Source organism: Phalacrocorax aristotelis, chromosome 8, assembly GCF_949628215.1.
Source record: "Phalacrocorax aristotelis chromosome 8, bGulAri2.1, whole genome shotgun sequence".
NCBI classification, from domain to species: Eukaryota; Metazoa; Chordata; class Aves; order Suliformes; family Phalacrocoracidae; genus Phalacrocorax; species Phalacrocorax aristotelis.
This window is the reverse complement of record NC_134283.1, coordinates 10832675-10974851: the sequence shown is the minus strand read 5'-3', so window position 1 is coordinate 10974851 and position 142177 is coordinate 10832675. Positions and strand designations below refer to the sequence as shown.

At 38.3% G+C, this 142177-nt stretch overlaps 5 protein-coding genes across 10 annotated transcripts; 3 read left to right on the top strand and 2 right to left on the bottom strand.

Annotated features, from left to right (window-relative positions):
* Window positions 1-43956: 43956 nt before the first annotated feature.
* PDP2 (pyruvate dehydrogenase phosphatase catalytic subunit 2) lies at window positions 43957-49092 on the bottom strand. 4 transcript variants are annotated; one of them, XM_075101365.1, is made up of 3 exons: window positions 48494-48707; window positions 47880-48045; window positions 43957-46117 (listed from the first exon to the last, which is right to left on the bottom strand). In XM_075101365.1, the coding sequence occupies exon 3, from the start codon at window positions 46059-46061 to the stop codon at window positions 44457-44459; it is 1605 nt and encodes a 534-aa protein (XP_074957466.1). In that variant the 5' UTR covers window positions 46062-46117; window positions 47880-48045; window positions 48494-48707; the 3' UTR covers window positions 43957-44456. The 4 variants fall into 4 exon arrangements, with proteins under 4 accessions (XP_074957466.1, XP_074957465.1, XP_074957467.1 ...); XM_075101364.1 differs by having other exon boundaries at window positions 47907-48045; XM_075101366.1 differs by lacking the exons at window positions 47880-48045; window positions 48494-48707 and adding an exon at window positions 48873-49092.
* A 10360-nt stretch (window positions 49093-59452) lies between these two features.
* Window positions 59453-67918, bottom strand: CA7 (carbonic anhydrase 7). Its single transcript, XM_075101362.1, is given in 8 exon segments — window positions 59453-59786; window positions 60074-60229; window positions 61652-61714; window positions 61962-62057; window positions 62963-63081; window positions 65627-65824; window positions 67732-67768; window positions 67770-67918. Coding segments are annotated over 8 exon segments (921 nt in total). The 5' UTR covers window positions 67899-67918; the 3' UTR covers window positions 59453-59663.
* Window positions 67919-73200: 5282 nt separating this feature from the next.
* Window positions 73201-89037, top strand: NAE1 (NEDD8 activating enzyme E1 subunit 1). The gene is made up of 20 exons (XM_075101361.1): window positions 73201-73320; window positions 74768-74871; window positions 74962-75022; window positions 75953-75983; window positions 76553-76624; window positions 76926-77005; window positions 78113-78222; window positions 79172-79281; window positions 79868-79930; window positions 80193-80256; window positions 81380-81471; window positions 82757-82816; window positions 82905-83038; window positions 84419-84494; window positions 84845-84884; window positions 85910-85996; window positions 87006-87098; window positions 87502-87616; window positions 87692-87741; window positions 88804-89037. The coding sequence occupies exons 1-20, from the start codon at window positions 73265-73267 to the stop codon at window positions 88911-88913; spliced, it is 1608 nt and encodes a 535-aa protein (XP_074957462.1). The 5' UTR covers window positions 73201-73264; the 3' UTR covers window positions 88914-89037.
* TERB1 (telomere repeat binding bouquet formation protein 1) lies at window positions 89034-110477 on the top strand. Of its 2 annotated transcripts, XM_075101360.1 has the most exons (21): window positions 89034-89158; window positions 91931-91989; window positions 92913-93023; window positions 93214-93342; window positions 93815-93946; window positions 94396-94456; window positions 94541-94656; window positions 94800-94922; window positions 95168-95320; window positions 96469-96600; window positions 98069-98194; window positions 99186-99343; window positions 100294-100652; window positions 102780-102841; window positions 103851-103943; window positions 105253-105423; window positions 105908-105988; window positions 107430-107543; window positions 107932-108035; window positions 108693-108746; window positions 109315-110477. In XM_075101360.1, exons 1-21 carry the CDS (start codon window positions 89034-89036, stop codon window positions 109342-109344), a joined length of 2493 nt encoding a protein of 830 aa, XP_074957461.1. In that variant the 3' UTR covers window positions 109345-110477. The 2 variants fall into 2 exon arrangements, 1 of the variants encoding a protein (XP_074957461.1); XR_012661993.1 differs by lacking the exon at window positions 107932-108035 and having other exon boundaries at window positions 109315-110431.
* A 1859-nt stretch (window positions 110478-112336) lies between these two features.
* Window positions 112337-140396, top strand: DYNC1LI2 (dynein cytoplasmic 1 light intermediate chain 2). Of its 2 annotated transcripts, XM_075101351.1 has the most exons (14): window positions 112337-112489; window positions 113361-113434; window positions 113863-113979; window positions 120172-120402; window positions 127003-127169; window positions 127502-127595; window positions 128129-128264; window positions 128606-128717; window positions 129802-129861; window positions 130582-130623; window positions 131027-131144; window positions 132175-132291; window positions 136248-136302; window positions 137417-140396. In XM_075101351.1, exons 1-13 carry the CDS (start codon window positions 112395-112397, stop codon window positions 136259-136261), a joined length of 1377 nt encoding a protein of 458 aa, XP_074957452.1. In that variant the 5' UTR covers window positions 112337-112394; the 3' UTR covers window positions 136262-136302; window positions 137417-140396. The 2 variants fall into 2 exon arrangements, with proteins under 2 accessions (XP_074957452.1, XP_074957453.1); XM_075101352.1 differs by lacking the exon at window positions 136248-136302 and having other exon boundaries at window positions 112338-112489.
* Window positions 140397-142177: the final 1781 nt, after the last annotated feature.

Sequence of the window (142177 nt, the reverse complement as noted above, 5' to 3'; positions counted from 1 at the left end):
TAAGAATATACAAAAACAGTAATAAAAAGTAATCCAGTAAAGTGAAAGAGCAAAGTCAGTAAGATACCTCACACTGAGTCTGGGAACAAGTTTTCAGCGTGTACCTGGCACAGTGGGAATCCTGGATCATAGCTGGGGTCCTAACTTGTACAATACAAATGGAAAGAACGTAGAAATAAAGACTGACTCCTCCCCATATATTCTCAAACATAGCACATCCTCCCTCAGTAGATCAAAGTCACCTTTTTGAAAAAAAAAACAAAAACAAAAAAAAATTTTGAAACATACTCTCAGGCAAAGTACTAATTTCATAACACTTCGCAACTATACGCTTAACTGGTAAAATCAGTCCTTTCCTTTGTTCAAGCTACTGAGATTTTTGGTTTGGAATTAATCTGAAGAAGCCCTGAGAAGCGGACACTGTTATGGGGAATACTCCAAATGTCTTGGAGGAACAATAATCATATAAATATTGTGTGCGAAGCACCAGAGGAGGGGTAGAATTACTATGGTTATTGACGAAAAGTCCTGTGGCCACCAGAACTGCCCATGCAAGCAATCCTAAGATAGATCATTAATATATTTGCTCACCATCTGCACAACAGTTAAATGCAGGGGGAAAAAAAATCAAAGTCTCTACATTCTATGCTTTCAAATGTTTACATAGAAGTCATAACACCACCACTACAGGAACTGACAGCTGAATTCACTTATGCATTCAAATTTAGAAAAAACTCTCAGTTTCAAAGTTTAAGAAAAAGGCTGCATCTCTGTTTAAAGTTAATGACTGAGGTGTGTCTCTAAAACTGGGCAATCAACTAGCTTGAGCAGAGTTGTTTTCTAATAAAAAGAGCAACCTCACAGATAATATTGCTAGCAAACCCTGAGTAAGAGAAACTGCCCTTATTCCTTTTCTTTGTTCTGTCCTTTGGCCAAGTTCATATAGAGCACACATTTTAAAAAGAAAGCTAAATTGGGAAGACATTGAAAAGGTAACTGTGAGATTCCTTTCCCTGCTGACTAGGGGTCCCTGTCACTCACAAAAAGGGCATCAGAACTACAGAAAAACAGAGGCAGGATGACTACCGATTGTGAGCCTCATTCAAACATTGCCCTTTGACTCCCTCCATTTGCTGAAACCTTTTCATGAAGGTAACATTACTGTGTCACAGCAACATCATTACACACAAATAACCTCTTTGAAAGAGAGAACTAGAATGAATGGCAGAAGCCAGCCCTTGGCAAGGTGGGATGTTAACATTTGGGTGTCAAAGTTCTGCATCAACATACTGCCTTGGCATACATGGTGCTCCTGAGGGGGCCTATGACTTTGGGAGAGCTACCAGCAACCTCAGGCCAGGTACATCCATGTCAGACAGCACCAACCTCAGCCCACAGAGGTGGCCACCCCAGAGCAGCCCTGTAGCACCAAGACAGCCACCTTGCTGTTGGTGGCTGAAGCCTCACCAGTGCTAGGTACTGGCAGGTCATGAGGCAGATCCAGAGCGAGAAGAGAGGTCAAAGACTATGTCAGAATGTCAGTCTACAGGTCAAAGACTATGTCAGAATGTCAGTCTACAGGTGAGGATGCAGATGAACTGGCCCATGGCAGGCATAGCCATGGTCAAGCTAAAGACCACCACTAGAACCTCATAGCTCAGGAAAAGCTGATAGCCCATGCTTGAGCTTAAATGGCGCCTCAGGGCCTATGGGCAGGGTGTGGATGGGGTCCCCAGGTGAGGCTGGTCACAGCTATTAGGGCCTCAGGGTGCTGACAGCTGACTCTCTGGCAGTGGTCAAAGGCTTCAGGTATCCCAGAGTAGGGTACTGAGAAGAAGATGGCTGCCTGGTCCAGCCAGGAGGGGGGGGGTCACAGGCCATGGCATCAGCCACACCATAGCAGGGCACTGGTGGGAAAAATGGTTGCCTCACCTCACTGAGGGTGGTGGCAGGCCTTGGTGCTGTCCTGCCCCGGTGAGCCCTGCGTGGCCACAGGCAGGGTGCAGGGCAGGGAGAGGAGACAGCCATCTTCCTCTGCGCTGATGCCACTTGGCTGTTGTGTGTGGCTCAGTGCATCCTTCAGCCCTTCTTCCTTCAGGGCACAGAGACAAGGAAAATGGCCCATGGCCAGGCAGTGGTGGCCATCCCTCCACCCAGATCAATTGCGCGTGGCCATCCCCTCAGTGGTGGTGAGCCTGGGAGGTCTTCCAGCACCACAGCAGCTGAGCTGCAATGCCAGTTAATATTCAGATATTAAGGCTCCATAAGCTATCCCATGAGATTTTTTGTGAAATCTTTTCTCAATCTAAGAGTCCTGAAGGGAAGGAAATCCCAGCAATAAAAATGTAAGCAGTCAAAAGCAAATAATCAGACATCAAATTACAGGTTAGTGGATCCCCAGTGTAAAATCAGATTTACCCGATTTCTTTTCTTATCAATGCAGCTGGTTTTCTGTTCACAATAGAATTAACAGGAAAGAAACAATTACTCGTAAACATGAAGGGTCAAAACTGAGTAAACTTTGAATTGTAATCAGCAAAGGCCCCAACCTACCCATTGCATTTTATAAATAGCAGTTTAAATTTGTTATTTGTGATTTGTTACTCAAATGGCAAAGGAAGAAGGAATTTAAAAATCAATGTAAATGAGCAGATGAAAAATTTAAAGATAGTATATTGGAAATGCTATATGATCCTTAATTTAAAAAAAAAAGGCCATCCCCCCAAAATACCTTAATCTATTTAGTTTGTGATGCAAGTGTGCAGTAATAGCAACAAATTATTTAATCTACTCTAAAATTTCCCAAACCAAGGCAAAGAGGTTGCCCGCATCTCTTAGTCATTAGGATAGAGATAAATTATTTTGTTGACCCATTTACAAAAATAAAAGGATTAATTTTGTTTTAGATTTCAGGACAAAGATGGGGATGATAACAAACAAGGGCTGGCTAATGTCATCAGGCTCTGCTAGTATAGGATGAGGTCTCCAAAGGGTGTGACAGAAGCCAGTTAAACTGCCCATAATTTGTGCCTCAGCTTTTGTACCTGTTGGCTTTCAATGCCCCCCATGTAGGTGGAAGTTCCCCCTCTGAATCACAGGGCAGCCTGGCAGCCTTGCATAGGAAATGCTCTAACATGTGTCTGCTTGCAGTTGTTCAGCAGTCCTTGCAAGGCCCTTACGGATTGTGTAGACTTATGGACCGTAGCTGTGGTTAAACTTCCCATACTGCGGAGGAAAGGAGCTCACGTTAAAAAATCTTAGGTTATTAACTTCAAAAGATGATTCCTAATACACACACAAGAGCTTTGTGGCTCTGGCTGGGAATGCATCTCAGTGGAAGGTAGCATTTCATACTTTATGCTTCCCTATGCAGCGCACTGGGTGGCCTCATTTCAGACCACATCACTTCATCCCCAGGAGCTGGTGGAATTAACAGAATGCTCTTGCCAGCTTAGCAGAGATGACAGGAACTAAGGAGCTGCAGGACTGTGACAGAGGCAGCTGGGTACAGTACACAGGCTGCACTGTCCTTACTCAGCAGCGATACAGGAGCTCTTAATCTCTAGAGTCTCCTTGCAACACCTTTAAACAACAGCCATTTATGTCAATGTTTTCTGTGGAAAAAAAAATCAGTCAAATATTTGGATGCTCCAGGTCTTTGGTCAAGATGTTTCTAAGCCATATTCCAGAAATAGCACTAGCTTTTATTTACTCTGTAGCAGTTCACATTAATTTGCCAAGTGGCATTACATAACAGCAATCAATTACATTATTTCTTCATTACTAGCTGTGAGCATAGTCTGTTTCCACTATGTGCTGAAATGTATTTCTGAAGCTCTTCTCAGTAGCTCTGAAAGGAAGATAAATGAGGACAAGCAGAGTGTCTAGATTAACAACAAATGATAAATCCAGACCCCTTCATTGAAGCCAAATTAAATATTCTGTTGTAGGCCTTGCCCTAAATCCAGCTACTCATTATTTTTCTTGTGTTTCTTCATTAAACAGATTTTTAAAAATCTCTGGGTCTGTTGTGTGAATAGCTATACTCTTCCTTTAGACATATGAACTTTCAGAAATTACTCTTGCAAGTTATGGATAATTTCAGAGGGCCTCAAAAGTTGCCACTAATTTTGCTGGAACTAGAATTTATTTCTCTATCTAATGAGAATAGCGTACATTGTTAAGAATATAGTTAAATATTACAAGCTATATCTGCTTGGAAACAACTCCAAATGTTACTGTCAGGACATGATTCTTAGTTTTAATCTTGAAAAATTTCTTCCTTTTCTTCTTTCCCTTTTCAACTTTCCTTTGGTTATTGCTACATTTTAGTATACTAATGTGTCCAGAAGAAGTGTTTAAGCTAGTGGTCAGTTCATTGTCTACTATGCTAACATATACACTATATACTGTATTATACTATTTCACTGGAGTTGCACTGCCTTTCAAGCACTTGTAAATAGCAGACAACACTGTAGTAAATTACTTAGAACTATTTAATTAATTTAATCTTGTCTGGTTTTGCAGACTTAAAATCTTTTTAATTTCTTTTTTTAGACCTCTCTTATATCTCTGTACATCTTCCCTGTAATAACTGATCTCACATTCCCTAGGATTCAGTTTGCTGTGCTAGAAAAGACTCCTGTGTCTCCTATCTCATGGATTCAAAAGCAACCCTAAACTACACTGACCTATTTTACCACTGTATCACTGTCAGAAAGGAGATTTGCCAGATGTCTTAGATGTTTCATTATTCCCTCAAGGAATCTGACCTATCCTATAATAAAACTGAGATTGCACAGGGAGGACAAAATTCTGATTTCAGGGACAATGAATTTACTGGACAAATTCAGTCAGAGTCTTGGAAATTAACTTGTATTCATACTGGTGCAGCTGGGGTCACAATCTGGCTAAAGATCTGCTCTCAAACTAGAAGTTTTGCCAGCTGGTTACTAAACTGGGTGCTAAACTGAGTCTCTGTATGTTAAGCTCCTATGCTTTTAAATTGCCTTTGGCCCAGGTAGGCTCCAGTTACGTGTGTGTGCGGAGGTGTTCACGACATCTCTAGTGCATTTGCTGAGCAAAATTTGTTATTCAAACACAGTGCCAGTTCTGCTCCTCCAGAGGCAAAATTCCAACCATGAGAGAACATAACTGTGGAAGTAAATAGTTCCACACATGTGCTTGTTAAATCACTTAACAATACAGTTTTATAAAAGCCCAGAACACCTGCACTGTCACTGATTTTTGCATGCTATTTGGGCTTAGGTTAGGGTATTCCAGGATCCTTCCTCTTCTTCCCTCAGCCCTGATTATCTTCTCCTCCATGTCACTGTTTATTTATTTCTCTTGTGCATCCTATACCTTTTGTTTTTGACTGGTCTACCAGCTAATGTTATTATGTTTCCCAGGAATTCCTTTCTCTTCTTTGACCCTGACAAAGCTTCCAGCCACCCCTGACCACCACAGGCCTGTGGCCCTTGCAAGCCAGCACTGCCACCTGATTGCTTTCTTTGCTCTGTGTGCTGTGTTTGCTGACTCCACACGTGCTGAGCAGCTCAGTGATACAGCAATTCTACACCTGGAGCCAGCACACAAAGAAGTTTCAAACTGTCACAATATAACTTACTGCTCTATTGTTTTCCCATATCATTTCCTCAGTTCAACTCAAAAAAAAAAAAAAAAGAATTATGCATGCAGATAGAAGAGAAAGTGCATTTTAAATCCTTCCTACTCTCTGTAAGTTTCTAAGGGTATGTAACTTTTTTTAACTGGTGTGAGTTAATAAGAGATGTACAGATAAGCTAGTCCTAAGACCTTTACTCAGTATTGTAAACACCAGCATTGACTATCATACTCCCTGCTGTGAAAAATAATTTCTATTAGACCTTTTAAAACAGGAAATAAACTTGCTGCATATTCTGAGCATGTTCAAGGGTACATAAAGAACCGTATCTGCATAACTTTAAACAACCATCTCTGTGCCTCAAACTCCCATCCGGAGGTTATGTTTTAGAACTTTCTACTGACTCGTGATACAGACAATTTAAATATGTGCCTATTCTGATTAAATCCAAACCATACCAAAAAAAGCACATTTGGTGACCTCTGTACTGCAGTTCCTTTTTCCAAAAACAATGTTGCAGTTGACAAACAGGAACTTACACTGAGCTGTTTTGGTAGAACAGGGAGTGTCAGGACAGGCTTGAAGGCAGAATAACCTGATCTTTCTCCGACATGGCATCTCTAGCAAAGATTTTAGCATAGGGGCTGACAACAAAGGGAAGTTTACCTGATTCTTCTTCTGTCATACAAGTTATTAATCTGACACCAAATACAATTTACCCAGCTAATCTAAAGGAAAAACAAAAAATCAGTTCATAGGTGTCAGCTCATTTTTAGGCACTCTTACAATAAACAATTTTACAAGGTGTTAATTGGATTTCCAGGACTGGAAATAAATATAATCAGATCAGAGTTCATAGGTCCAGAGCCCAATCAGAACAAACAGAAACTGTAATCTCTAACTATTCCCTATGGAAAAATTTGGGGGGTCTTAATTTGACATGTCAGTATTGAGAGGAAAAATCCTCTGACTTATGACAGCAATGAATGCGTAGTCCATAGTCATAAGGTCTGGAAAATCTGTCTGCTGCTCGAGGGGAAAGGAGCCAGTGAAATCACATACATTGTGAAGATCCATACAAATTAGATAAGCAAATTCTTATTTTTAGCATTTGCCCAACAGCAAAGACAAGGGAACAGCACATAAACAACTCAGAAGGGAACAAGTAACCTAGGCTAATCCAGGGTACATTGAAACAGTCAAGTTTCAGATGCAGGGTGTTCTCATATAAGTGAAGAACATGTAACTCAAATAATTGAATGAAAATTGTAATAGGCAATCAATAGACAAAACACATATTTCTGTCCCTGCTTTGCCACTCCAGGAGTGATCTTGCAAAATACCAACTGTCTTTTGCTTGAAACTGAGGGCCAGAGCCAATCAAAGACTTCACTTGCCCAGATTTGTGAGAGTATCTTGGTACTTTAGTCATTAAACTCCCACAGAAGCCAACTGGGTTTTAGGAAGATAAATCTCCGAGGATCCAGGCCTCTGGTACCTAAAATAAAACTTGGGCTTAATTTGAAACCCAGCAAAAAAACCAGTGATTTAGAATTTTTCTTACTTATCTGGAGATGCTGACATTTTTGGTTTTAATTTTCCCTGCTTTTCTGATAGAGGCATAAAGATAGAAAAACTCTGTAGCACAGGGAGTATGGAAATCAGTCTTGAGCTCTTTCACTCAGACATATTTTAAGCAAAAAGGATGAATAACACAAACTTCCATACCTCTTTCCTGAGCAACTGCCTTTACCAGAAAAGGAGATGCCACCATTACATTTCCTCTGGGAAGCTCTCAAGATAAAAAAGGAAGCCCTTGTTCTGTTCTGTGAGTGAACAGGCAGAAGTAGTATCACACAGAAGAGGAATCAGAGCTGTGGAATCTGAATGGACAGAAGATCCTCCCAGACTGCAGAGAATAAAACTGCTTGCAACACAGAGTGTAAGACCCAGCTTGTCTCCACTACTTCCCTAGAAAATAGCACACTGCTTCCTGCTCAGCATGTGACTCTCCAGATCCCTTCTGCTTGCCCTTTCAAATTCTCCTGTAACACCGGATTATAAAGTCTGCTCCTGAGATCAAGTGCCTAAACTTTAGGAGCAGAGCTGTTACTGAATCTGGCCTTGAAGGCCAGTCATAATTCCACATAGCTTGAAGCTCTTGTGGAATATCTGATCAAGTAGTATAATTTGATAACTTGCTCACATGTTTGAATAAGACTTCATAACGAGCTGGATAAGTCTCAGTAAAAATAAGCAGTGTCTCAGGTTGTGTTATAACCCCACCATTTCTACTGTTACTGGTTGGCAGATGTCAGATAGAAGGGGGGCTGTCTGAGCAAAGTTAATGATTCTTTGATTGCTCGTGGACTAAACCCATGATGATACATATATGTAAAAGTCAAGGGACATAGATCCAAATGAGTCATTCCCTGTCCCAGACAGAATGTAATTGTAGTTTATATTCCACAATATATCGGAGAATATAAGATATGTCTCCTACCATATAGGAGAATATAGGATAAATTCTCCTAGGAGCTTATCTTGTTTAAAATAGCTAAAATATGATGAGGATTTGTTCAGCTATAAACCAAACTAAATTGTAATCCTCTCCACTGATTCAATTTTATTTGTAAGTAAGGACAGCAATTAACAATGTCATTAGCCTACTGATGAGTATGTTTCCATCCTCCGTGTGACTCTTACTTGAGCATCTGTGTTCTGGTGAGCAATCCAGTGATTAAATTCATGATCCCTGTAAAGATAATCTCCTAATTTCTGCTTGCTTATTTTCTCTGAAAAAATTATGTTTCTCTGTAACCGGAAGACCATACGGTTAAGTGTATGTAGCTTAAAATAAAGCCACTTTTTTTGAAATTATATAAATTGTAGCTATTGAATGATGTTCTCAGTTCAAAACAAAAGTTTTTGTTAGGGTGGACTAAAGAGATTTTCAAAATGTTGTTGCTTTGGGCTCTGTAAGACAGAAGGAAATGCTTTGTATCTCTGTATCGTAAGAAATCTGAACTACAGTAGCCAAACTGAGCACTAAAAACATTTTCCGGAGCAGAATCTCCTGGAATAGGATCTGCTCTTTATATCAGTGTGCAGCAGTATATCCACACACTGCTTGTAAAACAAAATCTAAGGAAAGTGACAGTATTTTACTTGGAACAGATCAACAAATGGCAGCTCTGGAAAAGACTGAAGTGTTTGCTAGCTTTTTTCATTACCCTTTTAAAACAGATCAGTTCCCTAACGTAATTAGCACCAGTGAGGGAGGGATAAGAACTTAACCTAGAAGAGGAAAAATACAGATTAAGGAGTGTTCGTATCAGCTGAATCTGATGAACTTTGTCCTCCTAGGATGTTTAAAGAAGTAACTGAAGCAGTTCCAGAAGTCATAGTAGTTCTCTCTAAAAACTGGTACTTAAAGATACCAAGTGAAAAAAGGAAAAGAAGCTTAGTTCCTATTCTAAGAAAAAGTGAAGCAGTTAGCAGCTGAGGAATTATAAATCACACCTCTGAATTAAAATTCTTGGAAATAGTGAAATATTTTTGAACACATTATCACACACATGGGAAAACCCAAAGATTTACAGACATCATAGATTTACTGAGAACAAATTCTGTCAAGACAATCTAATTTCATTCTGTCAAAGGTAACTGGCCCTGTCAGTGGAGAAGAAGCAGTAGGAGTCAAATGTCTTGACTCCAGTAAAGTTTGGGCCATCGCCTCATATAACATACACAGAAGGAATTGTCCTCTAGGTGAAGCTGCTGTAGGATGGGCTCAGGACTATTTGGAAAATATATTGGGATTGCAATCTTCAATGATTCCTAGTGAAAACTGAAGGCCTTATCATGCTGGATTCTACACAAGTCTGTCCCAGACAAGTACTGCTCAGCATTCTTGGTAGTGACTTGGAAGATGGAATAGAGACTGTGCTTATTAAATTTGCAAATGCTAGCAAGCCAGGAGAGACTGCAAGAGAGTTAACATAAATTTGTAAAGCAGTCTGAAAAGAAATACTCGTCAATAGGAGTAACTGCTCTACTGTTCCAAACAGAAATAGTCAACTGCAAAAATAGAAGATGTGGAGTAAATGATAAGGCAACACTAATGCAGAACTTGGGAGTCTCAGTGACTCACAAGCTGGACGTGAGTCAACACTGTTAATGCAGTCACAAAAAATGGAAGATAACATGGTGGGAGGTTTAAATGAAAGTGCAGGCTGGAAGGCATACATGAAGTAACCTTTTAATCTACTTTGCAATGGTGCACCTTTGGCTGGAATACATTTTGGGCCCCAGTTTTGGGGGCCATTCTTCAAGAAAGCTGTTGCTGAGATTAAGAAAATTCAGAGCAGGGCTACATGAGGGATCTTTTAGATTCTATGCAAGAATGAACAAAATGAGATTGTATTGCTTAAAGCATTGAATACTGGGAAAGCAGTGATATCCTGCCCAGGATGGACAGGAAAAAATACAAAAGCCTATAAGGCAGGAAAAAAGAAGTTCAGGTTAGACATTAGAAAAGCTTCCCAATTATAATAGTGAAACTCCAGAACAGTTGACCTAGGAAGACTTTAGTCTCCAACACTGAAAGTTTTTAAGGACACTGGTGAGGAAACACACAGTATAGTTTCCTTGCTGTGTAGCTGACAGATGAACTTGCTGATCAGCTGAGGCTTTCTAGAATAATTTTCTATGACTTTCTAGAATGCATTAGTCTCAAGCTGCTAACAAGCCTCCATTTTGGAGTAATGATAAGACCATTTGTATCCACATAATTTATTTTATTGAGATACTCCTGTATATATCTGGAACTCCTTGCCATCGTAGGTTCTGTCTATGCAACTCCAGAAGGGCTCTCTCCAGGGCAGCGCTGAGTCTGGTGCGGTTCCTGAGCAGCAGCTGCCTGCAGTGCCCATTGCCACATGCTGCTGCAGGGCCCGGCTGGCAGGAAGGATGCAGGCAGCCAGCCCAGGCATGCCAGGCAGCCTACCAGCCTTGTTAATCTGTTGGGCATACTTGAATAAGTAGAGTTCCTGTGTGATTCAGAGGGTGCCTGACAGTTGTGCTCGTGGGCTGATTGTTGGCAAGGTCAGTGAGTTTGGTCTTGATGGTGTTGTTGGGCCACCCTGGAAAGAATAGCATAGATCTGCCATGGTCAATGAGCATTATCTCTGTGCTTTCGCAAGAAACACTGAAAGCCATTTCCAACCTCCCTCCAGACAATTTTTGCATCTGATTTCAGTACTGTTATAAACTACTAAGTTTCACCCATCTACCATTCCTTAACACTTAATGTTCTGAGACAAATTCTCTTCCTAACGGCTTTCTTTAAAATGTACGATCTTTCAGTAACAATCCTTATTTATCTAATTTCAGCATGATGGATAAGAAGTATCCAATATATTGATTTTACAAAACATAAATTACCTTTTGTAATGCAACAAAGTGGGTATAAACTCAGTAGAGCCGTGTGTGAAGATACTTGGACACAAACATTTTGTGGAGTTTAAATAGACACAAAGAGCAAGTTGTATAAATGTTGTAAAGCAATAAACCCTTGTTCTTTAGGTGAGAAACAAAACACTGCAACATGTTTGTTTATGTTGTGAGTAAGACTATTTGAAACAGATTCTCCTTGAACTAATAATCTCATAAATGGATCAAGCCTCATGTGGCGGAGTATTTCCCTGAAGATGAAGCTGGCAGTTTCTCCTTGTATCATGCAGAACAGATAAAAGCAGTGTAGCAGCTGCACAAAACATTCTTTGAAAACTTCACTTCTAAATAATATCAGGGAAAAAAAAGAAAAAAAATGTTGAAAAGATTTATACTAGTACAATACTTCACAAAAAAACTCTCTATGTGTTAGATATCTTCTTGAATTTAACCTGAAATTATTTCTTTTGCTCCTTCCTATCAGTTAGGAATTTGCAATAAACACAGTGACATGTGTATGTATAAATGGGCCATATAATAACTTAATAATTCTCTCATTTCCAATATAAAATTATTCTATATGTCAAGAAACGGTGATTTAACAAAGTATACTCTTTCTATTGCTCCATTTCTCAAAGGAACCTGTCAGAAAACCAGAAACCTCTTCATTACGAGGTGGTCTATTTATGTGTTTATAGTATGTTTATCTCTCTCGTATCTGATAACTTCATAAATAGCCTATTAATCTAGATTTTCCCACTAAATACTCTGGGCAAAATTTCAATTGCATTAAAAGCAATGAGGTGTCTGAGGCTACACTTAGTGCCTGTGCATACAGTGACATCAACAGAGATTCCTTCCCCAAGTATTCCACAAATATATTGGCCCATAAAAGATATATTTTTCAGGAAGCTGAAGAAATAAGGAAAAGTCAAGGAAGTGGGTCCCACTTTTTTTCATTGAAATGCATGTTGTTCATTTCACAAGAATTAATTGAAAGTGCATTTCACTTAAGTCTGTTTTAAAGCTACTTGATTAGAGTAACCAAACTTTCACTGAGTTTTGTTCTCTGTATAATACTGAAATATTAATGTTTCCAGGTAATACACAATCTCAAAATTATATGAGCAATTGATTATCTCAATCACAAAACTGTTTTTTGTGTGCATCAAGCTGCCCTATGACTCTCACCTTGTCCAAAAGTCATTTGCGTGCAAAAGCAAGCAATTGCTACCCTACTGCTCAGTTTGCCTTACCTACCTCATAGCTTCATAGCCTTCTGCTATGTGACAGTACATAGGCACATTACAAATATCACAGATGGTTTGCTGTAACTCGCCATTTTCCATACACTCTTCCCAAAATTATAACAGTAGAACATATTATATAAAAGTCAAATAAGAGTGGATGAGAAAAAACAACATACAAATCAAGACTGCTAAAATGCAAAGAATTTTGTGTTTGACTTCTCTGCGGGTTAGAGATTTCTCTTAACCCCTCAATTCTCTTTTTGAGAAATCAAATAAAATGGTTGTTTATGATCTGATTATGGGTCTAAGCACATGAGCTGTGACACTATGTATCTCTGTGTAGGTAGATAATGTGATATATGACAGAAAACCACATCAGCTGGAGGAAATATCGTGCTACTAATCAAGAATCTGGCCTTTCTTTCTAAATACTAGGCAAACAATAATTCTGAAGAAAACAATAGCTTCCTAGCAATCATGGTCGAGTGAAATAAAAAATTCGCTCTGGCTTGGACCCTGTTACAAATACAACCTGAGTAACTACAATCGAGCACAGCCAGAACTGATAAAGAGCACAGACAGTCTTTGCTGTCACCATTGCTAAAGATGCTTAGCAAAATACAAAAAGACTCAATGTACAATAAATGGGATGAAAACTTCCAAAGCTGGGTTTAATAACATTAAAAAGGGAGACTTGGTTTCAATAACCCTGGTTAACCCTGGCCTCTTTTAGCACTAATGAATTTTTAATGCCCATTCCTGCTTCATGCAGGAAATCTCTCTTCTGGTTACAGCAACTGACTGACCTTCTTTGAAAAATCACATGCATGGATAAAATGGAAAAGAATATGTTTAGTAAGATACCAGCCTGTTGTCAGACATATGTTATTTTGGGAATCACACTTCCAATACCGTCAGTCCAAGCCAAGATATTGGCTTCTGTCAAGGATACAGCTTTATATGAGTTTATAAGGTCTTCAGATTTTCTACCAAGATGTTAAAAAACTATTACTGTGAAGCTACTTGAATCAAGAGATCAGGAGATTAATTATTCCATAATGAAGAATTTTACATGTGCCTTTTTATGGTATTTGGATATAATTCAGCAAGGCACTTAAAGAGTTGTTTACTGCTAGTATATACTTCAGGATATATGTGTGTGCCTTGCTGAAGTACAACCAATTTACTGAGGATAAACTTCTAGGTCAAATTTTCAAAAGCAGCTTTTCATTTTATTGCTTGACCAAATTTGTTTATTGCTAAGAGGCAAAGCATAACACTGTAGAAGAATTCCAGCATCTGTGCAGGTCTCCAAACTTCTAAAGACTCTGCTGCTGGAAGACAAGTACTTCTGTGAGCACTGGAAATAATGAGAGCCCTGCTTTCTATCAATCTCTATTCTTTACATCCACAAATGCTCACCACACCACCATGTTAACACAGTTTCTCTCTGTGTGTGTTCTGAAACGTCCTCGGACAGCACTTGCCTGTGGATTGCCTAGCTGGCCCCTGCTAAATGGAGTGTGTGACACTCAGGTTGTACCTCTGTTTCCCTCAGAGCCAGCATTAGTGTAGATTTTGTATTCTGAACAGCCTTCAGTTTTACTGAAACTTATTTATGAATTAGACTTCCACTTTTTTTTTCAAATTTAGCTAAAATTATCTCATGGTTATAAAACATCTTCAGGGAGATAGGACTATGTTATTGCTAATAATATGGTAGTATAAATCTCATTTTCATAAGAAGCTAAGCTATAAAGAAAATTACTATCAGCAGTAAGAAATGTACTTTTAGGAGTGAGAAAGTCCTTTCCCAGCATAAATCTGGGACTACATTTCAGAAATTAGCAATTTATACCAATAACCTGTAAGCATAAATCTTCTGTACTATCAGAAAGTAAAAAATCTGCTTTAGCATGGAGCTTTAAGTAAATAAACAGAAAATAAATAACCTCAGGTTTTCTGTGAAGAGAAGGAAAAAGCAGGGGCATAAGCAGAGAGCATAGGAAGCAGGCAAAGGGAGTAGTTATCACCATTTGATTGACTGATTGGGTATTTAATGATGGAGACTATATTCTCAATGGACTAAACCTGCTATGATTATAACTTCTCTGAGTTCAGTGGAGTTATCCTAGGACTTCAACTGATTCCTCCTTCTCTCAGAAGGCAAATCAGGGAGAGGATCAATAGCCTCATGTCTTTCCTTGGCTGAGAATATCCAGTGATTGAAGTCACTGTCCTCAAAGAGAGCACCCTGTCTAACAAACTCCAGAGACAGCAGCCTCCAGAGTGTAAGATGTTTCTGCTGTCTGTAGGTTTTTCCAGAGGCAATGGCAAAAGACAGATGGAAGGGAGATGTTCAGTGTATACCGTGGGAAGGCCTAGTGAAGATTTACTGGATCCAGCTCATGGCCTTTTTTAATTTTTTTACCTTTCCTGGATATTTTGGTAAAACAGATTAAAAGTCCAAAGAAAACGGATGGTTAGGTATAAAAACTGAATAGTGCCTGACACTAGCAAGTCTCAAACAAGTAAGTGCCTGTTGTCTGCTATTTTTACTGGACCCTTCAAAAATGCTTCTTACAATTAGCATTTGTGTCCTACCTAGTAATTTGCTTTCATAAATTTAAACAGACTTTGTTATTGGCTCTTCTTAGAGTTTAACAGTTTTATGGTGTATTTTTACTAATCTCCTGAATGACCCAAACTGCACATTAATGTCACATTTCTTCCTCTTCAGCCTCACAGGAAAGCGTTATTCCTTATGTGATTCAATGCGATATGCAGTATGCCAGGGGCTCTCACAAGCCTTTCCAATCTTGTTTCAGATCTTGTAGGTAGAATGCGAGTCTGGGCAGCTGAGGTATACTGCACTCAACCACAGAATTTCCTTTCTCAGTACCTCAGCCTGCCTCTTTTGTACTGTGGGGAATATTTTACTGCCTCTCAATGGACTGTGAGACTTCCGAAAGAGCATGAGCTAATCAAAGAAGATGCACTGGGAAGGTCCAGCTGTGTGAAGTGTTATGCCCATATATGAGGTTCCAGAAAAGCCAAGGGAACTGAAAATGTGAAAAAAGCCCTTCAGCACTTAAGGTATTTTTCTTTTCTGAGTTCAGCTGAACCCCCAAATTCTGTTTTAATACCCCTCACATCTTTCTTCCTTGTTACTTTGGATCAAATTCAAAGCATTACACCAATGAGTAAAAAACAGTAATCCTCCTAGTCACTAATTAAAAGCAAAAAGAAGAAATGTTTCTGAGGCTAGAGTCCCAATCTGATAATTTTTTTAATGCAAATGGCGTATTTTATGCAATTCTTTTGCAATTTTATGCAAATTCTTACTGGAATTAGTAAGAAAAGAATAATAAGAGGTTTCAATAACATAGTTTGTTTGAGGGCATATTTTATGCTAACTTTAAGACCACACAAATTGGCATAACGCAACATCACTAGGATTTTGAACAGACTAGACCTAAAGAATAGGGCTGACAGTTCAGACTGAAGAGCTCAGTACATTAGGCTAGTGCTCTACAAATGTTTCTTGGGCCTTCCAAACCTTCAAAGTAGTGAAGTATTTCTGTGATTTATTTTTGATAAATTGTAAATCATACTCGCTTAAGAGGCAAATTTTTATACCTCTTTCATTCTAATGACTCTTGCCTAGTAGCTTAGAATTGTGCTTTACATAAGAGCTCTTCTTTCTAGAGGTGGGATTTTTACAGGATTCATTTGAAATTGGTGGCTGATTATCTGTGATCAAAACAACACTGAGCTATGAAAAATACCAAAATTCCTCCAAATTACAACCATATGTCTAGAAACTGTTTGCAAATGCATTTTTGGAGTTTGCACGTATCTTGTAACATGATTCCAGAATGCTGGTGTAGTCTAGCTCACGTCTGAGCAGTTTTGCAAAAAAGGTCTTATTTTCCCTCTCGAGTTGGACATGTGCCCAAATGCACCCAAGCATAGGGTGCAGTTGGATAAGGTCTGCTTTCAGTAATACCAACTGCCAGTAAACTCAAGAGGCCTATTAAAAATAGAAATAGTTAAGACAAGTGGTGCAGCCACACAAAATTTTCCTGGCAGAAAAGAAAAGGGTGCGCTGGGGCTGCAACATAAATTTCAGGCCCACAAGGATTCCCTCTGCTGTGGTGATCTCACCATAACTTCTTAAGTCATCAAGAGGGGCTGCTTTGTAGTAATGGTTTAGCTACAAAGTAACATTTTGCCTCATTCAGTGAGGATGACAGATACCCAAAACGACCTCCTCCTGCTCTTTTCTTAGTTTCAAAATTCAGTCATTTCAGTGACACATTCAGAAAGCCAGGATATGTGAATGAGTTTTTGTTTGTCCATCTCCATATCATCCTCCAATTTGATTTATACTTCAGCAATGTTTAAGATTAGGTCTTTTGATACGTTGGAATTTTGGGGAAATTAGGTGAGAAAGACTGATTTTTTACATTTCAGCTTATTGGGAATAAAGGCTTTGCAATTATTTGATGACCTGACTGAGGAGCATTCACAGAAGAGAATGAGAAGAAGGAATTGACTTTCACAGACAGAGTGAGTAGAAAGACACAAAACAGATTTGTATTTCAGAGCTTCCCATAGTGACAGCAAAAGCAAGTTATTTGTATGGATTCAGAAAGATTCAAAAGAACAGACCTAAGGAATACAGAAAACATGATGAGATCACAGATCTGAGAAAGTGAAAAAGAGCCACCTTCTTCCTCCAAAATGCCCTTTGAACATTGGCACATAAAAAAATAAAGAGTAAACAAACAAGCAACCAACCAGACAGAAATCTGGACTTGGACACTGATTCTTGCACTGCTGTTGCCTCCTCTCCCTGTTCCTGCCACCAGGTCTGGCAAGACTTGAATGAGAAGCCTGGAGAGGAATGGAGTCTTACTTGCTGGGAGCTGCATGTCCTTTTAGGAACCGGTGGCTAAGAGGGCTGTAGCGGTCTCCACATTGCTCCTTCCTGTGAAAACAGAAACACTTCTCCTGTCAAATCAGTGGCTGTGAATGGCACACAGAAATAGGGTGAAGGTGCAACTGCTCATTTATTATGTCCTTATTACTCGATATGTTACAAAGGTTCAGCTCTTTTCAGTGGTAGACCTGCTGGTACTAACAGGGACCCAACAGAGACCATAACTCGGGACAGTGTCTCACAGACCTTCTTGAACAGTCAGTCTGATCTCACTGTGGGAGCGTATCTCAAACTGAAGATATAAACAGCCTAGTAAAAGGATTGAAACCAGTTACTCAGCAGAAGGGAAATCTCATTCCTCCCCCACTCCCTTTTGTCTGAAAAGTCACCTTGCACATTGCAAGAGCTTTCTCTGCCTAACTGACAACTTGGCAGCCCTGACGAGCTGTTTGACTTTGGATGGAGACTGGATCTGTGGCAAGCATATAGTTACAAAAGAAGTCACGCTTTCCTTCCATTGAGCGCACATTCTATTTATAGCGCATTCCAGATTATGCAAGGATTCCCAGAACACTGCAGACTCTAGTTGAAAATTATATCTGCATAGCATGGAGTATATCAAGCAATATTTTTAAAATCCCATTGTTAGCAGAACGAGCATCTTGCAGTTATATCCACAGAAAAGCTGGAGTAAATTTGGAAAGATACTGTATAGTAATGAAGAGTAGTTCCAGTTAATTTTATTTTGTTTGCCAAATAATTTTGATAAATTTTATCTTTTAAAAAAGCAAAATAGTAATTGCATTAAAAAGCCTGAAAAGCCAGGGTAAAAAGTTCACTTGATGTGGAAGTGAGATTTTTCTGATGTTTGACAGCATATGTATTTTAGGAAATATGAGGGAACATTTTAGAATGTGAATGCTTTAGGACAAGAATATCTGAATTCTAACACTTTAATGTCAATTTCCTACCAAATTTGTGACAAAATACACTATCAGCCATCAGATAGGAATTTTCAGTGAAAGTTTGTTTTGTGATGTAAACATTACAAATTTCTTAAATTTTCCTGTTGAGAGTACCAAATAATAAAGATCGATCTTAAAAAATTTCAGTGACATTAAAAAACTTCAAAATCCACAAGAAAAGCAACATAGCAGGAGAGCCATGCAGATATAAAAGTAAAATACATATAGCACTGAACATACCTGTTTTCAGTGCAAATACCCTGTAAACACTTCCATCTATTTCTTTTCCCTCAACTTTTACGTCATATAAACTTAACGTACTCATGCTTTGAAATAGGCCAACTGACAAAGCTTATTCTGAATTTTCAAATTACTTATCACTCCTAAAATGTGAACCAGGAATTTCTGAAAGTCAGACTCAATAATAGCCATTTTGAAAATTTGGCTGAGCTTAGTCAAAAACAAAGAAGATTCATAATTCTACTACAAAGTTTATTATCACTGAGTCATCGCAGGTTTTCACTGAAATATCAAATACAGACATAGCTTTGGGTCAAGCCTCTTAAAAAATGACAATTTTCATGCCAGTACGTTCTGGCAGAATTCACAAATTTTACTAATTTAAAAAATGGATGTCTTGGTTGGATGTCCCTGTCTATTTTAGACAGCAGATTCACTCTAAGCTCTGTTAACAGGTTTGCTGGATAGCTAATGAATGCAAGAACAAACTGTGCTCTTTCAATATATTTTTAGTTTACTATGCAATTGCCAAGCCCTGTACAAAGTGAATTTTGCAGTCTAACAACAAAATACACCTACAGAGGAAGTTATCTTCAATAATAGGTTAAATTAGCAATATACCTTGACTTAGCTGTAAAATGTTATTAAGTGTGTTTAATTCGTTACAAAGCAGAGTAATTCTATAACTAGAATTAAATAGCTTACCCTCAAAACCACTTTTTTTGCTTGCTTTAGAAACTGGGGGTAAACAAAGTTTTGTAACAAACTAATAAAGCTGTTGCCATTGTTAACACACTAATCAGGCCTCTGTACCTACATATCAGGTTCTGCAGTTTTTCAGTCCATTAAAATATGAAATAACTGGGAAGAGGGGAGAGAAGAAAGTGGGGTATTTCTAGATCCCAACATAATGTGGAAGGACATTTTTCTGGTATTTTTGTTTAATGATATCACCTATACTATTTGTGACACTGGAATTTTAATCTCTGAAATGTTATTTTCACAACAACAAACTATGGTGATGTGAGCTTCTCAGTTGTCTATCCAATTATTCATCATCAATGGGCTGAGCTGCAATGTAAACCTTTAGAGTCAGAAAGGAGCCAGATTAGACAGTTTGAATTACCCAAGAGTCATCATTTGATCTCACTCTTCTCATACCGTTTCATTTTTAAATCAAACCTCCGGTCTCACACATGAGTTTTCACACATCATCCACTAGATACTGGAATAATTTTCACAAGGTGTGAAGTAGTCTGTTTTTAGCTATCTGTTACAAAGTTAGCAATGTTACTATTCTTACTGGGCACAGTGTGTAAGATATATTCCCACACTAGGAGAGTATTTAGTAAGGTCACAAGGATGCCCAGTCCTTATCAAACACATTCCCTGGAAACTTGGCAGGGGTTTCATTTTACAAGAATTCAGGGACAAATTAATGGTATTGGTTTTACACTTATTTAAATTTTTCAGTGTTTGTGCAGAAAGAGATTTGTATTACCAACTTGTAACAGAAAATTTTTTGTCAGCAGTATTCAAAGTCTAATTTTGCCTTGAGTAAATTGATTTTGAATTAATTTAATTCACTAACTTTGGTAGAGTTGCTTCACATTTGCACTAGAAGCAGGCTGTATTCACACAAGATTTATTTTAGTCTGTTTAACCACTTTTAAGGAAGAAAACTGAGCTTTTTACATAATTTTAAAGACAATAACAACAAGGCTGGAGGCAAACACAGAGTAATATATGCAAGGATTGGATGCAAATATTTTCAATGTCTAAAAAAGATTTTATGTAACCCAGAGAAACAGAAGCAATAGAAGTCTGACCCTAAATAGAAACAGAACCCTGCAGAAAGTTAGGACCTGGTCAGAGAGCTATGTCTCTACTTCTAATAATCTGTGGGAAAGAGGCAAGTCCCACACAACTTTGTTTCTTATCATTTTTCTGACATTTTCCTTAGTGTCTATCCTGTAGAAAGTGTCTGTGCATGGTAGAAAAGCTGCCAGAAACAGTGAGGTAGAAATTGAACACAGACAACCACTGAAGATCTTTGCAAAACTCCCAGGCTGTCTATGTAATCACAGGAGGCTCTTCAAATTCTGCTGCCAACCCAGACCAAACTATATATCCTGAAAAGATGTATTAAATAACACATCACAGTTTATCCAATGGAAAAATATGTGATATGGCGTGCTTGTGAGGATCAGAAAAGAATGGTAACCAGGGAAAGCTTTATTTTAGGGAAGACTCTTTTTAAAAAAAAAAAAAACTTGAGGAAAAAAAGAAAAGCAAGAGCAGAGTTAGTCATTACCATCTGCAAAAGCTGAATATAGCTTCAATAAATGAATGAGGGGACACAGATCCCTCTGAGAATCCAAAAATGTGTATAAAACTAAGTTATGAAACTTAGCAAATGTTATAGTAAACTATGTATCCTGAAAGCAGAACATATGCAGATAATATGCAATACAAAATGTTTACTGTGACATCATCAGCCGGTTTTTGCCTATTTGCTGTGCATTGAGGACTCTCCGCTTTCTCCGCCTTAGCAAGAAAATGGAATTTGAAGCTGGATAATTTATTAGTTTCAATTAATAGGAAAAGGACTAAGGCCTAGATCCTACCTTGTACTAGATCTGTGCAAATTAGAGACTAGGTGTCACCAAGCGTCCTTTTCTACCCAGGCAAATACTGCCAGGCAGCGCATGCACTTTAAAGCAGGCAGCAGTGCTCAGGAAGAACAGCTGGCTGAGCTGCCAGCCTGCACTCTGCTCTGTCAGTGTTATGTTTTCTTCCCCAGCACACTGGTATGGCATCTTGCCAGTTGCAGCACATTCTGACCAGAAGACAGCATTTGGATACAACTGCACTGAAGTCCAGCAAAATAAATTGACTCAGCCTATCTGTCAGAATAAAGTCTTCTACTAAAGGATACCCTTTGTCAGAAGTTGGAAGTCCTGCAGAGGTCAGCCACACTTAGGAAACTTGCTTTCACATCCTGCTCCATCGGAGATTTCTCTGTGACCTTGAACAAGCTATTGGCTCGTCTATGCTTCAGTTTGCTGCCTGAAAATATTTGCAAGGGTTCTTGAGGGTGAGATTGCAAAATCCTCAAATACAATGGCACTGAGGACCAAATAAGTGGACAGATACAAAGTTTTTTTGGAAACACAGCTTTCTACTTCAACTCTCAAAAACCCCCAACTGTACCAGAGTTCAAGTATGGGGGTTAAAAAAGGCTGGGATAGCAGAGAGCCTTCAAACTCCGCTCTTGGGCAATGAACATGTCTTCCGACACTTAAACAACCATCGCTGACTGATAAACAATGCAGCATCTGGCCCTTCTGGCCTACAGAAAAGGTCACCACATGTAGGACCTTTGAGATGTTCTGGGAAATGCAGATCTTAGAAGACTTCACTAAGAACGATATAATTCTGTGTTATATAATTATTATTTCTTCTCTAAGACACAAAGCGCTCTGACAGTAACGTTCCCTGGCTTTCCTCACGTGAGAGTCACAGTGCTCTTCGTGCGGCATTGCTCCTGGAGCTCACAGTTCAGTAACTTTCTATCTGCCTTGATTGTAAGTGGCAGTGTCAACGCTCATGCCAAAAATAAACTTGCCTGACGAATGACATGGATACTCCACAGGCTTAGAGGCGTCTTTTTATAGCAACCCTTTGATTTCAGATACCAAACATTTGCTATTTTTGGCACAGAGGCTTGGAGAAACTTTCATGATCTTTAGCCTACATGACTACTTTTGCACACAGCTTGGGTGCTGTCAGAGTACTTGTGGCTTTTCTTAAAGATAGGGAAATATGTTCATTCTACTGGGTATTTTTACTCACTAGAGAAACAGCTGACCTAAAAAATGGAGACTGTGCTATCACATGAGGTTTTCCAAAGCATTGCTGTGTTATTAAGGACTTGTCCCTTCAAGGAATTCTAAGATGTCTGGTAGTTTGATACTTAAAGTAGCTGAAAACAATAATTTTTAATTTAATTAACTAGAATTGAAATGTAACGATGGGAAGACTTAATTTTATTTTCTCATTTAATGACCTGGAGAGTATATATAAAAATATATTTATTTATTTTAATAAGAGAATGTGGCACTAATGGCAGATGCCAAATTCACCCATTGGCAGATAGAAGTTCACTATTTATTCATAGTGCAGACTGAAGATGTCCTCATACAAACGTATTTTTAAAAGCCATAATTTACCTCTAATACAACTCTGCCAGCCATAAACAGCACTAGAAGCTACTGTGTAAGCAGAGCTCTTGATACTTAACTTCACAACAGTTTAGTACAGCTGATAACAGAACAGTAAAACTTTGGCAGCACCACCTGATTTAGTCATTGCTATCAATGTTCTAGTGAATTATAGTTCTGATACTTATTATTGTAATGAGAGCCAAATCTCAAGAAAATGACTACTGCTACTAAGTGCTCTATAGCTTAAGAAATGCTTGCTAGATTACACCTAGTTTACCACAGTACATACAGGATCTGGAAGGCAATTTAATTTTCTGGTCCTTTAAAATCTTAATATCACTGGTAAGATTTTTTTCAAACAAGGATCACAGTTTTTGTGACAGCGTCATTTGCAGCTGATTAAATACTAGCCCAGACTATCAAATCAACTTTTAGCTAGGAAAACATAGTACCAGGAGACAGAAACAAGTAGACACTCTGGAAGGATAACTTTAAGAGAGAGAAGAGGCCATGCGAGGGGCCACATCTGGAATACTGTGTCCATTTTTGGGTGTCCCAGCTCTCTCCACTGCAGACAGTACAGTGGAGAGCCACAAGGGTGGCAGAGGGCTTGAACATGTAGTGTGCAAGGGAATGGGGTTTGTTCAGCCTGGAGAAGAAAAGGCCAAAGGGAATTTAAGTGCTGCCTTCTGCTACCTAAAGGTGGGGCTTCTAGAAAAGCCAACAAGAGACTATTCTCAAAGGGATGCCACAAAAACACAAAAAGCAGTATTCACAAGTTGCAACAAGGCAAAGGCATAAGAAAAATATTCTTTATAACAAGGGTGGTTAAAAAAAGTAACAGATTGCCTAGCAAGATTTGAAAACCTGCAAGGCTGGAGGCCACAAATTCAGCTGGCAAAGACCCACATCAGCCTACAGAGTTAAAGAAGTTACTTTATGACTGAAACCTGTTGGTTGCCTAACTTGATGATATCCAACAAATACTTCTTTAAACTGTGGCAGAAATTATTACTTTTATGAGGTTTCATTTCAGCACTACTTCAGTTCTATGAGACTGAAAGTTTGCTTTCAGCTTGCCTGCAGATTTAGTAGCTGTACAGGTGTGGTTTACTATTATTTAATGCCTGCAGTTCAGAAAGTGTCTAGGCCTTGTACTTGGCACTATGCAGATGTAGAACAAAGGCAGCAGTTTCTGTACATTATTTAGGACAGACAAATAGCGGGAAGGTAAAGAAGTATGGCATAAACAAACCCATGGCTCATCAGAAAAACTGGAACAGATCCTCAGCTCTCAGTTTAATGCCTTTTTTCATTGAAGTTTCTTGCTCATGTTCCCTTTCTGAAGAATATGACTTAACAGCCAGTCTGTGCAATAGAAGTACAAGGGAAAAATAAAATCAATGTTATGGACACTTTACTAATATTGGAAATAATTGTAAAAGTTAATTTCACAAGAAGCCTGTGAATAGGACCTTACTTCTTCTGTAAATAAATATGGTCCTAAATACCAGTGCATTAAGGCTGCCTGAGGCTGAAAGTAGCATGATTCCAACTTGTCCTATTTTGCAGGGTCTACTCAAGGTATGCCTTTTAAGACTACTGAATGCAATTCATTCCACAATTACTTTGAAAGGATTGAAAATCTGACCAGATTAGATTCAAAGCCTGGGCAGAGATTGCTACAGCTGAATACAGAGGTTCATATACCTATTCATTTTAGCTGCTCACTGATGCTAATATCCACTGGTCATTAAGTAAAAATTCAGTCCTTTAGACCTTCCCCCCTGAGGCATGCTAGTGAATTTATTCATGGATGTTAATCTAACTAGCAAATTGTTCCCTCCCACCTCTGTACATAATCTCCCTCTCCTTTTAGCATTCGACCATTTCAAATCCTGAAAGAGAAACTATAACCTCCCATGGAAAGCTTTTCCTGTAAACACTAAAATGAGAAGGACAAAAGAAAACAAAAGGATCAAAAAGTTACTACGCTTTTTGGATATATACAATGTATATGCATATATCTGTGTATGTATGTCCCTATGCTTTAGCAGATTTCTCCTTTGCCTTTTTCAGGTCTCCATAGTCAGGTCTGACTACAGGGAGCAGACCATGGAAGAGTATGTATCTTGTTGTCCTGTATCTGCCAGAACTGCTTTATTTGCGAAAACAACAGAAAACAGGCTCAACTAAAGTTGATAGAGAGTCATATCTTACACTGTCAACAAGAATATAGGCAACGTAAAAATATATAGTAAAACAGTGAGCTGTTTTGGGTAGGAGGAAGTTATCTTCCTTCACCTTAGAAATTCAGCAGTGATTTTTAATTCTGACACTTGTCAGAAAACATACTAAAATACTGCTAAGTATCAAAGCTTAAGAGAGATGCAGCCATTATCAGAGAGGAGCTGCAGTGTCATATACCAGATTTCTCTCATTTTTATTAGTTTTATAAAATCTGAAAGTTAGAAATTACAGTGGAAGAAACCTCTTTTGCTAAACTCTTCTAGGGCAGACAATCTTTGCTGAGGAGTGACTATCAGGCTTGCCTACCACATGACCATTAAGCCAGGGTAAGGAAATACTAATATCTATTTTGCACTTCCTCCTGTATGCAAACACTTCAAAAAGAAAATCAGTCCACATGCACAAAGATGCTCCAAGCCGAGGGCATACCTCCCCCTTAAAATGAAAGATGGTGCAGACCTCCTTCATCAAGCTGTTACCAGAATCAAAGTAAGCAGTCATATCAATATAGCACTGTACAAAAGGTCCCGCCAACAGTTTTTTTAACTAAGGAACAGCATTGTACCCCAGTAACTATTTGCTGCCCTTGGAGTCAAAGCTAGTCACTCGTCAGTGCCATGCTGTAGCTAGATATCTATATTGTTCAGTGAATGGCTTTGCATTCCACTATGCACCATTTTTCATTAAAGAAGTGACGTAAGAGGACACATAGAGCTACCGCAAAATAGCTAGCAGTCTAAATTAATACCATTAATGTGCAGTAATTCACTTCGTAAACAAACTCTGGTTCAGACTACTACTCATCTTACTATTGACTTATCAGTTTACATACTCACTTAAAAGGATGATAGTTATAACCTGGTGTGGCGAACTTTCCTAAGTTCACGGCATTATAAATACCCAAGCTAAGTCTCCAAGCATGTTACACTTGGGTGGATTCAGTGACACCAATGGAATAAGAATTTCTCAAGACTGATCCCCAAAAAACAGGTCACAACCTTGATTCTTTTTCTACTGTCTTGGTTGTCTGTTTTTAACTGGAAACACTATTTATGTATCTCAAATATGTAAGGTTTAACATTATGTTACTCAGTCTGAGTCAGACAAGCAATAAGAATACTTATAACAACACACACAACCTGCAGTCAACAGCAGGTTGCCAGGTAGAGGGGAGAAATTCTGAATTCTCTTCATTTCGGGCTGAAACACCACCAAAAGATGTGAATGCCGATATGCAAGCTACACACAACTCAATGTCTGAAGTCCCCTTGTAATTTAGCCTTTAAAGGGGAAGAATCAAAACAACCATCAATTATAAAGACCATAGAGCAATATCAGACTGTGCTTCTACACATAGGTGTTATCCATTTATTTCCAAGATTATTTTAAAACTTTGTGTCAAATGTGAGCATCATTGTTTGAGTACATCCCATGCAAATTGTCAAGCACATAATCTTTAGGAGGCTTTTCTCATCCCCAGTTTGGTGTGCTAAGTGGAAATGAGGACTCTGCTGACAGCAGGCCAGATGACTGATAAAGTACACATCTAGCATTGAGTCAAACGCTCCACAATCCCAACATATACACTTGACAGAGACACAGGCATTTGTGTAATTAACATTTGGCAAGCAAGAGGCAGATAAGCAGTCAGTAGGCGTTTTACCGAGAACTGAATAGTTCTAGTCATCTGTGTAATACGTGCACCAGCTGTCAGTCAGAGCTAGGGAATTTCTCTAGACTGACAGTCTCATGTGTGTTCACCTTTTCTTAGCTCACAGAGGAAGAACGCTGCCTTTTCAGAAACAGACATAAATAGACTTTTCAGCAGATGTGAATGCAATGGAGATTAGCAAACTACCAAACACACAGGATAAGGGTTGGAATCACAGTAAATTTACCTACTTTAAAGTATTTCCATACTCAGAACTATAAAAGTCTAAATAATCTGTACTAAACAATAGATGCATGAGAAATACATTTTTGGTACAAGTTCTCATTAAAGCGCTTTCCTTGTTTTCCCTTGCTGGAAATCAAGAGAAGTCCTGCAGGTGAAGCCCTACCCACTCGTAGCAAAGGGTGCAATCCCAGAACTTTCTTACCTTTTTGTGAAGACAAGCATCTCTGAATACAGTACCTCTGTGTCTCTTACCTCCAGATTTCAACAGTAGCTTTACTGCCTCTTTTCTGGAAGAGCTGTGGTATTTTTAGCGCAGAGCAAACAATGCTAACATCACATTGCAAACAAATACTCTTGCCCACATGCTCTGAGTTGTAAGGCATGAACAAAGCAACCTGTTTGTTTCCTAAAGCAAACATCTGGAAAGATGCCTTTGTTCCCAGACAATGAGACACTATTATCTTTTCTTCCTTTGATTAACACACAGAGTCTAGAATTTCTGCCCACAGTTGACATGGTTCCTTCTTGTGTTTAGTTCAACTCTTCTGTTTCCTACATGTACTTGGAAAAAAAAAAAAAGTAAGGTGCCTGGTGAGGATCTGTCTTTTGCCTAAGTGGAACTGTATAAAGGAATACATTCTTGCTCCTAAAACACATTTGTTGAAACATAGTCTGTCACCCTATTAAATGCAGAGTAGGCACAAAAAGTTAGCCAAAACAGATAACTGAATTATGATACTGAATTTCATTTAGATTGTAGTAAAATGAGCTACCTCCTTTGCTTTCATATGCAGTCACATCACAAAGAGAATTGTTCTATTTCTCTTTAGATCGGTTTCTTAAACATTCTAACCAAATTTTGAAAGCCTGATTAAATTTTAACAGCTACTATACTTCTACCCTTTTTCTACCGAGTGTTTGGGTTATAGCTTGACCCTGTTCTTGCAGTGGCCCACAGAGATGGCCCAACAGGACACATCTGAATGCTGTTTCTGTAGCCTGTTCATTCACATTTTTCACCACCTGAACAAACTGCTTGTGTGTTTTTGTACTTCCAGTTTCAATGCTGCTCTCTCGGGTGGATCAGTCTCATTAATATATACCATTTCCACGTGCAGAAGTAATTGCAATGCTTGCTCTTTAGCAGACAAATTTTGGGCGTGGTTAGTCATAAATGCGCCTTTATATTACAACACCACGATTTGTTGTTTTAATGTAAGACATAGCTTTGCTGCTGCTACAGAGATAGCAAAACTTGCTGTGCATAAACTAACTCTGGAACCAGAATCATATCTGGACATATCCTATAGCCCAGGTATTAGCTACATTAAAACTTGGTATGACAAATGCTGCTTAACTGTGGATATGGCTTAATCTATCTGAGACTAAAGACTCTTTGGAATGCTGGGTTAATAGTTTCAGCAGTGTACTGAAGCACTACTACTTTTCTACTTAGGAGATAATTTTAAAATATCCATAGATCAAAAAAACCCTTCAGTCTTCAAGACTGAAGGTTGAAAAATATCTTTCTGTTTTTCAAAAACATGGGAAACTTTTACTGTGAAATTAGTTCCAAAAAGTAGTCTATATTAGCCATAGAGTCTATTCAAGTCATCCTTGCTTTAAGAGGGCCAGGTGCTCTTCTATAAGGTGTTTTATAGGCTTGAGTAGCATTTCAGACATTTATGGTAGCAGACAATTTTGCTCTTCTCTTCAAAAGGTGAAGTCAATATGGGTAAGAGGAAATTCACACTGAAATGAAAGCATGCATTCTGCTCAGAGTCATTCTAGGTTTTATAATATCTTGTGATTTTCGGTTACAATTTTGGAAACATATACAAGAAAAACCATATGAAAACTGTTCATTGACAAATGTATCTCTCTACTATTGTCTGAAGTGGGCAGAACTTTAACTGGTACTTTTCCATGCAGAGTCCTCCCTGCTTCCAGAATACAAATACTTAGACACAGCTACAATAAAGAAAAATTCCAAGTGACATGGATGTATAGCCATTAGCAATAGAGATTTTCTGAAGTGTCAAAAAGCATGTTGTCCCTGGTCTTTTCAGAAAGATGTGCAAGTAAACTTAAAATAGCACCACAGACAATATTCCTCAGATCACCAGTAAAACAGAGGTAATCTTGGATGCCATACAAAAGCCCTTATTAGATTTAAGCATTTGACTGACTCGCTGTGTCCTTGGCTGAGACTATATCTCTGTTCCCCTGGCAAACCCGAAGTACCAGGTATAATTGCTCAGGCAGAGCAAGCAGTACAGTGTAGTTATTTGACAACTGTGTATTAATACAAATGCATCTGCATCCAGTTATGTTTTTAACTGAAAACACACCTTCTGAACCGTAAACAAATTTATGTTCTATTTGTTCAATTTCCCTTTTTCTGGACAACTGTTGGCTCAAAACAGAGTTTTGAATTAAATATAATGAGAACAAAACAAGACCTACTGTAGAATTAAGGTTTAAAATCCTTTGCACATTAGGTTAAGGGCAGTATTAGTACATCTTATTACTTTGCCATTTCCAATACCTTGTAAAAGATAATCTTATCTCATTAATCCTGTGGTGCTCCCTCTAAGAAGGTGAAACACTAGATAAAAGAACACAGAAATAAAGCAGTTGATAACTGCTGTCTGATACTAGAGTACCACAACAAAGCTACGGATACTGCCAAAGCATATTAAAAAGTACAATTTAAAATTAGGGATCTTCACATTCTGTATCATCCAACTAGGCAACAACAGAAAAGCAGTTGTTCTTGACCAGTCTGAAGTGTTGTAGAAAACAATCATTTCATGTACTGCTGCAGTTACCCTCTAACTTTGTCTGTAAACAATTTTCAGTCCTCAGAGAAAACTGTGCCAAAAGAGAGCATTTTTCCCCAATTCAAAAAAGATAGCTCAAAATATATTTATGAATATAAAACCACACGTGAGCCTGTTTTCTTCCCCACCTAATTCTCCTATTTCTCCTAATACTTTCATGTTGTCAGCAATTACTATTTCAGAAGACAGTAAGGAAAGGTGAAATATCTCATATGAATAAATGCATAGAGGATTGTGGCAAAAGAAAATAAAGTTAGAAATACATAGACTACATTTTTCATAGTTACTGTTAAAATAGTAGGAACTCTGCAAAGTTGGAAAATGCCGTATTTAAGCCTGGGTTCCAGCAATAGGAGAGGAATACTGTGAAGAACCCCAGCAGTACACTGGATGTTCAGAGGTCTTCAGCTGACTTCTGTTCACATAAATATAACTTTAGTCAGTCATATTGCCTGAACGTAACTCATGGAAAAGTTTTGCTCCCAGTTTCCTGCTTTTACAACCCCAAGAAATCCTTCATGTTGAATGGACTTTTTCCTTAATAAACCTGAATGATAATCATGAAAAAGAAATAACAAGCCCTGAAGAGCAAAAAGAGACACATGAAATAGAAACAGAGTTGTCATCAGAACTGTAAAAAATACATAATGAAAATCAAGTGGAAATGAGGATTGAATGTCAGAGATGGAAGCTTCAGAGAGAACCTATGGAAGGTGACAGAGATAAAGCTTCCACACCAACCAGAATACTGGAGACCATCAATCCTTGCCTGATACAAGCAGATTTTACTCAGCTAGCTGAAGTCTTATTCAGATATTCAGTGGTATAAGAACAGAGATTTTATATTTGAAAAGTGAGATCAGAATCACATTGGTATGTCAGAGAGTCATTTAGCTTAAAGACTTCTCCATTTTCTTGAGGTTTATGGTTAGCATCTTTTTAAGCTTTACTGTATGGCCTTTGGACAGAAATAGATCTTGAAGACAGGGTATCTCAAAGCTTACAATGGATTTACTTTTACCCATAAAAACTCCAGGTTTTAACATCATATTTTCAACCACCCCTCCTCCCTACATATATTGCAACTAAGACGGAACAGTCATTTCTAACAACCACTTCATAGCAACAGGGAAAGGTTTCTGTCCTAGTGACCAGGAGGAATCTGTTCTCAGATAATTACTTTAGAGCATCATTGGCATAAGCTCAAAACATACAGTAACTTTTGCAAAGTTGCTAACACCCTGTCTCAGCAGCCTCAGTCTCTCAAATAGACCTGTTCAGTAAGGGAGAACTAATAGTTACTGCTTGCCAAAGACAATCTGAAAGCTAAACAAAGCTTTTTGGACCAAATTATGGGAATAATAAATGCTAAATGTCAGATTTGCTTTCACTATTATTTTTCTTATTATGAATAAAAGTATCCCCAAAATGAGTCAGTTTCTTTAATCCTGAGATGCCAAAGAACATTCACAATCTGGTGCCCTTAGTCAGCTCAGCTCTCCCAGCAGTATGCCAGACCCCTGGAATTCCCAGGCAGCGATTTAGTAAAATGTGCGCTAACACACACAAAAACCCAAACCAAACCAAAACAATAAAAAAACACCAACACAAACCACCACCACCACCCCAAAGCCCCAACCACCCAAAACCAAACAAAAAAACCACACACAAACCAAAACCAACAACAACAAAAAACAACAAAACAAAACACCCCACCATAGGGTCGCTAATACAAGTCAGCCTCTAGCTAGTGTCCATTCATAAAGGGATTTAAGATGAGCAAGCTTTCAGTAAGGAATGATCCAAATTTCTGCTGTGCAGGAAGCAACATGTTTCAAAACCAGTTTTGGCACAAATATCAAGTTTCTTCACAGGATCAGACAAAACAAACATGGCCTTAAAGACTAATGGCACTGTATTGTCATGATTCAATCTGAATGAGTCTGCTCAAGTAACAGAGAGTGAAACTTTAAAAGTTAATACTCCATTCCATCTAAGCTGTTCCTGAATAAGCCATTTAACTTTTAAAAGTGCTGATGGAAGTTCTGAATTGCGCTTTCATAGAAAACCAAGCTTTTTCATCGCTTCCCACAGGAAAAAATAATAATTACAGGTTTTATTTCCCTGTAATATTTTGTTGATTACCTCAAAACAGTCCAATTTTTATCCTGTGAAAATCAGTGTGTGACTGTGAAACATTTCAGTATTGCTAAACCAATAGAAACTTATCACATTTTTCATTTTTAAATTACAATTGGAGTTCTATATATGCTATTGAAAAGGCTGTGAATGCTTTGAAACTTTTTTTAAAAAGAAAAACCTTTCCATAAATTAAAAATGACCACTTTAAATCACTTCCAGATAGAGATTGCTCTAATGCTGTAGCTTGACAGGTTATAGATTTTACAGACAAGTTATAAATCCTCCAAAGAGACATCAATAATAGAAATAATTGCACAGTCTTTATAAAGCAGTATGAACAATTATACTGCAATATAAAAATCTATTTCCACTATAACCAGCAATGAATCAATGCCCATTAATGAATAAAGGTTGTGAATCATCATCTTTTAAAGATTTAAGACTATGAAATGTAACAGCTCCTTAAAATTGGCTCCCTAGCTTGTCTGCATTAACAACTGCCTGATGACCAGAGATGATTAAGAAATAACTAGAGTTTTGGTTCAGTGACCTAACCACAATATTTGTCTGATGTGCACCAAAGTTATTTTGGTATGGCTTTGAAATCCAGGCTTTTGAAGGTAGCCAACTCCCAAGGACACAGTCCTTCTTGTAGTACATTAGGAAAGTACCATGCTCTCATCAAGACTATACAATATCGTACCTGTTAAAAGGCATTTTCACAAAGCAAAAGGGCTTAGTTTAACACAACATTTGTAAGCAGTTTCCTATTTTATATGAAACAATTAACTCATCCATCAGCATCCAATTAAATGCGGTATGAGTCAGATGGTAACATACTATATTGGCTGCTGCTGAGTAATAGGGCAGGTCAACACCTATACATAGAACTAGTGAAGTAATGGTAATTGGCAACTTTGATTAGACAGTGACTGTGAGCACAGTATATACGTTTTAAGAATGTATATTATTATATTTAATCCACTAACATAAGAAGGCAAGATACACCATTAAGACTTCCATATTGAATAATCCCTATTTAGTATTGCTTGCTATTGTTTTGTCCTTTATGATTATTCTTCTCCCACTGTATCAAATACATTCTTTCCTCTCATAGGGATAAGTCTCAGCACAATGAGTATCTAAGTGCATATGCCTAAAAAAATTTAGGCAATACATTATTTTTAACCTCATGCTTTCATAAACATCATAGATGATGTAAATCAACACATCATTTGCAAGAAGGAACATAAGGATTACAAATCCACAGAGACCAAAGGAAAAAGACAAGCATGCAAGAAATACTTCAGTAATTTTTAAATGAGCATAGCAAATTTATTTTTCAGGTCAGTGCAAGATTTTCTGTTACTTTGTTTTCCTTAATCAGTCCTGGCTTACACTATCCCTAGTGTAATTAAGATCACTAATTTAATGTAAAATTGAAATATATTTCAAAATGTCAGTTTGTGCTTTCAGCTTGGATACTACATACAGAGAAAGTTAGATGAATGGTAGTTTTGAACTCTGTAAGCAAGTTTTTGCTACAGTCTCTGAGTTGTCTGAGCTTCACAAACACTAAAAAATCTGCTTAGATAGTCTGCCCGTTCATACTTGCCTGTTTTTGAGATTATAGAATTTGCTTTCAGGGAGCTTGACGGGTTTTTTTAGTTTTTGAAGAAGGGACAGAAAATTATAATAAGACACAATTTATAGGAGGATACAGTGATCTTTGAGCCTTAGTTTTCCTTCTGACTTCTGAATGCACTAGTTATCTATTTTAATAGCTCTGATTTTGCCACAAAATGCTTAGTCAAAGAAAAAAATCTACACAGCTACATCAGAAATTTCCTGTTTTAGGGAAGTGAAAGAATGGTTTTTAAAATAAGTGTCAAAAACACACAGAAGAAAAGACAGACATCACTTAAGTTACTCATATTAACAATAGAAATGACAAGCACAAGAAGAAAGATAGATGGGATTAATACATTCATTCTTCTTGTAATTTGAATTAAGGTTAAACAGTATAAGAACATGACTTCCCAATTTTTTGCTTAATGCCTGTTCTCGCTTACTGGAAAATAAAACAACTTCTTACAGTTATCTGTCAGTTATACAGAACCACTTGCAGAGACTTTAAACAGCATACGTTAAGTGTTAGCCTTGCCTTTCTGTCTAAGAACTGGCTTCCATCGAGGCCTCCACTTCATGTTACATCCCAATCCATGGCAGCAATACTATGCTATAGATAGTTGCTCCAGAGAAATAACCTGCATCTACAGCTTAGAAATAACGTGCATCTACAGCTTAGCAAGCAGACAGTAGGATGTACATACATATACTAAACATGGTCCAGCTGCAGAAAAATGGTCTGCAGCTCTTCCTCAGTTACTTACTGTGTCTCAAGACTATAGGGTCTTCAAGGCACACAGTATGCTTTATTTCTCAGTAAGGAAAGAGCAAGTAAAGACATTAGTTAGGATATCCTCATTTCATCGTAATAAAACTGACTGACTTAGTCTGGCATCCAACCATGTTCGAAGTCTGCCAGTAAGGGAAGAATTAGGGCAAAGCCTTCATATATGCCCCAACACCAGAATTTCACTCCTGGAAGGCACCATGTGCCAGACACTTATTCAGAGCACAGAGCAGAATGTGCACACAGTTATTCACAGTCTTCCCAGAGGACATATTTCTGGGCTGATGCAGTAACTCTTTAGTCTTCCATGAGACTAGATAGTTTAGAGGATTCATGCATTTTCCATTAGTAATCCTACTTGAGATATTGAAATAGAGTCACAGATCCATAAATTTACTTCACCACTTCAGCACCAAGTGTTGATAGAGGAGATGTATCGGCCTCTTACATATGAGGAAGATAGACAGCGGTTAACAAGATTTTATTTTTATGCATGCCTCACCTGAAGAAGATAGCTCAGAATACCAGAAGATACCAGAAATCATTTTATCATCCCACTGTATTACTTCATGTATTTTCCTTGATATTAACTACCCTGGTTTTTTCTCTTTTCTCTCCTTCCAATATATGCTGCCTCAAATCTCTTTTCCAGATGGTTTCTATCAGCCTTAACAGTAATACAAAAATAGCCCATTCGTAATCTAAAGGTTTAGAACCAGTTAGCTAAGTCTTTGCTTTCATTTCATCAGCTCAAAACTTCTGTATATCAGATCACGTTGTTCCAGCTGAGATCCTAATGAGCTAGAATTTCTCATTTTGGTGGCCCCTAAATTCTATTTATAGAGTCCTCTCCAACAATTAATTCATCTGTTCAGAAAACAAGGTCTGACTATGCTCAAAAATAAATTGTAATGAACCATGTCAGCAAATAACTGGATAAAGGTAGTGCTGAAAAAGGGAAATTAATACTTCAAGCTCATTTATGATTTATAAGTTCAGGGTTGAAATGGAAGTGGCACATAATAATGAACAATGGAAATACCTCTTGTTCAGAGAGTGAGGATGAATAGAACTTTGGGCTTGAATAGGTTATTAATAGGTTATTGATCTAAGCTATTTCTGCTACAGAAAAAAAAAAGCAAAGTTCAAGAACTGGTCAGCAATAAACAAAAATACACTCTATCAGCCAATAGCTAAAATACTTCTGCATGGCCATGAGAATATAGACTTTTAATAATCAGTCATGGGTATTGCACATCTAAAGCTACAAGTCTTCCACAGTTAGCATGTACACATCCAGGAGTCTCACTCCTTCCAGGTTTTTCAAGGAGAGGTCAATGGGCTCTGGATCAAGTCCCAGGATGTTATGGCAGTGAAATCTTGTGTGATCTCAAAGGAGAGCACAACAGTGTATGTGCCCACGCCAGGTCAGGCAATCAAAAATCCCATGATTTTTTAGAGGTGAACATTTGCTTATTTTCTACTCTACCAATTTCATCCACTGCCACAGCTCAGAGGATAACGATCCTATTGACCAGTGAGTGCCTCAAGACATCTGACTTCAGAGGCAATGCCTACATCACTGGCATGTTTCAGTTTAATTCAACACCATCTTGAAAATCAGAGCCAGACTTTGACATGTTCCTGAGGAACATGTCAGAAACATGCAGTCGTGCCTCTAAGCTCATAGGAAAGCCCGTGAAGGGGCTACAATTTCATAGAATCATAGAATCATTAAGGTTGGAAAAGACCTCTAGGATCATCAAGTACAGAAAACTCTTTAGATAAAAATAGAAGTTTAAATGGATGAACATTCATACCTCTCCTTTCTCTTCATGGGGCATAAAAATCACATTTTCATGTTACAAAAATATATTTAGAGTAGCAAAATCCAAGAGCTTGCATAAATTAGTAATTTCAACTCAAGTAAGCAAAATGAATTATCACTTGGCTGGATTTCATTCAGTGGTATCTCCCCAAAACGCTACATAATCGTGCTCTTACCCTACATGGAAAAGAAGGGAGTCAATATTTTGGGTGCTTCCTTTTTCCATCAATACACATCGCCAATTAATTTATTCTCAACTCCAGTTCCCACGATACCAAACTTTACAAGTAACCATCCTCCTTTGCGTTTGGTACCACTGCTGTAATGCAAGCGCACCAGTGTTTGAGGAATAAGGACCTGAGGTACAGCTGCACTAACCTACACCTCTGAAGTTTTAAGGAAATATAAGGACAGACAGTTTTTGTTTTGGTACAACATTGACATTTTGCAGTAAGAACATAAAGTAAATGCAGGTTCATCTGTTGCTACATTTATTGGGTTGCATTATTTCTATTGCCCTAATCAAACATTACAACTTTACAATTCCTAACTTCTTCAAAAATGTGTAACAAAGTAATAGAAATTTCTTACACAAGGTGAAAAGGATCTGTTACATATGTAATGGGAAAGTTTTGGAACCTTTCAACAGCAGAAGTTTCACAGGAGATTGTTTTCATCAGCAGGATGAATAAAAGATGAGTTGGCAGGTGAATAAGGTAGAAATATTTATTACTAGCATTCCTGAAAATGACACTAGAATGCCTCTAAAAGCCTGACTGGTGGAAGAAAAACAAACAAACAAACAAACAAACAAACAAAAAACCCAAGAAAAACCACATTTAAACAATCAACTAGCAGTCCAGAAAAGGAAATTTAGGTAAGCAAGTACACCTACTTATCCATCAGGTGATTGGAAAACCACACAAAAATAGAATTCAAAATGAAATTTAATTCCCTTTTTCTTTTCGTAAGGTAGCTGTAAAAGGGCAGTGATGTCACATTGTTTTTGTGGTTTTTACAGAGTTGTACACTCTTTCTGCATAATGTCACCAGAGAAATTTTCAGACTATTGACTAGTGTGATCTGTTCTACTGTAGCCAAAGATTTCAAAGATATGGGGATTACTTTAAACAAAGTCATAATAAAAATAACATTTTCAGCAGTGTTAGGCACAGTTTTGAAAAAGGATCAGGGTCTCTGGGGAATTTACTCTCTACTATTATAATAGTATAAAAAATACAGCAATTACCTCTTACTCAAAAACACAGCTCTGCAAATGAGAACGGTCTTATGTACATGCCTTAGGAACTCACAGGAAATATCACAGCAAAGAAAACCATGGGCAAACAGTAAATTACTTAATCCTTGGCAACATCAGAATTAGGGATAGATGCATAGCTTTTATTTGCTTTACATATGCTTGCAAACAGAAAGATATTTCTTTTGTTCAAAAAAACAGTAAGTTTTTGTTTGAAAAAAAAACCAGTAATATATTTCTTTTGTTCAAAATAAGATGATGCAGTATGAACCCCAACCCTGCAAGGTTTTATTCATGACCTAGTTTCTCCAATAATCTGGCCAAATGACTAGATTTCACTTTTAAGAAACAGAGAGCACAGCAAAGATCTGATTAGCAAATACATCAAATGGCTTTGAGATCAGAACCTGACCCAAGTCCATGTGTGGAGCATGAAGTCCACGTGTGAAGCATCAACTCTGTAACCCAAACACCGCAGCTTTATTCTGCCCCACTACTGCCCGTCATTTTAATCTTCCAGTTGAGTTGCCAGTATTGTCCAAGTACTTTACGTTTATGGTAAGTGGTTAGAAACACAGACTCAAACATATCTCAGCCTGAAGTCTGGGAATAAATAGAAGGTAAAGTTGGTCTAATAGGTGGCTGCATTACTTCTATCTGTGATAACAAAAACGACAAGGCAATTTTTCTTTATCACCCAGCACTTCAGGTCTTTGATATTTACTGTGCTATACTGCATTACTGTAACGGCAGCAAACAGTTGCAAAAGCTTTTCTATAACTGCTTGCAGGGTCAACTCACATACACAGCTGGCTGAAAGCACATCCTGTCACACTCTAGAATTCCCTCACCTTAGGTTTGTGGAAGAAAGCCATGTTCCCCTTCTCATATTGCTCTAAAAAAAAATAAAAAAAAAAAAAGAGCCCACGAACAAAAAACCCCAACGTTGCCCCTTTTTCTTGAAGTAGTTGCCCAGAACAATAAATAGAAAACAAAACGCCATGGACTAATGGGAAAAGAAGAAAGGAAGAGGTGGCAGGTGGAAAGCGCAACAGTGAGAACACATAGAAGATGCAAGTTTTGATAAGCAGCATCCAGTGCAGGAAAGTTTGTACAGGACAACTGCAGATAAAGGCAAAACTTTTAAAAAAAAAGGGAAGGGGGAGGGTGTCAACACACACAAAAAACCCCCTCCACCACTAAACAAACCAAACATTGATTTATTTCTTAAACCCTCATCTTGTTCAAGAATCCCAGCTGAAAACAAGGTTGAATCAAGATCTCTGTGAACACCTAGGCTGAACAGTAGGTCTCCAGCTCCTCACAGCAGCAAGTTCCTCCAGGAGCTTTTCAATGTAATTTCCAGACTTGAAGTTTGTCCAAACCAAAACAACTTAGTCTAAGCTATAGCGGGGCCATGGGGCAGCCATGGCCACCTGCAGGTTCTGAGCTGCACGACACCAGGAGCTAGACACGAGGCTAATGGTCGAGTGAAGGTTTCCTCAGTTTAGGAAGCAACTTTTCCTCTTGTGAAATTGAAGACTCTTCAGAAAATTCTGACAGGTGTCTCTTGGCTTCACTTTCATGTTCTTGTGCCTAGCAGTGCCAGGACAAGGAGACTGTTTTACACAAAGCTTAACCAGTTAGGGTACTTGGGCCATTAAAACTCGGTTTTGGCAAAGAATTAATCAAACTCTTTCTCAGATTAGACGGTTAATAAGCTGGAAGTACTAATAAATCACACAGAATTTTTAAGATGTGTGTAGGTGATTGGTGGGGGTTTTTCCTCCATTTTTTCAATAGCACCTGAAATTTACGTTATGAACACATATATAATAGTGACAGAGTGAAGCCATAACACAGCACTCCTTCTGCAAAACTCAGACGACATCTTCCGGCCAACCTCAGTTCTGCAGGTATGAAATCAAAGATTTATTCAGTAAAGCACTGAAATTGAAATATTTTTTAAGGAAAAATGCCACAGAACTGTGGAGTATGAAGTAGTGATGTAAGAGTCACCTCAAAGCAACAAAGACCATTTCAGAGAGCACAAAGCAAAGCACAATGAACAAAAAGAGAGAAAAGTACATCAAAGGCTCCACCATTGGAGCTCAGAACACCCCTGAGCTGACAGCAAGCTGCTGGTTTCCAAAGCACTTGAGTGGCCTACAGCCAGCAAGAACTATTTCCACAGCTAGCATCTTTTGGCTGATTTGAGAGAAGTATGAAGTCAGATGCTGAACTAACCAACCCACTCTAGAACAAGCCCCTGTAGGATTGGCTCCAAAATTTCAGCAGGGTGGCATGAGAAGTACACTTTATGACCCATTTAACTGCTGCCTAGGGTTCCAGCACCCTTTTAAGTGTTGCTTGATGACAACATTTTTCCTCTCTGCATTGTTTCTAATTCAAAAAACTCACCAGAAGGCAAAAAAACATACTTTTTTAAGAAATAAGAAGCACCTAGTGAGGTTTGCTTAACCCAAATAGAAAGTGTAATTCCGCTTCCTTTCCACAACTGCTTGGCTCCCAGTCATCTTTTTCCTTCAAGTTGTTAAAGAGCTTCAGTCAAACCATTCTGAGAGTCCCTGATAGCACAAGCTCAAAGAAACCGAACTCCAGTAGACACCCCACCACTTATTAGCATGGTGCTGCAGTGCAGGCCAACGGGCCGTAAGGTCCCTAAGCAGCAATTAACTAATGCATTAAGAGGTCTGACAGCAGCAGCTTGAACTGGTTCTTCAGGATAAAGAAAAAGATTGAGTAAAATTTCAAGTGTTTTATCTGACAATAATACTTCTTTGAAAGTTAACCTCTCTGCAACAGATACAAAGGAAGAAAAACTTTTTTTCTTCATGTCACTCCCTGCTTTGTAACCCCAAGAGAAACACATGTCTCAGATTCTTACTTTTCTACTCTCTACTGCAGTATTAAGCCTGTGGTAGTAAAGGGTAGACAGCACCAGTGTGACCAATTGATATCTGGCAAAACCATGAGGTGTGCACAGTTCTACTTTCAGTTCTCAGTACAAGTGTATCTCTGAACAGAGAACCTCTGTTTGACTAAAACAATACCAAAAAACTCTTCCTCAAAGTTCAGACAAATATCTTCTTTTGGAAGGAAAAAAAAAAAAAGAAAAAAGTCTGTCCCAAATTATTTTCTTTTCTCTTCCCCCACTAAAAAAGACAAACACTTGGAATTAATGGAAATAAAGTTAAGCCTCAAACTTGCCTTGCTACTGGTCTGTTATAATTCAAGGATTTAATCCATGTTTCTATAGATGTATTTGTAGGGGGGTTTGCGTTATTTTTAAGACAATTACAACACACACTTGATGTGCATATTATAATGAGGTCTTAACTGCTGATGAACACATATGTGCATGCGAGCCTATCAAAGTTAAGATATTTTTATGTAAATTGTCGAATTAACATAAGCACAATTTGGATATTTTGGCCAGTGAACTCATGCTCCCTCTGCTGACTGGTTAATTTAGTGGAACCTCAGTACTATATCAAGATGTCCTTTTTATGTATTAACAAGTATTTCCATTGTGGGAAAACTGCAGAGCTACAAACACTTAAGCAAACTCACAATGCCTACTCAGACTATTTCCTTCTACCCTAGCTTGAACATTTACGCTCTGACCTGGAATCTGGCATCTTTTCATGTGAGGATTCAGCAGAAGGAATGCCAGATTCCAGTACAGCAACCAGAATATTAAGTCTTTCATGCATTTAATAAAGATTAGTTTTAAGTGTGAAATGAATATTTTTACTTACAAAACCACTGAGCCCCCTCACTATTTACAAAGTTACAATAAAAAAAACCAACCCCCCCAAAAAACACCACTCAAAAACCACCACCCCCAAAACTCCAAATATATTATGGATGCCTGAATACTTAAATATGAATAAGCATCAAAATTTAGGAATCTGGAATAAGATTTCTGAATTAAAAAAAAAAAGTGACAAAGTTGTATTTCAACCCAAGGTTTAAGTTTTAGGGAGGAAAACCATATCTTTTCTTGTATTTACATCAGTGCTCAACCTCACGTGTTTTACTTAAGAGTCATAACATCCATACTACCACGTTTTGAGAAACAGAATTAGTGTGATTGTGGTTTTGACTATTGCTTCTCTTGACTGCTATGGAAATAAATTAAACAAATGCCAAGCAGAATTATCTAACCTAAACCAAACAGACTGCCTGCAAAGATGTTTGTTCCAACACACTTTCAATATTGCAGGACTTACATCTAAATGTGCTATCAAATCTTCACATCGTGCTTGCAGGAGCAGATTAACACATTTAGTTTGCTCATTTAAGTGTTGTTAATTCTCCAAGTCACAAAATACTACTTTTATTAATGCCCATTAGCTATGTTTGCAGTTAGAGATTAAAATGCCCATGATCCAATTCAACCGGGTATTTTTTCCCCACTGGTACGGATAGGTTGCTTTCATTGGCCTGCAACAAGTTCCAGGGAGCATGCAGTCAAATCCATGATTTGCATTAAAAAAACAAAACAAAAAACCCCTCTAATTAGTTTAATGTTATCTTTTTCTACTATAGGTTAATTTTAGTGTTGCATGTTAAACTAAGCAAAACTGACATGAAATTAGAAATAATACCTTACTGTCAAACACATTCCCCAAAATAATCATTATCAATTTACAGTTGCAGTGACCTACGTACAACAACATATCCAGGAGTAACACTTAGATGACATAGTGCCACCAGGACTCTTTCAAAAGATGACCTAGTTGCACCACTGGGTGGTGAAAAGAACAAAATAGCTTATTTTTATTTTATGACTGTACTAGCTGGTTTGCTACATTACTTTTGCAGTTACAGGTTTGCTCTACATCAAAAGTTTTCTAGATTATCTTCATAAAAAAATGTATCACTTCTTATCAGCTCTAATATGGTTTAGCCCCTTTGTTCCGCTAGCTACACTGATAAGTAATTTCTCTATTAAGATGTGGTCTAGAAATGCATTGTTACTGCTTTATGTCTAAATTTCAAGCAATGAAGCACGCTAGTCACACAAACGGATTTGTAAGAGCAAATGGAATTGGCCCACTTAGAGCCAAACGGCTTTAGGAATGCTGCTGATGAGCTCTCCCCTCCTCGCCCAGTTGCCTTGCAGATAGACCAGACCCCTCCAGAGGTTAACACCGGGCCTGACCTTCACTGTTTGCCTTTTTCTGGCAGATGAAATCGCAGTCTCCACAGTTGTGTCCACCCTCAAGGGTGAGGGGACACTTTAAATTGGACCCAATCAACAAGAATTGCAGCAGCCTCTGTAACACCTTGCAGATACCAAGAGCCTTCCTGCGGCCCGACACCAAGATTTAAGTGTCAGATTTCTTGAGGCAATCCTGTTTTGTTGATATCAAGGGGAATAGACCCACTCATTTTATCTGAGAAATAGGGCTACCTGCCCCCAGGTTGAATTGCTGAATATACTCCACTATGTACTAGATGAAAAAACCAAAAACCCCAACCAACCAAACAAAAAACCACCTTAAGATTCCAGAACAGATGTTTTTTAAAGATGCCTTCAGTGATTGCAACTGTACCACTGAATTACAGGTCAATCCTGAATAGTCAAAAGCATGGGTATTTTTAAAATAGCTTTAGTTTCCTTCTAATCAAGCTTCAAAACAGATTATTTAAATGCTTGGAAAAGCACTGAGAATTTTTATTTGGAGGAAAAGTATAGAAAAATCCCTAAATGCACAACTGCTACTGGTTTATAACCCCGAGATCTCATCTGCTTAAGATCTTGATATGAATTCAAGTACTTTCTCATCTGCTAAACTACAAAACGATAACACTTTAAGTAAAATTCAGGGGAAAAAAAAACCACAATATTTTTTATCTGCTCTAGTGCACCCACACGAGTTATTGGTGGCAACAGCAGTCAACAATCCTGTATTCCCAGTACACATATTCTTGTGGGCAACAGTTACTGCTGTGCATTAACAAGGAGGAGTCACTAGAGAACACCGTATGTGAAACCGAAGAAAATACAGCTGATCTGCAAGCTTGGACTGCCACTCTAGGAAGCACAGTATAAAAGAAAATCATTGTAAAACACACAAAAGTGTATGTTCAGAGATTGGGACATACATTCATTAAAGAAAATAAATCTGCACCTGTAAGGAAAACCTGACATCCAAAGACAAGAGTAAGAGTAAAATAAAGATTAAACATATTTTGGTGAAATATCTTCTAAGTTAAGTCTGAAGAGAAAGGTGGTCTATTTTGCTGTATTTACATTTAGATGAATTTTTGAACTGCTGGACCTGTCAAACTTCATTTAAATTACAGTAGGTGGATTTGATGCACAGCACTTTATAGATCAATACTTAATAAAAGGGCATATCCCTTAAGCAAGTTAGACACTTAAATGTTTAAGTCTAGTACTGTTAATTTCTGAACAAGGAATTCTAAGTCCCTCATGTATGTTTGAGCTGTAAGTTGTCATACAAGTCCACATGCAGAGTTAAGAGAATATGCATTCACACTTCAAAATAAATGTGGGTGATTTTGTCTCCTAGCTTAATTAAAAAAAAAGAATTAGGAAAAAAAGTCTGACAATCCCAGGGCTCTTTGAACAGCCTTCTTTAGTGTGGTCTTCACATATACAAGGCAACTCATTAAAGTATCTGACACTGTTACATCAAATAAAGGTTTGGTAGTTTGTTTATTTAATTAATTCAGTTACAGTGCTTCAGTAGAATGCTACTCATTTCCCACAAGAGCAGAGCCTTTCTAACACTCCATGCAGCTACAAGTATTGTCCATCTTGCTATTAAATTGTACCAGCCTCAGTGAAATTTGCCTCATTTGTTCATTTGGAAAGTTTTACCGCTGGTTCCAGTGGAATCAGAGCCAGGTCAGCAATCTTTAGTTCAGTTATATTTCAGTGAAATTTTATCAAAACATTTTTCTTCAGTGTGTACAGACCTGGAAACCCAGGGAACTTTCACCAAACTCACTTCTAGGAAGTTATTTTCAAGACTAGTAAGTAACAGGTTTAGAACTTCCAGACCGGAACGCTGGTATAACAGCTTGACTATCAGAGAAACACAGCAGTACAATTCTCTATTCATCGTTTCTATGGTAATTTTCAATTGTTTCTGAATTAAAATACACCACAGTAATTGTGATATCATCTCTGTACATTCTTGCAAGGTCTTCAGGCAGTGTCAGCATTGCAGCAAGTTTCTCTTGGTCCACCTCCCCATACTCATTACTTCCAATTGCATGCCTTATTAAATGAGTAGCTACGTTCTGGTCAAGGGAGGCAATGCCTCTGTTTTTCCTCTGAAGTAACAAGCTGTGCATATAACCCAGATTAACTGGCTTCTCAAAAGCCAGTTGTGGTTTCTGCACATTCAGCTCTGTAAGCTGTCCAGCAACAAGTTGTACAACCTTCTCATTACTTAGCATCTCCCATAGTCCATCTGAAGCAATAACGAGAAACTTATCCTTGCTTCTTAATTTGTGGTATGTAACTTCAGGCTCTGCAGTTAAATAAGGGGGTGTATAGTAGTTTGGAGGAACATACTGATAAATATTTAAAGCCTCAGCATCACAGCTATTCTCAAGAACACTGTGTTGCAATTCTTTACTCCATTTTAATTGCACATCTCCAAAAGCTCTGGAGGGCATCAGAATCCCCAGTAATCTGTCATTCACAAAGAGGGTTTTCTCCTCAGATCTAGGATGTTCTCTCTTCAGTCTTCTAATTTCAAATTCATCAAAAGCATTGTGGTCTCGGGTTAGAGGGACAGTAGACCACGTTCCATCTTCTTCATGAACCCCTAGAACGGCTCTGCAATCACCAGTATTTGCAACATGTAAGTGAACACCATCAATGTGAGCTACACAGGCTGTTGCACCAGAAAAAGCTACTTGAAGGGCAATATTTCTCATCAATTCATTTTCCTGTGGAGCCTGAACTTCCAGTGATATGTCTGAGTCTAGCCTTTTGAATGCACATATCATGGCTTCTTCTAAGCTAAATCCTGGCTCAGCATCTAGGTCCAGTAAATGTTGCCAGTAAACCCGGAGGTTTTCAAAATATTGTGAAGTTATTTCTTGATACTGTACATCATTTGGATGCTTGTGCCACTGCAAAATAGGCAGAATTGGTTTCATGTGCTCCACAGCAAGCTCAATCTCTTCCAAGGTTTGCCGAGACATGAGAGAAACTGCTATATAATGAAGTAGCCTCTCACTCACTGCCTGAGCACATGCAGAACCTGCATGACCATCGAAGACTCCAAACATCATCCCCTTGGTCTGCAAGCAAGTAGCTGCACTTCTGCGATCTTCAATAGGGGTGTTGGATGCCAATTGGTTACTTTCAAACCTCAACACAGAATTTACATTTTTACCATTCAAATCCAGTATTTTATGGGATAATTCACCTGCTCTGAGTATATCATTGATTTGTGATGGAGACAACTGGAAAGAGAAGTGCTCTTCTTCCGTGGAAGTGTGTCGGAATGCCTTTTTTAAGGAGCAAGTATTGTCTAAGCTGCAGCTCCCAGCAGGGTGGAGATGTGTTTTGGAGAAAACAAGCTTCCATTTTATCCTGTTTCTGTTTGGGATACAGATGGAGTACAAACGTCCTTTTCCTTGTAAAACAATGTTATTTCTTGCTGAGCTTAAGATCCAGGATGATACAGTTCTTGACATCATAAATCACTCCACAAACAGCAGCACCTTCCTTCAGTAACACAGAATGTCCTTACAACCTGGAATGTAAGAACAGGAAAGGTATAAAATTTAGAAGGCTCCCAAGAAGCTTTTTATGCAATACAAAAGCAAGTCTAGAGCTACCAGAAATATTCAGAACTGTTTTCCAACCAAGACCGCTATAGATAGAGGCATCTTAAAGGTGATAAAATTTCCACCACTTAATTTTAACCTTGGTGAATTGAGCTTATGATATAACTACTCCTCTCCCATTTACTCATCAGAAAAGCTAATTTTTATTTTCCAGGCATGTTTTTCCTCATTGTGGCAGGGCTAAGGAGAAATTCCAACATTACAAGAAATGTAATCATAAACTGTTCATTGGAAAGCCTTGTCTAACGTGACACAGAACAAACAGATCCAATGAGTTAGAAAATAGGAACCCAAGCGACAATTAATGCGCACCTTTAAAAAAGCCTGCTAAAGTACAGCTCTACCAATACTCTCTAAATATCAAAACCAAGAGAAGATCAGCACTCAAACCCTACAGAAGAACTGAAAGATGTGGCAAATGAATGATTTATATTAATCACCATGATCCTCACATCTAGAACAAGCTAGTCTACCTTTCCAATTCTGTTTCACTCTGTAAAGTCAACTCTTCTTTCTTTTACCTTCAAGGTCTTCATCAACCTTCACACAGGTATGATTGGTTTTTGTGCAGCTGAAGGCAGATGCTACTGCTGGTTAATTAACACATTTATCACAACATTGTGCACTTTGATGTGGTGAAATTCGCAGAACAGTTACTCTGACAGCTTTTACAGGTTTGCAGTTTGGCTTCTTCATTTGGAGTACAACTGGAACAAGCAGCTGTCAAGAGCTCTGCTGCCAGCAGTGCTAAAACGTAGAGCACCTCAACGGCTGAAGTTCTTCAGTCGCCACGGGGGAGGTCCATCATATAGTCTCCTCCTTTAAATACCCTGAATGAGGTATTCAAGCTGTGGGAAATTGCTAAGTACAACCAGATGCTTACTCCACAACAGAATTTTGCCCCATGAATTTCCAAAACTGACTGTATAATATCACCACAAGTACAATTACTCCCAAAGATCATGCTAGCAACCAGTTACAACAATATAGTTTTCTGCGAGATCTGACCACTTTCAGGTGTCCTGTAGTGCTGCGTGCTCTAGGTCTCATGCCAAAGATGCTACACACTACTGCAATATTGAGGTCTTTTAGCAGGGCATTTCATGAGAAATAATAAGCAGCCAGCCTGGCCAGTTGCATAAAAATTGTTCTAAGAAATCAGCAGGAGCTAAAAACAAACTTGAACTGTTCCAAATAAAAGGCCTACTGATACAACCCAAGGACTTTCCTGAACTCCCGTTTGGAAAACAACCGCAACATGTCACAAAACATTTTGGAAGTGTACCACCCATGCTTAACAACAGAAAAGAGTAGACAAGCCCCCACCACTATAATTCTGGTGACTCTATGAGGACATGCAAAGACATAGCATCATTTTACTGCTAATGTCAGGAAAGCAGATGGAAGAGGCGATGCCAGTTCATTGCTCAAGGCTCGTGTGGAGTCTCCTTGGATGGTGGCACCTCCCAACACAACTGACACCTTTTGTTGTACTGCAGTGAGAACACAATCAAAACAAAGCTAACAGGAAGATAGCTGATATTCCTAACTCAGGACACCCACCCACATCCCTTTAGCCGCTCCAGCACAAGCCACGTTAAAACACAGCAGCGGTGCTAATAAAAGCAACGTGCTGAAAACCATTATGTAAGAGCCAATTGCACCAACCTTCCGCTCCCTGCATGGCACACCTACCGCTTCAGCACCAATCGCCGCACTTCCTCCTCAGGTGAATTACTGCAATCATGGAAACCCAAACTGCCCCCGCAACACAGCCCAGCCGCGGCTGGGAAGTCGGAGTATGCACAGGGCGCTCACGGAAGAGGGATGCCCGCTTTTTCCAATAAAATAACAGATATCCGTTACGTTTAGTTTTACAGCCCCCTCATTCCCCTCACGCACGCTCCCGGCACTGCCCGCACATCCTCCCCACACCCAACCCTTATCCCCACGCATCCCCCACACACCACCCCCTGCCCCACTACCCCCCACGAGCTCCCCACCTCCCCAGCCGTGCCCCGCACCGTCCCCACGCACACGCCCCCACCCCTCACACACGCCCGCGGGCCTTTCCCCGCCCCACGGCCTTCCAGCCCCCGCGGCTCCATTATCCCGCTGCCCGGAGGGCTGCCCTTCAAGCAGGCTCCTCCGGCGAGGCCCGGCTCCGCTCCCTCCGTCCCGCGGCATCGCTCTCTGCCCGGCTCAGCCGGTGCCACGGCGGAAGGGCCGGCGGCCGCCGCCCAGGCGAGCCCCCGCGGCCGGCGCTCCCCCGCGCGGCTCACCGGGAGGCGGCCGAAGCGCTCCTCCGGCGGCGGCAGCAGCAGCAGCAGCAGCAGCAGCAGCAGCAGCAGCAGCAGCAGCAGCAGCAGCAGCAACGGCGGCGCTTCCTTCCTGCCCCGCGGCCGCTCCCCGCACTTCACCGCCCCGACCGCCCCCACCGGCCGCACCACCCGCCACGCGACCCCCGCTGCCTGCAGGTTCCGGGCTCGCTGGCGCGGCGCCGGCCGTGGGCGCTGACTGACAGCCCCGCCGCCCAACCCGCGCCCCAGACGCCGGAGCCGCCCTCGGCGCCCCGCCCCGAGCTAGTGCCGCGCCGTGGGGCGGTGCGCGGGTTCCTGTCAGGACACGGCGGGGGGGGCGGCGCGCGTGGATCCCGCTTACCTCTCTCCCGCCTCTCCGCCATGTTCTCCTGAGCGCCCGCCTTTGCCCGCAGTAGCCGGCAAGCTCGGGCACAGCCGAGGAGGGGCGAGGTGCAGCTCGCTCGGAGCTGTCGCCAGAGGCGGGGGTGAGGAGGGATCCCCGGGCCGGGCCCCGGAGCCTCCTGTCACCTCGGCTGCCCCGCGCTCGGTCAATGGAGCCGTGCCCTTGGCCGCCCCGCAGCGTGGGCGAGGTGCCGAGGGAGGGCCAGACCGCCTCCGCCGCTCGGTTTCCTGCTTGTGTTTAAGCAGGGGTAACAACGTGAGCGGTAAGAGCAAGCAGATAAGATGCGTTAGAAAATAAAGCATCTACAAAAATTTTTTTCCCATTAATAAAGTTCAAAACACTTTTGAGGGAGGGTCCTTAGGATTTTTGGTTTTTTGTTTTTTAAATACAATTCTACACCCTTCAGTACCAAAACCACCAACTGATAAGGCTCAGAATCACAAAGCCCTTTTGAAAATGATAAGCCATATAAATTACACAGAATGAAAAGGCTCATTTTGCTGGCTCCCTCATTTTTCAGTTTCATGTTTTCTCTCAGCTTGGTTAAAATTTCTGCTGAGTGGTTTTATACCATGTAACAAGATAAGGAACAGGCCCAAAGTGCATGGTGGTTAATAAGTAGTTATTGAGCATTATGGACTGGTGACTTAAGTAGTGCTTGCTTTAACATGTAATAGTGATTTTGAAAAATAGAGGCTCTCAAGTCACAAGAGGCTTTGATATTACCAGTGCATTTTTTATTCTCCTGGCTTCTTGTATAGAAGCATTCTTCATTTAAATAATGTGTTGCAGGTATCCTGGATGAGAAAAATGTATGCCCAGATTATCTCAGGTGGAAGGATGTGTGATCATCTTCGTGAGTCTGAGCTTTCATTTGGTTCTTGTTTTTATTAATACAATGAAACATAGTTTCATGTCAAATGGAGGACCAAACCAAGAAAAAAAAAGAGGTCACCCTAAAGAAAGCTTTCAGGATGTTCTTCTAGCATACATGAAAACACTATCTTAGGTTTGACATAATTATTTTGTCTGGCAAATCTACTGAGCTGAGAGAGGTCACCCAGAGCAGCCCCTACCTGCATCTCTCTGCTTTGCTCCACTGCTTGGGTATACCGACAGCAGCTGCTGGGTCTCAAGGCACTCTTCATTCTGACCTGCCAATTTTGTCATCTTTTTTAGTGTTTACAACCGTGATAAAACCTCATACAGTAGCCTAAAAACTGACATGACTACTCTGGGTTTCCTGTGCTCCTGGCATGTTTAAATGCTTCTCTTCAGCTGAAAGCTATTGCTTGTTGCTCACGTGTTCATGCAGTAGTTTCATAAACTCATATACATAAGCTGAAGTGATTTAGGAGATGTGTAAATGAAGGTGGAACAATTACCAGTCCTACAGAAGAAGGTGTTGCTTTCACTCCATATTTTCTAAGCAGAAGAAGCAATACCATCTTGAAGGCTTCCAAGAAACTTAATGGTCAGCATTTCAGCGTCAATATCCAGTACTTGACAGGATTCAATATTAAGCTGCATTAAAATTTAGATTCTGTTTGGAGTGTCTGGTTATGCTGATGAAACAGAGCGATCTATAACTTAAATTTAAAAAAGTAGAAATGCTACTCTGATATGATTTGAGGACAGGGACACTATTGCCTTCAGGAATATCTAATTAAAATGGCAAATTTCTGTGGCAACAGTGGCTTGGTTGCCATAGCACTCTATCTTGCTAATTTGCATTGAAAAAATTATAGCTCAGGTTTCTTGAAATAAAACCAAGATGTTTTTGACTTCCCTGTTTATAGGTGAGCTAAAGTTCAGTATAAAATGTCTTGTGCCAGGAGAAAGTTCTTACCAGTATTTATAAGCAAATCAGTGTAATTCCATGGGCATTGTATTAAGGTGCAGTGATGGGTTAAAATGTAGCAAATGCTAAATTTAGATGTTTTCAAGGTATAATTTTATCTGTTGACTTGTACCGTCAGCAAGTCTGATTTTCTCTGCAAATATGCTTTTGTGCTTATTTCTATGTTGCTTGTTCGGGCCTCAGTCTAGCTCCCATCGAAGTCAATGACCATTTCAGCAGAATTCAATAGGTTTCAGATAAAGTGAAATGTTTGAGCCTAGAAAGTCAGTCTGAGAAAGGCCATTGCATGACGCAGGTTGCAATCAGGCCACTCAAGCACATGGTGTCTTTACTTCTGACCTTGGGGGATTACCAAAATATTAACAAATTGCTTTATTTCTGCTTATATTGCATACCTCCCATTGCATGCAGACTTGAACTAAGCTTGGGTCTACTCTTTTGTGATCTTTTATGCCATGATTTAATTTTAGATTCTGCAATGATCTATTAAGGCAAAAATAACAAATAACTATTGTTATTATTATCTTAGGTATATCAAGTTTCTTAGCAAAGCATTAAGAATGGTCTGAGGAGAATAACTAGCTCAAGGTTAAATTACAATATACTGAAGATGCTAACACTGTCACAGAAACAATTACATTCATTCTACCTCACCAATTCCCAAAATCTGTTTACAAAGACAAAAGGACATTACTCTGTCTGGCCTTTGCGAAGCAGACATATTTCAGCAGTCTGTTCTGAATTTTAAAAGTTTCAAAAATTAATAAAGTACAATAGAAGATGCACAATCTTATATACGTGGAGTAATTCAAGTTAAGTTAATACAGAAGTATCTGAATTATTCAGTGGTAACTGAGAATATTTGCACAGTGAGGATTTTCATACACAGAACTGGAGGTAGATGTCTGCAAAACTGTTAAGAAAAACTGACTTCTTGGGAGGGAGTGCGGGGAGGTGTTCCACAGACCATAACCTTTGCTTGACACTTAGTATTCCATTTTGAAGAGAGCAGCTCTGGGAGCATCTATGTTGCTGAAAGAATTCTAGTTAACTGATGTTCAGGGAATTGTGGTTCCACAGTAACTGGACTCCTAGCAGCCCCTTCTCTCTGAAAAGCCGACATGGTCTAGAAGAACTGAAAATTTAGGAGGCAAAAGAGGCCATACGCATGCATCACTTGGAAATGGCATATGAAAGTGCACTTGGTTTAGCTCTGACAGCTTGGGATAACAAGATCTTTAACTGAAGTTAAGAAACAGCCAGAATCTATCCAGATTGTGGAAGAACAGCCGTTTCTAATTTTTTGTGTCCTTTTATAAAAGGAGGCAAATTCTTTGACTAACTAGAGAGGGAAACTTAAAGCTTTCTATCTGGCTTTCCTTACACCGATACTGCACTATTTGGGGCTTCCTTTGTTCCCATGGAACACTACATTTCCTTCTCCCCTTGTTTGTTTGGGCAACTGGCTGTGGCTAATTTGGTGCAATATATACAGCTTTTGCTTCCAGAAGCGGCAAACAGATGCCCATCAGTTACCACTGCCTTCGCAGCAGGTGCTATGATGGATTACTCTCCACTAATTAATTGTTGTTCCTGAAAGGTGTGGGACTCCTGGTGCTTTGTAAACATTTCTTACTATGAGGACCCATGAAGAACAGAACCATCAAATAAGCCTGGTGTTCCTAAGAAAGCAAGTTAAAAATCAGAATAGTATTTCTAATAAATAACACATGCTTTTCCAAAAAGCTGACTAGTATCAGACAGAATTTGAATCCAAAGAAAACAGTTTACTAGAATGTTGTGTTAATGGTAGGAGTCTGAGGACTGGCTAGGGAGAGACCCTACTGTTGAGTCACAAGGTTCAGACAGTACCCCCTTGCTTTCTAAACTTCTCCAAGAGGAGTCTAGGTGTGGCTAAATCCAGTCTTAGTCTCAGACTTGGACAATGGTTTATTTTCTAAGGGTTGTAGGAGCAACCACTCATCAGAGTATTTGTTGTTAGTAACTAATATGTCAGATGCCCAGGCCGGTCACGTTCAATGAGAATGATCATGGCTAGATTAACGAATAGTGCAATTTATTAAAGCAACAGGTACACAGGTTCTTTGGAGTACCAGTGGTAAGACTGCAGGTCAAAAGACACACATAAATGCCAAAGATATGAGTACATTGCTAGGCTACAAGTATGCAAAACAAATATGAAGAGACTCTAATATCAAGCAAAGCAACTCTAATATGTTAGGGATTTAAAGTGACTCTACAGAGGTTTCCAGTCTTACTCAAAGGCGTCCCAGTGGGAGGGAAGAGAGGCTCAGCCCATCGACTAGTCCCAGAAGTCAGAGTGGTACATGATGGTATCTTTCCCAACACCCTCTTTCTCTTCACACATTTTGTACTATTTTTTATCTTTCCGGTGGAGCTTGAGTGACTCTAGTCATACATACCTTTATTATGAGTGGTATAAAATTTCTTCACTTTACTTTTAAAAGCATAAACTAGAAGAAATTCAAAGCGCATGCCCAGTGAGGGGTGGTTGCATCTTAGAGGCAGGTAATTTTGGGGATGGAGGTGTGTTTTGGTATTATAATGAGCAAAGTTCACCAAAAGGACAGCATTTTGTCAAAAGTATGATGGACTGTTGGCCCAGGGTAGCAAATATGCAGCGTACCAGCTTCATGGTACCTCGAGTTCCCATTTATCACAGAGCCTGGCCGCGATGCCTCCACACCGCTCCACCCTCCGGACAACTCCTCTTAGACTCAGTATGCCAAGTTTTCCTGGCATTGCCGACATGTATGGTTACTAGGGAACTTCCGTGGAATGGATTCCTCACATAGCAGCTGCACTTCACCCTGACAGCTTCTTCAGTGCTGTACCTTTTCTAAAAACATCAGTTTAATTTCTAAGTCACCTCCAGTGATTATTCCACATAGAAGTTTTCCTGAAATGGAGAGAAAGACTTAGTCTAGTGATACACATTCAAAAATAGCCATAGATCCAAACCCTTTGGAAACTTGTGAATGACCATAATGTAAAGGAAGGCAGGTCCTTTGAATGAACTGACTCTTAGAGAATACAGATTGAGTCTGAACTTGCCTTTCCACAGAAAGCACAATGGTCTAGCTAACCAGCTTTTTGAAAGGAAATTAATACAACACCAGTTCACAAAACACTTTGATACCTTCCTGCTCAGAGCCTTTAAAAATGGCAGGCATTTATTGTATGTATTTTGCCCTGTGAATAGTGAAATACATTCATTTGCTCTGTATCATATTTTGAATTTCCACAAAAGGCAGATTAGTACTTTAGATGCAGAGATCTCTCCTTATAAACAAACAAAGAAAAAGGGAATAAGACTGGGAATAATAAAATTCCTCTAGGTCTGTTAAAGCAATTGCATTTTCCTAGTTTGATTACAGCAAATTCCAGTCTTTGGTATTCCTACATAATCTCAACCAAGTACTCAAATGCTAGGAAAGCAAACAAGCTGCAAGAAATGTCAATGAACAGAAGTAAACACAATGAACAGCTGTAGGAAAAATGCCATTCCAACTCTCCAACTTCATTTAACCTCTGCTGTTACAGCAGAGGCTGAGCAGTGTCTATATATGAAGTTGCAGGGGTTAAACTGAAGATCCAGTTCAAGTTAATGTAATTGGACTGGTGCAAAGGCCTATCTAGTTGCTGTAATTGGATCTGAACTCCACGTATATAACTTTTACTGGATGTTTCTTACAAACTGGTTCCAGGTAAACTGAAATACATGTTCAGTCAGGTCCTGTACCACTGTAAAAGTGAGTTTAAATTTACTGGGGACAGCTTACATGCAGGAAAGTCTTCTGGCTTGGTATGAAGTGCTCATGTGTAGAAAAGTAATTATATTCTTTTTCTCCCTCTCCTTCTTCCCCTCCAACAAATGAACAGGCTGAGTTGACTCCTGAATTGCTGGAGTTAATATTCTACTATATTAATGTGAAATGAAATAAAATTATGTTTCATTGTGTTACTATGTTGCTGTTCACAACCTTGAGTGAGGGGCTGAAATTTTGGTAAAATTCAAATGTAATGCAAGTAGCAGTGTAAACTGAACATCAGAGGTGTACACGCTCTCTGCCTTACAGCCATGCAAATTGGGAATAGTTCTGTTAAAGCCAGTCAAGTTCCATCAGTATACTTTAGTTTCCTCAGGGTAAGTGAGAAAAAACTTGAAACCCCCACCTCTTACAGGCAGTGTAGAGCAACATGCTTCAATACTCAGTGTCTCTACTAAATGGTCACTTTTGCATGCAGAAGGAATTTGGAAAGGAAAACAGCTAATCTGAGGTATAAGATAACACCTCATTTTTCCAGGCTTGTCTCTGCTGTTTTCCTGAAATGGTCCCTTTTTTATCTTTCTAACCTTTGAACACCACCACAAACACCATCTGGTGACAAGGCACCTCACAACACTTTTTCCCTGATGCTTATATTTGGGTTAATTTACACTCATCATGAAATTTGTCATTATAAATCACTACTAGACCATATCAACAATATCACTGAAACCACCTAAAGATCTTTCTGGTTGCAGAGGATGGGAAAAAACCCTAAGCTGAACCTTAACTATAGCTAGTAAAGGTAAAAAGTTGAAGTTAACATAGTGTGCCATTAACTAGGCAGAGGGTATCTCCACTCTATCAGTGCAGATAGGAAAAAGGAGTTGTAATTGGTTTATTGAGTTTCTTTTGCAAGATTAATTTTTATCTGATAAAGTTGTTTCAAGGACTGCTAGCACAGGGATTTCAATTACACTCTCCCATACCTTTAAAAATAATTAATGTCAAAGTTAAAGTTAAATTCTCTCATCTGTTGTATTTTGACTGAATTGGCCTTAAAAATTGTTGTAAGTGTTTAAGTTTGTGTTGTTCAATTGTTTTAAGCATTGTGGTAAGAAATGGAAAGACAACCAGTAGATGGCATTTTCAGTCTAGGTTTCACAGCTGTGCAATTTCAGTCACTGTCTGAAATAAAAGGCCTCCTGTTCTCTCAGTCGTGACAACTGTGATCCTATTACAAGTTAGCCTAAGTCTTGCTGGAGTAGTTAGATTCAACTGCTATTTTTCCTTCAACATGGTTGGTAGAAGATAAGGATGGCACATGTTTTAGAATTTGAATTACCTTGATGGAGCTGCTTTGCTGAGTAATGTTTGTGTGTGGAGGAAGACAGTTCAGAAGGAAAACAGAAAAAATTAAGTTTCTGGAAATCCTCAAAAGGTACTGATGTGTAGCACAGGTATTTGGCCCTAGGAGTTGCCTCTGAGGGGGACATTTGTACTAGAGGCGCAAGCTAGAATGCTGTTAGGAGTGCAGAAAAGCAAACTGGTGATAGTGGCTTTATTCCTATGGTCTTAAAAAACACAGCACGCTGTAAATTGATGGTCATGTCTGTATACGCAAACACTGAAATGTAGCTCAGATCAAAAGTGGAATTATTAAGTTTGTACTGTTAACAGTATCTTTTGAGGGTCTCAAAGCATATTATAAATATAGTACATAGTGCTTGGGTTTCATTATCCTCACCTCATGGATAGCAAAATAAAATAATGTTAAGAGAAATAAAGGAGTTCTTGCTATAAGGCTCTCAAGTTAACTGTATTTTGACCAGTATATTAATAAGTCAAGAATCTGTAAAGGAATGCAAATGAACGTGGTCCCTTGCACCCCAGAATATTACTACTAGGAGAATATTGCTAAATGATGAAGAATCATCAGTGAAGCTCTTCATGCCACCTCTTCTGAAAAATTACTTAGATTAATGATTTTAAGTATTTTGGTGGGGAACAAGCAGTTTTATTATGATTCCTTTTGCTATGTTTTCCTGGTGGACTACAGTTCCAATTACAGGGAAAAGGGAGTACAGCAAAGCTTAATCTAACTGAACACCAACTGCATATCATCATACCAACCGCATTATTCGTTGAGTATACAAAAAAATTCATGTAATTTCATATCATATTTGATATTTCTTCTTGCAATTTGCTTTCATAAACTCAAAATAAATGAAGTGCATTAAATTGCAGTATATAGTTTATAGCTTTAAAACCATACAAAAACTAAATATTTTTTATTGGATGACCAGGATTTTAAGAAACTAAGAATATAAAAGGCTTCTTTTTATATTTTGCTTCACCATGGTAAAAATAGATCATGTTCTTTAATCCAATAAGTGAAAAAATTAAATAAGATTAACTTTACTTCTGAAGGAAGGTATAGTTGTTTTTCCAAAAAAACTGCACACCTTGGGAGATTCAGCATTTAAAGCTCTTTATAATAGCTAAGCTTTTACAATAGCCTTGTGAGCTGAACATTATCCTTCTGTGTGCATGAGTAAACCACCCTCAAAGAAGCTTAAATGTTGTGTTCAAGGTCACAGAATGGACACATTTTGTGAAAAAATAAGATTTTTATTTCATTAGACTGGTTGTAGCTGGGGGAAAACTGGACAAAGTTTTGGTATACAAGCCCTCTTTACCTTTTGTGAGAGACTGGGTGAGCAGAAACCTACTTACATGCCTAGAAAGAAACCACTGAAAATATTTGTTGGTAATCTGCTCTGTGAATGTGGGGACTAATACAGCAGTACTTTGGTAGCTTGGTGAAGCTATATATGGTAAGTAATATTGGTTAAAATACTCTCCTGATTAAAATTTTATTTAGGCCCTATAAAATGTATTTGGGCTATCAAATATCTAAGGTTCTTGTGAAGGACTTTTTACATTTTAAAATTAGTCTTTTCATGTAGGTTTTAATTTTAACAGGGACATAGATTCATTATGACAATAATTTAACTCTGTGCAAGAAGTCATTCAAGATGCACAAAATACATCAGACTGAGTGTAAGGATTAAGATGAAGTAGAAACTGTTAATCCCAAAAGATGGGAATAATAGTGATATAGACTAAAAATTATTTTTAAACAGAGGTAGGCTTTCTAAAACTTTTTTAAAAGCCCCGCAATTTGGGAGGGATAAGTCTTATCTGTACTTAGATTATTCTACTATAGCATTATCAAGGTTTCAGTGAAACTGAGGGCGACCAATCAAATCATTCCTTGATTCAAAATAGATGCATCAGTTGAAGATATCAAACAGCATTTCTGTTAATGAAAGTCCAAGAAAAACAGTTCTGTAACTAGCAAGAGGTAGGTCTTCTCAAAATAAAGGATGAAGAGATGCACACTTGGTTTTAAAGTCTTATTTCATTTGTAAGGAAGATATATTAAATAGGTTTTCTGCAACACCAGTTTGCAATACTAGCAAAGTTACATCCTTAATAGATAAAAACATTGCATTTTGTAATGATTTTCTGTTTCCTTTAGCACCTGCCATATTAACATTCACGTCTAAACCAATGCGGAATTAGCCCTCACAACATCCCTGTGAGGTAGGTCAGTGTTACCCTTGTTTTATAAGAGGAAACTGAGGAATGGAAACTTTTAGGTCACTGTACCAGAAAAACTGTAGAAGAGTTAGGGCTAGAATTTGAGTCTTTCATTCCTTGTACTGTGCTTCATTCACATCTAGTGTCTTCCTCCCTTCCTGAAAAAGGCGAACAGCCCATAGTAGCTGTTCTCCTCCTCCTTTTTTCCCCTGCTTTCCTTTACATTGTACATCTTTGATGACTTCTCCATCAAAGCTAGTAAAAATTCATAAACATCAGCAACTTCTATTTGAACTATATAGACAAAGTAGAACGTTTGAAGCCCAGAATTAAAGTAACTGAAAATAGGCTGTGGGTAGTTACAGATATCACTGTATTTAGTACTGGAGACACGAGTCTGAATCATCACTAAGATGCAGAAGCTGTAATACTAACACAGGGATTTTCTAAAGCAACTTTCTTCTGAAGAGGTAAAAGGACGCAGGACTGATGAAACTCCATATCTGCAGGGAGCATCCCTGACAGACTGCCAGAGTGGGGGGATGGTTTGTGCAGCAATGCACATTCAGTGCAGTCAAGGTCTACCCATGTTAGGTCCCTGAAGCGAACAAAATACCTACTTTCTTTAGGGCAGACAATGAAGGAGGTTGTAGTGTAGAGCAAATCACTTAACTGAGGTAGAACTTGAGCAATTGAGAACCACAAAACACATGCCTGAATTGCTATAGATGTTCCTTTCAACAAAATTAACAAAGGCATTATAGTTACGTATGCTGCGTGGGCTAAAAGAACAGCGTCTGAAAGGACTGTGTAATAAAATGGCCTCCTTTTAAACACAGCATTGACATTGTTATTTTAAATTAGTTATAAGATAGCATCTTAGAACAAACAGTAACTTTAAAATATATATGGAGTTTTCATACCAGTGCCTACTTCAGGTGAGTAAAGAACTTTCTAGTGCTACTCATGCGCACTGTATGTGTCAGACAGCAAGAATACAGTGAAAGCTATCTTTAAATCAGACAGCAAAGGGCTCAGCAAATACTAACAGGAGATTGGTAAGGAAAAATTAAGACCAATTTGTCAAAAACTCTTGACTATTTCATCATGTCTTAAATGAGACAATTAGAAGTTGCAGCCATCAGTACTAGTAGATCACTACATAATTTCCCATTTTATATTAAGTTAGATTTTAATTTCATCTCAATTTTTAGAGTTTGGGGTCTTGGAGAACACTCTAGTTTACTCAACTATCCCTTATATTAAAAAGGGCTAGTTAAAAATCCTATTTCTTAAAAGAATGAGCAATTCAAATAAAATATAAAATCAGAAGATTGTCCCACTCCAAGTACAATGCTCATGGAAATAGCGCTCTCGTGCATTCCATGAGTGATCTGAAGACCAGAGTTTCTCTTCGTAGTATCTCAGATGTGGAAGCTCTTGGATATCTCAGGCCATTATCAGTTTTTGTCAGGCCTTGAAGGAAGCTCGAACTACTCTTCCCTTAAGAGGCTGAGGGGGGCGAAAATTATTCACCATTTGGATCCTCTGGTCTTCCTCACTGGTGAAAAGGAGCATGCGGAATTTCTCCAGCTGTAAATTCAGGTGAAATAATTTACTGCTTAGGAGGGCAATCAAATTATTTTTTTTTGTAAAGACCAAAGGAAAGTATTCAGGACATTTTACTCTGTTAATGGAATAGGTTCAAGCAAAGATCCTAGAGAGTATCAACAGAAAAAACAGAAGCCCTGATTACTGAACAGGCTGATTATTCATAGGCTAACGGTCTTTTAACTTAGCCCCATTGCAAGTCAAGACAGTCACTGCCTGTTTATCCAGTATTGAATCCTACAAGAACTAGGAGAGTATCAAAAGTTTACCTGTTTCTCAGAAATTCTGATGGGTTCTTTCAGCACTATCCATGTTACACTCTCATTAAGGGGTGGTGTTGTCAAAGAACCAAGGTACGTCCAATAATCTAGACTCAAAGGCAGGAGACATTTCGGGTTGAAGCTTCTAAATGGAACTTTTGCTCCCTGGAAATAAAATTGATACTTGAAATTTATCTTTTTACTTTTAAGTGCAGGTTAAAGAACTCTTTTTGAAAGAGAGAGAAATGCTAATGTAATATTAAAAAGAAAGGGAAACAGAAAGTCTTTAAAGGTTTGGCTGCCTTATAACAACTGTTACCTAAGAGTAGCATGGCAAGTCCAATGCATGCTGCTGGCTTACTGGACTTTGAGTTCTTGCCCCATTGTCTCTACTGAAGTTCAGCTCATGTCACAAAAGGTCTAAAAATAATGCAGGAAGTGTATTCTGTATATAGTGTTCACTAGGAGCTATGGATAATATCATGGAAGAATTCCTTGTCTCATTGCTTGCTGTTTTCTATGCTTCTCATCTATTTCAGTAGAAAAATTTGAAACTATGGAAAACTGGGCCCCAAACACTCATTGTCTGTTAGGATGAATATTAGCTTTAAAAATCAAATGTTCAAGTCTAAAGTTAAAGGAAGGTGGATCAACAAAAAGACCAGTAGAAATGGAAGGAGGTGCTGCCTGTAGTAGTGATTTCCTTAACTACCACAGTCTAGGGCAAGATTTTTTCAGCCTGTAGGATTATCTGAAAGGTACTTAGTCACTCAGAAAGCACTGTCCAATTGTCTGTAAAATTGCTCATAAGGAACAGAATAAGCAGCTGCTCCCCAGTGGCAAACCTGTAGACCTTCCATCACTACAACTCAGGGATAACTATTTCTTTCCTGCAAGTGAAAGAAATCACTTAAATATCAAAGTATCATTTAGTATCACTGCTGTGTAACTGCCTTAATTTCCTGTCTTTCACAAGGACATATAGAGGAGCAAGAAATATGCCCACTCAAGTATTAGATATAGTTATTTTGCATATTAGAACTTATGCATGTTACAGAATGCATTAGCCTCATGTAAATCCAGAAAGGATAACATTTTTAGTGGTCTGACACCTGCTGCACGTTCTCAAATGCAGATTGATTAATCTTCAGCTCTGAGACACATCTGGTTAAAAATCACCCTCAGGTATCACTGTAACATTAGACAAGTGCTGTACCTCACTGAGGTTGTCCCCTGACAGAGCTTTGCAGCTGATGATGGACAGCCAGCTTTGACTTGTTCAAGGCTAGGCTCAACGGAAAAAAATATTTTGCTGAGTGTAAGAGCTGAGCTTGAAGGGTCATGGAGCTTTTGATTTTAGATACTGTGGGAAAGGTAGAACCTCTGAATGAGGAGCAGGGTCAGCATAGCCTTGGGAGGCAATAAGCTGAACCTTGGAAGGGAAGAGGAGAATACAACTACAGTGGTGTTCTAACAATGAGAGGATTTGTGGTGGGTGATTTTCTATTTTTTTCTCAAATACGTACATGAACTCTATTTTTAATGGATATCCTAGAAACAATTACATTTATAGAGCTTAAAACTTACTTTAAATTTTACCATGTACAAAGCATCAGTGAGTCTGTTCATATTGGTATGTTCTCTTCCAATCTAAAATAATGGAATAAGACAGGTTAAATAAGAATTACTATAATTATGCTTTGAGAATTGGTATTGTTTGCTTATCTGAATTTCATAATTTCTACTAAAGTAAGTTTAACAGCAATTTGCAATCAGTTACTGCTTCCAATAAGTCATCTGATTTCCTTAAGCACTACTTAAATACATGGCTTGGTTCTCAAACACTTGACAGCATAATGCTTTCATCATGTAAACATGCTATTTTTGTGATTCTTACCTCCAAGAAAACACCAACTACTGCCAAGCCATCTGGAGCTGCTGCTGCTTCTCCAAATGTTGCATATTTTCTGGCATTCCAGTGAACTAAGTGGAGCTTTAAAAAAAAAAAATCACAAATTGAACAAAATAGCAATAGAACCTGTGAACATGGGTTGTCTCATGTTAACAGGCACTAATGGTCATTCATAACAGAGCATAGGTTTTGTCCAAAGGCATCTTTAGAACAATGAGCAAGTTCAATCTTCTGGACCAGTCCATAAGCATGGACAGACACTAAACAAAATGTCTCTATATCAACCTTAATTTGAAACAAATCCAGCATCAACCTGTAACCCAACTTCCCTGATATGGGCCTTCATCCAATGAAGCACTAAGCTCCAGTACTCGCTGGTAGACTCCAGGATGATGCATTACTGTAGGATCTGGGATAGTTTGTGCTGGGAGAGGCTGTGCCTTGTCCTAGCTTTGTAGAACTTTCTCAAGAGCCCTCAGATGAAGCCATTTCTAAGCTATGGATAGTACCAGCACGGTCATTTCACAGCTTGGTATCATAAGCCAAAGTCTATGCTAATTGTGCCAGCTAGTGGAGCAATACATGGCTTCTCAGCATCAAGTTTGTCAGTGTATCCTTCCTATCTGAATAAGTAAAAGGATGCAATCAGTTGTGTGCAGCAGGCTAAACTATGCAGCAAAGGACTGCTAGAGGTGCTGTGTGAGCAAAGCAGCTAAGCTGTGGGGCTAGCCGTGTCCTGTTGAGTAGGATAAGATGACTGAGAATCTTGGAGAAAGGGCTGCACTAGGCAGGTAAGTTTGCATTCTAAAAACCAGGGTAATCAACAGATAACTTCAGTGTAAGGAATAAAATTTATTAAAGTCTGTGCTGACCTAACCATGGTGAGTAAGTAATCAGAATCCTAAGGGACATGCAGTCCCCATTGCAAAGTCATTTGTCAATAGCATTTGTATGAATTAATCTCATCTGTAAAAATTCATCATTACCTCACATGGAAAATGTTTGCCATCAATTGTGTGTTCTGATCCCTGGCTGTGCTTTGTCCCCCAGTGAAAGTGAAACTGCTTTAGCCGAAATGGATTCTCAAATGGACCGCCACTGATTGCTAGGCAGAGAAAAAAAAAAAAAAAGTTCAAGCATTCTGGCTTTTTAGCTTCCTGTTAGTAAAAACTAACCACTGTTGGCACAATAGTGGAAGAAAGCCAGCAGCATCTCCCAGTTGCCAACATCAAAGGTATGCATCATCCACAGATTTAGAAGGGTTCACTTTCTTAATGGAAAGCACCTGAGTTCATATTACATTTGAAATTAAAAAACCATTGAGTGGCTACTTGTACAGAATTGTGTAGCTTTTTTGAGAGAGTATATTTGACATATGAAGATGTGGCAGTTCTGTTATGGTTATGCCTTTCTTAAGCACAATACATCCAAGCTGAATATTAAAAATAAATCACTATTTGAAACTCATGTACCTAAAATATTTGCAAGTGCTACTTGAGATTTTGTGCAAAAGAAAGTAGATACCTTGAGCATCAGGTAGACAATTCAGCTAAGTATTTCCCCTTTAGAGTGTCTTTCCTTTCTGTGGAGGTTATCTATATTCTGTTGCTTTAAATACCTGATCCCATAAAAGGTGTAATATAAGAGCTTATACTTTACATGACACCATTCAGAATCTCAAGTCACCTTGTAAATGTGAGGAAATGCTACAGAGAAGCTTCATACATCATTTAGAAATAACACTTAAGAACAGCTGAATGTTTAAGATGCCACCTATAGAAGATACTCTATCAACAGCATCAGTAATCCTCCTGTAATTTTATATGGGACTAAATCAAATAAATTTCACCCAATAGACATGAAAACCTAATCAAAGACTTATATTAAGACAATTAAAATCACATTTAGTATCTGTAAAGCACTTATTATCAGTATAGCCCATAACATTTTATTAAAAATACTAAAACTGGGGCTTGGGCAGTGCTACCACATGGGCATAGTTCCAGCTGGCCTTTATTCAGGCAACAGAGCTTTCAAAAAGCAAATGTTTTAGTATTAGTTAATAGGTACCTCCTAGTATGTTTTTCTGAACTTAGCAATGGAATGCATCACCCGTCTCAAATATGAGTTTAAGAAATGTAGCTATGATGGGTTACTGTCAAAATTATGTTGTGCCATTTATGCAGAGCTGTGAGTCACAAGATCTATTTCAACACTTTAAACCACGTTTTCCACTCCTAGCAGTCATCTTCCTTGAAAATGTTATTAAAACAAGGCATGTGCTTCGTGTAGAAAGGGCAGAGGTCTTCATTACTGCATGTGCTCCGATTCTGTATCTCTAAATGCAGAGTAATAGATGTTGTTCTTAAACTTATAAAGCTGGATAAAGGTCACTTACTTAGATATAGTTCAGCTTAGAGTTGCACAGAAGTAGTTAGCAAGCTAATGTAATACTTCCAGATATATTTTACAAATTCTCTTTGTAGGGTGACTCGTTTAATGGATCTATGTAGTAAGATTTTGAAAAATGCACATCCAGTCTTCTCTTCAAATTCAGTAAAGATGCTTGAAAATGTGACCGTTCAGTTGGGCAGTTTTAGATTCATTCCAGAAGAGAAATTTTAAAACAAAATGGCCGGAGGTTTACCCCCAGCCCTTATTTCAAAGGGTTACCAGCACAGACAAGTCACTTAACAGAAGAAGTATCTTGTTTTGAGTATCTAGGGTATCCTATTTAGCTAGAATCAATACGCACACCCAAATGGAAGAGGAAATCAGCTGATAGATTCAAAAATTGTTCAGTGGTTTTTTTTTTTTTAATGTACTCTTATTTATCAGCTACTTCATCTCCATTTGAATGCTTTTCCCCTACCCCCTGAGATATAAAAGCAGGGTCTACCGTTGAAGTAGAATTAACAGGAGTAATCAATCACTTAAAGCATTTCTATTTTCTGCCAAGAGCTGAGAGACACAAATAACATACAATTGCATATAGTCCAACATCCACGAGCTGCTACTAACTCAGAATTAGCTGAAGATTTTATAATGTCTGAAGAAACGGAACTGCTAGGAAGCAGGGGGATAGAAGAAAACAATGCAAGCTAAGAGTGACCGGTCTAGATACAACTTGGTGTCGTGGACTACGACTGTGACAAATATGTTGTATGACCTCATCTCTGCTAATCATCTCTTCCCTACCCCTGTGGATGGAAACTGGGCAGTGTACCAGACAAAGCTGGCATGTGTGTTATCATTTTTTATTTGGATGACCATGGAAACAGGGCAGTGAGGAGTGTACATACCTGCTCTGGATGTGGTCTAGGAATGCTGGAGAGATGCATGGATTCCCTAACTCATGAACTGATGATCCCCATTTAAAAGGGAAGTATTGCAAACTCCTGTTTTTCCTGATGCAAGAGCTTTCCCAATGCAGAAACACTATTCTGCTCTGCAAAATTGCATTGCTAAATGGACTCAAGACAATAAATGTAAGGCTCAAGAAGACAAAAATATAAAGGTCTCTGGTCGTATGCCTTGTTCTAAACTGAATTATACATCATATAAATATACTATACAGGCTGTACTGAATTGTTTCCCTCATGAAGTCACAAAATGGTATTCTGAGTTAGTTGGCTGTGTGTTAGTCTCACCTGTCTTGTCATCAGTATCTTCAAACTCAACCATAACCGAATGGCCATTATTAGAGATGTTGAGAGATGTACAGGATTCATAGGAGATAATAAGAGGCTTCAGGTTAGGGTCATAAACTGCTTTTGCAGAAACAATATCAATAGGTGACTGGCGGTTCCCTTGGGCAATAGGATAAGATTTGTGCCACTCTGAAGGTCCTTCAAAAGGAAAGAAAGGAAAGCACCATTATTTTCTTCCTACTATACACAAAATAATCATTACAGGTTTTTGTGAGGCTTGAAGCAAAGCTTGCTGAGCAGGAGTGACTTGAAAGTTTTGTATCTGAAAAGTTCACTTAAATTCTAGGATGGCATATTTTTATTAGTACAAACAGGCTGCAACAAGATGGACAAGATGGGGGATTCAAATATCCTGTACAAAACACACTGAAGAAATCACAGCACATCAGCAGACTGCTATATCTTCAGTTACTTGTGCCATTACTTTTCTGCAGAGTTTGTAATCACATTGCTAAGGTATCTGAGGATCTTCCAAGGTGGGTGCAGGTGTACACATACTTGCACATACACATACACTCTCCCAAAGAAACAGCATTTCATTCTTCCTGGGAAAGAGAGTGTAAAAGCTCCGGTGATTCAAATTAGATGCAGATGACTCAATCTCTTAGCTACTGACTATGCAGTTATTTTTAAAACTGTTTTATGACTGCAGTAAATCTGAGGCAGTTTCATTCTTCACTCGTGCCCATTATGGTATCTCTCTACCCTGAGTAAAGGGTATAGCGTTATGATTAACATTTTTGTACTTCCTGACCCCAACAGAGTGGGGAGAACAACCAATTTTATAACACAGCTCTCTGCTGCCAGAGCTAGAATGTTCTTATGCTGTTTGAGATAACAAAACCTTATCTGTATCAAAGAATTATTTATTCTTACCACTTCTATTTCTACTTTGGTATGGCAGTGCAAGGAGCAATTACATTCTTCTACTGCTTGTGTTCAGAACATATTAACAGTAACAACTTTAAGACTCCCAAGAAGCACATTTTTAATTTAGCATTCTCACATACTTTCACAAGTAGAAACTTTTTAAAATCAAACACAGGTATTTATCCTCCTTGAGTTTATGTAACAAAAACAGTGATCTATTATACTCTTATTTGTCTTTAGCATTTTCTGAAAAGCTAAGCTTATAAAATAATATCTTTTCTCAGCCTGCCTATAAAGCAGATTTAGTATTTAAATGCTGTTACACAAGCTTAGGCAATATAATTTGTCTCTTACGAGCTTTGTAAGAATACACACAGCTTTGTTACTACTACCTATATGCCCAAACACCTAACACTATCTACTAGCACTAATCAGCTTCACTTGGCATTCAAAGTCACTTTTGGACTTACAGAAATTAAAATAATTGCTGTTAAGACAGAGAGACTGGCTCCTAGAGGTTATGCAAAAGACTCGTTGGACATCCAGCAGCTAAATTAATTGCTGTCAAAAGAGAGGGAGACTCCTGAAGGTTATGCAAACAATTGTCTTATTGGGCAACATCAATCACTCATCCATCCTTCTCTACAAAGGATACAGGTGCTATAAAACATTGTTGTAGGAATCTTTCAGTAGCTTCGCATCTCTTCTCACTCTGACACACATCCTTGGAGGTGGGAAGCAAAGGAAGACGACTAAATTAAAAACTGTCAAATCAGAAAGCATAAGTTGTTCTAGAAGAGATCTGATACTGATCTGTACAATATATTGATGTTCTAGAAATACATAACATACACCTTATTTTATTCACTTCTATGGAAGCCTAGATATCACATTTCAACAGCTGCACAGGGTCAGAAGATCTGTTACTGCTCTACTAAATCTTCTTTACTTAAAGGAATTGCTTTTGGAGAGACAGACACAGTTAATCCTTTTCATAACAGCTTTTTGGAAAAGGACCTATATCTGCAGCCTGAAAAAAAAAAATCCCCACTCAGTACTGCTTCCCTCAGTTTTGGAACATTGATTGCAACAACAAAAGGCAGCAGGCATAAGTTTGTGCATCTTTTGGTGCCACTTTCTGGGTACTATTTATTATCAATAAAGTAAGTAATTACCTGCTGAATATACTTGGTGCTTGCAGACATCAAAAGCAGGCAGCTCTGCAGGGCTCAGGCAGCAGTTCTAGAAAGAAAACGAGTGGGGGAAGATAGAGAGATGCAGCATGGAAATGCTATAACCTACCGTCATCCTGCCCATATCCCCAACTGTGGTGGCCAGTCATTACAGGGGTGCTGCACCCTGCTTTGCTCTCAGCTCTTTGATCAGGGCACTGCTGCTTACCTGCCTTTATAACGGCTCACCGTGGGATAGGGTCAGCCCCTTAAAGATACAGAGCAACCAAAGCAATTCCTGCAGGACAGGGAAAGCACCCGCGTCCCTCCTGCTCCCGGCTTTGCTGCTCCTGCTGCTGCCCACTCTATTTGCTAACTCAGCACAGGGGAAGGAAAATGTAAAACTGAGGTGACTCAAGTCCCAGGACTTAGGGAGGAACCAAGACTGTCCAGGTGGCATGGGGATCACGTTGAGGAAAAAGTAGTAGTATTTTCCCATTCTACACCAGAAGGAAGCAAGAGCTGTAGCCTGCTCTGAGCATCAGGGCACAGTAAATGTGTGCAGACTGTAACGGTAAGTGCCCTTCTCAGTTTTATGTTCTGCAGGGGGAAACATCACCTAGTTACTGGCTCTCTTTTCCTAAATGCTCTCTCCAGCTGCAAAAAATGAATGATCTTTCCACCTGATTTGTAACTAAAACTTCAGAATCAGTGCTCACATGAGATGGAGAACATTCTCATCTCAGAAAAAATTACATGTGCTACTTTTAAGCAAGGTAAAAACCACACCAATTAAGGATAAATTGGCAATCTGTGGGTTGTGGGGGTTTTTTTTGTGACTCTAAAGAAACTTTTTACGAAGACAAAAATAAAAGCACAGTTATATTAGGGAACACAACACAGCAGACTAGAGAAAAGGGCTGATCTGTGAAGCCTCATTTATCTGGTATGATCCAGTAGTTGCCTGTACCTTGCTAAACCCATGAAGAGGCTACAATGAGATATGCAATCTGCAGCTATAAAATGTCTTAAGACATTTTTATGGCAATAAAAATGGCGCCTTTGTAGTAATTTTGTTAGATCTGAGGAAATGCCATCTGGCAAGGCTACATTTCATAAACATATTGATTTTCACGAAGATGATAGCATAGAGAAATAGAGATTCTTCTACTACACAATCAAGAAAATGGAAGAAAGAAATCAATGGAAGCATTTTATGCAACTTCTATGTTGTGGTGATGCCTTGTAAGAATTTGTTTCCTTTTCAGGAGCTTTACATAGGATTCAGTTATAAAACCTTTGAGGCTCACTGATGCAAGCTAAATCACTGAATAAGGGATGTAAACTGCTGTAAAGGTGACCACAGAGTAGTTCTACAATGACTTACTCGGGCCAACTTCTCAATTTATTTCTGTTAAACTATTGTGATCTACTCAGGTGCCTGCATAGGCCTGATGCGCTGACACTGCAGGTATGTCTGCGGCCAAATCGTCAGCACACACAGGTCCTTGTGGTGACTCAAATACTGAAAGTAGTGCAGCAGCCCTGCCATTGCGTTAAAATACTTTGCTGCTTGGTAGGGTAAATGAGCTGCAAGATGTTGTGATGTTTTGGTTCTTATTCTTGTGTGGCTCTGTGCTGTGTTTGTAGACAGGGAAGTCAAATGTAGGTAGGGTCAGTCAGATGCAAATAGTCAGCAAAGCTGTTCTAGACCATGGGAAGAAGTACAAAAAATACCAACTTATCAGTGAAAAGAACAAATGGAAGATGAATTTTGTATATTAAAAAAAGCAGACTATATATTGGGGAAAACCGTATGCAAGATAGAGAATACTGAGCAACTGTTTACAAGAGAAACTTGAAAACTGAGGCAGAGCTCTTGCTCACAGGGCACAGTGCCATCGAAGTGGCCCAATGTCTACATGCATCTGACACAAATCCCCACTTCAGCTTTTATCTTCTCATATTCAAAATCACATAGATGTCTACACATGTGAACTACACAGGCAGGGCATAGGAAGACCTCTGAGACAAGAGAAAACATACTGAAGACATGGCAGGAAGTGGACTCCACAAAATGGACGTTTAAATGGTTAGAATTAGAAAAAGGGAAAAGGGGGAGCAACAGTACCTGAGAAGAAAGACAATAATAGCTTGAATAAAATTTTAGCTATAAATGATAGCCAGTGTGTATGTGACAGTTTAACATGCTCCCCCATCCAATCAGCCTTCAAAAAGAAATTTTGAGGTAAATACTAAGGTTTCCTTAAAGCTAGTATAATAGGGCTGCTTATACAAACATCATATTATTCCGTAACCCTGAGGCTTCTTGATATTGGCTGCCTCTAAGAATGGGTTTTCACTGATTCTGTCCTCAAATTACTGTTTATCACTTCAAAAGCTGCAGTCGTAATCTAATTGCATCTCAACTTTACCAACCTGAATCAGGGAGAATTACATCACACTCATGAAGTCAAACTTACAGAAGTGAGAAGACCAGAGTGGTAGGTGCATAAAGGGTAGATTTTTTCTAACGCTGAGCTAAAAGTGAAGTGCTCATGGTTTCCACAGATTTCTCACAGGCTTTGACTACATCTCAAAAGTGTCTGCCTAGGAGTGAATGACAGGAAGATATAGTTCCATCCACTACAGCCAAACATTTCAAACTGCGTTAAAGAATAATTCTGTCTTCCCCAGCCTTCCACTTATGGTTTTATTCCTCTCCAACAGTAATGATGAGTGAACAGAGCAGCAGCCTAGGAAAAATACATGGGTTCTTCTTCTGAACCTGTCACTACTTTGTGATACTGAACTAACAAAAAATGCTTCAGTTTTCCCATCCCTCTATATGGAATAATTATCTTTATGATTTAATTTGAGCTCTCTGTATTAAGATTGCTATATAAGTACTAAGCATTACAGTTAGAAAGCTCCAAGTAAGATTGGAATACCAAATATAACTTGAACATACTAAGCTTTGCAGGTTAGAGAAACTGGATTTTGAATCTCTAAGGCAAGGCGTCTCTGTAACACAGATCTGGAGTCACTGGGAGGTATTCACACAGGGAGATCACGTCACTTGAGGATAATGCTTTTGGTATATATTACTGCATCACCACAGAGGTTTAGAGCTCCATTTTAGGAGACATAAAATGAAAGAATAGTTATTTGGTTCCAAGGTGAATGGCTAAATGCCACACTGAGTGTATTTGCTTAAGTAACTCGGCAATTATCTTTACTGAGCTTAATAATGGCGACATACATGTGAAGAAGGTGTCATGTGCCTTCTTTATGTAATGCATATGAGTGTGTCTGATGTGTCATTGCCTATTAACTAATATATGGCAGAAATCCTGTCAGTTTGGGTATGGGCTCCTCACTCTAGAACCTTTGAAGTACAACAGGAGCAGATTAAATGTTAAAACATTTATCACTCCACAGCTAGCCTACACCTCAGGTTCTTGAAAGAGTATCTTGTTTATCCAGGCAGCTCAACTCTCTTCTTACACTGCCATTACTAATGCTGGCAGTTTCCAAATGTGAGTTATACTAAGGTGACATCTGATCTTTGTGTGTGCATTAAAATAATTTATAATGAACCCAGAAACTGCAGAAAAATACTTTGCAAGGTAAATATAAACAGGAGGGTGTACTGCCAACACTAAACACTAAAAAGCAGAATGATTCCAGATTTTTTTCATTTTTTAGTATTTTATTTTACAAGTGACCACCTACACTTTTTGATTGACAATAGAAATTTCAAATTTTATATTCTCAAGTTTTTCTTCAAAAACATGATAACTGTGTATTGAGATTCTCATCCATCCAGTGTTAACTCCAGGGGCTGAAAGTGGTAGTCCTTCTCCCACAGCTACATAATGAGATTCAAGAGATTTCTAAGGGAAAGAACTCAACATTTATTTACTGGGAGTCTCTTCCTGGCATAAAGGGGAAAAAAAAAGGGCCTCTAAGTAGAGAAGGGGTTGAGAAGAAAAGGACAAAAAGGGCATGCATAAAATTAACAATTTTGCAAGAGAAAGAGCTTCAATAAAATATGGGCCAAGAAGAAAGAAGGAATTTATTTGGAAAATTCTTGGGGAAGTAGGACTTGAAAAGAGGAACAGGATACCTGGCTCCCTAGGAGTTTCCCAGCCTTCACATGCCATTTTTTATTATTACTTGTCTTTGACTTTTAAAGCTATACACACTTGGCTGCTTTATACCAGAAATGGGGACTATATTTTGGAACTAAGTCTGAAATAATAATTCTTATGATTTATGGTTTGTCCAGTTGAAACTGTGTAATTGTAGCAGATAGCAAGAAGAGACAACTTTTGGTTTTGGTAAACAGAACATTCCTACATGTATTGTGACAGTCACTGAAATTTCAGCAGAAGGAAGGATTTACTGTGACATGGCAAACATAAAACATGGGAAAAAATGAACTTCAGAGGAGATACTGTGTATGGGAAAACAAAAGAGGAAGCACTGTGTTGTATTACAACGTCACCTGCAAGATATAAAACACTAAATTATAATTGCCCTGCTGTATACTTCATTCCAGCAGATATACAGCAAATTAAATTTACTGAAGAGAAGCAGATTAAAAGGATAACAGAATATCCTTTTATGGGCTAACAGATCAGCTGGAATGATGCACGCATTTTAGGACCTCCCTTTGCTGTTGAAACTTGGTGCCAGAGACGTCGGTTGAAATTTTTAATGATGTGAAAGTTTTCTTGTGTATACTTTCATAGTACAAGCTATATTGATCCCATATGGGAAGGTTTTCAGAACAAGTACACAGATGCAACAGCCTTTGGATTTTTTTGTCTCAATACTAAATAGAAATAATTACAATAAGGTACACCATTTCGGCAAAATGTATCTAAAATTATTTTTCTGACTGCAGGTATCTGCGGGTCTTCTGACTCAGACCGCTATGAAACGCTCCCAAACTTCACACCAGAGTGGGCTGAGAGATGAACAGAAAAACCCGCTTGGAACATACATCGCAGGAGTGGCGCCGTATCTTTAGAAATATATTCGTGAAGGAAACAGCGGTGCCCGCGGATCCCACCGACTTCAGCGTTCCCCACAGACATCAAGGCCTGCCTCCGCCGCTCCGTTTTTTTCTACTGTTCCCAAGTCTTGGCTCCGCCGAACAGCGACGGCCGCTCTTCTCATAGCCCGACAGGGTTTGGTAAAACCTCCGTGCCACCGCGAATGCCTTCCCCTACCCACGCAGGATTCAGCCAAGGCCCATGACTCGCGGAAGCAGCCGTGAGACGAATCCCGCAGCTCCGCGGGACTCCTCGGGGGGCGGGGAGGTGTCCGTGTCTGACAGCGCCGCCCGCAGGCACCGGACTTGTACCGCAGCGACTGCCCGCGCCAGGCGGGGCCCCGCAGCCGCCCCCACCGCTCCCCACGCCGCCCCGCGGTGCGGCCTGACTTCTCCCACCGGCCGCCGCCGCCCCCGGCCCCGCCCCGCCCCGCCCGCGCATGCGCAGTGGCTGCGGCGGGGGAGCGTGGGGCGATGGCGCAGGCGGGCCGGGCTAGCCTGAAGGAGCAACGATACGACCGGCAGCTGAGGTAGCGCGGTGGGGGCTGCTGCGCGCCTGTCCCCAGCTGTCGGGGCTGCTCGGCCTCCGCGGGGCTGGCACCGGCCTGTCGCTGGCCTCGCCAGGCCGGGCGGAGGGCGGGCTGCTGCGGAGTCCTGCCCCGCCGCTCGCTGCAGGCCAGGCCGGGGCCGCAGCCCGCGCTCCCGCGGCTCAGCCCGTTCAGCGACAGGCCGCTGCCGCCGCCGCCTCTGCGGCCACCTGTGAGGAGGGGCGCGCCGGGGGCCGGCCGGGGGCTGCGCTCCGCGGGCAGGGCCGCTTGCCGCCACTCCGTGCGCTCCCCGCGGGGCGGCCGCCGCCGGCTCCGGCCGCCCGGGCCGTGCCCAGTGTGTGGCTGCGGGCGGAGCCCGGGGACGGGCGGCCGCGTCCGAACCGGCCGGGGTGCTGTGGGCTTGTTGGGCTCGGCGAGAGCTGCGGGGGTGTTTGTGTCGGCCTCGGGCAAACGACAAGGTTAGATGGGAGGAGGGCGGCTGGTCTTGCAGCCCGCCGGCGTCGGGGGCGCGGCGCGGGTTGCGGGGCGGTTGCGTAGTTTGGGGGCCCGCGTTGCAGTGCGCTGCTCCGTCTCTTCCTAACTTGGTTTTGTGAGAGTCAGGAGAGTGGGGCATTTGTGACTGAGTACGGTCAAGTCCCGATTTCTGCCTGAATTTTATTTTATAGATGTTTCGGGTATATTACCATACTCATGGAGACTGATTTCCCCCAGCTTGTGCGTTTCAGTGTCTTGTAGTATAAATTCCAAAACAAACAAAAAAAGTATTACTTATAATAAAACTTACTTAAAAGAGAGCATTCAGTTTTAGGGCGAGATTGTCTAAGGAGTGTTTTGGCCCATGCTGAGTTTTTTAAAAAATTAAGTACATTACAACAGAAAAAGATGTGCACATTCATATGGCGTGGAGTATAAAGATGGAGAAAATCAAATGTCAGGAAAATTGGGTTGTTTTTTAGAAAGGTTCAAGTTTGTTACAGTAAGTTTTCTTAAGTAAAGCTTATTTTGGTTAGTGCTTTTTAGTCCCTCTCAACAGTGAATGGGAAGTAGTAATCTGGCTTCTGTTTGTGGTAGCTTAAATGACAAGACCCGAGGGAATGGCAGAAGGGTGTGCTGGGGAGGTTTATGTTGGATATTAGGAAAAGGTCCTTCCCCCAGAGGGTGGTGGAGCCCTGGAACAGGCTCCCCAGGGAGGCAGGCACTCACGGCACCAGCCTGGCACTATTCAAGAAGTACTTGGACAGCATCCTCAGAGACATGGTATGAATTTGGGGTTGTCCTGTGCAGGGACAGGAGTTGGACTTGGAAGGGACCCACAGGATCATTAACTCGGGACACACTGATTCTATGAAATGTTTTCCATTTCTTTATATAGGCTTTACAATCTGAAATGAAGTAACTTCAGAACGTTTCTCTTCCCATCCCAATATAGATTGTGGGGTGACCATGGACAAGAAGCTTTAGAATCTGCCCACGTCTGTGTGATAAATGCAACGGCGACAGGAACGGAAATACTCAAAAACTTAGTGCTGCCAGGTAAGTAGGTACCTCTTCTGTATTTTCTTTGTAATGTGTCTGATCACTTCATAATGCCTAGTTATTCACAGTAATCTTTTCTCCCCCAAGGTATTGGTTCATTTACAGTTGTCGATGGGAATCGAGTCTCTGGAGAAGATGTTGGAAATAAGTAGGTTTGTTACTAGTTTCCGATACAAATTGAGAAGTAGCACGGTTTCATAAGTAGTTCCGTCTCTATGCTTGTTAAGAAATCCTATAAAATTCTTAGTAATTTTAGAAGTCTATATGTTTTTCCTGGTCTTCTGTTGTTTGGGGTGTTTGTGATGTACAGAGCATGCATGATCATTTTGATATTAGCTGCTAAATTTTACATAGTTTTTTTAGTTGCTGTTTTTGTGTCTTACAGGTCTGTTTGCTTCATGCTTCACGTTTTTAAAGGCAATGGTCTACTCAATATAAAAATATTTTAAAATAACTTGTTTGCTGTAATCTTGAGATATGACAGTGCAAGATTCGCTTGCATTTCAGCATAGCTAAATGTATTTTCTGTAATTTTGGTCATGAAAATATCTTACTTTTCATTAGTTTATCATTGTGACTGACTGATGGCCATTAATTAGTGTTTGCATCTTTGAAAGGCTGTGGGCAGCAGGGGAAAGGACAAGAAACTCTTTACAAATCCTAGAAAAAATACTAATTCTAGATTGCATTCTCTTATGGTTCAGGTAGATACCTCAAAGATCTGTCTACTTACAGGTGTTACACATCGGGGAAGGATGTTCTATTACATGAAGAAATGATTGCTAATGGGTCTTTAATTAGCCCAGTGAAAAAGAATCTGCAGTATGATCCTGGCTTCTAGAGGAATTTGGCATGTCTTATTTTTCAGATTTGTGGCTCGGGCATGGGCAAGCTTCCTTAAACTGATCATGATGAAAAAATTACAGTGGTAGGGAGAAGAAAAGCAGATTTAAGGGGGAGCTCAGTTTGTTGTTTATGAGAGTCAGCAACACATTCTGCACTACAAAATGTAGCTTTAACATTATTTTTCTTCAAAATAAAGCTTCACGTGTAACTCTCTTTCTTGTCTCCTTTTCAGTTTCTTTCTACAAAAAAGCCATATTGGTCAGGTAAGGAGATAATGTCACTAAGTGTATTGAAAGCATGAAAATAGAGTAAATACTCAGATGTGGTATTATGATGCTAAATGCTAAACATGTGTGTATCGGTTAAAATCTATTAGTTCTTTGACGAAATTCCTCATGCTTACTTTTTAGTTGCTTATAAGTAAGAAGATAAGTTCAATTCTGGCAAGATTGCATGTATAAAATTAACAGAATATGGTTAAGAAAAATCTTTGGAAGGATAAGGTGGAGGAGAATTGTGGTTGAAGGAGTAAACCTGAGAGTAGAGAGGTGTAAGAGAGGAAAAAAAATCGCAACAGGAGAGTACAAAAGGAAATTAATGAATAGTTGTCATATAAATTTTTGTTTTTAAAATTATATTACTGAAAATGGTCTCAAAGAAATGCCTGCTGTTAAGTGATTTATTCTTTCATCAGGTAAGCAAGGCCTGGAGTAAGAAATCCTAGCTTATGATGAAGTCTTTTTTTTTTTAACCATGTAGCATATGTAATACTGATATACTATATAAATTATGTTTCAAGAGATTAAGCTTTGTTTTGATTGTTCTGAAACAGAATCGTGCCCAGAGTGCCACTGAGCTCTTGCAAGAATTGAATAATGATGTTTCGGGAAACTTTGTTGAAGAGGTTTGTTTTACTAAATTAGTTGTATGTTTCTTGTTACACAATGTGACAAAAGTATGAAATAATAGCCTTCTGTTGTCTTTGTAACGTTGCAGTTTAAGTAGCTTCATGATAACACAATATTTGAGGAAGATGATCCTAAGTTGCGAAAAGTAAATTTATGTATTTTAAACATTATTTTATAACTTCATAATTTCATAGCTTTCACTTAACGGTTTACATTGACTATTGAACAGACTTACTGTGTATTCAGAAATTTTCACAGCGTTTCCTGACTTTTTTTTTTTTTCCCCTTACTATTTAGAGTCCAGAAAAACTTCTAGACACTGACCCTTCCTTTTTTAATCGGTTTAACTTGGTGGTTGCCACGCAACTACCAGAAAGGTAAAGAATCATCTAAAGTTGTTTGTTTTTCATTCAGCTGTAAAAGCAGATTTCAATTGCAGGCATATTCTTGCAGGAAAACTTACACAAAACAGAACTCTCTCATTGTGAAGGAAAGTTACAGTAAATGAGGGCATTTTTCTGTGGACCTTTTTGTTTGTTAATACATGGTTTAAAATCTCTTTCAGATCCATGCCTGACTCCTAGGTGCTGTCTCCAGGTGTATTTGTCTACGTCACATGCTCTTGTAGTGAAAGCTGTTTCTGGTCCAAAATGGCTGTAACAAGTATTCTTATGTAAAACCTAACAGATAATAGGAGCTATGATACCTTTAGATTTTTGCAAGTGTGTTTAATCGTTTGTGTGGGTCTTTCTATTTTACCCATGTATGTAATTGCCGATACAAACTTCGTCAAGACCAGAAATTTTTGCACTTTTTTTAATCTCTTCCTGCTGAGAGGCCTCTCCCATGCTGCCTTCCAGTAAACGGTACAGATGAAACACAACTACTCTGAGTATTGAGAAACATGGGGGAGAAGAGTGTGCTTCTGTTTCAGTAGACAAGCTGCCTCCTCAGAGGCAAGAGGTTGCTGGATAGATGAATAGTTAAATCTTGCTTTTGTAAGGAAGTGGCTGGTGTTCATATCTTTCCCCCTACTTACAGAGGAGCTGGAGATGCTGTCCCTTACAAGACTAAGAGCCACCTTGCCTCTTTGAAGTGGTGGTTCCCTTGCAGGCATTTGGGAATAAATAGTATTTCTTACGTGCTATTCAAACACCTCTGATTGGAATTGTCCCTACTAGAAGTTAAGTTTGTGCAACACACAGATCTAATTCTTTTTTCTTTCTTTCACAACTCATTGAAGTTTTTTGTTTAACTGATATTTGGAGCATTTGGGAGGATGGAGTTAAAGATAAGTGAGCTAATGGATTAAAGTATTTCTAACCTAGTGTAAAATCACGTATAAAATTAATCACCTTATATGTGCTTAGTGATGATAATATTAGAGTTCTCTCATACAAAACTTCTTTCACAAGTGACTTGTACAAGAGTTAACTGTTGTCCTCTTGTACATCTGAAGAAAACCCAAATGTTTCTCCTTGCAGTACGTTGCTGCGCTTGGCTGAACTCCTCTGGAATTATAATGTTCCTCTGCTGGTCTGCAGGACTTATGGACTGGTTGGTTATATGAGAGTCATTATTAAAGAACATACAGGTTAGAGAGTTCTTCTGAGATAAAGACTTTTTAGAAAAGTTTAAAGCTTCAGTATGTGATGTCACTTTTTTTGTATTTTTATCTAGTGTTGTATTTAGTATTTGTTAAGTCTTATGTAGTTTGTAGTTCATCACCAGGACCATTCTTTGAGGAATGCATAGAAATTACGACTGCAACAAATAATAAAATTGGAGATTATCCTGATGTTAAAATTAAATTACATGAAACACTTATTTTGAGGATTGTCATGGTTTAGCCCCTGTCACTAACTAAACACCATGCAGCTGCTGTCTCACTCCCCCCAGCTCTATGGGATGGGGGAGAGAATCACAAGGGCCAAAGTAAGAAAACTCGTGGGTTAAGAGTTTAATAATTAAAATAAAACAGTAGTAGTGGTAGTAATAACCAATAATATGATGAGAAGGAAAATAACGAGAGAGAGAGAGGGAGGTGAAACCTTGGGAGGAGGGGGGAAAAAACAAAACAAACCCACAAGTGATGCAACCGCTCACCACCCACTGACCAGCGCTGCCGTTCCCCAAGCCACGATCGCTGCTTCCCCCAGCCAGCTCCCACCAGCTGACTCCTGCCAGATGGTATACAGGGCATGATGTCATATGATATGGAATATCCCTTTGGCCAGTTTGGATCAGCTGTTCTGGCTGTGCCCCCCTCCCCTCCCAGCTTCTTGTGCATGAGAGGCTGGAAAAGTCCTTCACTAGTACAAGCAGTACCTGGCAACAACTAAAACATCCGTGTGTTAACATTATTCTCATGCTAAGTCCAAAACAGAGCTTTATACCAGCTATAGTGAAGAAAACTATCTCTATCCCAGCTCAAATGATGGTTAGGATCAAGCAGTTGAATGAGCAGATGATGCACTCTATTTGACTGTATTGAAAGCCTGACATAAAACTGTGAAAGGCATGGTGTTATTTTATTTTCACAGTTGTTGAATCTCATCCTGACAATACGTTAGAAGATCTGAGACTGGACAAACCATTTCCAGAACTGAGGGAACACATTCAATCTTACGACTTGGATCATATGGACAAAAAGGTTGGTATGTGGTTTGCACCATGTGCTCTAAGGCAGATGCAGACGTAGAACAGGGACCCGATGAAAATGGCTCTTGGCAGATGATGGGTTTTGGTCCCGAGTCTCGTCGGAGCAGAGGCGACTGTAGAATCAGTCACAAGGTACTAATTTTGGCCTCTGCCCCAAATGCTACATTCTGTATTTAAATCTTAAGCAAGTGGGAGTCTTGAAGTCAGGAATATTCTTGGACAACTTGATCTTTTGTTAGATTGATTCCCCCTCACCCCTCCTTTTTTATTATTTTTATGATTACCAACTGCTGCAGAGCTTTGCGGTGTGGAGATTGGTGCATAACATGAGTTCCACTCCAGAAAAATATGGGACAACTTGGCTCAGCCACCCTTCTTTTAAGTAAAGGAATAATAATTTAGTAATTTGTTTTATAGTAGTTAGAGAATGTTATTTCTGAATCAAAATCTGGAACATATCCTGTGTTTTTGCAAGAGTGGAAGGGATGTTAGGAGTTTATGTTTAAAATAGGTTTTTAATTTGTCTCCTGTTTTTATCTTTTTCTCAACTTGACAAAGGTTTCTCTGTTCAATTACAGGACCACAGCCACACTCCATGGATTGTGATTGTAGCCAAGTATCTAACAAAATGGTTCAATGAGGTATATTGCAAAACTGGATACATCATCTGTCTTTTTTTTAAGTTATTATTACTACTACTACTACAGACATGGATTTTCTAAACTATAGTATTATTTTGGCAATGTGTAACAAAGAAAACAAGGTGGAATCATTAAAAAAATTACTAATTGAAATAAAGTGAATGACTGAACAATGACCAACTCTAGAGTTCAGCAGTCTGAATACAATGAGGTTAGTAGTAGATATTTTAAAGACAAAATGTTTTTGTGTTTTTAAATTTAGAAAAGTGATCAGTTGCCTAAGAGTTACAAAGAAAAAGAAGCCTTCAGACAACTGATTCGGCAAGGTAATATACGTTCTAGGAATCACTTACTCGTTGGCAGAAATATGTAAGGCAATATCTGAAAAATAATCAGAAGTTCTCTCAGCGTTAATATATGAAAATCTGCTGGCATATATAGTATGATTCTTCTGCTAAATGATTGTTTTATACAGGTGGGTCTTAAGATCCCAGATTTGCTTATAAATGCAGTTTGGCAGTGTTTCTTACTGTTCACTGTTTAAGATCAAAAGTATGTCTTAATTTGGGTGGGAGGAGAGGCCTTAGAAGAAAATCCTGTAGAAAATGTTGATGTTTAATGTGGAAAATGTGACACAGAGGAAAGCAGCTGGCTTTTGGCACTGAAATGGTTATTAACTGCAAGTATTTAGTTGGTCAGTTGACCCACCAAACTGTCGGTAATCACTGGAAATCCGAATAACTAATTGAAAGAGAGAAAGAAAGATTATGTAGCTACTGAATGCACTGTAACCAGTCTGTGAACAGTCTTCATTTTTGCAGAGGTTTCAGTCCAATACCTTTTTGGATGCTGAAATTAATGAGGCATTTTTACGATATAGAAATATGTTGTCTTAAATTGTTGTAGAATAAAAACATTAACTGAATTTTTGGTATTTCCTCATTTAAAGCTGGCCTGTGTGCAAACTGCTGAGTGGTTCTGCCATCCTTATGCCAGGTTGGGCTAGGGAACTGATCTGATCGGTAGTAATTACCTTTGGTTAAATTAGGTTTGTTGTGGAGTCTATTTCTTGGTTTGGCTTGCTGTGTGCGTTCTTAAGTGTTTGCCAAATTTGATAAAACCCCAACACAACATGACTGGGGATGGGAAGGAGACTTGACTTGCCTTTTTACCACCATCTACATTAATTTAGTGATTATGAATCTTTACTCTCTCACACAAATAAACTGGTATTTTTGTGATAAGTAACTTTTGTTTAACGTCACAGGAAAATTAACCATATGCAGAATGCCTGTGTAGTTAGTTTTATCAGTAGGTCTTACTGGTAATTCAAATCTTTGCTGATAAGTTGTTATGCCACAAACACATTCAAAGCCAGCGTGCTCTGTTGGTAGGACCTAAATGATGAGATGTCATTCAGGGATTGTGTTTGTGGTTTTTTTTAATAAGGTATCTTAAAGAATGAAAATGGGACGCCAGAAGATGAGGAAAACTTTGAGGAAGCTATAAAAAATGTGAACACAGCATTAAATACCACAGAGGTAAAATAAACATTTATATAACAAAATTGAAGAAATTTCAACTACTTCATTGTTTCAGAATATATTATGCACTTTCAGGACAGTAATTCCATTTGCAACATTTATATTTAGCTAAAACAGGATTAGTACAATTCTTAAAATTGAAGTGATGTGTAGTAAAATAGACCTAGACTATGTGGCACTGCAACTTGTGGAAATTCTTTTTATTTCCTTGCTCATGCAAAGAAGCTACATTTTCTTCCTGAAGACTTGAGTCCAAGTATGGAATGAGCCAGTAACCGGAGTTCATTAGTAGCTTAGTCCTATCTTAGGCTTTATCAGATTTTGTTTTACAGATTAAACTGTGAAGTGCGTGGTACAACTATAAAGAATTAGCAGTCACTGATGTGGATGATTTAAATACATTGCTAGAGAGAGACTCAGCATTTGTTGAAATTGTGCTATACTGAAGCGACTTGCTATAGTATTTATTCTGTATAGAAATTAAGTGCTGCGAGGGACCTTTGACTCGGCAAATTCAATACTTTCTTCTTGCAGAAACATGTTATGAAATTTCTTTCATAAACTGATCAAGCTTAAAAACATTAGAAGTGAAGTTTTCATTGTTTCTAAATAATCCTGAAGTAGTAACTCAGAGTTTAGAACTGACCTCTGATTTCCATAACATCTCATCCATGGTAAATTGCAAAAGCTACATGAGGTAAAAGCACATTCTGCCATTCTTTTTAGATTACGTTCCATTTTTATTTGAGCTGTGCTGATCCTTGCTTGGACAGTCAAGTTAAATCTCCCAAAACAGCAGCAGGTAAAGCTTAGTGCTGACATCTGAGCCGCTACAGCGTGTGTCCCAGGCTATTAGTGATTTGTTTGTTTGTGTGCCAGACTGAACTGCAACAGTTAAGGAGTCAAAACACTCTAATTTTTGCAGCCCCTCTTTGGTTCCCCAGCCTTCTTGCTGCTCTGCCTCTGGCAGGAAGGAGAGGCAGCTGAGACTGGTAGTACCTTTTGCTGGTGCTGCTACCAGGTTTTTTTAAATCTTCCATGTAGAAGGTGGAAATAAGGTGAGATTTTGTTTGTAACACCTTGATCAGAAGCACATACCTTGTTCTCAGGCAGTGGTACTATTTGAAATAAGTCTGGGAAGCACTGACTGTGTAAGATGCAGAAGAGATTTTGTACAAAATTTGGAGGTTGCTTAGAGTTGGATCACCTGTGTAACGAGTGTTGAGGTAATTCAGGAAATGGCAAGTCAAGTAAATAAAAACCCAATTATTTTTTTTCTTAGATTCCAAGGTGCATTGAAGAGATTTTTAATGATAATTGCTGCATAAATCTCACAGAGCAGGTAATGAGTAATTAAGGGTAAAACTTAAATGTGGAAAAAGCATCATAAATAATACTTGTGTACATGACTGGCTCTCATGCATTTGCAGTCGCCCTCCTTCTGGATTTTGGCTCGAGCTGTAAAGGAATTTGTGGCAAATGAGGGGCAAGGAAGCTTGCCTGTCCGGGGCACTATTCCTGATATGATAGCAGACTCCAATAAATTTATCAAATTGCAAAATGTGTAAGTATACAATTTATTTCTTTGGTAGTTACTAGTGAGAGTGAATGGTGATAACTTCAGACCGCACAAAGTGCATGAATTCCTGCACTAAAAGAAAAGCGTGTACTTGGGACTGGGGTGAGGAGGGGTACGGGAAGCATGGCAGACCAGAGCTGTCTGCTCCCTGTGTAGATGCTGTCTGCGGTTTGGAACCAGGGCCTAAGCCTTCAGCGCATCTTAGTTTTCTCAGGCTGGGTAATAAGTGATCACTTCTCTTCATTTCAGATTTAGTAAAGACCTTCATATAGACAGTAGATCCCATAGCCCAGCCACTGCTGTCCAAAGCAAAATGTTGCTTAAACACAGCCTTTGGTTTTTTTCCTCGATATGTATGCCACCCTGGTTACAGAAATTCTACTTTCCTAGAACTTAATTCTAAATACTTAATTCTAATTAATGTTCTTTGAAGGGATTGCTTGGTAGATAAGGAAGAGTAAATGAACATTCTAAATTCTAAAGAGCATCAGTATGGATCAAAATTTTAGGAAGGCCATCTTTGAATGCATGCATTCTCAACATGAACTCGCTATTCCTGTGCGTCCTGGTCATGATGCAAATTGTTGGGCCAAAAAGACCTTCTTACAGCATTAACACATTTACTTCGCAGCTGATTGCTTTTTCTTTCTTTTTTTTTAAAATCTTTAAAATGAAGCAGTATCTTGCAGAAGACTTATAAACAATTGACTGCTGTTGCTTCACGGAAGTTACTCTGTATAATGACAGTAAAGCCAAGAACTTTTATCATTATTTTGCTAAATGAAAGCATAATTGCTTGAATTTGCACAGATACCCTAATGTGTAAATCTGAATTCTTTAAGCATCAGTCCTTAACTTCCAGATCCTAACGTACTTCAGTTCTCAATTCCAATAAGCATTACAGGGTTTTCATTTGCAGATAACACAATTACAGTTCCTTAAAGTGAGCTCTTAAATTGAGTTTTAGTAAATACTGTGTTGACATGTTTGCATTGTCATAGGTCTTAATGGAACTAATACACTGTGGCTACAAATATTAAGATACAGAAATCAGTGAAATACTGGAAGCCCAATGAAGGACAGATAGCTGTTGTTCTGAAACTACTTAATATTTTTCCTCTGACTGTTAGTAGTAATATCCACTTTAATTTTAACCTGTTTCTAAGCCACATGTTTTGTGAACAGCTGAGCTGTGCTGAAGAGTCATACAGGGAGGTAATGAGTGCGTTGGTGGCCTCGAGGTAGCTCACTTCCATTTATGGGGCGTGTATTTTGTCTTTATAATATAAACCAAAAAGACATGGTCTTCACTATGAGGTTGATGGCTTTATGCTGTAATTATTAAGACTTCTTTATTATTAACAGATACCGTGAAAAAGCAAAGAAGGATATTGCTGCTGTGGGTAACCATGCTGCTAAACTGTTACAATCCCTAGGCAAGGTAATTACAAATGTATGGTCATTCTGACAGGATAGAAATATTTTTACCGTGACATTCTGTACAGAAATAAGTCACAGGAGTCAGATATGAAAAGAGAAGGCCTAATTACCTCATTCTCTTCAAAGGGTTTAAGTAAGTTCTAATGAAATTGAATATCTGTGGTCTGCTCTATCACTCCTGGTTTGGTTATACAAAAGTAAAGGGCATACAGGGGTGTGTTATTTACAATTTAATATATCTTTTTTTCTTTTACAAGAACAACTAGGTATTCTGCATGAATATATGAATATGTGAAAATATAAGTTCTCTGGCCATTGTATGTATTGGAATGAGTTTATTCTCTCTTTTAGGCACTCGAATCTATTTCAGAGAGAGAACTAAAATTGTTTTGTGAGTATGCGTGGATTCTGTTGCTGTGTTTATGCAAATGATCAAATAATCAAAAACTTCTGAATTATAATGTAGTTATCAGTAACTCAGTATTAGAATTTTTCAAATAAGTGCTTAGCAGTTGCATTGCTCATTCAGTGGAAGCAGCAGGTGTTCAGCATCTCTTAATAGTGAAGCTATAGATGTTGGCTTGTAAAAGATACAACACTTTTTCAGGTCCAAACAACAGGTAGCAGATGCCGTCTACCTTCTGTGATGAGTACTCTTGCCCATTCTGTGATACTGACTTCAGGTTGTGGGGTCTGTAAACTTCTGGTAGTCTGAAGAGGTAGAGCAGTGATGCAGTGAGTAGTACTGTTGATGGCATTTTAGGTTATGTCTGTTCTGGATATGTATACATGTCCACACAGCAGCCTGGCTAAGGCTCCCTGCAACTGGAAAATTCTCCTGTAAGCACATAGCCAAGAGCACGCTACCCTTGCATTGAGGTATAATTTGCTGGGAGTTCTGAGAACCTTGCAGTTCCTCAACAGTGCTAGGTAGTAACTGCACATTGGGTTGTTTCGTAACAGCAATACTGGAGAAGGATATTTTCCGGCTCACAGCTGTACTGTTAGAATATTGAGAGTATGTGAGGCAAGGGTGGATGTGGCGGCAGGTGAAAAGATTCTATCTTTATTTGCAGCATGGGAGAGCAAAAAGTGAAGTTGATGGCTGAAATTGATGAATTGCGTAGTGGAGCTACACGTGTTGTGAGCTGTTACGTTAACAGGCAGCTACATTTAGGTTCTAGAAGTAAATAAGCACAAAGCATTTCACTAAAATACTTGTGGTGATAGACATAAATGCAGTTTCATAGATTTTATTACTGCAAGCTACCAGAAGAAACAGAAACGCTTTAAATGAAATTATGATAAGTTTTAGTCTTCTATGTTTAACACATCAGAGATACAGACTTTAAAAGATTTTGTAATTGCTGACATCTTCAAGTAGGTGATGCTCTCCTTTCTCTACCCTCTGCTTAGGCAGCAACTCAGCTTTTCTCCGAGTAGTACGATGTAGATCTCTGTCTGAAGAATATGGTTTACACACTTTTAACAAGGATGAAATCAGTAAGTACTCCTTTTTGGCACATACTTCAATTGCATTTTCAACTTGCAATGGTTTCATTATTAAAGAGAGTTGTATGTTACCTCTTCTGTTTCATTACATAGTTTTATCATTTGGCATCAGCTAGAAGTATGGGTTTATTTATTAAGTCTAGAATGCTGAATTCAATTTGGGTTTTTTTAAATTTCAGAAATGACCTTACAGATCGATGCATGTTTCAGGTTTTTTTTCTTGCAGATTTTATTTTTGCTAGCAGATAAATAAAACATTGCTTTTTTCAAACTTCTCTTTTCTGTACCTCAGTTATTTCTGACACAGCTGGAGAGGTGCTTTCACCCGATCAAAAATATGAGAATAATTGTCTTGGCCCCTCTCAGCTTATCTTTTCAGTATGTGAACTAACAAACTAGTTACTTAATACAGCCTTTTATATTTTGAACCTGTATAAATTTTAAAAAGCTGGAAATACTTTTAATCAAAGTTTGTTTAAATTAAGCTTATACAAAGTCCTCTGAATGTTTTGGACAAAATGTATATACAAAGGGTAATATTTATAATTTAAGTGAAAGCTCCTTGAATTAGTTGGTAATATGCAACGTGATTTAAGTAGCAGTTAGTATTTAGACTTGTGAGCTGTATGTTAAGAGATTTAAGACCTGTCTTATAATTATAATCATTACAGTTAAATATATGAAGCATGCATTTCAAATCCCCAAATAACACAGAAATATCCCATTTAAAGTTATAACAGCAGTTGAAACACGAATATCTTCACTTAACAGTTTATATCAAATAGATACAGTAGGGTTTTGTCATGCACTCAAATCAAAATTGTGCGTCTGACAGTTGATTCAGTGAGATTCTCAGTTGCAGGCTGTTCTCATTCAGGTTTTGTTTTTACTGCGGATTTTACAGTTTAAGCACATGAGAAATACTCAACCACAAGTAATTTACATCCTTTCTTTTTCCATTTCATCTGTACTGGCTAACACGTTCTCTTCCCATTTTCAGTTTCCCATATGGATAACCCAGACAGTGAACTAGTGCTGTACTTGATGCTACGGGCTGTAGATAGATTTTATAAGCAGCATGGTAGATATCCAGGTATGTTAATATCAGAGTTACCTACAGTCATCAAAAGAGATATAAAGATGCAATAGTTACTATAATACTAGTTATAAACTACAAATATAGCCTTAGCTGTGATTTTGTTTCCGTATTAATATAACTTTGAGAATATGAAAATTAAAGTGACAATTTTTTCCTCTTTGGGAACCTGAGGAATTTATCTGAATTGATACCACTGAAATGGGTTGCATGGATTATGAATCAGTTCAGCTATGCAGTAATTTGTCATTATCATGAGTAGCATCAACAGAGTATTCAATTATTTTTGGTCTAGTATTAATCACTTCATATATTAATTGGCTTAGAAACTTTTCAGAAAAATATAATACTTATGCTACCACTTAAACGCATGAACTTTTGAATGTAACTTATTTTCCAGGTGTTTACAACTATCAGATAGAAGATGATATTGGAAAACTAAAATCATGCCTCACTGGTTTCTTACAAGAACATGGGTTGTCTGTAGTGGTGAAAGATGACTATGTTCATGAATTGTAAGTATTATATCTTAAGTGTCACTTTGTCGGTAAAACTGACCTGAAAATTCTAACTGTTACTTTGTTATCCAGTTGTCGGTATGGAGCTGCTGAGCCGCATGCTGTTGCTGCCTTTATGGGAGGTAAGAATGTCACTGTATCTCTAAGGTTCATACAAACCAACCTGCTGTAGTTTATACTACAGCATACTTGAGGCAGGATCTCCACCGTTTTAATTACTTTGTGTTGTCAGAGCAAAGACTGTAATTATACACCCTAGCCAAACATAGTATTAGAATGAAACCCTCCCCGGTCATTCTCCAGATGTGACCTCCTACGGTATATAGAAAAAGTAGACACAGCAAGGGTTCAAAGTCAGTAAAAGAAACCAAATAAACTTAAATAACCTCAGTAGATAAATTCTAGTTGCTTAAAAATGTGTTTAAAAATAAATGCTTGAAAGAAGCTTTGAGTTTAAAAAGAAAAAGGAAAGGAATAATTGCAGTAATAATAAAATTAACATAGTACACATCTTCCTTTAACACAACATACTTAAGTATCTCTTGAAACAGCCTTGATTGCTTGCCTTAATTTAACCTGCGGGTATTAGCACAGCTGAATATGTTTTAATGGATGCTCAAAATTTATATATCAGTTAACTTCTTTATTTGGCTTCATGCCAAATGAAGATAATTAGGTATTAAATGCTCTCTGGATGTAAGATTTTTTTCTAATGAAGTGAAATGTGGTATGTGCAGTGCTTTAGAAAAACATGTAAAGATAACTTCTGAAGAAATTACAGACTATTTCATACTACAGGAAAACACAAAGGGATCACAGTGAAGTGACCCTTCAATTTATTTTACAGTTTAACTGTTTTTTTTTTAATTCAACTTCTCCATTTCATTTACAGAGGTCACAGTTTGCCTGTCTGTATGCTCACACATTTTTACTCTCGGTGTGTATGTACATGGAGAGAGAAAGTACATACAGCAAAGTATATGTAAAGCTAACTTTTGAAGTAGCAGCTTTCTGAGCCTCTTTTATACTGGGAAGTACTGAAGGGTGTTTTTTCCTCCTAGGAGTTGTATCAGCACTTCTGAAATATTTCCAGTGTAGTGTAAATAACACGTTTTTACTGGTTTTTAAATATGACCTGCTAACTGCCGTTGGTTTTATCTTTTGTTTTCTTTTTCTTTTTACAGGAGCTGCTGCACAGGAGGTTATCAAAGTCATTACAGGGCAGTTTGTAATTTTTAATAACACCTATATTTACAGTGGAATGTCACAGACTTCAGCAACTTTCCAGCTGTAGGATAACGATCTCACATTTGTTGCCACCTGGCACTGCTGCTGTGTTCTGTAAATACTGTGGTGTTCTGCCACAGACTGGACTGTTCTGTATTACCTGCAAATTAAAGTTCCTTTATTTCTAATGACTTTATCTTCCTTTTTTTTTTTTTTCCTGAGGACAAATAAAATCAAACCAAACCCTGATATTTTTTTTTTTCATCTAGAATTTTCTAACTTGGAAAAAAGCAGCAGCTGTTCTTTGGCAGGGTAAGTTGCATTTACAGATTGGCTTACCTGGCTTGCGGCAGAGCTGAAGTTTGGTGTTTTTCTTCATAAAAGCTGCTTTTCAGAGCGAGGGTGAAGGACTTGCAGGAGGTTGAAAAAGGCTAAAATAACTATGCTGCTCTGAGGTTCTACCTGTGAGAAGGGCTAGGGAAAGCTGTACTGCCTTTTATTGAGTTCAAGGGCATTAGGGAAAAGGACTGTGTACCTGAAAGCTCGGTTCTTTCAGCTGTGTTCATCTAACAAGAGATTCTTTTTCCTGCACCCTTTGTGTCTGGTAAATGTCAAATTATGCCAACCGCGTTTTGTGGCGGTGTTGTAGTTTCCCAAATGCAGAGTACGGAAAGCGAGCTGCACTGAAACCACAGCATTCCTCGCGCTGGGGTTCGGGCAGCGCCCGGAGGATGTTGGACGGACCTCGGGCTGCCTGAGAGGAGCCGCGCCGGGCGGTGCCTCCCTGCCCCGGGGCGGCGGGACGGCCGCTCCTCCGCGCTGGCTCCTGAGGCGGGAGGCGGCGCGGCGGCTCGCTCCCCTCAGGCCGCTACCGGGGCGCCGGGTCCCCTTCCTGGCTGACCAGAGCTGCTCCCGCCGCCGGACCACAGGTAGCGATCCGTGCCCAGTTTCCCATCCTCTTGGTAATCCCCGCCACTCCCAAAAGCTGGCAGAAGAATGCTTTTGCTGTTTCATCTTTAGACTGTTGCCCCCTACCCCCTTTTTCTTATCTAAATCTTCTATATGTTCTTTCCTTTTTATACTTGGGATGATCTGGAGTACTTGTTAAGACTTCTGCTTCAAAGTCGAACCCTGGTAATGAGCTATAAATCATACATGGCTCTTTTGAGAGGGAGGAGGGACAGGGTGAATGCTAGAATAGCACTGGAAGACTTCAAAGGCCTGTTAACCCCAAACAGTGGTTCTCAAAGGTTAGAGGACACATCCTCAGCTGCTGGTGTGAATTTTGATTTCAGTAAATTGTCAACAATCTGGACTTCTTCTACTGTACAGGATTTGACCACTGAATTTTAAAAGGGAAAAATCCCCCCAGGCGGGCTGTTTCTGTCCTGGCATGGCTGCGCAGGGGTGACGTTCCTGTCAGCCTCCACAGGACCTCCTGTGCCGGGTTCCTGAATGATAGCCCGTGTGCTCTAATGCTACTGAACAAACGGATATATCTGCACTTCTTGTAAGAGTTTTTTTGAGGTTTGAAGGGAGGTTACTGGGTTAGGGTCCATAACTGATGGAGAACAGGTAATCTATTTTCTTTTATATGCAACATTTGCCAGGAGCCTTTTGCAGCAAATCCTGTTATTTATCTTTTCATCTTTGCCCTGTGATGCAACAACAAAGTTGAGCTATTTGCATTTTACTGTAGGCTAGCTTATAAATGCTATTTTCTGTACCTTGTGTATGTTGCAGAAGAAAAAGATCCAGTTAAGGTCAAGATATATCTTTCTACAGTGTTTAAAAAAACTTGTGCTTATATTAAAGGCCCTTTAATTGTATAAATCTGTATTTAATTAAACTTAACTGAAATGCAGTTAGCTCTGAGCTGAGCTCATTTTACAGCCTTTCTTTTGTTACGGAATATGTAGGTTTTGTTTTCTCTTAGGCTAGCAGGGTAGTATCAGTAGGGGCGAAAAGAGGTGAGGAAGACTTGCAAGCTTTCTGCTATTGTGGCAGGGTTAGATTTGCAAGAAAATTAAATGCATGTATATAATCACTTGTGAAAGGGTAAAGGAAGATGAACTCTTTTTAAACTTTCCCTTTCAAAACATGCTTCACCAGTGCTACTGTAAGGATGTATGTGGAGCATTTGAACTAATCGAAGCAGCAAAGGAACAGGCACAATCAGTAACTCTAAATGGAAGGCAGGGCTGACTGCTTTCATTAAGATGACACTGATACTTCTTAGAGCTGTTGCTCTACTTTGAGAAGGGTAACTATTATTAAGCTGGATTTATCGCTGATTTAAAGTTGTTACCTCGAGCTAAAAAATTTTTCAGATTGAAATAGGTTGCATCAACCTTTTGCATTTGGGACCTGGGACATGGTTCAGGGACTGTCTTTCTGCTTCCAAACCCGAATTTCACTCTGCTGCGCAACTAACTCTCAGATTCTGGCACATTCGGTTTATGTAGAATCATCGCTGTGTGCTTTTCTTGTTTACATAGTTCATGTAATGTGATAATTTCTTTGGTGAACTCAAATAAATTCTTAGTTTAAGAAATAAGGTCTCAGTTCATGCTCATTGTCTTTGATTTTGATCAATACCAATAAAGCAACATAGTTATGGTTTAGTGGCTCACTGAGTAGCAGTAGGAGGCTGAACATTTTATAGCGGATGTCAGACACGCTTGATCCTCCTTGGTCTTACTGCCAGTTGTAGGCTGATGACAGAGTTGGCAACCTATTGTAAGGAAAATTGTATCAGATTTATTGTAATGACACAGACCTAGGTATATTTTTAATGACAGGAAGGCTTTTGGTCCCCCACAATGGTTAACATGGATTTCTGCAAAATTATCTTTCAAAAGATAATAACGCAGCTACATATGCAGTGTTACTGTAAAATACTGTATTTCCAATGGAAATCTTTGCCATGCAAGAGCATATTAAACTGTGTGTGTGTGTCAGATGAGAGTAAAACCAGAAAACTGGAAAGAGTGTAATTTAATAAAAATTACTTAATTTATACTGCATATGATATTATAAACACTGCTAATCTAAACAGAAAACACTTTTTCCTTGCTATTGTAGAACAAGAATAGAGACCAAACCAAAAATGGAAACTCAAAAGGTGCAGAAAAGGCAGTGTGGTAAGATACCTGATATAATTTGTCATTTATTTTCTGCATCAATTTTACAAATTTTTAGCAGACTGTGATAGGTCTGTCATGGGGTGGTGAGCTGTCAGGGAAATGTTCTTTTTCCTTGTTGCCAAATTGTTGGATTCTGTACTGGATAGCTAAAGGGCAAATCTAATTACAAACTTCCAAATAGTAAATAATACAACCACAAAGTAACTTTTTTTTGCTAATATTTACCCACATTTTTACTGTATTTTAACTTCTTTGAGAAACCCCAAACCTTAAAAGTGATTAAAATATAAAATACCTGCTGTTACTGTTGGAAATAATTATCAATTAAGTCTTCTTATTGTACCCAAAAGACTAAGAAACAGATCTTCAAAGTGGGTTACCTACCTAGGGTTGTATGTAGGTGATCAGAAAATACTTTGCATTAACTAACCTAACAACTTGATTCAAGATTCTAGCTGCTGTGTGTTTAAGTTTTCTGTAACTAAATATCATATCGCAAGCCTTGCTTTGTTGGATCTTTTCCCTATTCACTCTGTAGATTTCCAGTTGTGTTTTCATGCTGAATATTTTCACGTTTCTGTACTATGCACTTAAATACACTTAATGCACCTTGCAGTTGTGAATTTAATATCTAGTAATTTACATCACATTTATTAACAATTACTAGTAATTAAAGGCCAGAAATATTAAAAGTGGGCTGCTACTTTAGCAAAGGAAATCATGCTCAAATAAGAAACTATGGAGAGGAATATTTTTAGGTTAAGTATGTTTGTTAGTTATAGATGGATAGAAGCGGCGTAGCTCCATTTTTGCTTACTTTTTTTTTTCTTTACATTTTTGGGCAGGTTTATTGTAATACTAAATAGATTAGTATAAAGAAAAGGTAACATTTTCATTAAGTCTTTTGTGTTTGGTCTTAGACGTGAAAACAGATCTGAACTTACTGCTTGAATGTCTGAAATATCAGATGGACTGCCCTGTATCTCAGAAAGAGGCTTTGATCACTATTTACTCAATTTGTCAACAAAACAGTAAGAAGTGTTTTTCCTTAGAAACAATGCAGTCATTTACATTCATAATGTATGTTTAGAAGCTGGTGTCACTGTAAAAAAAATTATCTAAAGGATATAAGGCTTGAGAAGTTAGAAAATCTTTGAAGGTTTTAATTTTACAGAGAAACAAAACCAAAAGTTTAATTTTTGTTCTTTTTTTCTGTTATAGGTGAAGCAAGCGAATATTTTCGAGAAATTGGTGGTTTGATGTTTATAAATGATCTTGCAAAGTCAAGTGTTCATTGCATAGTAAAGGAAGCGGCTTTATTTACATTAGGAATTATAATAGAGAGTAATGGTAATAATAAGTAATGTTATTTGTATTTCTGAGTGAGTTATGATCCCATGTTATTACTGCTGCTTGTGCTTGGTCCCCATTACTTTTTTCTCTCAAAAAATTAGATTACAAGATTATCAGCTCAAGCAAGGGGCAGTAAAGACGCCACTGTTTCACTGTCCATTCCCAGATTTGGAGAAATACCCTGTTGATTTGTGTAGACAGCATGCCTTTATGATACCAGACAGCTGTACTACTACTCTTCCTCAGCAGAAAGTGTTAAATGACTCCTAGCTTGTTCCAAAGTTTGCCTAGGTCCCAGCTGGTTTAGAACTCACTACAGGGGGAAGCCCTCCGTCACCTTACAGTCCTGTTTTGTCTCCACTCACCACATCCTGGACGCAACTGAGACTCTAGTTACTATATTACAAAAATAATTTAGGATTATGAATAGCTTGCTTTAGGACTTAACGGCTTTATTTTCTGGTTTCAGTTTATTGTCAACAAACTTTGTGTACTTCTGCATTGTTTGAAGACCTCATTTTATTTTTAATTAATAAGGATTCTGGTGTGAACTTGAAAAGAATGTCTGTTTATGTCATCCTAGTACTGGTTTCAAATAATAGTAAGTTGGGGTTTTTTTCTGTGTTATAACACCACTTTTTAATATTTGCCAATCTGCAGTACAGAAATTTGGAACATTCAATAAGTAATGTTCGGCAAAGTTAATTTATAAAGATGAATGTTTGCATGTAACTGAATCTGAATTGTGTAAGTAGATCATCGCTCACTGGGATTCCTTAAATAGCAGAAAGTGTTTTAGTTCTAAAAATGAAATGATAGTTTAAAAAAATATATAATGCAAACTGGTAGTTTCTGACAACATATAGGAAAAAATAGACATAGAAAGAAATTGAACACTTTTGCCAATATGTTGGTGTGATTTTGTGTTTTTGGTGGGGGGATATATGCCTAGGAAATGGAACTGGAATATATATATGTAAATTAAACTTTACATTAAGATTTTGTCTCAAGTTGCATGTAGTTTTGGAGTCTTGTATGTGTTCTTTTTAGAAAGTGGGCAAACCTATGTCAGAGATACAGGCTGCATCGGTCTTCTGCTACAGTTATTCAGGTAAAAAAACTGTTGCAATTCAAACAGAAAAATGATAGACTATTTGTTTGACTATTTAGGACTTGTTTGCATCGTTCTTAACAGAACAACTCTTTCCACATCTGAGATTAATCTGTCAGATGAAAATACTAATCAGTGCTACCAGCTGTGGTCTTCAGTCTGCAGTACCCTCTGTGCCTGTGTTAACAATCCTCAGAATGGTAAGTGTTGCCGTTCAAATTGGGGGGAAAAAAAAAGTTTAACGTATTTCCCCAAAGCGACAACAGTTTACTTTCATTTTTACTGTTCAACTGAAATTTCATATTGCATTTTGATTTGGAGTAATTTGTGTTTACTTTTCCAGAAGATAATCAAAACATTTGCTGTTCAGTTTTTCCATGTGCCAAAGAGTGGCTCGAAAGTTGCACAGAGCCTGAGATAGTTCGTCCTATTTGCTCATTTGTTGGTCTCACAGTTGCAAATAACTGTAAGTGCTGCTCAAGCTTTAAATAGTTTTTTTTCATAAAAGTAAGTTTAATTGGATAGTTAAATGTTTGATATCTTTTTGTCAATCTCTACAAATTCATTTGCTGTTCTTCCAACTCTGAAAACTATAGTCCACCATCTTTATTTACCTGTGCAGAAAAATTGATGAGCCTACTTGATAAAACACTAAAACAATTTGCAACTTGTATTATTTAAGACACATTTTGTTTCTTTTTTTTCACAAAGCATATGTGCAGAAATATTTTGTTTCTGTTGGAGGATTGGACACATTAGCTAAAGTTCTCATCAAGCTTATGCACAATTCCTGTATGAGTCACTCAAGCACAAAACTTGCAGTAGTAGTAACAAAGACTCTGGATGCCTGCATTGCCAATGACTGTGAGTGAAAAGGCTGCTACCATTTTTATATATGACAATTTTAAAATGCAATTTTTAAAGTCTGGTTTTGGTGGAATAGTGATATGAACGGATGCTAGAAGGCAATCAAGTTACATGCATCCCAGTTAGTACTGGGACTTTAAAAATTCAAACATGTATATGGAGAATGAATCAGTTCACCTGAGGTGGGTTACTTTCCCAGTGTTGCTAAAGTAAACATAGTGAAATTTAAATCATACTGAAAGCTAAACGTACGATACTAAAGCTAGTTTTGTGTAAGTAAAGCTGAGAACTGGCCATGGCAGTCATCTTGGATCCTGGAGTTAGAGCTGTGTTTCTGTAGGCCTATGTCTAAGCTAATAAGCTTTGTAAGCTTTAAAAGGCTTTAGAAACTCAGGTGCGGAGCTGAACAAATGTGGTATGCCTGCATAACACATCTTTACTCTTAATTTATGGCTTGGATAGTGCTAGGCTAATGAGGTCTTTGTATGTTCCATCAGAAGATTTTGAGAAACCTGTGAGCCTGATGCATCTGTGCTGTTGGCCACGATTATTGTATTTGACACTTCTGCCATAAGTGCTCACAAATGGAAGTTCAAAAAAGTTTAAAAGCATATACCTGCACTAGTTTTGAGCCTAGTTTCGAAGAAGTTTGTATGTGACAGGACTAGGTTTCAGCCTGTATGTACTAGCAGTGGTATTCCTGGTTTCAGGACGAGGTTACCCTCTGTGAGAAACATTCCTAGCTCTTTTTTGTGGCAGATAGTCTGTGTGTCAAACCTTATTCCACTCTTTCTTGCTCTGTTCTGGAGCTGATAAAGGATGTGGAGAAACTCAGCAGAGGTCTACAAAACTTGCCCATTGCAAAGCCCTTGTTTGTTGGATCTACCACATCTCTCTACAGCACAATCCAGGAGAAAAGGCAGTGTGGGATATGGGGAATAGCATGGGCAGAATTACTGCACCAGGAGGAATGTGGTAATTTGATGTGTTAAAATGAAAGAGAGAGAAGGGAAGGACTGTGGAGGCCCAAGGCTTTTGGAAGTCAGTAGAGTTCCCTTGAAAAAAGCAGCATTTTATACTTGCATGATGCCTATGTATACTTACTATCTAGTTTATTTTTTTTCCAATTATTTTTAACATAATAGCTGCCGTGGGTGTTGTCTTGGCAAAGTATCACACTGTGTCACAGCTACTGAAGCTGCTGACCAACGACACTCTGGATATAGGAGAAAAAATTAGTATTATTCTAACAATTGGACACTGTACTGAAGTTTGTGGTAAGGTTTTTTCTTTTTCCTTTCCGTCAGTTTCTACTAAATTCTGATACATTAACTATTTCAATGGTGTAATTTCATCAAGGCTGGAACATGAGGGAAAGTTCTATTAAATAATGTAATATTAATAGTAAGAAAAAAAATGTTTGCTATAAAGTTCCATATTTAAATTTTAAAACCTGTTAGCAGCTAGTATCTTTAAAGGCTTAGAAAAAGTAGACTATTATGCAAGAATTCATAGCTGGGCTTAGGTATTACAGGGTAAAATTCATCCAGACCTGAAAACTACATACATACATACATACCAAGTAAGTCTTTTTGAGCTATATTTTAATGGCCCTTGATATATACAGCTTCTGTCCACTGTTCATGTAGCTATTCATTTTTGAAAAAACTATATAACAGTATTATTTTTGAAGCAACATAAGCAGTAGGTAACCCTGAGATGTTTTTGCCAGGTTACTCAGGGCTTTCCCAAGCATATCTGGTGGAAATGTAACACTTAATTGGTATTTTATGGTGGTACAAGCAAACAGAATGGGAAGTTGTGAGATACTGATCATTATTTATACTATTGGTTTTTTTAATGTATGTTCAGAAATGCAAGAGAAAGGGATTATGTTCAAAAATCCTGATTGATTAACTGAAACCAGGCTTAATGGAAAATGCCTTTCAAACACAAATATGATTAAACCAACAAAATAAGAGTTTCTCTTAAAATATCAATACTGACAAAATAATAATATTTCATCTGTTGTTGATTCCTTTGTTTTATCAAGTTTAGACAACAGAGAACTATTTTTAGAAAGCTGTCACTTTTATGAATATATACTGCGAATGAGATCACAATAAAAAAATTTAGAGTCAGCTGGACAGGGAGCTGGGCCATCTTGTCTAGACTGTGCTCTTCTTAGAAAGCTCGGATTAGATGATCCCTGAGGTCCCTTCCAACCTGTGATTCTGTGATAATTACATAGTTAACAAGGAGGAACAGATTAGCTAGATGTGGATTAAAATACTAATTTTATTAAAGTTTTGCTAATTCTAAACTTGAAGCTTTTGATATTTCTGCATCTCAAGGCTTACATAAATGCAGTGTATATACTTTAGGAGTATATACCAGAGGAAAAGAAATACAGAAGCCATAATCCAAATATTTTAGGTGACAATCAAATGAGTTAATACAATATAATATAGTATAAGTATTTATATAGTCTCTGTCATATAATTTGTCTCAGTCCTCCTTCAGTTTTCTTACAAGAACTTTGAGCTATGGTCAAATAATCCTGTGTGGTCTAGAGTGCTTCTGCTGCAACCTGGGTAGTAGGTCATTACAGCATGCTTGGATCCAAAATGAAAATCTCTCAGAATTTCCCTGAAAGTTACTAGTATTAGTTTCGAAAATTACTGTAAGATTAAGTGTGTATGAGGCTGAAACCAATCTATTTTCCTTTACAATGTCCTGTTTTAGAAGAAAACCAGTGTGAACTGCTCCAGAACAATGGTCTTCCACTTATGATTCAGGTATTAACCGAGTCTCAGGATGAGGAACTAAACAGAGCTGCTACTTTTGTGCTGCAAAACTGCAAACAAATGAGTAAGCTTACTATTATTGCTTTATAAATTACAAAGATTATTTTCATCTTTAAGATCTGTTGACTTTGTAAATTATCTTAACTGTAGCAGCTTTGTAATTCTGTGTACTCCAAGAGATGCTTGTTTTCTGCAGAAAAGTTGCATATTTGACCCCATGGACTGATTATGGCATTTAGACAGAAAAAAGAAAAGTAAAAATTCCAAAAATGTTTCAGTAATGCATTTGTGAAACCATGCATTTGTAGGGCCAGTTCTTAAAAGCTTTCCCATCTACAAATTATGTGCAAAATACTAACATTGTCATTTAACACGCAGTTAGTACTCTAATCCTGGGTATGTACCATTGTATATAGAGACTAAACCAATAAATAATCGAGCCCCACATTGCCATGACTGCAATTATTTTGCAATATTAAAAAATCTTGATCTTTATTTTTAAAGTAGGGTGTATTTTGAAATATGCTGTTTACATTTTTTTAAAATTAACTGTATAATACTACCAATGAAACAGAAAGACACCTTGTCCTTTAATCCCTAGACCATGGAAAGTATTATGCAATTGATAATTAGTAAAAAGCATGTATTTACATTTTTGTACTGAAAACAACTGAGAGTTTTGTTTCAGATTGATGGAGTCTGGTGATTTTCAGTATCTATTAATGTGGAGTTGTTTTTTTAAAAAAGTAGAGACCCATACTGGTAAAGGACCTAGAAAGTTAGGATTAAGTCCATGACAAAGTAATTTTTTAGAGCACACTATCATTGTGTAAACAGCTTATAGTAACTATAATTGCAAGCTCACCTCTTGTAACTGCAGTTTATCTTTGAAGTGTATTAATATGTGTAAATTTAAATTAAGTAACATAAAATTTATTATTCGGAGGTTATATCTTGCATTAAATTATTGGGGGTGTCCCTCAGCATACTAAAATATAGTAAATACATATTAAGTTATTAAGAAAATTTAAAATATTGTTTTATATTTTATAAAGCTGAACAATTGTCCCTGAAAATAAATGATAATTCATTAAACATGAACAATGCAGAAGAGTTGGACATGCAAGTCAGAGAAAGAAGTCTACAAGACTACTGGAAGAAAGCAAAAGAAATTTTATACAGAATAAACTTGATTGAAAAAGAACATGACAAGGTTGGCCTATTTACTAAAGTAGGACAAAACAAAGCAAATCTTTCCAGAGTTTAGGTAGATATAGAAAGTAAACCCTTAAGATAATTTCAGTGTGAGCTAGAAAAGTAGGGAAAACATTGGATGTGTGTGAAACTACAACCTGCAACTTTTACCATTACTGTATATCACACGAAGTTAGAAGTCTGCAGGGCAATCAGAGAATGCAAGCATCTGCATTTTTATGAAGCATTTTAGCTTATAAAACCAGGTATTCTACAAAATTGAGATAATTTCGATTGGAGAAACAAGAGTTTGATTTATTTTTAATTACCAATCATTTGAACCTATAATTTTAATATTTGCATGCATGAAATGCCCATGGTTGTACAGCTATGACAGGATAGATGATATATGAACAGCAACTGAAATAAAGTTGTTTCATATTTTTCTTGTCCTGTATAACTACTTGGTGTCTTCAGGTGTGGAACAACAAGTTCTTTAGTTATTTAGCTGGCTCTTAAGTTCATTACATCTTTTCATTTCTAGAAGTGCCTTGTAAAGGGTTGTTGAAACAGGCTGCCCAGGGAAGTGGTTGATTTGCCATCCCTGGAGGAATTTAAAAGATGTGTGCATGTGGTGCTTAGGGACATGGTTTAGTGGTGGACTTGGGAGTGCTGGGATAGTGGTTGGATTTGATGATCTTAGAAGTCTTTTCCAACCTAAACAGTTCTATGATTCTGTTAGCAAATCCATTGCTTCAGCCTGGAACTATCACTATCACCCCTTCAGCATCACCTTCAGCAGCACTGCTGTCTTTTTGGTTCTCAACTCAATCAGGGGTTTTTGAAGCTTCTCTGGAATTTGCTTTACCATCAGAGTTAGACTGGTCTGTCCTAGTTAATATTGTTACTGGATTTATTTAATAGTTTCATAGAGCTGGTATAGTTGCTAACTACTATTTTTCAATGCAGGAAAGAGCACAGGGAAGAGTATTTGTAGACAGATCTTCAGAAACCAATATTGAAGCATCAAAACACCGTAAAGTGAATCCTGCTGATCCAAAAACTTACATAGAAAGAGTACATAAAGTACATTGTCCACAGCTGACCTCTAAGATGGATGATCAGGTTCTTGCTCCATCTGTGATTTCTTCTCCATCGAAAAATGAAATATTGAACACTATGGATCCAGTAAATGCTTCTACTAGACAAAGTGAACAGAGTAGTATTCCATGTTCAGTTAATGAACTGCAAACAGACAGTGTACTTCGAAGTCACAGTATAAATGAAAAAACTGCCTTTGTAAAAAATCAGTCTGTTCTTCAAGTAAGGTAAGTATCTGACACCTAATCAGAAATACTAAGTTGCTTTTCTTTAGTAATTTCCAAAGTGAATGTCAGCCTTTTAAATTATCTGTTACAAACAATGTTCTCTTCTCTTAGTGAAAAGGCGTAGCCTTTTGGTGGCTCACTGAAGGATATTCTGTGGAAATGTTTTTGACATCACAGATCAAAGATTATAGACGTTGTAGTAATAAAAGCTTCTGATCTTTTTCTCTGAATGGCAGGCTTCTGACGGATTGTATGGAGAGCCTGTTAGAGGCCATATTCTAATGCCTTCATGACAGTGATGAAAACATGTCCATAGTTTTTGCCTCAAAACTCTCACCGATTCAGTAGATCAAGATTTGACCTATTGGCTTGGACGAAACCAGAAAGATTTCTGTAATACACTATTACTAGGAAAACAGCACTTAGAGAACTGCTTTGCGAAAATTGAAATTGGAGTGCCTAAAAACTAGGGAAAAAAGCTCTTGCTGCTTTTCTCCCTTTGTATTCAATTGCTTCCCTGATTAGGAAGGGAAAGATCATAGAATCATAGAATCGTTAAGGTTGGAAAAGACCCTTAAGATCATCGAGTCCAACCTATCACAGCCAAGTCTACCACTAAACCGTATCCTCAAGCACCACGTCTACCCTTCTTTTAAATACCTCCAGGGATGGAGACTCCACCACCTCCCTGGGCAGCCTGTTCCAATGCCTGACAACCCTTTTGGTGAAGAAGTTTTTCCTAATATCCAACCTAAACTTCCCCTGGCACAGCTTGAGGCCATTTCCTCTCGTCCTATCGCTTGTTACTAGGGAGAAGAGTCCGACCCCTGCCTTGCTACAACCTCCTTTCAGGTAGTTGTAGAGAGCGATAAGGTCTCCCCTCAGCCTCCTCTTCTCCAGACTAAACAACCCCAGCTCCCTCAGCCGCTCCTCACAGGACTTATTCTCTAGACCCTTCACCAACTTTGTTGCCCTTCTTTGGACACGCTCCAGCACCTCGATGTCCTTCCTGTAGTGAGGGGCCCAAAACTGAACACAGTACTTGAGGTGCAGCAAGATACAGCCTTGTTTAGTCATTCACTGTTCTCTTGCTCATTGCTTTTACACAAATACTTATTTTCCTCTTTGTCTTTTGCTTCTTATGGTTATCTTTCCTATTGATAAACAAAAAACTAATTATAGGCAGCTTGCAAGGATAAACGCAGATTCCATTATCTTGAATTTATATCTGGAATATCCCTCAAGACAGGCAATGAGAGAGTATCAACAAAACTACATTTGTCCTTTTTTTGAGTTCCACATTTTTAATTGAGCTTTTTTTGTGTGGCTGACTGCATCCTGCTCCTATGCAATTTCCTTGCATGCACTATATTTTAACTTTGCAACTATCACAGAAATTATCAAGAGCCTAGGATATTTTCCATGGTACGTTCAGGTAAATTTTGCTTTGCTACTAATTAGCATAATTTCATATAGCTTCTTTATTTGCTGTTCTGACCTCTGAACCACAAAACTATTAAGAAATTAATTTCTTTTTTTGGGGGGGGGGGGGAGGAGCTCTCTCCTTGCATATGTATTTCTGTGAAAACAGGAGTTACCCAAGCATAACCATGGATGCAGCTCCTTGCTCCTGCAGCATTCAGAAGTAGGCAATGACATAGAACAATACCGTATCATAGGAGCATGTTGGTGGCAAAAAAAGTTATTCAGTGTAAGAGAAGAAGAAAATAAATTACCTTTTAGAGCAATTGCTACATCTGGTGAAGGCTACAGTATTTTGAAGACTCTGAAATTTTATGTGTGCTAAGTAATCTTTACATGAACTGGAACTGCAAATGACTCTGGAAACCAGCATTCCAAATGCTGGAACAGACATGCTGAACAGCACTGCAAGGAATGCTAATCAGAAGTCTCTGGTAAACAGATTTCTAACACACAGAGATTATACACTGGATACTATGAGCCCAGTAACTTGGGATAATTAGAATAAACTTTTTAGAGTTTTATCTTTTATACATTTAATGTGGTTTTTGTTTTGCCTTTGGAATGTGTATATTAATTTTCAGGTAAATGTATGTTGTGAAGTTTGATTATTTTTTAAATTTGTTCACGTTTTGATCTTCACAGCGAAGACTTATTTAAACAACCAGCAGAGACTGTTAAAAAAACAAAACAAACATGCACATCAGGTACAAAAAGCTAAACATATTCCGTTCTTAAATAATTTTTTTCTTAATGAGGTTTTAATTAGTTTTGTGTACTTTTCTCACTACTTTTTATCAAAATGTTATGTATCATTAGATGACAGAGTATATTATGTATAATATTGTTTAACTGCATAGTTTTGGAATTTTATGTTGTATACAATTTTACAAGGAGAATATTTATTCTACCCTTCTAATACATATTTTAGCTTTCTTTTTTTAATTGATTTTAACTATTCAAAGGAATGTTTCACAGATAAATGTTTTAAGTTTAGTTTGAATGCAATCCATGCTGAACAATGAAAGCTACTAATAGAAAATGGGTAAGGATGCTGTTTTTGTTCCATGTTTGTATGACTGGGGATGGAATCTACCTGAGAGAGTGACACTTGCCTGAAGCTATTCCTACGTGTTGAGTGTGTGTTTAAGATAAATGTTTTTCAGATTTGCATTAATCATCTTAGTCTGATATACTTATTTCAGAATTGGGATCTGTTCAATCAAATGTTTATTCATAATTTAGTTTCCTGTTAATTTATAAAATGTGTAATTATTCATTAGGTTAGTATTTGCCAGAATGGTAGCTTTACAGGTGGCCGAGCAGATCTCCAGGTTATGCCTATTTAGATGGAGAATAATTATTATTCCAGTACATCATATTTTTCAGCACTGATTCCAAATAGAAATAAAGTTTATAGGGCTTAGTTAAGCAACTTAAGTTTACAAGGTTATTTTGCTGTGTTCATGTTGAAGTAATATGCTTTGAGAGTGATGAAAAAACACTGCATCAAATGTAACAATTCTGGATTTACAAAAATGTATATGCAATCCATTTAGCTTCAGGAATTTCATTTGCATTTTCTGCAGTTATATAAATTAAACTTTAATAATCTACAAATAGAAAATACAATTGAATACAGATGTGCTGATGCATGATTACCACGGCAAAGGAGAGGTTGCACGTCCTTAGCAGGTTTTTTCCTTCCTAATTTAGATCACCATTCATTCTACTCAGAGATAACCAAGGAGGAAAAAAGTACTTCAACTACATCTGCATCCCATCAAATGGCAGATTTAAGGTGTTCAGGTAAATATTATTTTAGGTCTTTCTTTCCTGAGTCCATAAAAGAAGCCTTAGAGAGCCAGAAATGCAGTAAGTGAACTGACATTACAGAAATTTTAACACATCTATTCGATTACCTAGGATGTAATTCTTAACAGCTTCCTTTTTCTGGCCCTAAAACATTAATATTGAAATAAAGCTTACATATTCCAGTTTTGGTCTATGTATCTTTTCTTATTGTGGATTTACTAACGAACAGAATATACAACATTTTAAAAGATTACACACTACTTACAAGAATACTTAAGAGCAGGTGTTTTTCTCCTTTCTCTGATCAGAAAGAGGGAGGAAAAACATGAAGCCCTGCTCAGTTCCCTCACATGTTTCCCCACTAAACTTCCTAATTCTTCTGCAGTCCTTCTGTTTACTATTAAGTACAGGCAGTCAGTTTTATAGTAATCCATGACTGCAGCCTTCAGTTATCCCATCTTCTACTTCCCGAGGGTGGTCTGTCAGTAGGTTGTAAGAATGCTGCTGGTACTCAGGGTTTATAAGTGGATTTTGTAATCAAGCCTGCGTCTCTTTATTACAAAAAAAAAAAAAAAAACCAAAACAAACCCCACCAAAAGCCGAAAAAAAGGACAGCCCATAACCCACCTTTGAACATCATTTAGGCATATGAGCCTAAGTTTCAAACTAAATTCAACCTGAGCTTTAGCACTGCTTTATCTTAGGCTGCAATATCACAGATATGTGCCAGTGCCCTTCTTGTAATTCCTCACAGTGCAGAAGTTCTTCAGCTGATGTAATGAAATGTGACAACTTCCAAGAAGAACTAAACCATAAATTACCCTAGGAGCATCCTCAAAAATGAAAAGGAAGGCTTCCTGTGAGGAAATTGATACCTAAACTAGGCTTATCATTTATTCAGGTTAATATAGATAACTGTTACAACACAGAGAAAGTTTCAATGTATAGCAAAGACATCTTTTGTATTTTGGCTCCTGGATGAATGTGCAAAGGAAACTGAGGCTCCCTTCTTCCCATCCCACTAATATTTTTACTTCTGTAGAGGATCCGTGCCTCATTCAGTACTTCTGATCCCATAGGTCATGTTGAAAAGACTTTGTTTTTTTAAAGAGAGCAAGTACAAAACAATAAGCAACTATTTTCAAGAAAATACACAAAAGTGTAACCTCTTTTGAGATGTGTATATGGAAAACTGGAGGTCAAACTGTAGATTATAGTGAGCAAAATAAAACACTGGACTTTTTGATGGCTTCTTTAGCATTTGTGCTTGCTGTTTCTACACTATCCTATTTCTTTTTTCCAGGTTGTAGAGCAGGAGGACTGCCCTTCAATAGTAAAACTTTTACCAAGGTGTTGCAAAGTTGTCCATTCCAGTGTGACCGACACAAAGTCATTCTGGAAGCTGAAGAAAGATATAAAAAGGAACTTCGCAAATTGGCTGTTTGTAACAACAGCAGATACACAACTTATGAGAGTAATTGCATTTTTTTTAGTAGTTGTAACGATTGTTTTAAATAATATTTAAAATTCTGAACTTATTTGGTCTGATTCTGATTGTCCTGCTTTGGTAAACTCACTCATTTAATTTGATTTACGAATGATTTGTACTAAGTGGGAGCAGAACTAGCCACTTTTGTTCTGAGGATCTTGTGTATTTCTTGGCAGTAGTGATAATAACCTCTTCATAGGCTATGGTGAGACTGTCCTGTTTGCCAGAGTTAGTCAAGTACTGATAGAAGTGAATGTATTAAGTTGCAGTAAGTGTGAATGGATGCATGACATCATAACAAGGTCATTTCATTCTAATATTACATACTTACGGATATAAGAGGTTTATAATTCTTAATGAATTAAATAAAAGCGCATCCTATATTTTTCTGGTTTAAAGGAGGCATTTTGAAAATTAAACAGTTATTACTTACTGACATTTGTACTGGGGTCCATCTTATATTTTCCAGAAATACTGCTGACTCCAGTGAAGAAAAAAAGACTGCCTACAGAAATATCAACTCTTAGGAGCAAAAAGGATAGTTTCCAAAGTAAGGGCTTCATTTGGAAATTAATGCAAAAAGCCATTACTGTCTAAGTAATTCTTTTGCAGGACTTTACCACAGGAGACTGTGGATAGGGAATTATGTTTGGGTTTTTTTTTTCTGTGGATTCTGTGAAAAAAATGTATATTTAATAGGCCAGAAAATGCATATTGTATAATCATGAAATTATGTTATGTACATTAGTTCACAACGAAGTTATCTGGCACCTGCTTTGTGGATACTGCTTTGAATTCTGTCAGGTTTACTTCCATGCCATCTGCTATTTTTCAGTTTTGTGGCATTAATTTTTAAAATGGAGGGGCATAGACAGGATCAGAACAGAGTACAGTTGCCTGTTCCTGGATTCAGCATCACTCTGTTATACAGTTATAGCCATGTTACCCTATTATACCTGTTTCTGTTCCTGTTTGGAGCTCTGCTAAGGACTTGTGTGTCTGTGTGCTGAATAGCTCAAAGGGTAAACCTTAGTATATACAATACTAGAGCAAGTAGCTGAAAACAACCTATCAGCAAATTAAGTACAGGATATCTATTGACCTGTCCTGTATTATGAGGTGTTGAATAAGATGTTATTAACAAGGTAGAGATGGAAAAGTGAACGTAAGTTCCATAACCATCAGTTACCCATAAAAACTGGTATTCTTTATAGTACACAACTGTCCCTTTGTAAATAGCAGAGTGCATTTCTTTTACAGTATTTTATTCTGTAATGTAACAAAAAAGTTAATAGTTATAATTTTTTCCTTACTCTGCAAATATGTATTTTTTACATAATTAAGGAATTTTCTGCAGAATGTGGTGTTTGTGGGTGCATCCTGCAGAGCTCCAACTGCAGTCTTACATTACTACATTGACCAACTAATAATCAATACTGTTTCTTATGATTGATTACCAGATATTTTAAAGTTAAAGAGAGCTGAAGCAGCTCTCTAAATGAGTACTTGAATTCTAAAACATTAATATTACTTTAAAAAACATGATCTTTTCAAAAATCAGCCCACCTATTGGGAATTTATTATTTCCAAAAACCTTGTTTACATTGTTATTTTATTTAATTTAATTCTGGTAAAATCTAGTAGATTGATTTTTAAAAATATCTTCCCCCCCCCCTTTAAATTCAGAAATTAATTAATTTGGCTATGATAGCCATGGAGGTCTTTTAAAATAATTTAAAAAAAAATCAAACAACTTTATTTCATCTCAAGAACACATTACACTAATATATTACCTTTACCAAGTAAACATTTTCTGAAGTAAACTGAATTTTCCCGTCTTTCTTCCAAGACCAGATAGTAGTATGGCTCAAAACATGGGTCTCTCTTAAACTTGAATTCCTAGAACACTTCCTGTGTTTTCTGGTGGTTTTTTTGTTTTGTTTTGTTTTTAAGAAAGATGCATAATAGTTTATTGTTTGTTTTTTCTTAAGGTATTCTTTTGACTCCAATTAGAAGAAACAAATCTGATACTTCAAATAGAGATGAACATATTAAAAACACTAGGTTGATTGACGATTATAACTTGGTACCTATATATGAAAGCTGTGAGTATTACTGGAAAGTTAATTCTGTAATAAGCATGACTTAAAGATCAAGTTTTGCATTTAGGTCAGGGCGTTGAGGAAAGCACCTGTGCTTGCAATTGGAGACAAATGGCTAAGAATTTAAATAGATTCTGTGATATATTCTTGTACCTTCAATCATAGTATTATTGATGTTTGAGTTAATTCCTATTATTTGCTAGTTGCTTCCAATGCACAAATAATCCTCATGTGTTGATGTCAATTATGAGAAAAAGATCTAATGAATAATAAAGCAACACTTACCTATTCAAGTTCATTAGAAGAAATGTTCCTTTACAACACTCTATTCAGTTTTACAGTAGATCTCAGTTTAAAGTAACTAAGAGATTGCCTTGTTCAAATTCCATAGCTTTCAAAAAAACCCAAGATGCTAACTTGAAAAGACAAAGAGTCAAAGAAATGTACATCCAGCAACGTCACTGCTTAAAAGGAAATACAATATATTCAGACGAGGTTAGTTATGCAAAACCTAGCCATACGTATTTATAAATATCTATGAATTGCATAATTTCTTTTTAAGTCATCTTTAACAGGAGCCCAGTAGCAAAGTAAACTGTATTAAAAAGATATTCCTCTCTGTTGATTCTACTCGTCATACTGAGTTAAGCATTTGTCAGCTGACAGTCCTTTCTGAATAATGGAGGTATGCTTTTTCCTGCACTGATGACATTTTGCATAGTATAGAAATAACAGAAACCTAAAGGAATAAACACACTAAAGGTACAAACTATGTAGGCATGACAAATGAAGGTAAATGTCATGGAAAAATACTGTATCTCAGTAAGTGGGTGACAGTGAAGAAATCTTGAAGAAGCATCGTTATCTTGACAAAGCAATCATTTCTTTAGAGCTATGTAAGACTGTATTGTCAGTAATAACATGCTACTTGCAAATGTGGAATTGTATGTGAATTTACATAATTTTTAGTTACACCAAAATGAATATTTTCAGAACAATGAATTACGTACCCTGGACATGAACACAAGAACTTCAAACAAGAGAAGAAGAACCCGAAAAGATTTCACAACTGAAGAAATTAACTGTCTTTGGAGTGGAGTAAAAATAATGGGTAATCACTGGAATTTAATATTGTGGTCTTATCCATTTCAGAAAGGACGGACGAGTGTTGATCTTTCCAAGAAGTACTACAGATTACAGTTGCAAGTAATTATAATTTAATTTTCTACTAATCATATACGCTATCAGCTCAGTTTTCAGCTTTTGATCCCGATTGACCTGCAAAAAAAGGACAGGCTATCAGAATTTGCAACCCATGGGACTGTGCTTTGTGTTAGCTCAATGTGGTGCATGCTGGGCATTAGGGTGGTCTCCGATGTCATTCAGTCAGGGCTTGTGCTTGGAGAGACAGAACTGAACTGGGAAAATACTAGAGAGCCTTTAACCCTTCCAATGCTACCTGACAGGACACAAAGAGGACAGGAATTTCAGTGTAGGACTCTAATCGCTACATTTATTAGGAAGTTGATATTTTCTCTGTTCAGCCTCTTTTCTGATGATGGTTTGTGAAAATCTCTCTGGCAGTTTTCACCGTGTTTAGTATGTACGCTGCTTACACAGAGTTGCTACCTACAGATGGAGCAGATAGCACTTCTTGCTCCGCTTCAGCTGTGTGCGGGAGCGTTCAGTGGCAAGCGTTTTTGTATTGAAACATTTTCTAAAGGTGTGCAGTTTTTGACAACATTTGTCTTGATGTTTTATCTCCATTTTATAGAGGCAAGAAAAAAACAAAGATCATCAATAACATCTTTCAAGAGTATTTTGGATTTTGTTGCAGAATGTTGAAGAACAGCCTTATTAGCAGTGAGGTATTTTCAGAACAATACGAGCCCTGAGATAATTTAGATTGGCTTGGACTCATGTTTTCCAGCGATAACATTCACTGACAGAGTTGTTATGCTTTGTAAATTTAAATTACATGTAATTTGATTGTTTGTTTCTTTTTAAATAATGCTAACATAGCTAACGAAATCTCTATCAGTAAAATTTATAGGTTTTTTTTATTTAACCTTCTTGAACATTTGATTAATGTAACATTCAATATGGGTTTGTATTTGAATCTTTTTATAGTTTGCTTTTGTACGAAAAGGCTGTATTGCTAAAAAGAATATTTTATGTCAGAAACTGATACGCGTTAATGCTGTTGTGTGTGAATTTGTTTCCTCTTAATCAGTGAAATGTTTAAAGCAGGTAGAATATTTTGTCATGCGTCTGATGTGCTATATGTGTACAAAGATATGTCTGTGATGGAAAACACCAAACGTCTGGTTAGGCACTGCTGTGTGTAGCAGGCAATTCTTAACGTTGGTACAGGAAGTAAATGGAAAGAGAGAGCTCGTGGAAATCGCAGAACTTCTGGGTAGATGTCAAGTATGGTTCAGCTGCAGTATTTCTTCACTGATATTAATGTCTGGGGTAACATTCCTGGACCTACAAAAAATACTTCTGTGTTGAACTAAGTAGAATGCAGGTACTGATAAATTTTGGCTTCTGTTTACAGTTGGACATTTTTTGGTGTATTATTCAAGGAAGCGAACCGATCCACCGTTTCTGCTAATTACAAGTTTTATAGAAACCGTTAACAAAAGCCTTAATAACTTGATTTTTCAGTGGTAGCCTTAGTATTTAATTTCTATTATTTATCCATTCTGATAAAGGACTGATTGACTGATAGTTAATTTATTATGGAAAAAGTTTAGTTAGCTTATTAGCATTAGGCTTTCACAATGATGTGGCTTCAATGCTTAAAAACAAGCAGGATAACCCAAAATGGGAAGACATGCAGTAGAGATGATGCCCATGATATAATAAATAGCTCTTCTAATATTTTCAGCTGTTGCACTTTGGGTTTTATATGATTAAAATAATCGAGCTTCTACAAAAGATGTATTTGAATGGAGCTATTCAAAGACGCATAGTTAGGTATCAGCATACGTATTTGCGGAGTATGAGCCAAAAGGACTGCCATGGCGCAGGGTGGGACACACAACAGGGAGGTTTTGGTCAGTTACACACTGTACAAGGGTTTTTCCAAGGACTCGAAAGCTAGTCTTAGCAAGCTGCTATTTCATCTGCTGACTGGATGTTCATTAGTCATCCCTATTATTCTGGGCTAAATACATTTCAAGTGGAGGAAATACATAAGGTGTAAGCCTTTACTTGACACAAAGTCAGACTACCCCAGTACTGACAATTTACCTAATGGTAGGTATAATTTAGATTGGAAAGGGCCTCTGGAGTCCATAATCTCATCTCCTTCTGAGAGCAGGGCTCATTTCAGTTAGCTGCGTTGCTCAGTGCCTTGTCATGTTCTGAAAATCTTCAGGGTTGAAATTCCCACAGCCTCTTTGGACATCCTCTTCCAGTGCTTCACCTACTCTCATAAAGCAAGTTGCTGAAAACGACACCATTAAAACATTCTCCTGTAATCCAGAAGGGCAGAGTCGTGGACTAGAAGCAAGCAGAAACCTGTTGTGTGGATTGGTGCAGTCAATTGTTTTCTCCCCTTTTGATTGACTGTATGGTCTTGATAATTGTATTAAGTTTCTTGCATAAAATGCTTTGAAATCCACACACACATATTATATATAAAATATATAGACATTAGATCTTATATAAGAATATATACTATCAATATATATTCTATATTCTAGTCTATTATATAGAAAAATATATATTACACTATGAATAATATATAAATATATGTATCTTTTATGTCTATATACTTTGTATATAATATACTATAAAATAATTTTACATTTGTATATTACATAGCATATATTTGTTATGAATTATATATAAATGTATATAAAATATGTAATATATTATCACAGAATCCCAGGTTGGAAGGGACCTCAGGGATCATCTAGTCCAACCTTTCTGGGAAGAGCACAGTCTAAACAAGACGGCCCAGCTCCTTGTCCAGACGGCTCTTGAAGGTGTCCAACGGGACCGACTTCCCTGGGGAGATTATCCCAATGGTGACTGTCCTCACTGTGAAAAATTTCCCTCTGGTCTCCAATCGGAATCTCCCCAAGAGGAACTTGTGTCCATTCCCCCTTGTCCTCTCCATGTGACTCCTTGTAAAAAGGGAGTCTCCATCTTCTTTGTAGCTACCCCTTAAGTACTGGTACACAGTGATGAGATCCCCTCTGAGCCTCCTTTTCTCAAGGCTGAACAAACCCACAATATTTTAGGACTTTGAAAAGCTGAATTGACTGACAAATCGGGGCAGGAACGCATGTTTACAAAAAAGCTTCAACTTGCTTTGTAGCTCTACCAGAAGAACAGAAGTTATTGGCGGGGGGTAAGAATGCGGGTGGCGGCTAACGCTTGCTGTAACCGCGCCTGCTCAGCCCGACCCTGCGCGCCTGGGCCCGGCCGATCCCGATCCCGATCCCGTCCCGACCCCGCCGCTGGCAGGCAGGCAGGCGGCGCTGGGCCCGGCACCGCTCCCAGACGGCTGCGGCTGCACCACCGCCTCCCAGGCGGGGCCGCCAGCGGTCGGGCTGGGCCCCGCCGGCCCCCGGGAGCCCCACCCGCGGCGGCCACGCCCGGGCGGGGAGCGCTGCCGGGACTGCCCGAGCGCCGCCTGATCGGAAAGCGGCGTCGCGGCCGCGGCGGGGATTGGCGGCGCCGCCCGCAACGGGAAGCGGGGGTCGGGGGTCGTGGGGCGGCGGCGCGGCGGGTCGGGTCCGGCAGCGTGGGGTGGCCGCAGGGGCGGGCCGGGGAGAGGGCGGAGCGGGGTCCTCGGCAGGCGGGGTGAGGTCACTCTTTGTGGCTGCAGTTGGCAAGATGGCGCCGGTGCTGGTGGAGAAGAAGCTGCTGGGGCCGGAGGGGCCCGGCGGCGCCGAGCTCCCCAGCGAGGAGGAGGAGGGGCAGAACCTCTGGTGAGTGGCCGCGCCGGGCCGGGGGGGTGGCGGCAGGGCAGCCGCGGCACCTCGATGGAGACGAGCAGCTGCTCCCGGGCGCCCTGTGCCTGTCGCGGTGGGGTCTTCCTGCGCCGCCGAGCCGCCCGGGCCCTCCCGCGACGGGCCTGAGCCCCCACTCACCGTGGGCCGGGCTGCAGCGAGTGGGGCGTGGGCCCCGGTCAGCGGGGCGGCGGCGGCGCTGGGCGCCGGCCGCGGGGCCGCTCTCGGGCCGCGCTGACGCGGGCGGCGGGGGCCGGGGCAGCGGCACGGTGAGCGGGGACGGTGAGGGGGCCACGGGGTGCGGGAGGGGAGCCCCGCACGCGCGTGAGCGAGGCAGCGTCGCTGCGAGGGTGAGGGAGAGGCGGTGCGGGCCCGGGAGGTTTGGCGCTGCGGAAGAGGCTCCGGGAGGCTCGGTCGCCTGTTTTGCCGGCGCGTATCTCTGCGGAACACTTTTAAAAATACTAAAGGGACAGAAAAAAACCCTGTGTGTAGAATGCAGCAATGGATTGCGGGAAGAGTTAGTCGTCAGTCAAAAAGTAATGTTTTGCAGTAGTGTGACTTCTTATAGGGAAGAAAAACTTCAGAAATGTTTCCCGTGCTTTAGAAATTATAAAAGCTTTTCTCAGAAAGGTAACATGCTTTTTGTCTTTTAAAATGAAGTTAAATCTTTATCTGTAACATCATACCCAGTTTGTAAACAGAACGAATGTTACTGGATTGGCCCGTGCAGATCTGCTGAGCTCACCGGTGCTGTCAGGCGGGCTGCGTGTGGGTTGTGTCTGTGTGTCTGCCCGCGTATGCGCGCGCCCGTGTGCCTGGCAGTCTAACGAGAACGATGCTGTTTTTCTAGGTCTTCAATACTGAGCGAGGTTTCCACCCGGTCAAGATCTAAATTGCCATCGGGCAAGAATATTCTTGTCTTTGGTAAGTAACATGTGCGAGCGGTCAGGTGGTGGGCTTTTTTCTTTTTTTTTTTTTTTTGTAGAAACAGTGTGTTTAAAACGATGTGAAAGAACTGACACATCAGTTTGTTAAAATTAGGTTATATAATGTGATCTACCGTATATCTATCTTCAGGCTGATAGATTTACTTTCTTCTTAGTTTATGCTATTAAATTCGTGATGTATATTTGAACAACTGGAATGTAACGCAGAACAGCTATGACGTGCTTATTGTCATGGTATGAGCCGTTGGACTGAGCTGGAATACTTGAAAGAAGACAACAAATAAGTACCATTCAAACCCGTGCAAGGATACTTCTGACGGCTTAAGTGCATTTTGAAAAATCTCTTCTACAAAGTCAAAATTAATTTTGAAACTGTCTTTTTTTTATGTAAAAACTTACTGGCAGGTGATGATGGTTCAGGTAAAACCACGCTTATGGCTAAAATACAGGGAGCAGAGCATGGCAAGAAAGGAAGAGGGCTGGAATACTTGTATCTAAATATTCACGATGAAGACAGAGATGGTAAGTTCATTCCATATGTAGTCTATTTACTGTAATTAAGTAGCTGACATGCTTTTCTTTATAACGGTGTTTTCATCTGTATGTTTTGGGTTACGTCCAAGTAGCTGGTTCCAGCGTTGTTCTGTATGTTTTAGAAGCTATATTAATTTCTTACAGGTGAAATGCCTTTTACATTCAGGGTACGTTCTCCCTCTTGCCCTTCTTACAGCTTGACCTCTGTATGAGGAAAAAGTACACTTGAGCAGCTCTCAGGATCCGTTTACTTTCGGGGAAGTCGTATTTGCTGATGCTGACTTACTAGCAGATATATTGTCATTTGGTATGACTACTTGATAACTATACAAAGTAAGCGATAGATCCATGAGAATTTAATTCTCGGTATGGATTTCTGGGTGTGGGGATTTTGGTGTTTTCTTGTGGGGGATGTGTGTGGAATTTTGGTTAACTGTAACTGAGATGTTTTGTTAGAGTTGAACGAGTGAAGAACAGAGCTTAAAGTCAGAATTAGTGCTTCCTTTTATCAAGTTGTAGCTTTTCTCTTTGCCCCATGTCTCTGTTGCTGTTGATGATTGATCTTCTCTACTATATGGGAGGGGGATGATGACAAAAGACTGCTTAAAAGCAGGTCTAATGATCAGAATATTCCTGTTTTTAGGAAGATTAGGGACAGGAAGAGATGGGGAGTGAGTTTGTTATCCTTGCTCCTAAATCTGCCTCTGCCTGTCTCATTTTGGGCAAACTACTGGACTTCTTTGTGTTAGTTTCCTTCTTCAAAGACTGGGAATGACAGTCTTCCTATTCATGATTTCCTTCTGAGTTTTCAGTTCAGAACAGAGAAGCAGTGATGGTGGTTCATCCATGTTCCTGAAAACAAATGAACTAGGAAGATCCTGTAATGGTATTCTGGAAATGGAAATGTACTGAAAGCTTGCACAAGTGATTAAGTACCATGTGCGACTGGTTGTTATGGAGATTGGTCCTGAACTCACATGGTAATAAACTGTCTTTGGATACTAAGTTAGGCAAAATTAAAGGATGAGTACATTGCCTGTGTCTTCAGTGGCCACCTAATCTTGCAGTTCTTAAAAATCTTTTATGCTGTAATCTTAAGTGCTGAGCCATTCTTGGCTTCTTGAGGCTCTTGGTGTGAGTGCCTTCTCACCATGTACAACCTTCTTTAGTACTGTATAAATACTTCAGGGGCGGGAAAACTCCTATGATTAGGTAGGAGCATTAAGACAGCCCATGACATCAGACTTCTTGCAACATCAAAGGAGATGGCATCATAAGCAGAAAAATGTTTGGTGTGCTATTTTTCCTGGTGCTGCCTATCAAACTTCAAGTGTGTTCTTACTTTGGAAATATTTTGGTGCTATTCCCGAGTTTCTGAAGTGTTAAGTATTTGAGCTGATTAGGAGAAGCCTGTCGTAAGAACACAGGCAGCACCAGCAGATAAAAAGAGACCTTTTTGACTACCAGACTCAGCTGGAGAATTCAGGTCTTCATGCATCCCTTTAATGGATGTGTTAGGATCTAATAATACATGCCTTTTCCCTTTCTGTCTCATTAGTGTCATCAGCAAGCAAAATAGCAAAGTGGGTCAGGACCTCCCAGCAGGCAAAGATAACACTCTTCCTTCTCTAGAACAGGTTTGGGTTTGTTTCTTTAAACTCTTTGTGTGCTTTAGATGTGTATGCTCAGATATAAATTTAGGAACAAAGCCTTTGTAATCGACCCACAACTCTTGGAAGCCATAAAGAAACTGAAGGTAGGCATTCAGGAGCTTTCTATCACGTATTCATTTTTGAGGGTATCTGCTTCTAATTATACCATAACCTATTCAAGACCAGCAAAGCACAAGGATTTCCAGGGGTGTCAAATGAACATGGGTAACTGAAACGCTGTAGTGGAGTGAGAAGATCTTTTCAACTTCTTTTCCAGGTGCTAGAAGACGTCTTTGTTTTCTTTGCCTTCTTCCTCTTCATTTCGGAGGAGTTTATTCTGCCCAGAAGTATTTTGGTCATAGTGCCGAGTCATTATCTATGTCTCACCTCCCTTTGGAAATCTTAATGAAAGTCGTCTGTGCTGCTTTTTATGCTCCCTGCCTCCCCCCCCTCAAAAGGGATATTTGAATCTGGTGGCTCCTACTTTTGAGATGGAATGACTCTATAGATTGCAAGGTGCATATTGTAGTTTACAGTTACTTTGACTTTTCCCCGAAAGATTAGATCAGTGATACAGTTGTTGTTGTTTGTTTTTTTTTTTTAATAGGAAAGTTAAATGCATAGAAAACACCTCTTTTTTGAAGAACCCCTGTAGCTAATACAGGTGTCCACTAATCTTTTCATTTTCACGGTCATGTGCTGGTTTCTTGGCAGTGGCTAATACCTAGCTCGGATGGCAAGATACACATCGCTGCAGCATTGGTGATTAGCTGGTTCGGTTCTGTTAGATGTTAGTCGTTCTACGTAACATGCAGTACTTTGGTCCCTAGGTCTCAGGATAACTTAGAATAAGTCCGTTACTGAATCTCTGCCTGAAAAATCTCCTTCCTAGGGTACTATCCCAAATTCTGCCTAGGCTAAGGCATTTGTTCAAGAAGAGGTTCGGGAACGCCTGAGAAGAAATCCTGAGAGAGAGAGGATTCTCCTAGATCGTTAGCTGCAGGTACAATATCCTTGGAGCATATAGCTTCTGGGTACACGACACCGTAGTTCATCTGGATGAAAGCACTTACAGCACTAGCTGTAAAGTTAACTCTGAATATTAAACAACCTTGGAGCTCAGGCCCCAGAGTCCTCTGTTAGTGGAGTTTCTCAGAGAGTGTGACCAGTTTTCATTTTTTTGCCTTTCTTTGTGATGAGCAGATGTTTTGTGTCTGTGCTGGTTAGTCTGCTTTTGAGAGCTGAGATTCTTACTTTGTAGGAGGTAGAAGAGAGGCTCTGTAATTTTGTTAGAAGATAGGTATTTCTAGCGTAGCTTTCAGAGCCTCTTTCAGTGACGGGGCAGAGTTAAAGTGAGGACATACAGGAAAACAGTAAGACAAATGACATTAACTGATTTTGTAGCGATACTGTATGTGTTAGCTGGCAATTATGAACACCATAGTGAACTCTCAGGTGAACTGCCTCAGATTACAAATGCAGTGCAGTTGTCCTGACTATGCCAAATGTGCCAGTGAACTAGAGCCATTCTGTTGCTGCATTCTTACTTGTCATAAAATCAAGTAGTCTTGTGGCTTTGCCTCAAGTTTGGACTGGCCTCAGCCATATCATATGCATATTACAGTTGAACAGGTTGTTCCAGATTGAGCCAAGCACTGCTGGTGCACTGGTTTCTAATGGAAAAAAAAAATTTTATTTCAACATCTTTAAAGTAGTTCTCTTGAAAATTATTTTTCCTTGTTTTGCTTCTCTTCACAACTTGGACAGGGGATATCTAATTACCACTGATACCTTTTGAGTAAATGCAGGAGGTGTAGTTGCAGAATCAACCATTTGTGGTAAAATTAATCAAAACTGGAAAATCTTTTTCATGGCTAAAGGGATAATGAAACGTTGACTGGATTTAGAAATGTAGTTTTAGCTATTTTAATAGTCTGTAATAAGTACTTTTCCAACAGGAGATCTGGTAATTGTTTACTCTCTTTTGGTGTCTCATGTCATAGCCACTATGAAAGGTCCAGTTAACATTCACATCATATGACTACCTAGGAGCTTGATATGGTGCTGACAAAGTTGAATTTGCCATCGAGTCCTTGCCAAATTGTGAACAACAGTACTGTATTTTTAAGTGTGTTTTGTGTTTGTAGCAAATGTAAATCACAAGCCATACCTCTTTACTGTAAGAAAGGAGGAAACCCTTCTTACCTTTTTTTAAAAAGTACATTTTAATGTGAGTGCTAGGCTCCCGGTCCTCCTAGCAGATTGATTTCGTTTGAGTGATAGTTCCAACTGCATTCTAGTTCCACCTCTCTTCTAGTTCAGTCTGTATTTTAGATGTTAAGCAGAAACTAATTCCTTAAGTAGGACAAAGGAGTTTAGCGAACAAAACCTTTGTAACCTTTAGATATTGGCTTTGAAAAGTGACTTAGAAGCAGTGAATTAGGATATATATTGATTTTGATTACTTGCTAAGGTGTGAAAGTCTTTCCTGTGATCAAAGCACTCACCACAGGAGAAACTATGAAAGTGCTGATGAGAGTTGTAAACTTACACGGACTATAGGCTTTTAGAACTTTCATATTTGCTTCAAGGAGGCAGTTGTGCATAGATATAGTTAATATCTCCTAATAACCTTTCGCTCATAGAAAGCTCATAGGGCTTTTATTCACTGCTAGATTTCTGCTTTTGGGAATATACAAAGGATACTTCTGGAATGCAGAGGATGAGTCCTGCATTGATCTTTCATTCACTATTCTGTAATAGTAAATGTGTAAATATGTTCACATTAGTGCTAGCTTCCTTTCTGTTTTTCCAAACTTTTAACAGACTTCCTGTCTGTTCTTTGAGGTCTTCCAATAGCTTTAGATTCATACATCCAGTGCTGTGACAATCCTGTGCGATATCAGTAAGACGGTTTCCTGAAGTGGGGGAGAAGGAGAGGGGCAATGATGAATTTGCAAAGGTCCATTTTGTAGATGCACAACAATTACTGTAACAGTTTACTGCAAAGTATAGATCTGAGATGCACAGTTGGAAGATCATTAAGTAGAAAGCATAACTGTTGTCCTGTTTGTGTGATGACTGGTGTTTGAATGTCTTATGACAACTGAACAGTACTTAAGTAGGAGCATAACAAATGTGAAACGAAGACTGCCCACGTATAGCATCTTGATGTCATCTGTCTGTAACTTGGCTGTACAGTAATTTTATCCAAGACGTGATTAGAAGGGTAGTATATATATCTCTGTACTCTTTTCTCCTTCCAACTTCCTTAGTTAAGTTTTTGCCTTTTTCTAGAGCTAGTGTTTTTGATCCTGATGGATTTTTTTTTTTTTCAGTTATGATAGCCACAGCAACTGGATTTATTTGTGAAGTTAAAAGATTAATTATCAAGCTCAGTAGCTGTTTTGAAAATCTGGTTTCTGCAGTGCTTGGTTCGATGATCCATGTATTTCAGAATTCATGTATCTTCCATGTAATACCTGTGGAGACCCACTGTTCCCTCTGGACAGCTGTAGTAGGATAGCACCTCTTCCAGAGTATTCCTAGGAAGAGTCTAGAAGATAGAAACAAATGGAATTGTTCCTTTTCAGGAGGCAGTTCTGAGGATTATGTAATTTTTAAATTTTAAATTATTTTTTTTTTTAATTTGGGCAGAAATTGTTGAGAGTATCTGATACATCATTCCTGGATGAAGCTCCATTTTCAGTTTCTTCTATTCTTGCCAAAGCTCGCGTTTGGGGTAAAACACCTCATGCCAGCTGTCTGTCCCAGCTGATTTTTCCCACCCACCCCCCCCACCTCCTGCCTTGCATTTCAAGAGAAAATGCCCACTTACTATCAAAACATTAGGAGGAGAAACACAAAAACTAAAATACCAAAGCTTTTGTCCAGTGCCCATTCTATAAGGAGCCTGCAAGTAGAAGCCAAAGTTAAATCACTGTCAGTTAACAGCAGGTAGCACAATTTTTAAAGTTTGGTAGGTTGTAAGTTTATCCTGTATTTGCTCCTCCTATTCCTGTGCTAGAAACCTAAGCTGCTTATTGCTTGTATCTTGTTTGCAGCTTATTTCTGTTGTAAGGTGTCATTATGTTAAACTAGCTTATGTGTCTGAGGGACACAGAAGGCTTCCATGCTGGACTCAGCTATAACCACCCCCTTTTGAACTTGGAGTTACATATGTGTCACATGTATTCTGATTTCACTTGGAATATACATATTTCAAATTCAGGAATGTTGTACAGTATGTAAAAACTTGTGTCAGCTGTCCTTAGAAAAAGCCAAAGAATATAAATTATTTTTTAAATTAAAAGATTCTGAACCAAGAAAAAATCCTGTTAAATGAAAGCATCTACTGAGTAATGTCGGTATTTACACATGCACGTATGTTAAAAATAAACAGGCAAGATCTGCTGGTAGCTGGGCTTTGGTCTTTCTTTTGATACTAATGTACTCGTCTATTTACTCATAGACTAGCAAAGCAAAAAGTTGGCATCCGTTGGGTTACAACCGTACCTTTTCCTTTCAGATCATACTCGCTGCAACGTTTGGATTCTGGATGGAGACTTATACCATAAAGGGCTATTGAAGTTTGCAGTTTCTGCAGAATCCTTGCAAGACACCATTGTAGTCTTTGTTGCAGATATGTCTAGACCTTGGACTGTTATGGAGTCTTTACAGAAATGGGCCAGTGTCTTGCAAGAACATATTGATAAGATGAAAATTCCTCCAGAAGAGATGAGAGACATGGAACAGAAGTGTAAGTCTTTGTGCAGCCGTACATTCTTGTCTTTTTTTTTTTAAACTAGCTCTTGCAACTTTCTTTTTGTAATGATAATTTCTTCAGATTACTGTTTCGAGAATGGGGTGGATAAGAATGACTTTGAATTTGTGATTACAACTCTAAGTCAAATAGCTTTATTAGGCTTTAAAACAACTCTTCCAGTTTTGCCGTGCTAACAAAACATCGGCTGAATTAATGGTCTAAATCCCTTGCAATAATGAGATTTTGACAATTTGATTTTTTAAAAGACAATTTTTAAAAAACTCTATGTTTAAAAGACTTTTAAAAATAGTGGCAAAATTCAGTATCTGAGCTGTCTGCTCTCCTGTGGTATCTGAGCCAGGTCCCATTCTCATACAGTGTCTTCCAGTAGGTCTCTCTGTCCTTGTTTTTCACGAGGCTTGGGCTGTGATCCTGGTACATCTAATTGACTCTCCCTACAGCCATTCCTACCCTGTGACTTTAGGAATGTTCCATAAATTAACTTTCTTTTCTGGCTTATCTGTGGCAGGAAAGAGTCTGGCACTGGCAAGCAGTCATCGCTGCAGTATTGTTTCCTGCAGCTTATTTTCTTTCCTAGAATAGTTTTCAGTGTTTCTTGAGAGTTTTTTCTGTTTTCATATTGAATTACTCCAAAATAAATTCCTTCAGTGGAAAAGACCTTAACAACATGCATTCCTTTTAAGCTAAAGTATAGATTTGGACTGATCCTTGCTGGTTGCTGCTTTTCAGGACTGGTGGCTTGCTGTATTGGAGTGTTTAAACCTTGCAAATACTGTCCAGTACCTTCCTTAGAATCAGTTTAGGGAGCAGTATAATCTGTTTGGCATGAGAGCATTCAGATGTATTTGTATAGCTGATCCCTTTCTGAATATTAAACATTACTTTCCCAAAAGGCTTGTGCCAGAGTTTAAACCTAATGATTGAAACCACCTGGATTTGATCACCAGGTTACATTAAAAAAAGAAAAAAAGAATGCTTTTCCCCTTAAAAATTGTCAGATTTCACTTTTGTTTGTTTTAATGTGTGAGAGATTTTTTGGGAATGGGAGATTGAAAGGCAGTTCCAGTCTCAAAATATAGCAGCTAACCCAATTTGTACTTTTCTGAGATACACCAAATTTTATAGCAATCCAAATAAACGTGGAGTGTTTGAGCTTAAATTTGACTTTTGAAAAGAGAAATGTTTTCAGCCTTCTAAGAATGTGCTGGGTGGAGGAGCCAGTTACAGCTTTGGCAGAGCTGTAGTGCCATGCTTGGGGAGCTTAGAAGACATTCCATGAGGATTGTCTTAGACATTTGTAAATTAAAGTATTACAGAAATTCCTAGCTTCTCTTCTGCTTTAGTAGAGTCGGAAAAGGAAAATTTGAGAGCTGCTTAATTCACCTGCTTGCAGGACTCTGCTGCCATCCTATGGCTGAGCGGTGAATGGTCCAGTATGAGCATGGTCCAATATGAGCGTGCAGGTAAAACAGGGGGCCTTAATGTCTCCACTCCCAAACCTCCATCTCTCTCGTTTTCTCAGTCACTGTGTAGGACACTTGTGTCATCTCGGATGCTTGTCTTCTGAGTTCTTGCAGACTGTCCCTAAGGCCAGATCTGTATTCCGAACTTTGGCCACCATAGCTTGTAATTCTCTTAAAAGAGATACAAAAAGAAATATCTGTTATAGCTGTGGCTCTGTTAGTGTAACTGTTCAGATAATATAGAGCACAAATGCCTGAAGAAATCCTTGTGACTGCAGTCCATCAATAAAGCTACACCAGCAAAGATTTCCTTACTAAAATCCTGCATATGCTTCCTGAGATAAGCTGTCACCTAGAAGATTGAGAATCACTGTGTTGCAATAGCCCAGATACGAAAAAAAAAAAAAGGCATAATAAAGTGCATATGCAAAGCAGGCAGTCAAAACATAGAAAGAGGGTGCAGAGTGAAGAGATGTGCTAAATTCATTCCAGTAAAGCCCCATTGCAACTTAACACCACATGGATGTATGTGTTTCTTGACTTCAGCTTGTAGGACCAAATTCCCTTATGTTTCCTTCTGGATGTAAGCTGGGGCATGTGGACCAAGCTGAATGTCCGCACTGCTTTACCTGGCTATTGCACTTGGTACCAGCAACCAGTAGTTCTTGTTGATCCTGGGGAAACATTGTCTAGTATTATCCATTAGCATCCGTTCACAGTGCTGCTAGGTGGTTCTTTCTCCGTTACTAGGATCTTATTACCAGTTTCAAGAAACCCTTTTGTTAGCTCACTATTCTCAGTGGAGTTAAGCTTTGGACTGCTTGTCTTTGCTTTGAAGGTTTTGGTGGCCTTTCTGCACCCAGCCTTCTGGGTTGTGTTTGCTATTTGAGATACTGACTCTTGGTTTACTGGGTGGATGATGCTAGGCTCCATCTGGTATATGGGAAGCTGTCCGTTTGTGTTGAAGAGCTTCCAGAATGAGAGGTAGGACACACATACGGAAGCAACAGGCTGCCTTGAATTAAATTGACTTAATCAGAGTATACCAAGAGCATTGTTTGCACTCACTCCTATCACTGAGCTCCTCTGGAAATTCCTTGCTAAAAGCTTGGCTTGTGTGGATTCAGATAAATAATGTCAGTTCTAATGTTCTAATTTAATTCAGGCTCAACTATGATAAATCATTGTTTAAATAACACACAATTGAATAATTATTTCAGGGAATATCTAAATTTTGCCTCCCTGTTTATGACAGCAAAGCAGAAAAGAAGACTATCAAGAATCAAGAAATACAGAAAGGAAGTATACTGGTAAAATGGCTATTATATTTAATGTCCTCTGGAGTGTTTGAAGCTAAAGACTTGAAACACAGTAATGTATTTTTCTGAAAATTAAATAGTGTCCTGTTCAAGCTGAATTAGTTTCAGGTTCTCTGCCTTTTTGTTTCCCCTCTTTTAATCCTGACATACAGCTGAAAGAGTTCTTAAGCTAAAAGATAAAAGACACTCACTTTGCCGGGATGTCTTTTGTATAGGAATTCTTTTCACAAGACTGAAGTTTATGATCAGTAAAGATAGTGCACAAAAAAGCTAATGCAAAAAAAAAAGTTGCATGAACTGATTGTGAAACTTAATAGTGTAAATATGGAATGACTGTCTTGGAAAAATCTCTGTGTTTTTCTTGTTCTGCTGTTCAGTGCTTTTGTGATCTAGTTAAGTTATAATGTGCTTGTCTACCATTTTCATATTGCCATTAAATGGTACTGCAAGACTGAGGACTTTATTGCTACTAGAACAATCAAACCTAAGGATAATTGTGGATTGCTTTCTTGGTGGTACTTCAAGTCAGTTGCTCCTGTGACATGAAGGATACATCTCTTCTCCTAGGCTTCAGTAACTTCAGTTAGGCTTCAGTAGCTTGTCTAACTGAGCAGTAACATGAGAACAAAACAGTTAACTGGAAACTTGCATTCATTTGCTGTGTTAAATGCAAAAGTCGAAATAAAAGGCTTTTTACCTAGATAAGCCAAGTTTGGTAGATAAATTAGCACACTGTAGTGGAGGTGTGAATTTTTTTTTAATGGCATATTATCACCTGGTGATAATTTTTCAAATGTAACGGGCCATTCCTAGTACTTGACCTTACTGATAGGTAGCAGAATATTACTGATTGTCAGATGAACGGTTGTTTTTCGGACTTCATATTTTGTGCATCATCTTATCTGTATTTCCTGTTCAAAAAAAATGAAAACAAAGTCATTTTGCCCTCCTTCTTCCTAAAGAAAAGAGCTATTTTCCATACAATATAGAATGTGATTCCTTAATATGAATTATGTGGAGGAGAAAATATTCATAGCTTGCTAGACAAAAAGGAAAAAGAAAAGATTTATGTAACCTGTTTGGGTGCATGATGAACTTAATGTCTATAAAAAGTTTGAGAGTGGAGATCAAGTGAGAAATAAGTATGGGAGGTAAGGAAAAAGTATTAAATTGCTTTGTGACAAAGAAGCACTTCCATTAAAGTGAGCTTCTTTATTAGCTGCTTAGAATGCAGCTTGTTCCTAAGAGGTAGTCTGATAGCACTTGCGATGCAGGTTTACTTTGGATTTAACAGGACTAAATTTTGAATGGGAATGGGGGTTGAATGAGAGTCCTTAAAAAGTGTTTAAGAGCCTATCACTAACACGGATTCAAACAACGTTAATGCAGAAACAAGTGTATCTGTGTTCAGGATACAGAGGTTAGAAGTTCTTGGTATAACTTTTACCTTCTTTTAACTCTGGTAGTTACTTGTCCAACGGGCCTTGTTAACTAAAGTTGAGTGTATTCTGTAGCATTTCTCAGTCTCTTTTCGGGAATTAATGCCAGACTGTATGCATGGATCAGCCGGAGTGAGATATGGCCTTGTTAGTTGCTGGTCTGTGATCTGTAGCGTTTGGTACTGCTTACTCTTGGGAAGAGGGAAGAGTTGGGAATCTCTGCTCTCTAGGATTATGGTATTCATTCCTATTCAGCAGAAATTCCTGGGCATGTGGCATCAGATTTCTGAAGTTTCTATGTTGCATTTGCTACTACTTATATTAGTAAAATTATTGGGGTGTCTTGAATAATGATTTACATCATGTTGTGAGTCTTACTGTTTTCAAGAGAGGCTTTTCTTTCCCAAATTTGAGGGGGCTTATGCTAATAGATATTTCAGTTAAAAAAAAAAAAAGATTCTTCTGCTTTGATAAGAATACAGCCTAGGAAACTAATATTGTCTGACTGTAATGCTGTAGTAAATTGAGAGCAGTGTTGTCAAATATTCTTTCATATCTGAATAAGTTAGAAAGGTTTACCTGAATAATTGTAGTGCATGTAAATTCTGCTGTAATACGCTTGTCTTCAATAGTTTTTTTCTGTCCTGAGCTAGGAAGAGTCTGAGTGATGAAATAAGTACTTTTTTTAAAACCCTTTTCTAGTTCGATGTTCTGGAATTAATTTGCTTTCTGTAAGATAGTCAATAAACATATTTAATGTGCAGAATGTATAATGGAATTTTGATTTCCAGTTGCTGAATATGAAACAGTACTAGTTGAAAGCATCTCTTCCAAAGCACTGCTGTTTCCTCTCCACCAGAAGGCACTGCCTCCCCAAGTTTAAATGCAACTGCATTTGAATTTTTGGTTTTTTAATTTCCTTGGACCTTGGGGATATATTGAATTGGTGATTGGAAGTCTTATGGTCTATTTAATGTGGGGGTGTTTTTAAGCTTTTCTCTGGACTAGAGCTCTTTCATTTTCTACAAGAATCACACAATTTTATATTTCAAAGAAAAAATGTAGATTGTGCAGCTTTGAACAGAAGGGTTGTTCTGATGTGTTCTTTGTTCCACATGACCATTCAATTGCAGAAACGGTTCCTTTTTCGAAAAGGTACAGTGACTTTACTTTGCAAGATTGGTATTATAAACTTTTGTGAGGCTTTACCAGTTCCTAAGCCTCAGAACCATCAGATGGCCTGCAGTACAGTTGCAGTTCCTTCCCTGTCACATGGATGGATGTATGGAACAAGTCTCTTTGTGACTGTGCTGGAGGTTGGGAGTTTTTTGAAGTGTTTTCCTTCCTGTACGTACAGTCAGCCAGTTCCCACTGTTTCTAAAATAAATGTGCCTTCGTGTGAGCAAATCATGGAGTTTTGCCTCTTTCCTAAGGGGTCCTCATGGCTGAGCGAGGAGGAGGCTTCAGGTAGGATTGTCACGTGAGGGAGAGCCCTGGGCCTTCGGGAAGTGCTGTGCCTGGGAGCAGGCACGTCCAGTAGGCAGATCTCTGGCCTGTGGCTTTCATCCTGAAAAAAGACATAAAAGCTGTAAGTTGCAGGCCAGTTTTGATAAAGCATGCATGGGGTCACAGTGTGCTTCCAAAATGGTGTTAATACGAGTTCTTAGGCACTTCTACATTTGATAGTATTCAACATTTGATAATGTTCAACATTGCTGGAACACTCATCATTGCCATAAAATTAAGACACTGAAAACAAAAAGCATCTAGTTTCCTCTGGACTCCATTGTAGTTTTCCAGAATATAACCAAGTAGGTTCAGATAACATTCAGAAGTCCTTCAGTCTGTATTGATGTGGTGTAATTTTATACTTTTAGCATTGGACTCCTGCAACAGAAATGTAGAGTAATAGTAACTTAAACTGAGTATTAGTTTATAAGAAAGAGTGGCTGTTTTCTGTGTCGTCTCACTTTTTCAGCATGTTTTCTTACAAAGCTAGGTGCAAATTGCAGTGAGTATAAGCTATGTTGCTAAACTACATTTATGGTTTTTGTTGTCAGCTCCCCTGTAATGAAATGTATCAAGTTGAGGAATGTGCATACTACCGCTCTTGCAGTTAGTTTTGATTATTTTTAACAGCTCCAAATTGCACTTGATTTAGCTTGCTGTAAATTTTCGTGGAGGAGAATTGTGTTGGAAGGGGCAAAAAGGCTTAAGCTTGCATTCTGTTCTCATGTACTGCTTCATTATAATAATAAAAGTTGAGATTTCTCATTAGCCATAGATAAATTATGGTATTAAAAGAAGAACTAGTTCCTCTGCTGTACCTTAAGATGATCTCTCTCTTAATAGTTATAAAGGAGTTTCAAGAGTATGTAGAACCTGAAGAAGGCTACCAAGGATCACCACAGAGAAGAGGCCCTTCTTCTGGCCAGGAGGATGAACATGTTTCTCTGCCACTTGGAGAAAACGTGCTGACTCACAACCTTGGTATTCCTGTGCTGGTAGTTTGTACAAAAGTGAGTTTCTAGTTCTGTTTGCTACTGTGGAGAGAAGTTTAATTACTTTTCCTTTAGAAGGCATGCCTTATACAGACATGCAGAATGAATTCTGGATTAATAGTAAAGGGATTTATTTTTAAAGTGAGCTTCTGCCATCAGTGTAAATTTTTCATTTTGCAGAAGGGTAATAAGCTTATCAATTATATGTTCATTACTTTATTTTTTGATTTATTGGTGGCATTTTAAAACCAAAGGCTCAGAGTAGATGTGGTGCTCGTGTAACATGAAGGAAGATGTTGGAATTAAATAACTGTTATTTCTCTGGTTTTGGTTTTTTCCCTTTCTTCCAGTGTGATGCAGTGAGCGTACTAGAGAAGGAGCATGATTACAGAGAAGAACACTTCGACTTCATTCAGTCACACATTCGTAGATTCTGCTTACAGTGTATCCTTTCCTGTGCTGAAGAGACTTGCTGTAATCTGAAAGCAAGAAAATACATTTTAGTGTTTAATTGCATATAAAGTTAATCTGAGACATTGCACTTCAAGGTTGCTTGGAATTTAGTTATTTACTATGTAGCATTTGATGTTTTGGAATCGTGCACGGGATTTAGAGCTTTTGTTCCCTTATAAAGGATTTGTTTTGCATTTTGAGAGGTGGTTTTACCTGCTTTTCCCCTCAAAACTTGGAATTTCCATGTAAACCTGAGATCTCAGCTGTCTCTTAGGTTTTTGACTTTTTCAAAGTTAAGTGACTGGGAGGGTAGGTAACTGTTGTGTATGGCAAAGGAAAGTATCATGTGTCTTCTCCTGTTATACCCCCTTCCTCTCCCTGAATACTAAATGGCTATAGTTTTTGCCTTGAAATACTTCCCAAAATTAGGTCTGGTAGATGTATGTCCATTAGCTCCTGTTCTGAAATTCATACTGGAATTTAAAAACTATATCTTATATAATTTTCCTTAAATAAATAATCAGATGGGGCTGCCTTGATTTATACATCAGTTAAGGAGGAAAAGAACCTTGATCTGTTGTATAAGTACATTGTACATAAAACATACGGTTTTCAGTTTACCACACCTGCCTTAGTGGTAGAAAAGGATGCAGTTTTTATGTAAGTCGATTGTATAAGCAGCATGGTTTGAGACTGTTTTCTAATAAGCACTTTACTTCATGTAACATATATATAAAAATAACTTGAATGGTTTGTGTTGTTCAAAAGCTTAGTATGTGAGTCTTCTGAAATCCTGAATTAAAAAGACAACTTAGTGCATATTTCTTGGGTTACTTGACTCAGAATATGCTGTTCCAGCTTTTTAGTATTTTGGAATTTAGCTGAGAATTAGGACTGACCTGTAATAAAATTGCCTTATTCAGGAAGAGGGCAGTAAGTAAATGGTCTCCATAGAGGTGCTTTTTGTGACTGAAAAGGCAAAGCTTTCCTTCTTTTTATAGACCTGCTGGTTGGGACAATGAAAAGAAAATTGCCATTTTACATGAAAACTTCACAACAGTGAAACCAGAAGATGCATATGAAGACTTCATTGTAAAACCTCCTGTAAGAAAGGTAAGAAGGGATAAACTCTTCCCTGCCTCCTGACAAATAAGTGTAGTTTGTTTGAATGGATACTAATAACTATTAACATTGAAGAACTCCAAATGTAAATGTAATTTATTTTTTTGTATCCCAATGTGTGAAGGATCAGGCTTTCATATTCCAGTTCTTTAAAACACAGAAATCATTCACTTTAGTGAATGAAAGGCAGTGCTAAAACAACCATTTCACATAAACCTTTTTGCATGCGTGGGGCAGAAACTCTTTTTCAAAATGGAGAATACTGTTGTAGGACTCCAGCATTTCACATGCATACTCATGTGGCACTGAGGTTACCATGTAAAGGCAAATCTTGTAAAACGAGACAGTATATCGCTATTGCTTTAACGTATTAATGACAGATTTCTTCTTGTAAGGCAGGAGCAGTAAATCTGTATAAATTCTGTATATTGCTAATCTTGTAAGCATAGGCACACAGGATTGGGATATGAGTAAAATGGATGATACAGAAAATTGTAAATGAAATTGTGTTCTGGTCTGTATCGGAAAACTTTTACAACTTTCTTGCATGCTTAACGTTTCTAGCTCAAGTGCCAGTGTTTGGAAAAGGGAATAGTTGTCTGAAGCTTTCATGTAAGGGAAAGGTTTAATCCTGTTTGTAACTCATGGCACCTATTAGGCAATTATTATTTCCTATAGCAGTGTTCTGACTGATAAGAGCTAGCTTAATGCTTTCAGGGGCTGAGGGATTGAGTGTGAGGGAGTAAGGTAATCTCAGGTCTTTGGAGAGACGCTGATGAGATTAGTACCTGAACTTAAAAAGATGAATGTGGCTACTTACTCATCTTTCTAGGAGAATACCAACAGACTGGCATCAATGCTAGTCTACTCCATTCACTTATAATACTTTTTTTTTTAAATGACAACTTCTTTAATGTTACTAACTCTTATAAATGTGAAAGAAGTTTGTGGCTTTTTTAAAAAGTATGGTATTAAAGATTTGCCTCTTTTTCTTCCCTTTTGATCACCAAAATGTAAAAATAGTTACAGTAATTTCAGTTTTTTGCTTCTAATAACAGAATATTTTGTTCAACAGTTAGTCCATGATAAAGAGCTGGCAGCAGAAGATGAACAAGTATTCCTTATGAAGCAGCAGGTAAGAACGGAAGAATGAAAATAAGTCCTTACTAAATAACATTTCACTTTAAGCTCTCCATTATTCTTGCCTTCAGTTTTTCATTCCTCATTTAAATCACTAGGTAGCCACTTCTCAGGTTTGCAAGTTGTGAAATAAATCTTTATTTTAACAAATACAAGTAGGAAATATGGACATTTGGCAAGTTGAAAGGAAAATATGCTGAGACCAGAAATAATTTACATTTCAAAGGAGAAGAGCAAGAAGATAACTTGAAATTTCACAACATAGATGTATTGATCTGTAAAATGGAAATACTTCTAAAACTTAACATCTTAGTGTTGCATTTTTCTTACAGCCAGAGGCTTGAAAGACTTCAAGGTGTCAAATTTGGCTATGCTGTATCTTATTTTCTTTTTTTTTAAACAACAGAGCAATAACCCCTAATAATACTTCCCTGATTAGTTGATTGTATGCATCAAAGAGGTTAGAGACTTGGGTGTCTATAGTTCTGGCTTATAATTCTGGAATGGCTGTGTAAAACAAAGGGTTGAAGCTTATTTACTCATTTTAACTCCGTCCTCTAGTGGTAAAGTCTGGAAGTATATAAATATCAAAAAGGAAGCCTGTAAATATCAGGAAAAAAAAATAAATTAATTAATGGTTAGTCAGCTTCACTGTATTTTGTATTCCTTTGTTTTCTGAAATGTATTTAATATTCTTAATACATTGTTTTTGCAGTCATTCCTTGCCAAACAGCCAGCAACGCCTACAAGAGCATCAGTAAGTAGAACCAAGAGAAGAGTAGGACATGTTTTGTTTCCCTCTAGGGAAGAGGGAATGATTCTAACCTGTAGAGGTTCATTTTGTGAATGTAAAATACATAATCTTCCCAAACTGCAGAAAGTAAACTTGAAAAAAAAAAAAGGCCAATCTTTTAAAATGTTGCTTATAAATTACTTCATTCTAATTTACTGTAGAAACAGAAATATCTGATTATTGAACTGAAAATTTTCTACAGTGATTCATCCTTTCTTTTGGTGGAGGCACATGCCCAAAATAACTGGTGTTATTTTGTTGGGGGGGGGGGGGAATCGCAGTAAAAAATATTTTGTATGTAATATTACGTTTGCTTTATATAACTAATCCATTTAAGTTCTCTGATTTGTGTTATTTGCACTTTAAGGAATCTCCTGCAAGAGGCCCTGCAGGGTCCCCAAGAACTCAAGGCAGAGCTGGTCCCACCAACGTACCCAGTGCCTCGCCAATAACATCAGTTAAGAAACCAGATCCAAATATTAAAAGTATGAATAAGCATTTTACTGTTTATCATGTGTTATTTCCCTAAAAAAACCCAAACCAAAACAAAAAAACCCACCCTCTTTTGTAGAAAGGTTTTGGAATCTTTTCACTAATGGTATAGTTAGTTTCATAACAGGAATGAATTTATGACATTATGACATAGCTTCAGGTTTTATTTTTTTTCTTCTTTTTTGAGTTATCCATATGACTTGAAGTAGAGTTCTGTATTGCCAAGCAGTCAGACAGAATTCAGATACCTTATTTCCTTATGTTGCCTAAATGCATTTATTATGCATCAGTTGGACTATTAATGGGGACTGCTTTAAACTACACAGTTTTATACTTCATATCACTTATTCTGGAATCCACAATGAAACCTGCTCTACTAAACCCTCTCTAGAATGTAATTTTCTATAGTACATGAAGTAACTTCGAAATTACACTCCCCTCCCTCAGCTCAGATGGAGCTCCATGTTGTTGAGTTTCCTGTTTCTTTCCTCTCTGCGCGTTAAGAAAGTTGGTGGGGCCAGTATTGTTTTTAGTTATGCACTGTGGTGGTGCCATAACTCATTTACAGTGGATAAAATACTCATACAGTTCTGGATTACATCTCACTGCTGTAAATCCAAGATGTGATTTATGAAAATTAATGTGACATGAAAGACTGTACTAAAACGTCTATGCAGTTTGTTAAAGGGCTTATAAATCTTTGAATTGCACATCCATACTTAATACTTTGTTTCTTGGCTTCTACATTTAGAAAAAACAAAAGCATACAAATATTTAGGCTAAAACTTTGTGGCACCTCACTACCATTCCAGAAGAGCAATAATATGCTTTCAGTCATCTGACTTTGCCAAAGAATGCAAAGGACTAGTGTCTAAATTGAGAAAGAAGAGACTCTCATGTTTGAGGTTTGTCTCCTTGATTGGTAAGAGAGTTTATGTATGTTAAAAAATAAGTTCTATAATTTAAGAGCAGTAATTATTCTGTGACATATATGTGTGTGTGTATTTTTTTTTTTTTATTTAGATAATGCTGCAAGTGAAGGTGTCTTGGCTAGTTTCTTTAACAGTCTCTTGAGCAAAAAGACTGGCTCTCCTGGGAGTCCTGGTGCTGGAGCAGTGCAAAGTACAGCCAAGAAATCAGGTATTGGACTTGTTATTGCGGGCTGTTTTGCATATTTTTAATGTTTTCTTCAGCCCACATGGGTCTAACTGCATGTATCTCTTAATCTGGTCAGTAAAGTGACAGATCTTGACAGATGACAGTGCCACAATATGCAGTCTTTAAGAAGAGTTAAACTACTGCAGCTTCACAATTCCAGGGCTTCTGTTAAGCCTGTTATAACTTGATTCCAGTGAAGTTATACTGTTGGGATGTAAATAACATTTGAGTCTTCATCATATTCACAAAATGCTTATTTATGCAACTTAACTGTTGCATGAAGGAAATGCAGTTTATTCGGTTTGGACTCTAGTTTCCAGTCAAACTATTGAAATCTCTCCAGAATTCAAGTTTAAATTAACTTCAAGCTGTCATAAGAAGTATTTATTCTGTCATTAATTTAGTATTTTATTGGAATCAACACAACAGATAACACTGATCAAGTGGATTTGTTCTGTGTATGTGCCTATGACTGGATTGTATGAGATATTTGGTAATGAGTAATTGCAGTAGTTTAGGTGAAAGTAAAAGAAACCCAACAGAATACTTGGTACCTATACAAAACTCAGTGTTGTAAAGCATGTGGTTCCACCCGATATTAAAACTTACTACTTTAACTGTTTCTTTTTGATATTGGTGTTCCCATCACATTTATCTTCAGGAGCTTTCCTTCCAGAATTATTTCGCTACTAAATTGTTGATAGATATTCTACTCCTGATCCCAGACTTGGGAAATCATGTAAAATTTAATGGTGATGCCAAACCCACAGTTTCTGATGCTTAGAGGAGTGTGTAGGGCCCAGACTTTCTGAACCGGAAATGAAAAATATTTCGTGCCAGCCACAGTGATGATATTGCCAGTAAGAGAACCAGAGCAGTTGTTGGAGTGTGGGTATTCGAACTGGAAGTATTCCTGGAGAGGGGAAGTAAGGTTTTGTTTTTTTAAAATTGGGAAAGGTTTAATGTGATATTCTATGCCTTGAAAGCTCAAAAGTGCCTGGAATTTGACTTATGGCGAGTCAGTTTTTTGTTTGTTTTGGAATGATGCATTCTGTTGTTTGTTATAAAGATAACAATACAAGGATTATTTGTATTACATATTATTTACATAATATTATTGTACCTACATTATAAAAATAGGTAATTAATTCTTAATCCAGAATGCCCTCTTCAGTTAAACACTGAAAGGTGCCCTGTGCTTCATAGAGTGTAGCATCATTCTATTACTGACCACAACGTCAAATTAACTGTTTTTAGGGATTATTTCATCCATGTTCTTTATCTAAAGCAGAATCAGTTAGGGAGTTCCTGCCTGGTGATTAAAAAGGCAAAGGAACTCTGAAATAACAGATGTAATGTCTCCTGTCCAGGAAGCCTATTCCAGTACTTAATTTCTTAGTTATTTTTTCTCTTGTACAGTCAGTATTTCTTAATCCCAGTACTGTTTGACTTGTTTGAGCGGAGACAGAGATCAGTGTAGCCCCTTTGTCTTTGCAGCAGTCTTTTGCATATTTGAAAGCTATTACCCTTTTGCCTGTGACTTTTGTCTGGACTACAAAAACACACTTCTGTCGGCCTTTCCTCACAGTACAGGTTTTCTATGGCTTTGATAATTCTTACTCTTCTCCTTCGGACTGCTGCTTGGATGACCTGTTTCTTTTGGTGCTCAGAAATTAATGCAGGACCTCAGACAAGGCTTTGTCTGCCCTAAGTAGGGGTTACTTAATCTGTATGTATTGTGCTTCTGTTTAGATGTCTCAGCATGATGCTAGTTTTTTTTATCTGTATGGCATGGATTAGGATTTCTTACAACAGTACAGCCAGTTAAATACAAATTCTGCCCCCTAGTAGCAGGTTTTCTAGTCTGTATCAAACTACCTTAGTATTTCTGAAGTATAACTTATATAAATAACTTTTTAGTTCCAATTCTGTCTCAAAAGTCTTTGTAGTCCCTTCAAGCATGCTTGCCTACATATCTGATACTTTCAACAGTTGGACAGGGTAGATTGCTGAATAAAAATATTGACTAGTACTACGGATAATTAATGAGTACTTTATGAATACGATACATTTATTTTTCTGAAATATGAAGACTTCTAGTTATGCGAGCTGTGATATCGACCACTTCTCCCTTCTCCACAGGACCTGTTATCCTATCATAGAAATTTGGTTGGCTTGACGCAACTTGTTGGTAACAGATTCATGTTGATTGTTGTGCTGGTAGGCTGTTCGTAAGCATCTAAAACATAACTGCAATTTCTGGAAAAAATAGTAGAATGAAAACTAACTAGTCTGTAATGGGCTTTACTCTTTCCTCTTTCAGTCTTCTAGAACATCATGTGCCTTTCAGGACTTTCCAAAGATAACAAATGGCTATGTGTACCTTCCCCTGCCCTGTCCCTGTCAGCATTAACCTCTAATTTAAATAGATTATTTCTCTCCTGAAACATCTAGAGACAGCAGTCATATATCCTTTCTTAACCTTCTTGTTTTGTTAGACTAAACTAGACAAGTTCTCTCCTAGCCTTCTGTTAGACGTTGAGCTGTTTTCCCTACTAGTTTCTTCATTGTTAGTTCCTATCATTGGCTCATCTTTTCTTGAACATGAGTGATTAGAATTGTATGCAGTGCTCCAGGAAAAATCTCATTGTAGTGCCTGGTACAGCAGTTCTCATTCTTTGGTGGAAGTACTTCTCCTGGGTGATCTCAAGATCGCAGTTGGCTTTTCTTGGCTGCATCAAGTTGACAGCCTACGCTCATTCCCTGACTTTCGGAACAGAATAATCAGCTTTCATTCACAAGAGAATATGCCTGTTCCTTGTCAGCTGATGCGCTCACATCTTATTTTCAACCAATATAAGATTAAACTTTCCTGAGAAGGTAAGGGCTCCTCACATTTAGTATCCAAAAAGCTCTTGTGGAGTTTATAAGTTAGCTGGTGCTGGTGATAACAGAAAATATTACTTGCTCTTTTGTGGAAGACTTGAGGACAATATCTTGGAGAAGGTCTTATTTATGGCAGCATCCTCTGTGTGAGTAAATGCGCTAAAATGATCTTTGTAGACATATTAAATGTCTAATCTAAACTGTTTAAAGACCCCTGAGTTTTCAGAAGGTTGACGCTAAAAATACTTGGAGACCATCCAGTTCTCCCATAGCTGTGAACATCCTGTGGTTGACGTTTTGAGATTTTTGTCACAGGATGAGGGAGACATTGTGGATCTCAACATAACTGATTGATTGGTTTCTGTTATGTTAACTCATACTTGAGAGAACTCTGTCCTCTGGGCAGGTGCTGCAGTGTCATGTCCGTTTTTCCTGCTGTGTAATTCCTCACTCATCTTATTTGCCTTTATGTTGCTGGACTGTCTTCCTTCTGTGTGCAGACCATGATATTTCAAAGAACTCCAACTGGTGGTTTCTCTGGTAGATTATTTTTCTTCGCAAGGACTTCTAGACTTAAAAAGTTAGTTCATTTATAGTCACAAGATGATTCTTGTAGGTTCTGAGATTTGCCTTCACCCTTCTGTTCCTGTGCAATACGTAAAGAACTAGGGTTCTCTGCTCTCACTCTAATCTAGAAAAGAGAATGCCTATAATTGTGTAGAACACATCTAATTGGCTAAGGCCATTACTGTCCTTAACGATATGTCCGTAAGGAAACGGAAAGCAAGTATCAATTTATAATGGCAGGAAATTTTTTATTTTCATAAAAACAGCTCCTTGTATTTCTTCTACTTTGAAAGGTGCCCACCAGTGATAGTGGTAAAGGGGAGCTTGGCAATGTTTTTTCCTGTCCAGTATGAGGTAGTTTCAGGAGACAGCTGCTTGGTGTTATTTTGGAGTCTTAAGGATCCAGTTTATCTAGCATTAAAAAAGCCACAGTTTTTGTTTAGACCTACTTTTGAGCAAGAATTGTGTGCTTTTTATTGTTTTAGGGTTTAGAGTTTAACTCCAAGGTACCATTAGTCTACGTGTAAAGTGGTTTGTATGGTAAGTTATATTACAGTTAATGTACTAATTTTTAAATTTTGTTTAAATACTCATGCTTTGAATAGATGCTATTAAGAGTACTGTGGCTTATGACTAGTGCTTAAATATAAAACCTTTATAGTGATTAAAGGTAACCTTTTAACTTGGTTATGTCTTTGTACTTTGGAAAAAAAAACCACTTAAATCTCTAACAGTCAAATCTTGCCTTCTTAATGTTTTCAACATGTACCCTGGAAAAAATCCACCTAATATTTCACACACATTTGAGCTGGAAAACAGATGCTTGTTAAATTCTTTGGCTATGTAAGGAAGCTGAACATGGTTATATAATCTACTTTTTGTCTAAAAATATAACTTTTTAATCTTAAATGCTTGTATGCTCTAAGCATTAGAATATATTGTTCCAATTTTAGCTATTAATTTGTCTGTGGGTTTATAATTTTCAGAACGAGAGAATTAAGCTGATGGTTCAGTTAGACAATTGTTAGGTTTTGAGTCTAGTATAAAAATGTAAGATGCCTTTCCATGAAATACTTCAGTGTGTCTGTTTCCAATTGAAGAAGTCCTTTGAAATGACTGCTCTGAGATATTACATGAATATGCAATTCATGTCCCCTTTTTTAAAGGGAACATTGTCTGCAGACAGAGTTCTTCCTGTTAGTTGTTTAATTTTAAAATGAAGTAAGTGTAAGTGTGGCCAAACAAATGTCACTTTTGTAGCAGGTGTCATACGTACCTTGGAAAACTTGTGGTTAAAATCTGGGTTTAAATAAAGTACTTGCTATCAATACTAATAGAATTGTGTACAGTTGATTTTTATAGAAAATTCTAAATGTGGTTGTTAGTTGCTGTAAAATATATCACAGATATTGTTGTGCTTTATGCTGCTGTATAATTCAGCATTTCGTCTCTTTAAAGTGAATCAAACACCTTAATATTTGTCAGCCTTTACATAGGCACTGCGTCAGGCCCTGTGTTCTTGGGTAGGTGGCAAAATAATGAGAAAGTAAATAATATTTTGTTGTATTAAAGCGATTTTATGAATACTTGTACTCATCGGTTAAAATGTTTCATTGAAATTAGATTGCTTTAACCTTGTTGTTTTTCTTTTCAGGACAAAAAACAGTTTTGACAAATGTTCAAGAGGAATTGGATAGGATGACTCGCAAGCCAGACTCTATGGTAACAACAAACTCTCCTCCAACAGAGAACGAAGCTTGATAGCGCATTAAAAAATGTATATGTAAATGACCAAATAACTATGTATATTGATCTGATAAGACCAGGAATTTTCTGCTATGGCAGATGCTATCAGTTTTCTTGGGGCAGGGGAAATGAGCTAATTACATCATTGCCTTGTCCCAGTAAAAAGTGCACATTCAGGAAGTTTGCATATAAAATCCCTCTGTATAAGATAACCATTTAGAGTTTATATAGGGCAATTCTTTTGGTTTTGGAGGTAAGCAGGTGCAGCTGCATTTCCTGTTGTGAAGAACAGAGAGAAGCAAAAAGGAGAATTCTTATTAAAATACTACTACTGACTGCACGCAAGGCAAGAAAGAGAAATTAAATCCTCTTTCAGAGTTACTGGAATTGGCTACTTGTATGTTTGCAAATGCATTATATTCTTGGAAAGGTGGTGGTGGTGGTGGTGGTGTAACAGAGCATTAATTAGGTGAAAGAAGCCTAGGTAGGGAATGGAGCTCTAAAAGGGAAAACAGATTTGGGACAGTAGGAAACTAGAATGTCGGATTGACTGGAGAGGAGCAATGTTGTTAAACCCTGTGTTTCATAGGGTAAATAATCACTGTTTTAAAAAGACTACTTTACATTGGAGAATTCCAGGCCAAACACTAAGCATCATGGGAGTTTATTCTTGTTGTAAATCTTAGTTTTTAAAAAGTCTAAGAGTGTGGATGCCCTTTCTGGTGTAGCTGAAAAAGGGAGAAACTATGACTTGTTTAGATCCAAGTGCCTGGCACAGTGTGTGATGTGTCTTTAGAAGGTGCTTGAATTTATTGTGCACTGTAGTACAAACAGTCACTGTTTGGTTTTATTTTAAAATCAGTAGTTTGGCAATTTGTATTTAATTTTAATTCCTGTTTTCTGATAGCTTCTGCCTTTTTTTATGCCAAGAGGCTAGACTATGAAGAATGGTGGGTGACGTATCATTTTCCCATAATGAAATGTGCTACAGAACACACTCAGTATTTTTTTTCTTACTTTTTGTAACTAAATATTAGCTACCAAGCTAAAATTGATTCCTGCCTTACACCTATGGAGGTTTTTAAAAAAAACTTTCAAGGCCCTAGTTCCAGCCACATCTGCTGCAGGTGCAGCCAACTCCAATTCTGAAGGTAACCTAAAAAGTATGAATGTGTACATGATGAACAATAACTTGTTTTGTATTTTCTTTAATGTAGCATTTCATTTGGAAAGATGGGTTGTGGTTGTCCCGGTTGCTGTAATGGAGTTCTGTCCATGGTCACATAAAACCATCATTCTGTAAAAAAACAACAAAAACAACAAAACTGCTATGGTTACTGAAATGGCACTTTGATTTTATGTGTTTGTTTTACATGTACACACTACCATAAATTAAAAATACCAAGCATATTCTGTGCTTTTAACGCTGAAGGGAAAAACCACAATTTGAATTATGCAGAGTTTACTTTTTATTGATATGAACTTGTACTAAATCTAATGTCTGGATATAACTTCCCTAATATATATTGTTACTTAAATATATAAATTAGGTTGACCACTAACACAGTACTGGATGTTAACTTCAAATCCTATGTTACATCGAGAGGCTGTTCTTGTAAGTCTGTCTAAACGTTATCTAGAAAGCTAAGAGTATTTACTTGCCTCTGACAAATATTAACGTATGTTATTTGTGCCAGTTTCTTTGTTGAAAATACTATATTTTTTTTTTACTTTTTTTAATAAACGGTATGACCTGAAGTTATACAGTTGTCTAGATAACAGTTAGACTGCGGATGGCTGATGGGTAATGTGGAGGTACTTCCTGGTGTAATGGGTGCAAGTTGCAAGCTACCACACCAGAAGTAGTAATGGCACACTGTCCTCCTGACGCTGAGAATTGAGATTGGAGACTAAAATGTCAAAAACTCGACAAGAAAATTGAAAAAGGCTGTGATTGTAATGGGATATAGTTTGAAAACCTCAGTCTGAACCTGTGTTTTTATCATCTAGCCTGATAAGCACTTTCTCTAGCAATATGTGCTAAAACTTAAAATTGAAGTACTTTCCAGTTCTATAAAAATGTTAAATATACTAAAATTGATCAAAACTGATAACGTATGATAACTTACCAGCTTTGCAGAAAGATGCTTCTGACAAAATAGAAACAGATTTCTGGTTTCTAATTGCAAGTGAATGCTCCTAGTTTATTGAAAGTTCTAAGTAATGTAGCATCCTGTGGTTGCCAAAGTGTGTCAACTTTGGTGAGCTGCACAGTTGTTTTTCTGGTGTCTTCAAATATTGGAACCAAAGGCCAAATTGCAAGCAGCCTTTACGTTTTCAAGTGAAACTTCATTTTATTTGCAGATACACTTGTATGGTAGACTGTTTAAACTGTTATATGACTATATTTATATGCATTATAGTGACTGCATCTACTGTTCATGTTTAAACTAAGGAAACAAGATTAAATCATTCAACTTGAAGCAAATAGAAAAGTTTAAAGATTGGCCCTCCATAAAAATGCTGTGGTTATGCTGCTTGATTTTAATTTTGCACTTTTTTATTGGCATTTTAAAAAACTGTTTAAACTGAACAGAAGTTTGTATTTTATTTAATTTAACTACGTTGAAAGTGACTGCTCTGTACATCATGGACTTAACAATATACATGCTGTAAATGAAAGTTCACTGTCCTGTATACTAAGTTTATCGGGGTTTTTTTTTCCAACTTACAGTTAGGACTGCAAATGTATGAAACACACCTTAGTCCAGTTGTATGGCTTTAACCAGGTGCAGTATGCAGTCATGTGGAATCTTGCTTTCTAGTGCTGGCAAAACGAGGACGTCTTTAATTACTGGCTTCAATAAACACGAATCCAGACTGCTTTATGCTGTGCTTTTTGTTGTTGTTGTTTTTAAGATCCCGCTTCTAGAGCTGTTTCTGTGGGAGCACAATATTAGTGAGGCCTGTGAACAGGAGAAATAAGTTGGCTTGTACAGTTGCGTACTGTAATGACAACTTCTTTCTTGGGAGTTCTTGTATGAGCCTTTGCAAATGCAAGTCCTCTCTGGAGTTCAGAGCATGCACCTTGTGTAAGTAAAGTGAAGTTGGTATAGCTGTGTTTGCAGAGAGGGGTGTTCCTGTGAGGCTTAAACAGGTGTGTCAGCAGAACTGGCTTTGATACAAAGCAATGTATTTCATGAGAACGGGGAAACAGTTGTATATCTTCCCAGGTTAAGATGTATACCTTCTAATATTTTTGTGGAATACTGTGTCCAAGCGGAGCACTGGTCCTAAATTTGCAGGATTAAAATCCAGGTTATGAGAAGTTTAAGGAGTAAATTATTTGGGTGGTGCAAATGCTTCTCTTCTGCCAATAGCAAAGCTAAGTTTTCTTCCTTCAGTCGGTGTAACATGCTCTTCCTAGTAAGCACGGAAAGAGCAGACTGATGTAATTAGGCTTCTACTTGTTTACTTCATTATTACTTTAACAGGATGGCTATATATTCCCCTGCATAGATTGAAGTTCTAGTTATTAATGTTTCTTGAGTCACCCTGCCTCTGAAATACAAATCAACTAAGCTTTTCATTTCTAAAATATATAGTTTCCCTAGAAGTCAATCATTATGAGGCCATGAAACAATCATAATTTTAGAATTGCCATAATGCTTTATGTTTTAATGAGTTCGTTAATGTAAAGAATTAATTTTAGTCTTTTAAGGTGGGATTTAGAAAATATTTTTTTGAATATATGAAGGTAACTATCTGGTATGTTAAGTTAGGAGGAAAAATTAAGACTTCATCTTCAGATATGATGAAGTTAAAAGTGGCTTTCTTCAGAAAGACCATAACAGTGGATTGAAATGGAAGAACACCCTTGTAACTCTTAGCTTTACTTTGGTGGTGTTCAGCTTTAATTTGGAGTCTTTTTTTGAAAGCAAAATGTCTTCAAATTTTTTTAAAAAAATGTTTTGGTGTGGAAAAGACATTGCTAGAGGCTCTAAGCTACTCTTACAAGATTAATGTTTCACTGCCTGTACCGTTCCATATGGTGGTGTTAACCCCTCTGGCTTTTCAGCAATGGCAGGATTTTTTTAGGGAATGAACTTCTCAGATAAGAACCTTTGTCTGAATAAAACCATCAGTTTCTGAGTCTTTCTAGTTTAAATACATACAAGGGAAAGGCTACAGATTTTTAGGCTGTTATTGATGACCTAAACAAGACTCTGGTTGTCTGGGTCTATATGCAGAGCTGCATGGAATATCTAAATTGAATATTTAGTACCAAAAGCAGAAATTGTGTTATTCAGTCTTTTTCATTAAAAAGTAAATAATTTATTCATAGGGTAGAGGCAGTTTAATTCCAAAGGTGCACTTCTGCTGGAACTCAGCTTCCCCTGCAAGGAAGCATTGACATAAAAATTCCAGCCTGTTCTACTACAGCCTTCATAATAATTAATTACTTCTCCGATCCACTCAGATTGTGTGGAGAAGATAATGTAAGCACAAATAATTAAGAAAGCCAACAGTCTGAACTAATGCTTTTGGGTACCACATGGCTCTGGTTTCACAAACATCTGAGATTTCTGTAGTCAAATGTAACTGTAGGTTATAAACAGCCATCCCATGTAATGGGAGTTGCAGAAGTGCAGGTAAGAGCAGAATCTGA

What these genes read in the sequence shown, in the direction of transcription:
- PDP2 (XM_075101366.1), bottom strand. Translation starts at nt 46,061, where the DNA reads ATGATGTCAAGAACTGTATCATCCTGGATCTTAAGCTCAGCAAGAAAT.
- NAE1 (XM_075101361.1), top strand. Translation starts at nt 73,265, where the DNA reads ATGGCGCAGGCGGGCCGGGCTAGCCTGAAGGAGCAACGATACGACCGG. An exon ending in GCATAAATCTCACAGAGCAG is followed by an intron (nt 82,817 to 82,904) that starts GTAATGAGTAAT and finishes ATGCATTTGCAG; the next exon opens with TCGCCCTCCTTCTGGATTTT. An exon ending in GAGAGAACTAAAATTGTTTT is followed by an intron (nt 84,885 to 85,909) that starts GTGAGTATGCGT and finishes CCCTCTGCTTAG; the next exon opens with GCAGCAACTCAGCTTTTCTC.
- TERB1 (XM_075101360.1), top strand. Translation starts at nt 89,034, where the DNA reads ATGACTTTATCTTCCTTTTTTTTTTTTTTCCTGAGGACAAATAAAATC. An exon ending in AGCAGCTGTTCTTTGGCAGG is followed by an intron (nt 89,159 to 91,930) that starts GTAAGTTGCATT and finishes TTGCTATTGTAG; the next exon opens with AACAAGAATAGAGACCAAAC. An exon ending in CAAAAAGGATAGTTTCCAAA is followed by an intron (nt 105,989 to 107,429) that starts GTAAGGGCTTCA and finishes TTTTTTCTTAAG; the next exon opens with GTATTCTTTTGACTCCAATT.
- DYNC1LI2 (XM_075101352.1), top strand. Translation starts at nt 112,395, where the DNA reads ATGGCGCCGGTGCTGGTGGAGAAGAAGCTGCTGGGGCCGGAGGGGCCC. An exon ending in CAACGCCTACAAGAGCATCA is followed by an intron (nt 130,624 to 131,026) that starts GTAAGTAGAACC and finishes TTGCACTTTAAG; the next exon opens with GAATCTCCTGCAAGAGGCCC. An exon ending in ACCAGATCCAAATATTAAAA is followed by an intron (nt 131,145 to 132,174) that starts GTATGAATAAGC and finishes TTTTTTATTTAG; the next exon opens with ATAATGCTGCAAGTGAAGGT.